The following is a 144,179-nucleotide window of genomic DNA, read 5'->3' as shown; positions in this document are numbered from 1 at the left end:
CGATCACTAAGTTCTTGTAGCATTAATGTTTGTTATATTTAGTAAAGACTGTTTGAAAACTTAATAAAAATATTGATATACACTTGAAACCATAAATAAATATCAGGAATGGACTCAGAATGCATCGGAAAACAGTAAACACGAAACGAATGACGGACACAGTATTACTGTTAGTCAGCTGTCAAAGCTGTCATTAAAAATATGATTTATTTTAAATCGATACGAAATCGATAATCATTTTGGTTTATCAAATATTAATTGATATTTTCGATATTAATGTAACTTTATTTAAATGTTCTTAATTGTTTACAGCTTTAATGTGCATCTAAATATCTTGAGTTAATTAACTAGTGCAAACATTTTCTTTTTGAATTCTGTAATCGATTATAGTTGAATCGATACCCAAATAATTTGATGAAAACTATCCTTCTCAATTTTCTCCGCTTCTAGATTCAGAATTGAGTTGATATTTTATATTTAAAAATAAAAAAATATAACCAATTTTTTAAACAATATCAATACTCATTACATTTTGGCCGAAAAGTACCCCCCCCCCCATCTCCTTTGTAAATGTTGCTAAAAAATTACTCAATTTTTTTAACCGACTTCCAAAAAAGGAGGAGGTTCTCAATTCGACTGTATTTTTTTTTTTATTTTTTATTTTTTTTATGTATGTTACATCAGAACTTTTGACGGGGTGGACCGATTTCGACAAATTTTGTTTTAATCGAAAGGTGGTGTGTGCCAATTGGTCCCATTTAAATTTATTTGAGATCTAATAACTACTTTTCGAGTTATGTCTAATAATGCGTTTTTACTTGACGCTTTTTTCGTCGACCTACGTTGTATTATACCGCATAACTTTCTACTGGATGTACCGATTTTGATAATTCTTTTTTCGTTGGAAAGGGGATATCTCTGGTTTAGTACCATGATAAGAAAACCAGGATCTGATGATGGGATCCCAGAGGAATCGAGGGAAACTCTTGAAAATCCGCAATAACTTTTTACTGGGTGTATCGATTTTGATAATTTTTAATTTAATCGAAAGCTGATATTTATCATGTGGTCACATATAAATTTTATTAAGATTTGATAACTACTTCTTGAGTAATCTTTGATAACGCGTAGTTACTGGACTATTTTTTCGTCGATCTACGTTGTATTACTCTTCGATGTAATTGAAGTCGGTTTTTTTCGTTTGCGAGCAAACACAATTATAATTTTTACTGACTGAAAAACACGTGCACCTCGAACAATGTCTAAAACGACAGTCTTAAAAATAACGTTTGAAATTAAAAAAATACACACACCTGTTTACCATTCCATGAATCACGTGATTATGTATATGATGTAATTTTTTTTCTCATGATTACCAATAAGGAAATATACGAATCAAAATGATTAAGACCCGAGAGAGACAAATCGCTACACGTACGTTCATGAACACAAAGATATACAAATTTCTTTTTATAGAAAGAGATTGTTTTTCGTATTTAATGTAATATTTTTTTTTTTACTTATTTTAATTAGACGTGTTTGTAACGAGGATTTACTTATATAGAATTAAATATGTGTCGTGTATATAATGACATACGCACTACAAGACAAGATCTAAAGCTATCTTTTATGCCATAAACATTAAGGCTATTTAGAATACTAACGTTTTTGCAGTGAAAACGCTGCAAGCCATGGCGAGTAGAAAATATGATCAAACGGCGAAATCCTATAATACAGATATAACACGAATTTAACATCCATTTTGAAAAAAAAAAAAAAAACTGTCAAACTGACATTAATTTTTTTAAATTTTTTAAAAATATGCAACGCATGATTATCTATAGAGCTCTAATTCGTATGTAAATAAAGAAATGAATATTTTCTGCAAGCAGTCTAATTGTGCTAACTAACGATATAAGGAAAAAATAATATGACTAACAAGTATTTGTCGTATACTCTATAAACAGAAATAAAGCCCTAACGATAATCACTCCAAAGATACTCTGCTCAGAACTAATGACAGTGACAGTGACATTAAGCAGTGACATTAAGGTTCACGTTTCTATATAAAAAAATTCTATGGCAATATATCGTCCCTTCTTCACTCTACGTGACATGGCAAATCATTCGTACTACTTTGGGCCCTGTTGGAAGTTATTAATTTAGTTAAGTAAAGTTATTAATTAATGTTCTGATTACTAATATTATTATTATTAAGAGTCAAATCGAAATAAGAACTAAATCTATTTTACATTATATTTCTAAACACAAAAATGACTACGTTTAAAAACTCAATCATAGATTCTGAACTCTGGCATTCTGAGTTCTGGCATTCACATTACAGGAGGCAATTTTCAAAAAAGGCCAAGTGCATTTTTCCACAATTCGACATTCGACGACATTTGAAATTAAACTCGCTTGAAATAGGCTTTTTAACGTAGGCATAAGATACAAAGAATCTTTAAGGAATGTCTGTTACATTAGACTTCGTTTAAAAGGTATTGAATTGGTTCCAATTCTTTGTAGAAGTATAGAAGATGACCACTTGTGACCAATAGTGGGTGTCGTAAGAGGCGACTAAGGGATAACACAGTTTCACTACCACCTTGGAACTTAAAAAGCCGACCGATGGCGGGATAACCATCCAACTACTGGCTTTGAAATACACAGGCCGTAGGCGGGCAGCAGCGTCTTCGGTGCGACAAAGCCAGCCTTGCGTGGTGACTATGGGCAACACACATGAGTTCACACCATTTTTGGCGTGAACTTGTGGAGGCCTATGTCCAACAGTGAACTGTGATAGGCTGAAATGATGATGATGATGATGTGACCAATACTTCCTAAATTACATATCTGAATATAATTAACAATATCTCGCTTACATTTTACTGTAATTCACTGATCTGTTAATTTCGTGTTATTTCACTAAAAACTGAAGCGTGTCTAAACACTAACATCTAGGTTTTATTATTAATAAGACTCGTGTTTGAACAGTTATCTAGATATGTTTGAACAGTTTCATGTATGATGTTATGAATATTATTTAATTAGCTTTTTATTTTCTAGAATCCGTATATCTACATGAGTGCACTTTCTTAGCTATGTAACATTAGTTCTCATTATCACAGGTTGGCTGGAAGAGATCTCTTCTAGAGATAAGTCCACCGTTGCCAACTAAATTTGTATATGCATAACTGTACAAAATTTTTAAGTGCAATAAAGAATATAATATATATTATACTTGCTGTTTAATTTATCATAACGTTTATCGCTAATATATATTATACTTTCTGTTTAATGTGTCTCAACGTTAATTGCAATATTAATGCCTTTTACATAAAACTTAAGCTACTGGAATTTTTTCTTGGAAAACATTTTCGACAGCTGTTTTATAAAAATAGAGGATTCTTATCTTTTTTTTTTAGAAGAAATAAATGTAATGCTGACGGATAAGAAGTGATGATACAATATTTGGTTTGTACTCTTTTCCATATCATAACCACCGATGAGTCTGTTTATTTGTTTAAAAAGATCGTCTTTTAGATTGAGTCAAATATTTCTCTTTTTATACAACTATACTATGACAAACAAGGATGCGTTCCATATGATAGTAAGAGGTTACCGTAGCCTATCGAACCCTGCAACACGAGCACGTTATCTAACCTACTCCCGCTGCCTAACAGAGTCCTCAGAAGCTCTGACTACCCTACTCATAGCAGCGGTACAAGAAAATTTCAGAGCAGTGTTTTTTGCTTTAATCTCAACCTCACTGATAATTTCCCTTCGTATCTTTTGCAAAACTAAAATCCATTAAAGAATTAATTAATTCATATTAATATTTTTAGCCGACATCTGACGTATTTTTATACAATGTATTTTACACACGACAGTTCGCGTACATTTAGCGACGACACGCGAATATTATCGATCGATGTAAAAATAGATAATAATTTGATTATGTTTTGTGTAATATTACGTAGTGTTTACATGCCGTTTTGAAGGATCGTGTAAAATTATCATCTGTGACGTTTCGTTACCGACATAACGCTATTTATGGATATCTTTATATTATTCACTTTTAAAGATGTTTAATGAGCTTTGAATAGTTTAACTGAGGTAGGGCACAACTGGAAATTTCCTGCTCAAACTATGGATTAGCTCGTCTGGGGTAGTACCTCGACCTTACAGAAGATCATAGCTAAATATGTAATACTCCTTTCAAGCAGTGTTGTGTTTCTGTTGGTGAGTAAGGCGACCGGACGTCTTGGGGGAATTGAGGATGGGGTCGGCAACGCGCTTGGTTGGGCGCTTTACTTCTGGTGTTGCAGACGTCTATAAGCTATGGTATTCACTTGCAATCAGGTGAGCCGTATCCTTGTTTGCCAATTTTGTTTAATAAAAAAAAAATGATTATCTCTTTGAGAAGGGTAAAATTATTTTGGTGAAAAGTCCTATTCTTACCCATTATCGAGCTCTTTTTTTCTACTTATTATCGAAAAAAAATCAAAATTTCGAACTGCCCGACTGGGGAAACCTTACAGAATAAATAGAATTAGCCCCCACGTCACAACATGTACGGTCAGGTGATACTTAATTATACTATATGATGAGATGGAAATGAAACGTAACCTGAATCACCATTATCTGAATTACTTATTTACTCAACGATGGATATAAACCGCGTTGTCAACACCACGTGCTTACATACTAGATTATGAACGCAGTTCCATCCACGTGGATATTCTTGTCTTGCAGTAGTTTCAAAAGAGTAGTTTACAGATATACCCTTCTGTTCCCTGCCTTAATAGTTGTGATGGAAGTACCACTAATATGAAGTCAGTCAGTCAATCAGACAGACAGTCAGTCAGTCAGTCAGTCAGTCAGTCAGTCAGTCAGTCAGTCAGTCAGTCAGTCAGTCAGTCAGTCAGTCAGTCAGTCAGTCAGTCACTGACTGACATATATATATTTGTTTCTCATCTGGGTGACAATATTTATGGGTATCCTTACCCTGTCTTAGAAAGCAGGTAAAGCCAGCAGCAAGCAGGTTTGACACCATTAGGTTTTATAAAACGTACAGAAACTAGAGCGGAATCCTATTGTAATTCCATGAATTGTTTTCAGCGGTGCAACATTAATTGCTACGCGATAGCGCATTCAAATACGGTAATCTTAAAATAAAATAAACACGGTTGATAGACATCGCGTCAACTGCGGCTTTTGTTTTACGAGTTTTTTCACATCTAAACCGGATCTGCGTTTACGTGATACACTAAAAGTGGATGAAAAAAATATATTTATACTTGTTTTTATCTTCATTCCATATTACATTGTTAAGTGTAAGAAAAGCGCTTACTTGCGTTACTAGATTGAATTTTCTCAGTAATACTCCTTGTTGAATTGATCTAAAGGTTATCTGATCTCGATCGGTCTCATAATGTTCTTCGTTGAACTGGAAGATTTATGAAATACTTACTAAGAGCTCCTACTTTTTTACCTAAGAGTTCTATTTTGCTTTAATAGAATTTTTGAATACATTATTCCATTTTTAAAATGCCAAAAATTCCATTTTTTTCATATTTAAATAAGAATGTCAGGCAAACTAGCCAGTTTATAAAATAAATATAACCGTACCTATACAGACTTTTTAAAGTGTAAATATCTTTAAAGCTCGCACGAGGTCTGACCACAAACACTGTATCTAATCCACTGTTAGGTAAATTCCTTATCACCTGTTTTTCAACTTGTGTTAGAGGATATACACAAAGTTCTTACGATAATTTCCTTAACCGTTATTTAACATGAATTTTATAGATAAACTAGCTGACCCCGCAAACGTTGTTTTGTCATATATGTTATGATACCCCTTAACTCCCCCACCCCTTATAACTTAGGGCTATGAAAAAAAGATTTTGGCCGATTCTCATACCTACCCGATATACACACAAAATTTATATATCATAAAAATCGGTCCAGCTGTTTCGGAGGAGTATTGTAAGTAACATTGTGACACGAGAATTTTATATATAAGATTTTTCATTTGAAAATTTCTGTCAGCCCAAATTTGAAATCGCGAAAATCTTGCAGATTCAAATTATCAATTCACTGGGAAATTTCTGTTAAATCGTGCAGTTGATGAATAATGAAAAGGGTAAAACGTATCTGTACTAATATTGAAAATAGCAAAGATTTTAGTTTTAACTTTAAAATAAATAAATAATAAATAAATAAATATCTACACAATACACACACGGTCCTTTGTTCCTAAAGTAAGCAACTTAGTGCTTGTGTTATAGGTAACAGACGACTGGTAGATCTACATATTTAAAAAAGTTAACTTTTTACTTTGGGTACAGATTTGTCATGTGGTCCTATTCAATTTTTTTTTATCGCAATCCGACAAGTACTTATTGAATTAGTCCTTATAGTGCGTATTTATTTATTTATACTTTACTAGCGACCCGCCCCGGCTTCGCACGGTTGCAAAAACTATCAATGTTTATAATAATAATAATAATAATTTATTACATTATACATTATATTATTATACACATAATATTTTATACACTCCTTTTAACAAAACAATTTACAGCACGTTAAGTATTCACATTTTAAACAGAAACATATACAAATTATATTATGCATGTATTATACATATAAACCTTCCTCTTCAATCACTCTATCTATTAAAAAAAAGCGCATCGAAATCCGTTGCGTAGTTTTAAAGATTTGAGCATACATAGGGACATAGCGACAGCAAGATAGGGACAGAGAAAGCGACTTTGTTTTATACTATGTAGTGATTGCACACTTACAATAAGACCGTTAAAAAGAAGAGAAAAAAAACATACTTGAATAAAGTGCAAAGGCGGTCTTATCACGGACAGTGATTTCTTACAGACAACCCATCTGTCTATAAAGGAAACATTTGTAACATATAACAAGCACACGGTGCAATTGAAAACAATATACTATGTAAAGTATATGTATATATACAATACACCAGAAACTATATTTACATATACAGAAACGTAAACATACATATATTTACATAATAATATGCAAAAAAAAAATATACATATGTAATACATTAACAAATAATTATTTAATTGACTATTTTTTTCATTTGCCTACGAGAAAACGCAATTACAGAAAAAAACGGAACAGCCAAACCCGTTTTATCCATGCGGGCAAAGCAGACGGTAAGCTAGTGTTGCATTATTTAAATACTAATAGATTACGTTATATAAACTTGTAGATTTCTTATCAATCATCTGCGAGGGGAGGGCTTGAAACGTGTAGTGATAAGGTGTATAATTTATATTACAGCTTATACATAGTCATATTTATAATTCTACACGCTTAATAAAACTGAAACAGGTCCAATACTGTACGTTAAAGGTGCTTTGAAATTTTTTTGGAAGGTAATCTATAATCGACCCTGAAAGCAAAATTTTTTTTTTTTTTCGTTTTTCACTGGCAAACAAGTTATTTACCGAATGTCTTCATCGCCAGAAGCTTCCGACCTACCCTCGATCCCCCCAAGAGCTCCGATCACCTTACTCGCCACAGGAATATAACACTGCTTGAAAGCAGTATTATTTAGCTGTGATCTTCTGTAAGGTCGAGGTACTTCTCCAATCTGAGTGCTCCAGAATTTGAGCAGGATCTTTTCTGCTTTGCCCTATCTCAGTTACATATATATACATCTTAACCGTGTATCACGCCTGGCATGGCTTGAATTTATAAAATGGGCTACAGTCTATTCGCGTTAAGAAAATAGTGATACATCGCTCACCCTTGACCAATTAAAACGTAGTAAATAAGAACACGCCTTCAAATTGACCATTTGAATTAAGCCATTCAAACAACCCATAGGACATTGTAGATTTATTAATGGTTCTTAAATCCTTACTTTTTGATGTGAAACTTCTTATAATCGTCGTGATTTGAAACTCGATGAAACGAAAATGCGTCACGATGTACAAAAAAAAACACATAGATGTGTAGAAGAGAGTGAGATACAATACATGACACAGTATTTTATATTCTAGATGAAAAAGTCTCTCGTACATAGGCTACTTTTCAAAGTTTCATTTCTACCGATTGTGAATTGAACAAAAACACTTTATCACAATTAGCAGAAGTTATTAATCATACAAAACGATCTAATTATCTCAATAAACCGGTTAAAATTAGATTTGACAATCAATTAGATTGATCAAATTAAAAAATGCTTGCCAAAAGTTTAGCAACTTTTCGAACCAGATAAGTATGGGAGCATAAATTGTAAAAAAGGTTTCTGGGTTAGGGACAAAATAATTTTGACAAGCCTTATATTTTTTAACCGACTTCAAAAAAAGAGGAGGTTACTCAATTCGACCGTGTATATTATACCTAATATATATATAGATATATATTAGGTATGTTTGGGGATAAAAATGATTCGGAATGAAATTGAAAGTGGACGAAGGGAAAGAAGTGTGTAAGGATCGAGCAAGCGGAAAGAAGTGGTCTCTGCCTACCCCTACGGGAAAGAGACGTGATTATATGTATGTATGTTCGCGGATAACTTCGTCGTTTATGAACCGATTTTGATAAATCTTTTTTTGTTGGAAAGGAGATATCCTCCATACTTTTGATGTATTATAGAACAGAGAAGATGATTAAAAGTCGATTCTTTTTTAAATTTTCTTCCATCAACAAAGCTCGTTCCAATAGTAACGAAATACATTTTGATATTTATCGATGTATTATTTTTAAAATTATTTGAATTTATATAGATAAATTAAGATTATTATTTAAAAAAATCGCTACTTTTTTTCGTCACCAATTTTCTTCATTTTGTGTTCCTCAAGAACCTTCTACATAGTATAACAACACAATATAAAACAAAGCCGCTTCCCGCTGTCTATATGCTTAGATCTTTAAAACTACGCAACGGATTTTGATGCGGTTTTCTTTAATAAATAGAGTGATTCCAGAGGAAGGTTTATATGTATAATACGCGCCTAATGTAATAGAGGAACACTTATAGTTTTTGCAACCGTGCGAAGTCGGGGCGTGTCACTAGTAAGTGTACAGATTATTATGTGTCAATTTTGAATGATAATATATATCATTTACTTATATTAATATTATCAATTATTAGCTTTTTACATTATTTCTTTTGTAAATTATTATCCACCATAACGGCTCACTCAAATAACTTTAGTCACCTCAACAGCACGATAAATTACAACATTAACACTTAAAAAGCACAATTTTAAAAATCACAATCAAAGTTCACAGGTCACTCGAGATAAACGCCGAACGTCTGAACGCGAAAACATGCCGCATTGTACTAGTTTTGTATAAATGTTTTATTTGTAAAGATTATTATATTTACAGATATGACGATTTAATATTACTCTTGATAACTGTATCGGTCATACAGTTTTGTGTGGTCTGTGCGTGTGTTTGTTGTTTCTGGACCTCCGAGACAAGAGTTTCAAAGTGTATGTTTTTTTTTTATGTCACTAGGTCGGTAAACAAGCGTAGGGCTTACCTGATCGTAAGCGATTACCGTAGCTTATAGACACCTGCAACACCAGAAGCATCGCAAGCGCGTTACAGACCCAATCCCCAATTCCTCCAGGAGTATGTATGTATGTGTCTGTATTTTTTCATAGAAAACTACGCGATTACTGTAGTTTTTAAACACCTACAACACGAGAAGTATCGCAAGCTTTTTAGATGGATGGGAAGCTCCCATTCCCTCAGGAACTCTAGTCACTTTACCCACAACAGGATAAAGCAGTATTATTTAGCTGTGATTTTCTGTAAGGTTGAGATACTGCCCCAGTCGGGCTGTTTCAGATTTTGAGCATATTCCCTACTTTACCTTGTATGTTTTTACTTTCTGACAAGACAAACGTAATTATATCTTACATCCTGTCGAAATAAAAGAAAATCGCTTAGAAAATTAGAAAATCTGTCCGAAATTTTCTAGTTTTCTGAGCATTTTCTTAATTTTTCATTAAGTAAGAAACTTCTACAAAGTTTGAGTAAACTTTATAAAACAAAATTAGCCTACATGGCCCTGCCGTTCTCGAATTTTGTGCCTGACAACCCATTAAGCAATTTATTTTTACTTATATAGATGAATGATAAGTTTGTATGTGTCATACAGATGTTCTATGACTCTATGTGGTCTGGGCATTTATGCTTGTTGTGGCTGGACCCTCGACAAAAGATCCTCGTACTACTATGGGTTATTGAGTGTCATGGGTTTAATTTTATTGTTTACTATCGGACCTGCTAAAATTAGTATCGCCATATTTTTGACGATATATCGATTTCTTATATTTTCTTTTATGAAAAGTATTGTCTGGATATTAACGGACACAAAAAAAAATCCCTTATTTGATGCAGTGAATTTTTATTAATATCGAAAAAGTTGGTCACAACCGATTTTTTCTCTTCTATTATTTATTAGTACCTACCTGGGTGACCGAGCTTAGCTCGGTATTTTTAGTAAATCGTGTTTTTTGGTAATCATATTTAAATACGAATTACATATTTATAAAATATGAATAATATATTTTTACCGACAGTAATAAAAAATATAAATAAATATAAAAATTCAAAAAAAAAAATTGAAAAAAATAATGATAACATATAAATAATATTTTTCGATTTTACATTCATTATTAAATAAAAAATAACGAGTGCAATTAGAAAAAAAAGGAAAAAATAATAATCGATCGAGGATTTGAATCATGGTCTTTCGATCGATCGCGACCAGCCGATTTCCCACCTGAGCTATTACGACTTTACTGACGTTTGCGAAATTTACCTTCGTATTCTAACGATATTTTTTCATTGTCTAAAAACTGAGATAAAACGACATTTTTTAAAAATGAATCCTAGCTGGATTTATTTATCTCCCCCGAAATTCCCTGCATACTTAATTTCATGAAAATCGTTGGAGCCGTTTCCGAGATTCAGATTATATATATATACAAGAATTGCTCGTTTAAAAGTATAAGATATTTAGGTAATAGTACGTCTGTTTTTTACTTAATCTTTGTGAGATGTCGTCTCACGTTTATCGATCTACAATTAGATCATATGTTAGAATCGTGACAGTTCATTGTTTGAATATTTCATTAATTTACATATTTCTAATTTTGCCTACTAGCGATGGAATTTTGATATTAACATCATACGAATACGAATTAATCTAATATAAAATCGTTAGGCCATTGACTCATCACGAAATATCAAAAACCATTGGGCGCATAGAGATTAAATGTGGCGAGAAGGTAGTTTACAACTTAATTTAAGGTTGCGCATAACACTGGGTATATTTACCTAAGTTTGTAATGTACCCAATTTTAAGATATAAATTATTTTTTTTATTTGATTTTTTTGCTGCCTTAACTTTATTTTATTATTGTTGGGTTTTTTTTATTTATTTATTTTTACTATAATTTTTGTAAATGACATTATTATGACTTTTGTTAAGTGTGTATATCACCTTATGACGAAATAAATGTTTTCATTTCATTCATTTCATTACAGTCACTAGACGTCCGCTATCCGCTAAGAACGTATTTTGAAAAATTATACCTCCAAGGGCCTCAAATAGGGGTTGAAATTTTGTATTTATCATACAATCCATCTGTTCGTCATTTATTTTTAAATTACATGCATGGAAATTAATTTTTCATTATTGATTACAAATGAATAAATATGTGTTTCATAAATATTAATTAGTGGACAATCTATCCTTAAATGAATAAAATAGGCATTGAAAGTTTAAATAAGAAATTCGTTATTTTTGAAGCTCAAAAAATATCAAATTGAATTCTGGACCACTAACTGAAAACTAATTAAAAATTAATTAACAAGTGGTTCAGTTTTTGTCAAAATTCAAAGCCATGGGTGAAAAGGGTGATGAAACTTTTATAAAAAAAAACTGTCATTGGTGCGGTTAGGGGCTTTAAACTTTTTCCACAGACGTTTCAGGCGATCAGTATTTTTGAAATTGAGGGAAAATCACCCATAACAACATTGACGTTTCGTATAAAAGTGTATGTTATTTTTGCGTAAATATTATTTTACCCTTTATTTTCAGAACCGTACAGGTGTTTGCCGAGGTCTGGGTGTTTGTGCAGTCCTTGTGGGTCTCCCCACCGTGCCTCGGAGAGCACGTTAAGCCGTCGGTCCCGGTTGTTATCATGTACACCTGATAGCGACCGTTACTCATAGTAGGGAATATATCCGCCAACCCGCATTGGAGCAGCGTGGTGGATTAAGCTCTGATCCTTCTCCTAGATGGTGAAAGAGGCCTATGCCCAGTAGTGGGATATTACAGACTGAAGCGTTTCAGAACCGGTTAGGTATTGGTTAAAGATAAATAAATAAATAAACAAACAAACAATCAAATGTATTTTTTTCAATCTTGGTGTAGTTTTTACGCCTCAATATATCTTAAGCGTTTTCCAGTGAAATCGGAAGTAGAAATTTTAGAAGCATAAAATTTATTTTTAGGGTTTTGATTGCAGCTAAAATAGCAGGCAAAATAGGAGATTAGCTCGTATCACTGAAATCACTTAAAAATGGTTTCTGAAACCTAAGGAAAGGTTTTTCGCACAACAGTCACCATGAAGGATGATTGAGAGCGAATTTTACGAGCTGTCTGGTAGTTCTAACGCATGAAAGGTGAACCATAGATGTGGTGCCAGGTCATGGTTTGTTGTAATATTACGATCATACATTACTTTAGCTCCTCTATGTAAATATTATCATTTTTTACGCGAGCAAAGACGCGGGAAACTGCTAGTAGCAATAAAAAAAGATTAAAAAAAACTTATCCAACCTGGACATGATCCACTGGATTATAATAGAAGCTAATACATTTGATGTATTATATCAAAAAGACGTCTCTTCGTCAAGACTTATTTAGATGTGCTATGCTATACCTATGAAGAGTCTGAACAGTTTGGCTGCTGACCGCAAGTTACGATATAATGCCAACCAAATATCAAAACGTTTGACGTTTCCTTCATTGTCTTCTCGTACTTCCCAGAAAGATTAACACATTTGTCCAAAACCGGTAATCTATCGAAAAATTCTAGATAAGAGATATAGAATCTACTCACCCATAATTTTCTTCGGCGGCACCTTCCTCTGCTCCCTCTCTTCACCATCCTCGCGCCTCATCATCTTCCCATCCCCCTGCCACTTCCTCTTCCTCCCCTCCCTCTCCTCGAGAAACATCGCCAATTCCTCGTTACTCCCCACCGAAGTCAATCTCACAGACGACTCCCAAGCGAAGTCCTCCTTTCGACTCTCATGCATAATATAGTCTTTTACTTCAAAATATTCCATTACACTCGGGCCATCGCCCGCACAACACTTTAGTCACTAAATGAACGGATGATCTGATGAATGAACGGTGAAAAGTAACGATTAGGTTAGAAGAGAACGAAGAACGAGTTATACAGTTTCTTGATCCCGGTCGTTTCCCGCTGACGATGCCGTTGTAAGAGTTGGTTCTCGATTTTCAATAGCATATTGGTGCTGGAGCGGCAGATGTGATACTGTATGTGGGGCACGAGCCCGGGGAAGGTTTTCTTCGTGAAGCGATTGCCGATCAAATACGTTCGCTGGAAGTTTAGAATGGCCTCCATGTGGCCTCCTTTTTGAGGGTTGAATCGGCCGAGGTACGTCGCTCGATTGATTTGATTCGTGGAGACGATGGGGTCACGGCTCCTAGAAACAGAAGTATACTTTGTTAATTATGTGCAGAAGTTTTAAGAGATTTTTCTAATCTTGGACTCGAATATTAAAGAACAGCGATAGTTTGAATCAAGAAATTTTCTAGGCAACATTATCATTTGACATAATTGATACAGTTTACTTCAATACTGTAAAAAAGAGCAAAGAGTTGTTTGTTTTTTCGGAACGAAGTTCCTTTCCTCGTTGCGGAGGATTACCCTAGCGAGCATGAAACGCAAGTAACGTTAAAAAAAGCGTAAGATTTTTATGTCTAGTCTCCATGTATGATGGCTATACGGTGTCTTATGTATAGTCTACGTGGTGACTGTTATTATTATTGCAGTTTGCTATTATTATTAACCGTTCCTGTCTGGTGTCACACGACACCACACGGTTTCTTATAAATAAATTACTCTCAAACGGATAAAAATTGAAATATTTTAATGGTACAGAAGCAGTAACACAAACTTTCACGTTTGTAACAACTAGCATTAAATGAAATTGAGTGATGGATAGGTGGACGGATTGATATTGCTCTCATACACTAAAGCGTACGTTCAAAAAATGATTCCTTTTGATCGTTCGAAGTGTTCACGAGCCGAAAACAAGATGTTTGAAATTTAATTTGATATTTTAAAAACTAAACCGTTATCTATTTATTTTTTTAATTAATTTGATATTTTAAAAACTGAACCGCTTTTTTTTAATATAGGACACAGGGTAGAAATTGCTGAACACTGCCTTTTATTATGTAGATGTATGTTGAGCAAGAAACCCAAATATAATCCAGAAACAGTGGTGAAACGTATTATCGTTCTATGGATACATTTGAAAAATCACGAGTATCAAGAAAATTACCAGTATAACCTACTAGATCGTTCAATAAGTCCCGAGACTAACCTGGAAATGGCGCATATATTAAAAACTCTTTTGATTTTTCAAAAGTACTGGCTATCAATACAAGAATATGTGTCAAAATTTTAAAAATGGAACAATAAAATTATTGATTTTGAAACATTTAAGTGACGCTACGGTTGTAATTTCGATACAATGGAAAAAAAGGAGTTTCGCGTGTTGATAAAACATTGTTTTTTAATGGGAAAAAATACCGTTGAAGCACAGCAATGGCTTATAAAATGTTATGCAGGATCAGCTCCCTCTAAAGCAACCATTTGTCGGTGGTATGCCGACTTCAAACGCGGTCGCATGGACACCAATGATGGGGAACGCTCAGGTCGTCCAAATGAAGCAGTGACTCAACAAAATATTAACCAAGTCCTCAAAATCGTATTGGAAGATCGGAAGGTAAAAGTGCGAGAGATAGCCGAGATAGTGAAGATTTCAGCTGGTAGTGTTTTCACTATTTTACATAAAAATTTGGCTATGAAAAAGCTTTTTTCTAAGTGGGTACCGCGTTTGCTTACAACTAATCAAAAGGAACAACGTATCAATGATTCAGAGCGATGTTTGGCGCTGATGAATCATAATAAAAAGGATTTTTTACGTCGGTATGTAACAATGGATGAAACCTGGATATACCATTTCACTCCGGAATCCAATCGGCAGGCAGCGGAGTGGAGAGCGGCTGGTGAAAGCCGCCCGAAGCGTCCAAAGACTCAGAAATCGGCCGGTAAGGTTATGGCGTCTATATTTTTGGATGCGCATGGAATACTTTTCATCGACTACCTTGAAAAGGGGCAAAATATAAATAGTGACTATTACATGTGCTTATTGGAGCGATTGAAGTACGAAATTGCGGATAAACGGCCTCACATGAACAAAAAGAAAGTGGTGTTTCACAAGGACAACGCGCCTTGTCACAAGTCCGTGAGAACGATGGCCAAAATTAACGAATTGGGCTTCGAATTGCTTCCTCATCCCCCTTATTCGCCAGACTTGGCCCCCAGCGATTACTGGCTGTTTGCAGACCTCAAAAAAATGCTTCAAGGTAAGAAATTTGACTCAAATAGTGAAGTTATCGCAGCAACGGAGGCTTATTTTGAAGCCAAAGACAAATCGTTCTACACACATAGGATAGAAAAGTTAGAAAAGCGTTGGAGGCACTGTATCGCTCTTGGAGGAGACTATGTTGATGAATAAAAATTAATTTTATAAAAAAGACCTTTTTTTAGTACTTAGTCTCGGGACTTATTGAACCACGTGTTAATACACTTTATTGGATACCAATAATAAAAATAAAAACATAAATTCGACACCAGCAATTTATACTAAGCTAACTCATAAAAGTGAACTTTACAATAGAGGCTTATAAAAGGGAAAAACGTGATACCTTTTATATTAATTAAGAAACTTATTTGAAATTTGGTATCTTTAATAGTTAATTTATTTATTGCAATTACACAATTTTTATTATTACAAAAAAAAAAAACACATTTATTCAAGTTGCATTAGAAAACCAACTTATCGATTCGAGTTGGCGAAGTATAAACTGTTGGTGTCGTTGTCACAAGCAAAGAAAGGTGTAAAAAGGCGATGTTATTGCTTAAAAGGCAATTTCTTCCAGACATCATTTTGGGTATAGAAAAGGTCATAGCAGAAGCAGATTTGGTATCTATATAGTAAAATTGAAAAGGTCCGACACAATCCTAAAGACAATTTTCAGGGCCAAGGCATCTCACAAAGTCTACATCAATTAAGTATATCAGTTTTAACGATCGAGAGGCGCTGATTAATGTCAACACGGAAAATACCACGAAAACAATTATGGAACGAGTGACGAATTTTATGAGCAATTGCGTAGAATTTTTTTTTTTTTTCTGGAATGATCGATTAATGGTTCACAAAAGCTTGGTCATAATATATAATTATTTTAATGTAACTGGGGAGATCATTAATGTCAACATGGAAAATACCACGATAATAATTATGGATCGAGTGACCAATTAGATTTCTGGAAGGATTGATAGTTGACAGTAACTGTTGGTTACAATTTAACATACATACATGTTAAATGTATGTTAATCCGCTAACCCGTATTGGAGCATCGTGATGGATTAAGCTCTGATCCTTTTCCTACATGGGGAAACAGGCCTATGCCCAGCAGTGGGATATTACAGGTTGAAGCGTACATATATATAAAAGAAATTCAAGATTAAACAGTAAGTTCGATTTATATCAAGCAAAAACGACAAAATTATCGCGTTATTGAATAGTCGAGTGGAAATAGAGGTGAAATAGAAACTTTTAAAATTAACTAATCTGAATGAATGACTTTCTGGGTGTAATGGTTTAATTCCACGTTAAGATTATTAATATTTATGCAAATTCTGTTTCTAGTTCGGGGGCTTATTTTTGAGGATTTCATTGGACATTGACATTTTGAGGATTTCATTTCTCTCAGAATATTTAAAGCCTTCGATCCCAGTTGTTACAATAAAAAAATGATAACGATGATAGTGACGTAGTTATCCGCAACCCCGCAGTCGAGACTCGCGGCTAACTAAGCTTTAACCCCTTAAATTGAAAAGGTCTTTGATCATCAGTGAAATCTTAACAGGCTGTTAGAGTTCAGTTTTGTCCGAATTTTGTTTCTAATAAGTCAGATAACGGTCTCTTAGTTACCCATGTCATTTTACTAGATAAAATATTTGTTACTATACCAGGTGCGTTTTTTTTTTTTACATTAGTTTAACTTTAGACCAGCAGTTCTAAAACTGTCTGGAATCGCTAGGATGGTCCGACACTGACAGCTTTTCGTTTTTATTCCGATATTAAATATGCTTGACTATATCTTATCTTGGAACTTAAGAAGCCGACCGATGGCGGGATAACCATCCAACTGCTGGCTTTGAAATACACAGGCCGAAGACGGGCAGCAGCGTCTTTGGTGTGACAAAGCCAGTACTGCGGTCACCAACCCGCCTGCCCAGCGTGGTGACTATGGGCAACACACATGAGTTCACGTTATTTTTGACGTAAACTTGTGGAGGCCTATGTCCAGCAGTGGACTGTATAGGCTGTAATGATAATGATATCTTATCATCTATATACATAAAAATTTCGTGTCACGATGTATCTTAACGATAAACTCGGAAACTACTGAACCAATTTTTATAAAACTTTGTAAGCATCTGTAATTTGGTCCAACTTGGGAGATACGATAGTTTTTATCTCAATTGGACCCGGTAGGTGACCTACAAGACAAACATTACGTTCTCTAAAAACCTTCTACAAAGTCTCAAAACCTTAAAATCAAAATGAAAAGTAGATGTATTCAAATAGGCTTTTTTTGACGTTCAAAACTAAGTTATTTGTTTTAAACCAATCTCGAATTCGCAATAAAGAACTGTTCACATCGTCATAATTTACTTTTTTCTTATCGACTTTAAAAAAATTACAATCGGTAAAGTTGTTTCCTAGTTATGCCATAACTGAGGTAAATAGGGATTCATTTTGTGTATACATATATAAATTCTCATCTGGTAACCCAAAATTTTCTACGAATACACCCGAGACAAAATTTAAAGAATATTTTGAGCCTCAATATGACGGTAACATTTTAAAAATTTAAAATACGCCACTATACACACTTTTTTAATGCTGTATGGTTACGACATTAAGAATATAGCCAGCCCCTCTCTTCCCGTGGGTGTCGTAAGAGGCGACTAAGGATTAACACAGTTCCACTACCACCTTGGAACTTAAAAAGCCGACCGATGGCAGGATAACCATCCAACTGCTGGCTTCGACATACACATGCCGAAGACGGGCAGCAGCGTCTTTGGTGCGACATAATAAAATTGTAAAAAGCGACGGTAGGCTCTGTAGGCTGAAAGTAAAATTCTAAAATCGCAGTTTTGACCTCCATGTCCTATTTTTAGGAATTTAAGGGCCAAAATAATGCTTTGAATTTAGCAGCAAGTACAGCACTAAAGGCTGCTAAAATGAGGCTTGTGAGGCTCAAAATATTCTTTTTTGTCTCAGGCAACTATATTTCTCGTAATAAAATGAAACAATTAGAAAGATACCTCGCAGTCAATCCCGTCAGCAGCTGTCACTATAGAACTATCACAACATCTACTGTACTCGTATGTTTCATTACGAGTAACAAGACACTACAATATAGATTTTCAAAGATTATAAAACGCAGATAGGACACATTATAACCGACTTCGAAAAATGACGTTCTTAATTCGATTGAATTTTTTTTAAATTATATTATCTCATCGCTTATTACTGTGTACCGATTCTAATGATTCTCTTGAAATTTGAGCGAGATTTAACGAGTAATTAATTTATTAACGTATTTAATTTATTAACTTAGATTTAATTAAGTATTCTTAAAATTAATAAATAATAAACGCTTCACACTCAACGGCCCCCAGCAGGATGTACTCCTGTATCGGGAATCCGAAAACATTGACAATATACAAGCACAAACGTCCAGACCACGACAAACATCTATATGGGAAATATAAACGTCTGTCGTTATTATTACAGTATATATCAATACATCTATACAAATAAATAAAATTGGCGTGTCTGTTTGTAATATTACACGATACATATACTAAAATTACATTTTTTACAATTTTTGTCTGCCTGTGTGTTTGTTCCGGCTAAGCTCAGAAACGGCTGGACCGATTTTGAGGGAATTTCACTGGCAGATAGCTGATATAATAAAGAGTATATTTTTTATGACTGCGAATTGAACAATAAATTTTTGTTAAATTCTGCGCGGACGCAGTCGCGGCCACAGCTAGTAAAAAATAAGAATGAAGAAAGCAAGCACCCGAACACGCTCTTGACATATTCGCAAATTTTTAATAATCCTCTGACGATTCCGTAGTAGATAATGGGTTAATGAATTTTGTTTATTTTTATTTTTAACTAACAAAAAAAAATCTTAAGAATTGTCTTATAAAAAATACTTAAAATGATTCACATTCACGTACTTAAAATTATTTTAAATTATTTGTAGATATAATTTTTTTTCTTAAACTTTTTAGAAATTTGATAATCCTACACACACATATTCAAGCCGTACCTAGGTCATTTATTCAGTCTTGTTACACTTTTATTAAGAGGATTAGGTTACTTTGGTCTAAACGGTTGTGGAAGTGACTTTAACCTGACGGTTATTGAGAGTAACCTGCTATAACCGGATTATAGTCTGACTAACTAAATTTGATCCTGCGCTAATGTCATAACTCTTTAGATTTACTTAAAAATACGTTCTTACTCTAACTACGTTCTTTAAGTCAAATTATACTGATAACTACCTATAACAATTTTTCGTTCATCTTAATTTAAAAATAGCTTTACTATGTAGATATTTAACTATTTATATTTGAAACTAAATGAAATAAATATTTAAAAAAGTTTATTGAAGTTAAACTTCTGCAGGCGCATGAGGGTAACATTTTTACTGATGGAAACGGCAGCTTTTTGATGGAACGACAACGTTTTTGTCGCTGGCGCTGGAACGAAAATCTAAAGCTTTAGATTTGTATATATATAAACGAGACTTAAAAATTAGTTTGCCAAAGAGGTTTCACTTCTGACATGTGTACTTTGTGCGCACGCACTTTTTTTTCTAATTTTCTCTAACCTTATTCTTACAATAACATATCATTGTGCAAATCGGTGCAGTAGTTAGTCGTACGCGTACGTGTGTAATTTACTTATTTACTAAAATAATATAATTTTAAAAGTACCAAACTGATTTATTACTATCTATGTTAGTAATGTAGACACTGTGTATATATTTATTTAAATAACCACTTTTTAGTCTCTATTTTCATGTCTTTGGTAAAATTTAATAAATAATATAATAATAATATAATATAATATATAATAATAATAATATTTAATAATAATATAATATATAATTATAATAATAATATTGATCTTTGACAAGTTATCTTAAACTTGGGTCTTCTGCCTAATAGATATCTAGGTCGATTTTATATGGCTGATGACACATATTGTACTTTTGTGTCAAAAAATTTCTTTTACAATAATTTAATACACTATATTTAAACAGGTTTTATGTAATTTGTATAATTAAAAAAAAAAACAGTAATATATTCTTTTGTCTATTCCTAATAAAAAAAAGCTATCGTAAGAAGCCGTAAAAAACGTAGCTATATAAATTTATTCAAATGTTAAATCTAAAAATATTTGAAAAAATATTTCACGTTCTAAAACAAAATTTTTACTACTATTTCATTTAGACGAAAATATATTTTTAATTTTTTTATTTATTTAAATAAAAATGAATCCCTGAAATATATGTATGCCCATAATTTCGTACTACTGCATCAAATTAGATAATTCTATTTTGTGTTCGCAAATGTTAAGACAATAAAATTTAAAACTAAATATACAATACGCCATCCACAACCATTCAACCGAAAAAAAAACACAAAAATCCGGAAATCATTACACTAAGACCAATTCATTTCAAATCACCTCACCTTGGACACCGTCCTTGTCACAAACACTCGTGTCCAGTAGCCAGATAGTTCAGAATAACTTAGCCATTTTGGCGAATATCCACTAAAGTAGATCTCACCCAACCATCCCGAGCCCCGGGGGACATTATTTAATCAACCATTATCGCTTAAACTTCAAAAACTGCACGATGTAACCAAGTGTTCCAGAGTCTATCGCTAAATTGGCAGCGAGACGGTCAAATGAATAAATATGGTACGTAAGACTTTAATTCCTTGACCAATCGCGAGCTTGGTTGGTTTGAATTGGACCCATTTTGCTGGCAGGGTCGCGGGATTGATGGGTCGCGATGAATACGAGGATAGTTTGGTTCTGTAGGTTATTATTCCTCGCGAATTTTTTTCTGTATTGGACAAATATCGGGGATTCGGAATTTTTTTGGTCAATGAGTATGTTTTGTTGGATTTTGGCAAATATTATTTTTCAAATAATGATTCAACGTAGATTTTTTTTTGATGACGACGACGACGTGATGTCATGTAAAATCATACAAAATGTTTTTTTTTTGTAATATTATTTATGGGAATGTCAGGCGATGTTTTTTTTTAAAAAAATAGGCATTAAATAATAAAGACTAGAATTTAGTTGTTTATCGACTAAAAAAATTTAGCTAATAACGCTAAAGTAATACACTTACAACTAGTGAATCAAAAAAAAAAAAAAAAAAATTGCATGCAATGACCATCAAAATTACTTGTAGAATGTTTGATACATCATACTAATATACATGACTAGCCCGTTTCGCTTTCTGTTTGGTTGGTTGCGGTGTATGTTATAAGATATTTACAATATTTAAAAGATACTAGCTGTTACCCGCGACTTCGTCTCTGCAGGATTAGTAAGTACTTCGAGTGGCTTATTATCTTCTCAATATCTACCTTTATACCAAAATTCATCAAAATCGGTTCCGTGATATAAAAATCAATTTGTTACTACCAAATGTGCATTAGAAATATCAATTTTTATTGTAATTATGGTTCACTGTTTTGGCGATACTGGCTTACTCATAAAAGATAGACACGCTGTCGCGGACTTTTTTGTGAACGTGTAAACTCTACAGTTTTTGCAGCGTACGCCAGAATAGCTCACAGATGGCAGATTTTTTTCATAGTAACTTGACAATTATCGTTATATTATGAACAATTCACACACTATCTTTAAAAATTATACCCTATGTGTTATTCTAATGCATCATCATCATCATTTCAGCCTATCGCAGTCTACTGCTGGACATAGGCTTCCCCAAGTTCACGCCAGACATCCCGGTCTTCCGCAATGCTCATCCAGCCTACACCGGCAATCTTACGTAGATCGTCGGTCCAACGGGCTGGAGGACGTCCCACACTGCGTTTGCCAAGACACGGTCTCCACTCTAATGTATAAGCTATATTATTGTAAGTTTTCATTAAAATCCATTCGGTAGTTTTTGCGTGAAAGAGGAACAAACATCCATACATTCATACATCCAAACTTTCGCATTTATAATATTAGTTGGATTATTAAGATTCCAACTAGCGCATCGGTTAAGCACAATGAACGTACCTACTCGTCGTAATAATGCTAAATAATAATGGTGTTTTGTGTTCTTTGTGTGCTATATCTAGTCTTTTTTTGTTTAGAATTTGTCTTTTAAAATAAAAAATACTACTTACTCGCGTAATGTACGAATCTTAGTAAAGTTAGAACGGATACTTTATATTATGTGTAAAGGATGTAATGCTCTAACACCAAGATCATTGCAGTGCATTGCCAATCCTACCCCCGATCCTTCTCTGCTCTGCCTACCTGACTCGCAAGCATACAGGAACAAAAAACTGTTCAAAAGCTGTATCATTTGGCTGTGATCTGAATAGATCTCTTATTAAGTCATTTGAAGGTCGGTTTTAGTCTTAACATCAAGTACTAGTCGACTCTGCAAATTTAACACTGCAATATTTTCTATTATACAAAATTTGCTCTGACAAACACAATCTTTTATTAATCTATCTGTTGCGCTTTCGCGCCAAAACTACTGAATACTGAACCGATTTAAATAAAATTTGGTAAACAGTCTAGAGCCTGAGAAAGGACATGGGCTACTTTTTAATGCGAAAAAGGGGTGTAAGGGGTTGAAGATTGGGGGTGAAAAGTCTTATAGATGTATCGTCATATTTAGAGCTAGAGCTTGAAACTTATTTTTTAGGCTGATAACTGAGGCACATAACTGAGGTAGGGCACAGCAGGAATTTCCTGCTCAAAATATGGTGCAGCCCGACTGGGGTAGTACCTCGACCTTACAGAAGATCACAGCAAAATAATACTGTTTTCAAGCAGTATTGTGTTCCTGTTGGTGAGTAAGGTGACCAGAGCTCCTGGGGGGATTGGGGATTGGGTCGGCAACGCGCTTGCGATGCTTCTGGTGTTGCAGGCGTCTATAAGCTACGGTAATCGCTTACCATCAGGTGAGCCGTACGCTTGTTTGCCGACCTAGTGACATAAAAAAAGGCTGTTGATTCGATATAAATAAATATGACATTAAAAGTTTGTTAAAGTTTTAACATCAAGGGTGTAAAATAACAATAGGGAATAGAGGATGAGAGTTTGTATGGAAATTTGTAAGGTTTATGTGAATTTTTCACAAGTTTGCGACAAGAGACAAAATATTAGAGCAATTCTGATGTCCAAAATAAACCAAAAGATATATCCAAAAAATACTGTCCAACGTCACTATTTCACACGGACGAAGTCGCGGGCACAGCTAGTTCAAAATAAATATCCAATTTCCTACAGTCGTTTTGAAGTTACACGCGTTCTTAAATTGTGGCAATTCATTTTTATTTATATAAATTAAATGTTTTGGACAACATTATTAAGTGTGGCAAAATGTCGTTGAATACGAAGATGGCGTCCACTAAGACAATTAAAGGCAATCAGTTGTAATGAGACGCGAGGAGCAGTCGCTTCTTTTAATTGATATTTATTGACGACAATTAAATATTGTTTCACGGTACGCTTGGCGAATTCTATTGGCATGGGAGAGTGTTTGCAAAAAAAAACAATATGATATGATATATATTTATATTTATATGATATGATATTTCAGAGCGATATGACAATTTTTTAGAAAAAAGTTGAAGTTTTTTATTTAGTTGGTTCAATTCCAACTAAATTTACTTTTTGGATTCATTAAAAATTTACTTATACTAATATTATTTATTTATTTATTTATGGACAGCCAGTAGCTAATAATACAGCAAATCTTATATCTAATACTAACACTAAATAACAAATAAGTTAGTTGTACAGCCTATGAAGGTGTCACAGCAATCTTTAATCTATGATTTTATTTATAAAGAGGAAAGATTTGGTTGTTCGTTTGTTTGCATTGAATAGGCTCCGAAACTACTGAATCGATTTGAAAATTTCTTTCCCTGTAGGGAAGCTACACTGTCCGCGGGTGACATAGGCTATATTATATTTTCAATTTTTTTATTAAATACCCGTGCGAAGCCGGGGCGGAATGCTAGTAAATTATAAAACTAGAATACTATTAAACTGAGTGTGCTGATTAATTCGATCCGAAAACGTGGGTATCACAAGTACAGGTAAAAACCATTTGATACAGAGATAAATCCAGCTCAAAATTTGGAGCAGTCGACTGGAGAAGTGCCTCAACTCCACAGAAGATCACAGCTAACTAGCGCTGCTTTCAAGTTGTGTTGTGTTTCTCTTTGAGTAAGGTGGCCAGATCTTGACAGTAAGGTCGGCAACGCGCTTGCGATGCTATTCTATCTGCGCAGCCCGACTGAAGAAGTACCTCGACCTTACAGAAGATCACAGCAAAATAATACTGTTTTCAAGCAGTATTGTGTTCCTGTTGGTGAGTAAGGTGACCAGAGCTCCTGGGGGGATTGGGGATTGGGTCGACAACGCGCGTGCGATACTTCTGGTGTTGCAGGCGTCTATAAGCTACGGTAATCGCTTACCATCAGGTGAGCCGTACGCTTGTTTACCGACCTAGTGATATAAAAAAAGTATTGCAAACGTCCATAGTGTATATAAGGTATGCTTGTTTGCCGATCAGGGTGATTGTGTAAAAGAAAATATCTTGAATCCTCACCATTAATGGCAGCGCACCACTGGAAAAAGCTTTAGTCAATCGATCACCAAAATACTTCTTAAAGATATCTTCATTACCGATTCCAAAAAGGCGGTTCTAATGCTTTCCATTAATATTATTGAGAGAGTAAGCAACAAAACTACACTTGATCCTTTCTAACGCTTTATTTCTCTCTCCCTCTCGCAGGTGAGCGATTTTGAATCTGCGGAAAAAAGACAAACATACGTCAGTTTTCAGGAAAAACTAGTTATTTTGAGGAAAGTTGGTGAGAATGTGGCCGGGTAGGCAGGCGTAGGCCTGGAAGCCCGTACCCAGGTAGGGTTACCAAGGCCTGTCAGGAAGACCCCACACACTAAATTAAGGTCAAATTGATCCATCACTTCTTTGTCAGTAAAATTTTATGGCTCCTATTGTGCTGTAAGTATTTCGATGGCTCCTAAGTATACTGAGTCAACTCTACTTTTAATAACTTTATTTTTTTATTACATAGGTAGATTAGGAAATGAAGTAAATGTTATTAATATCTTAAAAAATTAAATTATCAAAAGTTGTTAGTTGACTCAGTATAATTAGGAGCCATCGATTTAAGATGGAGGTTAACATTAGGCATAGATAATGTAATCATTCAAGTCTCGTCGATATATTGCTTAAAATATTAATATTGTCATGTAATTATCTATAGATAATTATATATCTATAGATAATTACATGACCTGCGGTCACCAACCCGCCTGCCCAGCGTGGTGACTATGGGCAAAACACGTGAGTTCACGTTATTTTTGGCGTAAACTTGTGGAGGCCTATGTCCAGCAGTGGAATGTATAGGCTGTAATGATGATGATGAATGATGAATTACATGACAATATTAATATTTTAAAAGTAAATTTGATTTTGCAGGGATTAATTGGAGAGCATTATATAATAGATCAGTATTTAGACTACAGAACATAGCACCGAAGTGAGTAAACAAATTTGAATAAATCCAATAAATGTCAGGGAAAAGCGATAAGTTTTCTGAACATAGAAACAGCTTTAGTCTTTCTGAAATCGACGTATTTGCTAATGACCGGTTACTGTATTCAGAAAACGATCCGTTTTACTCAAGAACCGTTAAACTTTGTACAATACATAATCTGAATTTTAGCTATTCGCAAGCAAAACGAATCGTTTTTTGAAAAAAAGGAACCAGGCTTTAACGTACTTTCAATCAAGACATTTTATTTTAAATTTAACGGTAGGTTCTCGTGTAATCAAAAAACTAATCGTTATTTGAATAGAGAAACCTGGCGTTAGTTAACATCGTCGTATTTGCCTAGACGTTATCCTATGCGAAAATCTAAGACCAAGGGAAGACACTTGTCATGACAATTGCCGATAACAAACTAATTTAAAATGTTGCCGTTCTAAAAGAGACTTTATACAGTGATGCATAGGTCATGTTAGTGTTGCCAGTTGGTTTTAAAGTGGAATTTATTACAGTGGGTTCGAACTGGTAAGCGTTAGTCGGATGCAGTTTTAATTTCTAGAAGGTCGTGGCGAGACGGTGAGATTGTAACGTATAAAGATTTTTTTTTTATTGTTATAAAATTATTTTAGTTATTAAAATGGGATTTTTTAATTTTTTTTTTGTCCTTGATTTTCATTTTAGAATTATAAATCGTGATTTAACTTTTTTTTTTTTGATAAATTGTTTGATTGTTTATAATAATAGTATTAATATTGTATTATTAGTATCGCATTGTAATATTAATATTAATAATACATTTTATATATGTTTTGCCGCAAACTCAAGACTGTTTATATGTGAAGATATTTATTAAGGCGTTATATTTTAATGGTTTATTGTGTATTTCAAATAGATTTTATGAATTCAGTTTTTTTTACATATTACTTTACACATTTTAATGAAAAATATAACTTGGAAATAAATATAAAACCTTATTAGACCTTAGATGTTCTGTTAAATGTGGTAGCATACAAGAAAGAAGAAGAACCGTGATCCAAAAGAGGCAACAAAAAACTCACCAAAAAGTATCGTACTCATAGTACAAAATCCCTGCCATGTTGAAGACCTTTTTTTTAATATATTGGCCTAACACAACGTACCAGACACAAATCCGATCACCGTCTGGATTGCACAGAGCGGACACAATGAGACAATTGGTGCAACGACCAATGAGAGATTTTGGGCCAATTTCATTATTAGCTAAGTCATAGCTAATATACATAGACTAAATAAACTATTATGTTGAATCGATTTATATTTTTTAACTGTATTTTATATTAAACGTTTGTATTATTTATCTGTATTTATATTTGACGTTTTTTATGACATTGGCAGGTAGAAGGTGAGATCAAATTTTTGTTTTTTGTTTTATTCGTGTTTTTTTACAATAATTATAATAAATTTGAAATAAAATATGTATAAAATTTTATTATTTAACTGTATTAGAAAAAACATTAAAATGCAAAATTAATAATAGCAAGTAATAAATATTCACTGTTTTATTATTTACTTTCTTTTTGAGAGGCAGTTATACAGGAAAAAATATCATAGATCAATTCATTTTACTACTAACATAATTACGAAAATTTGTATGTATGTTTGGTACTTAATCACGACAGAACGACTGAACGGATTTCGATGAAGTTTGACTCAGAGATAGTCTGTTTTTCGTAGGCCAGAATAACAGATGAAGGTAGGAGCAAGAGATAGTAATTGGCATAATATTTATTACATAAGGACAGACAAAACCTTTTACATATATATTATTATACTATTAAACGAGCTATTCTTGTATATTTAAATAGAATATGAATCTCGGAAACGGCTCCAACGATTTTCATGAAATTTAGTGAGCAGGGGATTTCGGAGGAGATAAATAAATCTAGCTAGGATTCATTTTTAGAAAATGTCGTTTTATCCCAGTTTTTAGACACTGAAAAATTGGCTACAATATCGTTAGAATACGAAGGTAAATTTCGCACTTGTCGATAATGTTGTCATAGCTCAGGTGAGAAATCGGCCTGTCGCGATCGACCGAAAAAACCACGGTTCAAATCCTCAAATTTCCAGATCGATTATTATTTTTTCCTTTTTTTTTTAACTTGCACATGTTATTTTTTATTTAAATAGCCAGTTCTTATTTTTTATTATTATGTCGGTAAAATCGAAAAATATTATTCATATTTTATCATTATTATTTTTTTATTTTTGATTTTTTTATATTTATTTATATTTTTTATTATTGTTGGGAAAAAAATATTATTCACATTTTATCAATATGTAATTCGTATTTAAATATGATTTCCAAAAAACACGATTTACTAAAAATACCGAACTAAGCTCGGTCACCCAGTTACTATATATAAAACCGAGTAAATTAAAAAAATATATAAATCAATTATTGTATTCATATATAATTCTGTTATGCAAGTATCAAAGATGTCATATGTATTTCAATTATGGATGTGGCAAATGAATAATAAAATGGTAAACTTCAATTTTAATTAATTAAAACGAATATTATATTAATTTCTAAAATGACAATTCGAAGGTGCTTTTGAAGCCTAGATGAAAAAGTAATTTTTGATTTTGATTCTATAAACTAGACTAATCTACAGACGTTGTCGTGTCTTCCAAACTGTCAAACGCATGTATCCTTAGTAGTGGGATAGCAGGGTGTACGAAATAATCGTCTGTTCTCAAACAAAAAAAAAAAAACGACTTCAATTTACTCCAGTGTAAAACAATACATATTATTAGGGATAACTCAAAAATCAAAAATTACTCGACAGATCTTAGTCAAACTTAAGTGGGAAGACATGACAAGCATCAGCTGTCAAATTAAAAAAAAAACATCAAAATCGGTAAACCCAGTAAAAAAAAAAGTGAAGTGAAGTGTAGTGAAAAATACACTAGAATTGATAGCCACCTCCTTTTTTTCAGTCGAGTGAAATACTGTTAAGCTGTAAAAAGGTATAGATTATAAGAAAAAACCTTACCTAGATAGATTATAATATTCTATATTGTCCAAACGACACGAAAACTACTTTTTTCAGTTACCTGCGCATGCGCATATTAAAACTAACTAAAAGAAATCGTTTCTTCAACGTAAATGTTATCACCGATAGTCACGCTTTATTATAAAATTAACGTGAAATTGCATTAATTATGAAAATATCCTAAGAAATAGTTTTAAAGCAGCTTTTATATGGCTAAACAGTCGCAACTTTTGGATCTTTAGTGATAGTTTACTTATTTCTTAGATGTGAAGTATACGACAAAGGTGGGCCGCCTAGTTTTAAAGTAGATTATTACTATAATCGAGAATTAAACAAACATGAAAACTGAACCGAACTTAATCACCTGCACCCTCGGAGACGCGTTGATGCAACGGTCACATTATAGGTTTTTTTTTTTTTATACAATGATAGGCTTGCGTTTGACCACTATTTCACCTGATGATAAGTGAAAATGCGGTCTAAGATGGAGCACGCTTACCTAGAAATAACCTATTCACTCGCGACTTAAAGATCCCCAGGTTATAATTTTCTGGAAACACAGACGCTGGTAGTGAGTTCCATTCTTTGGCTGTACGGATCAAGAATGTACTAGCGAATCGCTTAGTGCGTATAAGGGGAATGTCAACCATATAAGGGTGGCGTAACGCAGAGCGTCTGGTTGTATGATGATGGAAGGGGGTAGGGGGAATCAGGTTATGGAGTTCCTGCGCACACTCTCCGAAGTGTATCCGATAAAATACCGACAGGCCGGCCACCCTCCGTCGATGTGCTAATGTTGCTAAGCGCATAACTCGAGAATGGCTCGACCAATTCGGCTAATTTATGTATGTTCCTTAATGCCCACAGATGGTTTTATAAAAAAAAAAGAAATAAAAAAAATACTATTAACTTTTGGCAGAACGAAGTCTGTCCGGGCAGCTAGTTTATTAATAATTTTGATATTTCCTACTGTGCCCTGCATCACTTATATATGTATGCGTCTGTATACATGTAGTCATTATTTTATTTATAAATAATATTACAAAAAATACATATGTATAAATAGTCAAAGCAAGACGTCAGGCTAGATCTAGAAGGGTACGACCGCTTGGGTCCTTGCATTTAACGAATGTTGTACTAATTAACGAATAAATAATATTAGAATAAAAACGTAAAACGACATTAAAAAAAATATATTTCCCATATTTAATTAAATATCTAGAAAACGGTATAAATGATACATACAATTGCCATATAGAGATATAATAAGTTAAATCAAACGAATAAATAAAACCATTTTCACTTAACAAAACACCACATCAATTTTTCACGCATCCATGTTTAATCAGTACTAACAAGTACGTACGACACGTGTATTTTGTTCGTGTGTAAACGTAATAGACACACACATAGGCATACACGAGTTAAAGCTGTTAATGTGAGAGTAACTGTAATAATAAACTCACATATAGCCAAGTTTATAGTGTAGTGTACTCACACAGAATTGACTGTAATACACTAGTCGTTGGCTGTGGCGTTGCTTATTTGAAGTTAAATGTTAGTCCATAATTTACACATATATGTGTTCATTTTGGCTTTGCTCACAATCAGTTTTTCATTTTTTTAACACAATTATTTCATTTGTACGATTTTATTTTTGTGTTACCCACACATTAGGAAATTCTAAACTAATAGGTCGCTTAGACCGAATATAAAATCATCATATCAAAAATTTCGATCTAGCATACATACAGATACAACGTTCCATAGATTAATTGGCTAAAGCACACGGTCAGTCAGAGACGCGGGTTCGATCCCCGCTGGAACGGTCGATTTTTGATATGATATTAAAAAATGTTTACAATTATTTCAGTTAATACTTTTTTTAAGGTATGTTTATTTCAAGTCAGCTATCCCGACTAAGTTTGTCTTGTCTTAAGTACTATCGAACGCGTGAAGTTTAAATAATCGTTGTTATTGAAGTAAAACTTCTATACGCACGCTTGATTTGAAAAGTAAGCTGGTGAATGCACGACGAGAGCGTTACGAAGTGTGATCGGGCGTGGCGAACGGAAGTTGAGAGGAGTATAGAAAAAGGAGGATAGAAAAACCCGAATATGTTTAAAGCGCGAGTGAACTGGCTTCTTCTGGGCGAGCTCGGTCCATCTTCGACCTCGTCTTTGCTCTAGAGCTAGACTGGGGTTAAGAGTAAGCCCATATTATAATTAAAAAAAAAAAGAAAAAGACGGTTACGTTTCGTATATTACTGTAGGAGCAAAAGAAGTCTTATTTCAGTTATGTAGTCTAAAGCATACTTGTTTTTTCTGAAATTTTATTAGTTTCAACTAAGGTACTACGGCAAGATATTTGAAAACTAAAAAACAGCTTATTTCAATCCAGGCGATCTCAAGTTTTGCCTTTAGAAACACATTTAGTTATTCATTTTTACTAACGTAAATTAAAAGCCTTTGTCAAAGGCCTAAGTTATTGGTGTCAAAAATATCAGCCTTCTATATTGAGCTGAAGTGAATACACACATACACACATCAGCCTATCGCAGTCCACTGCTGGACGTAGGCCTCCCCAAGTTTGCGCCAAACGTTCCGGCCCGCAATGCCCATCCAGCCTCTATTACCGATAATCATATAATATGACTATCGGTAATAGAGGCTGGCATCAATGATTCAACTGAGGTAGGGCACAGCAGGAATTTCCTGCTCAAAATATGGAGCAGCCCGACTGGGGTAGTACCTCGACCTTACAGAAGATCACAGCAAAATAATACTGTTTTCAAACAGTATTGTGTTCCTGTTGGTGAGTAAGGTGACCAGAGCTCCTGGGGGGATTGGGGATTGGGTCGGCAACGCGCTTGCGATGCTTCTGGTGTTGCAGGCGTCTATAAGCTACGGTAATCGCTTACCATCAGGTGAGCCGTACGCTTGTTTGCCGACCTAATAACATAAAAAAAAAAAATCAGAATAAAAACTAATTATGATCATACAAAATTAGGAACGTCACACACACACATATAGACGCATGAGTTCAATGAAATGTACGAGTAAGAAAAGCTTGGAGACAAATATACTTTAGAAACTACTAAATTATATGTATTTTTACATGGCTTAAACAAAAAATCTGTCTGAAGGAAAAAAAATATTTCACTCCAACTTAAAGGGAGCTTGGACCTGGACCTGAGGCATCCAACTGAAAGCCCGTATCCTGTCGTATAAAATAAAAATAAAAAATTCTCTGTGAGCCAACTGGTTACTACTTACGAAGTCAACGGGTTCATATATATATATATACAAATAAATAAAATTGGAGTATCTGTTTGTAACATTAAATCAACCGCTTTTTACTAAATTTATATGGATGTATACACACAGTACATACCAAATGTATACCAAAATAACATTTTTTTTTACAAATTTTGTCTGTCTGTCTGTTTGTTTGTTCTCTGAAACGGCTGGGCCGATTTTGACCGGACTTTCACTGGCAGATAGCTTATGTAATAAGGAGTAACTTTGGCTACTTTCATTTTAGACATTTATTTAATTTTATAACTCTGCGAACTGAACAAAAACTCTTTTGTTAAATTCCACGCGCATGAAATCGCGGACACAGCTATTAACATATAAGTAACGTAGCAGTGTGCGTTAAATATACATAACACTCGTACATGTATATAACTAGACTCAAGTAAATACTCAAGGATATTCATTCATTGCTACGATTTTAATCAAATTACTGTCAACTGTGTATTGTCGATGCAAAATGGAGTATTTATCGATTGATACAAAATCTAGGAAGTTCTCAATTTCGTACTTCAATTATTTACAACAAGTGATACACGTAATTTTGTTCGCAATTAATAATAAATAAATAAATATCTACACAATACACACACGGTCGTTTGTTTCTAAAGTTAGCAACTTAATGCTTGTGTTATAGGTAACAGGTATATATATATATATATATCGAAATCAAACCAACAACCCTCGGAGCAGAAAGCGAGGTCACTAAAAACTACACCAACGGACTAGTCGAGTAGTTGAGTTACATATTGCCATTTTCTTCCTCTCTCCCGGGGAATCTGTACTGACTTTTGAAGTCGTCTTTATGAATAGTTTTCTGTAAAATCTTATAACGCCTTTTATCGTCAGGTTTGCAGTGCATAATTTTCAATGAAATATTTCACATTGATCGCATTTAGCCTGTAACACCACTTTGTTGGGCATAGGCCTCTTTCCACGTGTAAAAGGATCAGAGCTTAATCCACCACGCTGCTTCAATACGGGTAAAAATATAGCAGAATCGAGAACCTATTGCTTTTTTTGAAATCGGTTAATAGATACTATTATTTATTTGTATAGATAGATATACCACTTCGGCTAATTATTAAAAAGAAATTAATAGCTAAGGCGTATTATTCGGTGCAGGATTACATAGATTATAAAGATGTGTGGACTTAGTGATGATGTATTTTATGCAAGATATTATAATTTCATAAACTGCGAAGTTTCTCGCCGATTCTTCTCTGCAGAATCTACATCAGAAATCGATGGTAGCTTCATTATCAACGATAATAAAAATTCTGAATTGTAAAATGACGATTCGAAGGTGCTTTAAAAGCCTATTTGATATTGTTATTTTTGTTTTTATGAGATATCTTATATGTTTAGTTTTTTAATACTTTGCAGAAGAATTTTACGGAAAAAACAAGAAAATTGGGCAGAAAATAGGAGAATTTCAGAAAACGTTACGACTATTCAAACTTCACACAGTCGCAAGACAAGACGTCGGGTTAGCTAGTCTTTATTATTTGTTATTCATCTATACAAATAAATAAAATTGAAGTGTCTGTTTGTAATATTAAAATAACCGCTTTTTACTAAATGTATTTTGCTCTGTGTGTTGCTGTGTGGCTACGGCAATGAAGAATATAGCCACCCCCTCTCTTCCCGGATAACACAGTTCCACTACCACCTTGGAACTCAAAAACCCGACCGGCGAAATGACGGGATAACCGTCCAACTGCTGGCTTTGAAATACACAGGCCGAATGCGGGCAGCACCGTCTTCGGTGCGAGAAAGCCAGCCCAGCGTGGTGACTATAGGCAACACGCATGAGTTCACGCCATTTTTGGCGCGAACTTGTGGAGGCCATGTCCAGCAGTGGTCTGTGATAAGCTGAAATGATGATGACTAAATGTATATGGATGTATACACAGTACATATACTAAAATAACATTTTTTACAATTTTTATCTGTCTGTCTGTTCCGGCTAATCTCTGAAACGGCTGGACCGATTTGGATGGAACTTTCACTGGCAGATAGCTGATGTAATAAAGAGTAACTTAGGCTACTTTTATTTTCGAAAATCATTTATTTTATAACACTGCAAACTGAACAATAACTTTTTGTTAAATTCCATGTGGACGATGTCGTGAGCACAGCTAGTAACTAAATGAATTAGTTTATAACCTTAGCATAACTTTCAAGAGAATCAATGATAAAATCAATATATTTACATATTTTATTGTAAATAAAAACACATATAAAATAATAATTATATAAAACCCGTAAACACTTCAAAATGATGATTCAACGAGGATATAGTTTGTAGCTTTACTCTACTTTTCAAAGCACCACATTCAGTGTTGTCGATGCAGAAGAATACTCGGAAGGCTCTCGCGTGTACTAAGGCCATGGAACACATAACGCACGGCTCCCTCAACATATACACATAATATCCCGTACATAAGTACGGACCGTCCTTTTCCGTCCCATTTTTTGTATCCAAATCTTTATGATAGAATTTCACAGATGGGAACTTTTCCTTTAAATATGGTACTATTTCCTCTGGTATACCGATATAACCTTTATCTTGGTTAGAAGTCCACGCTCCACCGTTTTGAGTCTTCGCTACGTTGTCTATAGCAAGCATAGCCGAATGCTGAACAGGATGTTCTTGCCGATTATCAAATGATAAAGCAACGATGCTTTGTAACTTTGGATCGACAACAATCGTTGTATTTACGTTATTAAATAGATTGAAATTCATTTTGTTATTAATGGTATACCATTTGGCAACTGCGAAGGCTATTTTCATGTACATTCTATGTATTTTTAATTCACAGGGTGAAAAGAATTCGTCACTAGTTAATTTTTCTAAATATTTATTGGGATGAAAATTACATGACCAGATTCGTTTCGCTTCCTGATGATGTCTATCGATTTTCGGTGGATTTAAAGGCACGTCGACTTGTTTGAAAAATTCAAATACGTCTTTCAACTCTGGTACAGAACTCACTATGAAATCTTGTATTGATAAATTACTGTTGAAATAGTTTACTGGACACAGGATTACGTCTTGACGTCTGACTCTTTTCAAATGCTGTAGTTCTTTTAGCGGAATCTTCTCATTTAATTCTAGAATTGTTCTTGAAATGTCTTTGACATCCTTTATATGACCGACAAAGACTTTTACTAACTTTAACGGTTGGTCGAATTCGTCGCTCAGGACCGCTCTTAAATTTTTACCACAGTCTATCTTTTGTATGTAATCTTCAAAGATCTCTGTTGACTTGTCTTCTAAATGTTTAAATCTCTTCATTGGCGGTTCTGTTTCCGTCATTCTTATTTTGTATTCTTCTCCGTTATATATATTGTTGTTTTGTTGTTACTTTCTTACTGAAAATAGAGAACAGAGGCACTTTTTCACAAACACTGAGTTTAATTTTTGTTTTTATAATCATATACTAAGTTCACATATCACAATGTATGTATTATAATGTAATTTCAATATATATAGCAGACATTTTTAATAATAAAACTATGTATAATTTATCAATTTTGAACAAAGTTGATTATAATATACGTTTTTTGTATTTAATTCTTGTTTTGATTGAATATATCCATTTCATTATATTTTAATATTTTTTTCATATAAACATATTTGGTAACATTATTAAATTGAATAAAAATACTAAATTTGATTATTTGAAAGGGTGATAGAAGGAACTGGATTATAATATATACAAATATGTATATAACAAAAGCAGAAAAAGTGTTTAAAATATAAACTTTCGACTTTTAATGTAAATATTTAATTTGATCGTGAAACAAATTATGTATTTGAAATGTAAAGCAAATAATTTTTTTTTTTTAATTTTTGGTTAGTCATTTTGTTATATTTTTTTTTCATTTTTTTTATTAGGTTTCTATTACAATAAAAAAATAACATTTTTTTTTAGAACAAGATCTAAATTGAAAAAAGTCCTTCTTGTAGTTCCTTCCTTTCTTTGCGTTCTTTGCTTAGATTTAAAGGCCTGTTTTTCGCAATAGGCTATGGTATATTACATAAATACGCAAAATAGGACCGTTATAATATACGCGGGTAAAGCACTTTTCTACAATATAAGTTAATTAATTAAAACTAGAGATAAGACTATAATAATCAATCAGCTATCAGCTTGTTTACAGAAATGATTGTTTAAATTTCAAATAATTTTTATCCCATTAAATCAATATTAAGCGTAATTAATACGAAAGAAAAAATTGAATAAGAAAATTAAAAAGTGTTTAAGTTAAAGCCCTTTTATAAATAGCTCCCGTGAAAGATAAGGCTGAAAAGAATATAAGATTGCTAAATTTACAAAAGGAGTAAATACTACTTATGATAATTTATATGTTGATAGTTTCTATTTTATAGGTAATTATATTATAAATTATTCTGTTTCGTAACGACAAATTTATTCTATACTTACGGTAAAACTCGATACGGTATCCTTGCAGAGTAAATTTCACATAGCCGATTCGTCTCATTGATAAACATTATACAAATAATAGGAGAAAAATTAAAATACCTATATTTTTACCTGAAAAATGCCGATAGCTGCAAAGTTCTTGTGAGGCGTAATTTTTTCTCGCCGCGAAAATATATATACGTGAAGATTGAAACTTTAAACACTTCTTATATAGTAATTTGTGCAGTTTAAACTATATTTGTCACACGTAAATTAATAAAATGTAGGAGCCATTTATCAGATATTAGTATATAACAATTTCTGTTTTCAATTACAAAACGTGGCTTATCATTGACGTATCTAAGTGTGATTAGAGTAAGCCGCGTTTTGATTGGCTGAAATCAAACACTAATAACAATCTAACCAATCTTGTATTAGATTTGCAATTGTATGACTTTTAAGTTGACAAGTAAAACAAATTTGTCATTCTAATAAAAAAAGTGTTCCTTTCTACGCAGTTATTATATGATAATATTATTTATAAAAATATTTTCAACATTAAAAGCCCGACAAAAATTAGTGTTGTCTTATATATAAAAATTAATCGTAAAATGTGTTCGTAAGCGTATAACTCAATAACGCCTAACCAATTTTACCAATTCTTTTTTTTAAATATTCGTTGAAGTCCAAGGATGATTTTTAAGGCGAGAAAAATCGAATAATTTCCGTGAAAACTCTAAAAAAAGCCCTTTTCTTTTTCCCATACAAACGTTTTCTAACTAAAATGTAGAGTCAATTTGAACTTTATTGCTATTCATTAAAGTTCATTAAACTGATTTTATTCGTAGACCGCATTTTAATTTAATTTACATAAAAATTGTATTAACTAGCTATTTCACATAGCTATTATATTGTTGCGGGGGCGTTAACAATGGAAAATTCCCGTTTTTAAACTATCGACTCCTAATTTGGTACGAATCTCCTACATTATGTGATGCAGAAATGATCGTTGAGCGGATTTTAGGATAACTCATGCCCAATAAGGATTACGGGGTTGGGCGTTAATAATGAAGATTTGAAATGTATGTAGCTCCGAAACTATTGAACCAATTTTTATTAAATTTTGTAAGCATCTGTAATTTTGACTGAATTTGAATTTTGTAAATTTGTAAATCTGACTTGACTTGACTTCGAATTTTGTAAATCTGACTTGGAAGATATGTTACTTTTTATCTCAATTGGACTCGGTAGGTGGCGCTGCTATCGGTATGTAAGCTATCAATATGTACGATTTTATTTTTGTGTTACCCACACATTAGGAATTCTAAACATTTTTGAATATCATATCGAAAATTGACCGCGTAAGCTATCAAATTTGGTAGCTGTTTTCCGAGCAGGACAACGTCTGCCGGGTCCAATAGTTTATAATAATTTTATATATATACGAACTGTAACGCTGTTGGTTTTCAAAAAAAAAAAAATAACATTGCAGCTTCGGTGCGACAAAGCCAGCCCTGCGGTCACCAACCCGCTTGCCCAACGTGGTAACTATGGGCAAAGCCACGGTCGTATACACCGACCGTGGGCAAAGCACATGAGTTCACGCCATTTTTGGCGCGAACTTGTGGAGGCCTATGTCTAGTAGTAGATTGCGTTAGGCTAAAGTGAGTGTGTGTATTATTTTATTACTTCAAACAAGGTAGAAAATCTATACTAATATTTACTACAATTATATAACTAAAGGATATGTTTGTTTGTTTGAACGCGATAATCTCAGTAAGTAACGATTCCAACTATAAAATTATTTTTGCGTCCGATCGTCCATTTACCGAGAAAAGTTATAGGCTATATAATATTTCGGTTCATTTTTTTCCTCAAGTTAATGCGAGCTAAACTTCGGGGTACAGCTAGATTAAAAAAAATATTCATATAATGTCAGGAAAGAGAAGGATACAAAAAAGTCACGGTAGACTATCCTCCAGATCCATCTACCTCTATTAGAGAAATATCTGCAGCTGATACGATTAATTTATAATAATAGAATGAACGAGTTAAACTGGCAGGGGCTTGTTGTAAGTTTCATAGGATTGCTGGCGGCTAGAGCAAGCATGTCCTAGAGTGGAGACTGTGTGTTGAAAAACGCAGTGTGGAACGCCCTCAAACCCGCAGGACCGCCGATCTACGTAAGATTGTCAGTGGAAGCCTCCACGTATGAAGATTGCGGAAAACCAGGATGTTTGGTATGAGCTTGTAGAGGCCTACGTCTACAGTGGAATGCAATAGGCTGAACTTACTGACTGACTGATGTGAGACAGCAACTTTTGACGCTTATCTAAGTAAAATGGTAAACTAGACTATACAATACGCACGGTTTCACTCGAGTAGAAACTTTAATTGATTGAAAATTAAGAATTTTTTTATAAATTATTTTGAAATGAAGATGACAAAAGAGTGATAAGTTCCATTCGAATCTATTTATGGTTCTTGCTGAAGTCCCGTAAGTACTAGAAAATATTGAATGCCTTTTAGCTCTGCTACATAAACAGAATCATTAATAACAAAGTCTTTTAATTTCTATGTCACAGATCTAGGAATTAGGTAACGAAATACAAACAAACACTTCCTCCATACTGTGATAGATGAGATTGCTTACTAAGTTATATGATTAAAATGTCCCGTTCAAAATTTTGCGAAAAGGTGATGTGGAAATGGAATATCTGTTCTTTTTTTAAGTAGAATTATAAATAAATTATAAATATAAAAAAATATACTTATACCTATAAAATAGGTATGTAAAAACAAAAAAAAAAAATCTGTACAATAAGCGGTCTTATTACTAAAGTACGATCTTTTTCAGACAGTCTTTAGACTGCACTTTTTTTTAAACATCGTAAATCAATTAAACATCAATAACATGGACTGTTTTAGCATAATAGACTAATTAATTAAAAACGTGATATTTTATAACCTAGAAGTCTCCTATATACAAGTAATAATAATGTGCTTATAACGAATAACTGTTCTAGTATAGTCGTGCGTGTAGGAGCCTAAATAACACCGTTTTTCGGTTTCGATTTCCGCCCGAGATGGATATTTGTATTTCCCCACCATGTCTCGGATTGTACCTTAAGCTGTCGATTCCGGTTGTTTTCATAGAGACCTGTTAACGATCGTTACTCACTATAGAGAATACATCCGCCAACCCGTAGTGGAGAGGTATAATGGACTAATCTCCGATCCTTTTCCAGTTTTTCTATATGGAAAAAAAAAACCTATACCGAGCAGTGGAATGTTACAGGCTTAAGCATAAGCCTATGCTAATTTAAGTTAAGTCTACTCGCTAGGACATTGGATTATTCTCATCACGAAATTCAATACGGTTCCCTTGTTTTTTTTTTTTAATTTGTATTATTTAACTATACTTTTTTATTATATAACTAGGTCGACAAACAAGCATGTGGCTCACATTATGGTAAGCGATTACCGTAGCTTACGCCTGCGACACCAGAAGCATCGCAAACCCTATCTCCAATTACCCGCAGTTGCTCTGGTCACCTTACTCACCAACAGGAACACAATACTGCTTGAAAACAGTATTATTTAGCTGTGTAAGATACTACCCATTCAGTCAGGTTGCTCCGTATTTTGAGCAGGAAACTTCCTGCTGTGCCTTACCTCACTCTATTTACTAAAGAAAACCGCATCAAAATCCGTTGCGTAGTTTTAAATATTTAAGCATACAGACAGTGGGAAGCGAGTTGTTTTATACTATGTAATGATGCATAAAAAGGAGTAGAACACCGTTATATCTAATAGTTACATAGCTCTTGGGATAAAACACAAGTTTGTAACCACATCCTTCGGAGTGAACAAACAAACTACCATTAGCTTAAATCCGTTGTTCGCAGATTACTATACCAGTTCCCTTAAGCAATTAGGGATGGTAAACTTCGTGTGGCACGTTTCAATTTAGTATGTTATTGAAAATGAATTTTTGGTCACAAGTTATTATATTAAAATGCGTTTTGTGGATGTTTCGGAATAAAATCTTTAAAAAATGTGTAAAAATGTTCACGCGGGATAATTTGAGGTACAAAATAGTCTATAGTCTTCTACGGTAAACAGGTTCTCCAATACAAAAATATTCTTTCAATTAGAACCAGTAGTTTTCGAGATCAGCGCTCTTATACAAACAAATACACTTTTCAGTTTTATAATATTGATATAGGTAGAGTTAAAAATATGGTACTACTTGGATTTATCTTACGTTTGCCATCAAAATTATTTCAAATAGGTTTTATGGACTTGAAACCGATAAAAAACTATTGTGTGCATAGAGTAATGCCACGAAATCAATAATACGATAAAAATTGGACTAAATAAATGTAAACCACAACAAATCAGTGAGATATATTTATAAAAAATGAAAATTCAATTTTTTTTATCCCTAATGAATTGTCCACGGCGCGACGGACTTACTAATCTCTCGTTATTTAAAAACTGTTTTCAAATTTCATCATTTATCAAGAGTTCTGACAATATTCAGCCTCCCGAACAAACTGAATTCAGAAATGTTTTACTACAGTTGTAGTTCGTTTAACTTTTGGACGATGAAATATATATACCACTCCTGCTCCTGTTGTTATTGTTAGACCAGGTTGTCTATGTAATATAAACATAGGTAAAAGTAGACTTCTGGTTCAGTGAATATCATCAAATTGAATATTTAAAATTTTATTGTAAAGTTTTATTTGAAAACCCGTAATTAGGTTGAATATTAAAAAAAAAAAAAAAAAAACAACGCAAGCAGATATTTTAAAATATTTTATTAACTTAAAGTTTAGCGTTTACAATCTTATTGCAGATAAGGAAAATATGAGCAGTATTGTCCGAGTGCAGTTCTGTTTGTTCGTACTTCATTTACATTTCGTTCTTATTAAGCCAATATATTAATAAGATTATGAACTTTATATTGCATAGTATAAGATACATTTTGGTTTACACAAGTAGATTTTTGCTTGATATTTTACTTATTTTCCAAAGTCTGGTAATAAGCCTGGCAGGTTTCAGAAGCAATATCACACAATGCAGATAAAGCACGGCCTGTCGAGTCATAATCTAAAAAGGAACAAAAAATATATTTACGGAGTTTTGAAAATATTTAAAAAAAACCCAACTTTAAGAAGTCTACAGCAAAAATCCTACATTAGGGGTCCAGAAAAACATCCAGTATAAACACGAACACCTTGTGACGAACAAAATGTACGATTATTTACAAGAACCGTATCAAAATCTCACTAATAACCCTTCCTCCATAATAAAAAAATTAAGGAGACAGTGATGATAAAAAATATTTTAATTAAAGGTCTAATCCAGTTAAAAATAACTCTAATAAAAAAAACATACAATAAGACAGTTCTTGTACACTTAACAACAAGCATAAGATGAAAATCACTCACCAGCATTATTCCTTTTACCAAAGATGGATCCGTTGAACGGGAGCTTCTTGTAGTTCGCCTCATTTAATTGAATGAGGCAGAAGATGACAAAGATACTGAAGAAGATGGCAGCGCGCATCATCGTGTCTGAAATAAGATTTTTTAACAATATTAAACAGGCTAAATTTTCGTATTTTAGTTTTCGTATTTTAGATGAAGTTTAGATTTTAAGATTTGTTATCTTTTCTTATATACTACTATTTTTAATATTTTAAAAATAACTGGGAAATAAAATTATATATCAAAGCAACACTGTATCAATTTAAAAATAGTTTTAAACGTAATTTTAAATAAAGGAAGTTTTGATAGTTACAATGTTATTACTGGCATAGATGTAAGAATAAGGTTTTAATAAGTTTTCGTATAAAGAATAAGTAAATTTTATACCTTTCTAGATTACAGAGATGATTTAAAACCGTAGAAGCAAGTGAAGCTCGAATTGAACTGATACAAAACTTGAGATTCAAAGCCATTTTATACTGGAGCTTCTAACTGTATAAAAATAATCTCTACGTAAAAATAATTATACGTTGAAATTGCATTAGTGAATCAATTGTCGGCAAGATGAGCTTCTAATGAAGTTAGTTCGAAAGACTTTTCAATATTTATTTTTGTTGTATGAAGTCGCTGCTATGTGAACAAAATACAATTTTAAGAAAAATTATGTTTATTTCTGTAAGTATACATAAATAAATAATAAAGGGCAGTGTTTTAGCGGGGCTCGGGATGTCCATTCTTCCTAACAATGTATCGCTTGGAAACATTCTTAGGAGGAACGGACATCTTGAACCTGGTATGTGTCAAGGTATATTCATTATTCGTATAACTTTGATAGCGCGATGCAACTAGCAACAAGGTAGCGCCATCTAGTGACGAGTGCATTACTTAGCAATATCAATCTTCTCCAAATCCAAATCAATATCAATCTATCCGCCAACCTGCATTAGAGCAGCGTAGTGGATTAAGCTCTGATCCTTCCCCAACATGGGGAAAGAGGCCTATGCCCAATTGTGGGATATTACAGGCTGAAGCGCACCAATCTTACGTTATTAACTTCTGATAGCTCAAAGCAACTGACATCAGCGCCATCTAGTGACGAAGGAGTTACTAAACAATGTCAATCTTATGTTAATATGGTTTGTTACAATATTTATTTTTATAATATTATAGATAAAAACACACTACTAAAACTTTGTTTGTACATTATTAAAAAATATTCAATTGAACGAAATTTTTAACTAATATTTACTTAAGTTAAACTAGTGCGAAAAGCAAAGGCTATTTTTAGTTTGGAGTGGTAAACTTTTGTGAATTTAAAAAAAGTCATTGTAATCTCCATTTAAACGTCACTCATTACTTAACGACCTATACTGTTTTTTTTTTTTTAAGTGATATACATCCACGGGCTTATGAACCCATGTCCTTTTTTATTCTAAAAACATGCAATTTTTATTTTTATTTTTTTCTATTTCAAGGTACTTAGGCGTTACTTTTAATGTTGACCTATACTATTAACGTAAATCATATTGTTTGATTGATTGATTGATTGAGCCTATAAAATGCCGCTGCTGGGTATAGGCCTTATCCGCCAAGCTGCCTCACTGTAGGTTGACGGCTATATTCACAACTATGCCTGACGTTCGCTCTGAGATGTAATTGTTAACAACCGGAACCCACAGCCTTACGTATTCTCCATTGCAAAGTTGGGAAACCCACTGGCCCAATGAGCATTCTACAAGTAAATGGATCATTTACTCCATTTGGGCGATGTTGTGGGTGAAGCTATGTGAAAGTTTCATAAGCGTTCCCGATATGTCCCGTTCGGAGCGGATATTAATGTTGACCCTAGTATTTCTGTAGAAAAATTACCATCAAGGTACAGCAAAGACGCGTGGCAGATTAAGCTCCTATCATTTGGATTAGAATATTTTATTTGGATTAGTAATATAGTGGTGTTTTTAAGTATTACTGTTCTAAGTTGTGACTAAATAAAAATTATTTTACTTCTTAACACTACAGAGGAGGTATTTTTTTATTGTCAATGATTAGAAATATTGCAGTAATTATTTAGATTTAACTGTTAATGTTTGAAGACAGTTTAATTTTCATTTTCTTCTTCTTTATTGAAGTTTTTGTACAACCCAACGTTAATGTTATTTTATTACATAATACATCAAAAAAAAAAAAAAAAACTTTTTTTAAAATTAAACAGTACAGACAGTTGTAGAACAGTTGTAGAACAAAATTACTTATTTTGAAATATTAAAATATAAAATATCATAACAGCCTTTCTAAATATAGCTAAATTTATACCAACTAAGCACATAAAATTCGCTCTAACCATGTAAGTTCTATCAATATTATGCACTAACGAAGTTTTGATCCCCCGAGCCCTACTCTTATCACTGTCAATATGTGGTCAATATCCAATAATCCTATAATTGAGTGGACGTCCGCCATGTCCTAATTTTGTACTATAAAATGGAGGGTAAAATCTCTTTCGATATCAGTTGACATCCCGTCTTCAACAGTGATACCAGTAAGAAAAGATTTACCACTAGAAAGGTAACTTATCTGTGTAAGGTGATATTTATCTATTACGTTTATGAAAGTGAATCCCTTTTTCGCTTTCTCAAGCCATAACTTGGGATTTTACCGACTTCTTTCATCCTTTATTTTGTAATACATTGTAGAAGGTTAAAACTTTAGTAGTTTTTGTAGGAATAACTTAATAATCATTTAAACTTTACGCATTTGATAGTTAACAAGATAGCTATAATACAAGACTATTAAGTGCATACTAATACATTTATCTCCAATAACGTATAAAGATTTTTTTTTCATATTTTTGTTTCAGATGATCGCCACGAGGAGGCTTACGTCTGTACTGGCTCTTGTTGCAGTTTTATTCTGCTTGATAAATTTCAGCGAAGCTAATTACAAGAACGCTCCAATGAACGGAATCATGTTTGGAAAAAGGGTACCTTCAGGTAATTATTATTTAACTCGTGGTCAAACAATTATTTATGCATAAAATAATATATTTTATGTTAATCGTAAATCATTCCGAGTTCCAAATCCCTGCGTCTATTTAAAATATTTATGTTTACGTTAGTGCTAAATTACGGGACAAGGAATGACAAGGATTGAAGTAAAGATTGTACTTCGTAATTATGTTTTGACTAAATAACACTTTTTTATTCAATTAAATAGTTCTTATTATACTGAAGAAGTGAAACTTCTTTAGAGTAGTTGTGATTTAAAACTTAATAAACAACTAAATAAACAAATATATAAGTGTATAGGAGAGAATGAAATAGAATACCTTACATAGTATTTTATATTCTTGATGAAAAAATTTTTAGTAGGCTAGGTTACTTCTGTCATGTGTGAAGTGCACACACAAACTTTTTTAATTGAAAAACAATAATACATATTTTTTTTTTAAATTCCAGATTACGACTCCAGAGGTAAAGCATTCACTGCGCTGTGTGAAATCGCGATAGAAGCCTGTCAGACTTGGTTCCCATTACAAGAAAATAAGTAGATTAACAACGAAAAAAATGGACGAAGAGAACATAACATAAATCGACAATTTTTAATATATGCTCGCAAATAATTTGAATAAACAATATAAAATGCTTTAAAATATATATAATTGTCATGATAATTCTGTAGACTTAGATGTAGTATGTGACAATTTAGGATTTTCAATAACCTTTTTATTATATGACTGATATTAAAACAACAGTAAAATGTTAGTGACGAATTATGGTTTTATTTATTATAAACAATCCTATTAAAAATTTAAATATCTTCTGCGTAAAATGGAACGTGTCTAATTGACCTAAATAAATACCTACTTGAGATTAAAACAATGGCAACCCTCATGTGAACCTAATGATAATAACTTACCGTTTGTATTGTTAAATGCTTAATGTTTTTTATTCGTTACTTTTTACGTAATATTATAGTTCCACCCGGAAAGTATGAACTTTCCTCGTGAAGAAAAAACTCGCTCGCGTTTTATTGCGGTTGATCTCACGAACTCAAGATTGTAATTTTGACACATGTCAATAATACAGTGACGTTTCGCATTTTGCAACATATTTTAACAATTTTAAATCTACCTTATTTCTAAAATGGATTTTCAAAGTTCTGAACTCGTGGTGAAATAATAAAACAATTTCTATTGTGTTAATTTTTTTTTAATTGTGCGACTGAAAACCATTAAAATGACTACGAAGGAACTATACACCAAGGTATCGTTTTATATTTTTGTTTCTATTTTGTTTTGTTTTTTTATTTTATTTTATTTTGGTAAGGTATGGATAGTGTCAAAATTTTGCGTTTTGAATTTCGAAAACAGTTCAAACAACTAAGATACGATCACTTTAAAATCGTAATGAATACGAAAGATTAGTGATATTGTAATCACTTTCACTATCTATGTCATATGCATGTAATCATATTGTTCGCACAATTAATTTTATGAATAATTCATAAAGAAAATTTTATTGCAGTTTTTTTTCGTATGTTTACGATTGCATCACAGTTATTATATATTTAGGTCAAGATGTGCTTAACTGTTTTAATTTAAATATGAGTATTGACATGACTTACATTCTTATCCTTGCCCTGAAACAGATACAGCGTTCTTTTTATAGCTTTTTGCAAATAAGAGTCAGTTTTACCGGTTTTCATTTGAGACTTAAAAAAAATATACTTTTTTATATTTAAACTATTTTAAAATACCTACAATCATGTCCTAAATTTGATGCTTTGTTATTATAAATTTTTGTAGTTAAAGTATAATTGTTTTCTATTACATATTATAATAAGAATCCAATTAGAATTACTTGAATAGATTTTCTTTTACATAATATCATGGACGCGTAAAACCATAATAAACTTTTCAATGTGAAAGTTTGTGAGAATTGATGTATGATTATTATTATTTTGTAAAACTATCTAAACCTATTAGACTTAAACTTAGTATAAACTTATAATTTATCTAACACAAGTAAATATTGTAAGTAACTAAGTACTTAGATCTAGACAGCTATTTTCTATACTCTATTTTTTATATTTACCAGTTTTGGATAAAGATTGCAAAAAAGTTACGAATATACTTTAATAACAGGAGGTAATAGCAGCCTGACCAGAAATAAATATTTATATAAACACAAATATCCACTCCCGAACGGGAATCAAACCTCATCCATCTGTGTTTATGTGCCGCTGATATGGGCCACGCACAATTACACCAGAGCGGTCATCTGCCCTCGTTCCTAAAACCTTACAAATATGAAATCTGTTTATTTTGTGAATTACATTTAAAATAATGTAAGCATAAATAATTAAAATGTATATAAGTTCCTTGTATTAATGCTTTTAGCGTTACAAGGCAGTCAGAAGTACCGATCTTACTTAATTATTTCTTATAACAATAATTCATGATGTTTGAACAAGAGGCATGGGTAATTTAGAGCATTAGGGTGTTATATAGTATTTTTTTGATTTTTAAAGAGTAATTATGGAGTTTCTTGTCGATTTATCTATTTTATTTTATTTTATTATGCTATGGGCTTACTCTTGACCTCAGTCTAGCTCTAGAGCACAGATGAGGTCGAAGATGGAGCGATTTCGCCCAGAAGAAGCCTGTTCACTCGCGCTTTAAACATGTTTGGGTTGTATGAATTCGGAAATACAGACGCCCGCAGGGAATTCCATTCCTTGGCTGTGGACATTAAAAAGATGATTCGAAGCGCTTTGTACGTATGACAGGTATACCAATCAGGTAGGGATGAAAGCCTGCGGTACGTCTGAAAGTCCGATGGAAGAAAGGAGATGGGGGTATGAGCTTGTGCAGCTCCAGGGCTTTGCTCTATGCAAAATCTATAACCCAATCGGTGATGGCTTTACTGTAACTAATATTAAATTTTAAAAAATTTAAATCATTTAAATTAGTAGAATGAAGATTCAAAAATGCTTTTAAAGCCTTCTCGAATAAAGTAATTTCGATTATGATTTACTTAAAAAAAGTCGATGCTACTTCCTGATTCAACAAAGTAAAACAAGCATAATTATGAACTGAAAAATATTATACAATGGTAATTTTCGCGGAAGACTTTTTTATGTAACGTAATATTAATTAATTTGTTGTATACTTAAGGTTGGGTGGTAAATAAGGCTGTATGGAAGTCCGCCTTGCTCAATATTTTTAGTGTTTTTTATTTATTTATTAATAAAGTGAATAAAAAAATGTTGATAAAAAAATTAACATATTCTATATGTGCCGAAACTATGAAGTGAACCTACAAACCAACGGTTGCGGCTTCGATTCCCGCTCAGGATGGATATTTGTATTTAAAAATATTTCTTTCCAGTTTGCATGCCTGTTCTTGTGGGTCTCACCACCGTGCCTTGGAGAGCACGTTAAATGTTAGTCCCGGTTGTTATCATAAATATCTTATTCCGGTCTTTACTCACAGTAGGGAATATATCTGCTAACCTGCAGTGGAGCAGCGTGGTGGATTAAGCTCAATCCTTCTCCTACAAGGAGTTAGAGGCCTATGCCCAACAGTGGGATGTTACAGGCTGAATCGTATTCTTTTTCACTTCAATTTCCACCAGTATTTACGAGATATATCTATTTACAAAAAATTAACTAAAACTTATAAGTCTTAACGGCCTATTCTATCTCCTGCTGTTACAGGCTATTTGTAACTTATTTGCGGGATAAACTATCCACAACTGGTGTAACCGGCCCTAAAAATGTATGCACTTCTGATTAACATCGGCAATTGTAGTTTTTGAATGAATCTTTATTTTGTTTCTATTTTTTGTATTTTTGTTGCTTTACGTTTGTTTCTCCAACTTTGTAAATTTATATGGAAAAATGTTTAATATTAGTACAAGCAAAGTAGCAACCCTGTCAACTTCTTAACGGGATATATTTTTAAAGTTATGTTTTATATATGTATAATTTATTTATATATAATATATCATTTGGCGCGTTAGGGAAAGATTACGATAGTAAATTCTTACGTTGCGCGCACACCGTCACAATAAACCGACACCCTGAAGTTAGCCAGTCAACGAAGAAGAAGTTAGCAACGTGAAGCTAGCTAGCCAATGAAGTATAACTTCTTACGTGCGCACATAAGTACACACACACACTTTTTTTTTATGTCACTAGGTCGGCAAACATGCGTACGGCTCACCTGATGGTAAGCGATTACCGTAGCTTATAAACGCCTGCAACACCAGAAGCATCGCAAGCGTGTTACCGACCCAATCCCCAATCCCCCCAGGAGCTCTGGTCACCTTACTCACCAACAGGAACACAATACTGCTTGAAAACAGTATTATTTTGCTGTGATCTTCTGTAAGGTCGAGGTACTACCCCAGTCGGGCTGCTCCATATTTTGAGCAGGAAATTCCTGCTGTGCCCTACCTCAGTTAACCTACCTCAGTTTTAGTTTTTTTGTGAATATCTAATAAAATTATCCAAATAGGTGCATTAGTTAGGAAGCTATCCCGTATTTACATACGGCGAATCACTTTTATTTATATAGATGAGTTATTAAGTAAATAAGTACGGCACCAAGCTTGCATGCTAGACGCGCAGATGCGTTATATAACAACAAAAATGATAAAGACTTCCGCAACTGTAACATATAAACTCACAAGGTTGCTTTTGTTAGCAGATTATTTAACATTTATTTTATTAGCATCCATTTATGGATATTTTAATGACTGTTTTGATGATGAAAAAAAAAAATGTAATAATGGGATTCTCAATTTCTACAAAATTAATTTTGCGCTTTATACTATTCTTTTTATTTCACTCCACCGTACCTCGGAGAGCACGTTAAACTGACGGTCCCGGTTGTTATCTGTACACCTGATAGCGATCGTTACTCATAGTAGGTAATATATCTGCCAACCCGCATTGGAGCAGCTTGGTGGATTAAGTTCCGATTCATCTCCTACAAGGAGAAAGACCTATGCCCAGCTGTGGGATATTAGAGGCTGAATGCGTAACTATTCTCTAGTTTTTTTATTATTGGTGTGTGTAGTCTCCTAAACATCGATTGTTATTTGTATAAATATTTGATTCTGGTCTGGCTCTATGTCTATGTGGTCTCTCAACCGTGCCTCAGAAAGCTACTAATGTTTTCAATTTTCGTTATTTTCGATCGCTACCCGCAGTTGAGCAGCGTGGTGGATTATACTCCAACCATTTTGCTGCATGGAAGATGATTTTGATAGCAGTGGTATACTGGTAGTGGTGGTTCAGTTCAATATAATTTTTCGATTCTTAGAATAATCTATTAAAAAAAAAAAAAAAAAAAAAAATTGTAAGAACTAAACTAACATAGTATGTAAGAAATATTGTTAACTAACCAAAATGAGTCACTGGTCGCTTTAATAAAGAATATTATTATTATTATTATTATTATTATTATAATGTACATTCCGGTTGATGATAGCTTTATGATTCCTAAAGCAGACTAATTCATAAGTGCTGTTAAAGCCTACTTGAGTAAGAAAATTTTTGCTTTAAATTTTTTAATTGAAAAAATCTAGTAGTCACAAGAGGGTAGTGCTTGTCATAAATTAATGCCGAAGTTGAGTGGATTCGGCTTTAATTAATGTCATTGCATCTTTTAGTGGCAATCTTACACCGGCTAATTAAAACAGTATAAAAAAACGTATGTAGATTAATTAATTTCATCGTTCACTAAGCAACATTTTTCGTTAAATCTGAAAAGTAATTAATAAATCGAAATTAATTTAAATTTTTTCTTTAATGTTATTCTAAATATGCAGTAAAGCAATAAATAAATAAATAAAGTAGTGTAGCTCGTAATCGGGTCACTCAACCGTCTTCCGCTCGTACAGGCAATCTAAAAAAAAAAAACCCGTCACATTTTTTACTAGCTGTTCCCACATAAATATTTACTCTGTGAATTTAGTTAGTTAGGTAAAACATTCACAATATGCTATGTGTGTGCTAACATCACTTGTTTAAACAATTGTCTGTCGTAAATTTGTTACAGTTTTGGAAAATTTATAGTAGGTATAGGCTGATATTATGTGTTCTCGGATCGTTAATCAATCGTTTTTCTATTCGTGTTGAAGTTACGTTGGAATTATACTTACTTTTTAACCGACTTCAAAAAAGGAGGAGGTTACTCAATTCGAACGTATATATATTTTTTATGTTGGGGGATATGTTCGGGGATAACTCCGTCGTTTATGAACCGATTTTGATAATTCTTTTTTTTGTTGGAAAGGAGATATCCTTAATTTGGTACCATGATGAGGAAACCAGGACCTGATGATGGGATCTCAGAGAAATCGAGGGAAACTCGAAAATTCGCATAACTTTTTACTGGGTGTACCGATTTTAATGATATTTAATTTAATCGAAAGCCGATGTTTATCATGTCAGGTCACATTTAAATTTCAACGAGATTTGATTACAACTTTTGGAGTAATCTTTGATAATGCGTATTTACTTGACTATTTTTTTGTCTACCTTCGTTGTATTACTTGTCGATATAATTGAAGTTGGTTTTTCTTCGTTTGCCTGCAAACACAATTATTTTCATTTTTTTTTACGAAAGTTGTTTATTAACTGACACCATTAAAAATTAAATCCTCCCCCCTCAAAGAAAAAAAATAATAATAATTTGAATGCGTTACATTTTACAGTCGGACGAAAATCTCGTATCGGGGGTTGCGAAACTTACGCAACGCAAACACAAACGCCCTGAGCATGACAATTATCTATATGGCATACAAAACGTGTGCCATGACTATGACTACTTGTGTCATTTACTCAGGTGCTATGACCGCTGCGTTAACTCATCACAGAACAATTAAAAAAAAACTCAAAAGGTTATATTGGATTCAAACAAGAATAATTTAATTAAACCACATATATAGCGTGGTGACTATGAGCAAAGCAGATGAGTTCACGCTATTTTGGTGTGAACTTTTGGAGGATTATGTCCAGCAGTGGACTGTGATAGGCTGAAATGATGATGATGACATATATACTACATTAACTAAAATATAAAATTTATAACCTATCATGTCTAGCACTAGTATTTCTATTAAGTTGAATTTTTGTTTCGGTATAGCTTAGAAATAGTAACTATGTTATAAATATTTTAACGCATCTCGATCTCTGATGGACAACCAATGTTGCCCAATCAGGATTAAAAATAAATCAATAAATATTATGTTAGAGGATATGTTTGGCAACGTTTCCTGGCTTTGTGCCCGTTTTGTCCAACTAAGTTCGCGTATATTATATCCTCTTTTCTTCCACTGTATGTAATATAAAATTGAAAAATATTTGAGAGTACATCCATTACTAGTCGTGACCTACGGTTTCGCTCCTTGTAAATATGTGTACAAACCAACTACGTTACAATTTCAACTATAATTGTTCAAAGAGTAATGATAACTTCTGTTCAGTATCAAAATGTAACCTACATTAGATTTTAAGATAGAATTCGAGATCCTGAAGTCCAGGATGAGAAATCGCATCCAAATTCGCCCATCGTAATAAAAATATTTCACTTAATGAAAAAAAATTCGTTATTTGGAAAAAATTGTAATACAGAACCGATTTTAATCCTGGTCACAAAGTAGGAAGAAGAAGGCGCTACTGACTACTTACTCAAACAGCAGTTCAACTAAAAAAAAAAAAAATTGAACCAATCTGATATAACATAAAATTAGGGCATAATTTCTAATTATGAATGTGAGACATATTATGAGGATTATCATTTTTTTGATATTATACTAGTATTTGCCCAGTGGTCGAAATTCGACCAAAATTTATCTATACAAATAAATAAATTTGGAGTGTCTGTTTGTAATATTATATTTACCGCTTTTTAGTAAATGCATATAGATAAATGTATACACGGTACATATACCAAAATAACATTTTTTCCAATTTTTGTCTGTATGTCTGTAATGCGATAAAACATAACATAGAACTAAGGCAAGAGCCTATTGAATATGTCGACGAATACGTATATCTAGGACAAATCATATCTACAAAAGACCAACATTCAAAGGAGATCGACAGAAGAATAATATATAATAATAAGCAACACTTGGAAACGCTATTGGTCTTTGAAAGAAATATTTAAAAACGAAACAATCCCAATGACTGTTAAAAGCAAATTATACAACATCTGCATTCTTCCATGCCTTACCTACGGGTGTCAAACTTGGCCTGCTACGTACAAAAACATCGCAAAACTTGTAAGTTGCCAACGTCACATGGAACGAAGTATGCTTAATATAAAGCTGCGAGACCGGTGGACCATCGCTAAAATAAGAAGCAAGACAAAAGTGAGTGATATTAGCAAAACAATTAAAAAACTGAAATGGAACTGGATAGGACATATTATGAGAACAAATAAGGAAAAATGGACCAAAAATATTATGGAGTGGTACCCTAGAAATGGAAAGAGGCAAAGAGGGCGTCCAATAAAAAGATGGGATGACGATCTACCTAAAGGATGAAGAAGATTAGCTCGTGAAAGAAAAGTGTGGGAGCAACTAGGGGAGGCCTATGTCGAAGGACAACCTGACAAAAGAACCGGTTACTAAAATAGTAAAAAACAAAAATTGTGTAGTGCTTGTTGGTCAGTGAATAAAGGCTTTATTTATTTATTTATTTATTTTTATTATGTTTGTCTGTTTGTTCCGGCTATTCTCTGAAACGGCTTGACCGATTTTGACGAGACTTTCACTGGTAGATACTACTTTTATTTTAAAAATTTATTTATTTTATAACTCTGCGAACTCAATTTACTTTTTTGTTAAGACCCACGTGGACGTAGTCGCGGGCACAGTTAGTTTAAATTATAATTATTAATATTATTAAGGTTCTGTTGTCAAAGACTAATAATAAACTATACGTGTGTTTGTCAAATACATGGTAGTGTGTAATGTTTTTTTTATTAATTTAATGTTTTTTTTTATGCTTAGTTAAAAAAAAATAGTATTCTGCACTTCTCTATATAAACTATTAAGTGATCGAAATTTCGTATTGCTTCGTCCGCACAATTTCTTAAAAAGGGGTAAAAAAAATTTGTTTCGCGTATTAATATGGATAGATATATATAATATGGGTAGATATATATGTATAATATCGATACGTATGAAGAATAAATATAATTTTGTCATGGATTCGGCAGTTATTATTTTGTCGACAGATTAACTCAAAAAGATAAGCTTTAGATAGATTGATAACAATCGTCAACTCACAAAGAAATATTATTTACGTGACATAATCCTCAAGAAAATTAATGTCGGATCAAATGAAACGTCTTGTTTTTCCAAGGTTTCCTTCTTAATCTCTATTGTATAAGTGGCACATTTTATTATAACTCGCTGAACTTACACATACTCACTTATAGACTGGCTCATTAAAACAATGACTGTGTTTGCCCGCAAATGAAAAAAAAAAACCGACTTCAATTTACATTGGCGAGTAATACAACGAAGGTAGTCGAAAATATAATCAATTATTTTTTTTAAATATGTAACTAGGTCGACAAACAAGCGTACGACCCTATCCCCAATTCCTCCCCAGGAGCTCTGGTCATCTTACCCACCGACAGGAACACAACACTGCTTGAAAGCAGTATTATTTAGCTCTTATCTTCTGTAAAGTCGAGGTAATTCCCCAGTCGAGCTGCTCCATATATTGAGCAGGAAATTTCTTGCTGTGCCCTACCTCAGCTAATTACGCATCATTAGACATAACTCAAAAAGTATTTTTCAGTTCTCGATTAAAATCTAAAAGGGAGAACACGACAAGCTCTAGCTTTCAATTAAAAAAAAGAATCATCGAAATCGGTACACTATCGGTAGATATTAGTATCTCGTACTAAGTTATGAGATAACATAAAAAACTTTGTTGTAGTCGGTTAACGAAGTATTTTGCTTTAAACTCCCAATAATGATGGTAAAATACTAAAACGCCGAAATGTATTTACGCACATTACTTCCAGACGACTGCGTGGAATTGGACAAATTTGTTTTATATCAAATTTACTTAATATATATTATATATTCTTGATTGCACTAAGTAAATTATATACTAGTCATTATAATATAGGAAGTTGACAAGGGCGAACTTATCTCTAAAAAAGATCTCTTCCAGTCAACCCATGGCAGTGAGAGATAATGTGAACGCGGGGCAAAGTAGTGCAGGAATAAAAGAATAATAATAAAAAAACATATAAAATACATACATAAACATATATAAACATACATATATACATCTCATACATCTGATTTTGGAAAGCAAATAGTTAAACTTATTTTGTAATCAAAATAGTTTTTTTTAAAAGTTTAACTGCGGAGTTTCTTGCCGATTTTTCGAGAATCGATGGTAGCTTTATAGATTTCTTATAGATTAATATTATTATTTCTACTAAAATGACGATTCAAGAGGTGCTTTTAAAGCCTACCTTACAATTTTTAATTTTAGTTTTTCTGATTACTTGTCTGTTTAGGAAATTAAGATTCAATTAATTGATTTTTATCAAACGGAAATCGCACAAAAAAAAAATACATAAACAAGGGCTGCCACCAAAATATTTATTTTAATATCAGTTGTCCTCAATAGTACATATTGTCCTTAATTACGTCATAATTAAGACGCGTGTCCATTCAAGTGATTACATGTTTGACCGATTCCAAACGAAGGTTGAACTAATTGGATCACTGTACTTAACATTTTACTTAGCGACTTGATACCAGAAGTAAATCCAGTATATGACATATGTGTTTGACGTAGAATATGCTGACGGGGGCTGTAAATACCAGTGTATCAGCGTTTTTGCCATTCTCGTGAACAATCTTTTTATTTTTTAGTGTTATGATTTAAATTTAGAACGGGATATATACAAATTTTTAAAATACTTCCAAGAAGGATTTTCTCTATTCGATTGTATTAATATATACTTCATTAATTTTTTTTCTTAATGTAAATATTTTGAAGATTTTTTTTTTATCCGAAAACTTGTCATGTCAAGTAAAAGATTTGATTTTATTTATTTTTTAAATTTGAGTATAAACAAAATTATATTGTGGTTCATTTTGTATTCTTAATCATTTGAATTTCTGATGTTTTGGCATTATTGCAAGGGTCTTGGTAAAGGGTGCATTGTGTGTGCATCCGTAATATTGGAAACTCAAAATGAGTTAGCCAGAGCTTGAGGGGGGGGGGGGGGGGGTTGGCATTGCTCCTAGTGGTGCAGGTGTCCATAGGCTATGGTATCCGCTTCGCATCAGCGGACTATACCCTTGTTTACCACCTTAGTACCCATAAAAAAAGAGTATCTTAAACATAAAATGACCAACATACATCCCGTTTTACATATAAATCATAATATAAATGTTAAATAAATATTAAAAAAAAGTTTTGAATCATTTTAGTGTTTATTTTTGCAGTTATAGTGTTTTTTTTTTAACAAAAAATCATCCGATGTGACTCTTATTTGTTAAAAAGGTGCTAATTGTAATAACATAGTATCACCGTTTAAAGTTATTTTTTACGTCCTACGTCGAATTGTTTTAGTTATGCCGTATACATGTGTACTTACAATAAAACGGTAAGAAATTTAGATGTTTTAAATCGTTAAAATTTAGATTATAATATACATTTTACCGACATCGATAAAAGTAATTTTTTTATGTGTTCCTAATATAATATTATAAATGTGAATGTATGTTTGTTTGTTACGCTTTCACGCGAAAACTACTCAACCGATCATCATGAAACTTTGTACACATATTCTTGGAGGTATTTGAAGTAACATAGGATACTTTGTATTAAAAAAAAAATCAATGCTAGCGAAGCCGCGGTTAAAAGCTAGTATACAATAAAAATCTTACATACTAGTTGATGCGATGTACTTCTTAAAATTAACAATAGGTGTTCGTTTGTCCGCTTAGGGCCGGTTCCCAGTTGTGTATAAAGTTTAACCCCTCAGATAAGTTGCGAATAGTTTTTAACAGCAGGATAGAATAGGCCGTTAGAACCTGTATCCTGGACCTGTGTCTCAATTTATAAACTAATATATATATATATTTATATAAATGAATGTTTGTCTGTATGTCCTTTATAGAAATGTAAACTATGCATTTGATCATATTGTCATGTTCTTCAGCAAAGTGTTATGCATGAGCCCACAAAGGATTCTGAAGTGGTACGACAAAAAAAAGCATAGCAACGCGCGCAGGGTACAGCTAGTATCTTATAAATGTAGTCGAATTGGATGGTAATAAAAATAATATATCGTACACTGTATCTGTTGGATATCGTTATCCATCAAATAGTGTTATCCACAACCGGTGAACCAGGCCCTAAACTCAAAAATAGATTATACCAATTTTTTTGGGTAGGTACGTTTTATATCATTTTTTACAGCTATAGTCAATTTTGATCATTAACTACATTTTCATTAAAAATACATATATACAATAATATATATATTTAAAAATTGCCAAAAAAAAATTACTATTATTTATTTTTATTGTAATGAATATTATTTTTATTTGGATTTACCGTATTATTTTTCTTTTTGAACCATCCGAAAGGAAACAAATATTCAAACCGGACAAACCTTGTGGTTTGACCGGTTTGAATATTTATTTTTCCGGTTTTTATACGAACAGAGATTCATTTATATATTATACCCGTACCTTTGTAAGCTAACGTTATTTCTTTTTTTTTTTTCTAGCTTTTTCCTGTGTCTTCGTCTGCGTGGTTAACTTAGTTTTGAGTAATCCGTTTTCGCGAAAAAAAAGAAAAATAATAATATTATAATATATATATATATATATATATATATATATATATATAATCGACTATATAACATAATAAAATAAATCGTGATTCGTGTGAATTGCAACATAGCAAACCTTATTGTAACCTCTTTACAGTAAACTGTATTAACACAAAAAAGGGAACCCAAAAAAAAAATGAACAGTATACATAAAATAGAATAGAATAATACTTTATTACACATCACATACGAAATATTTACATTGAACATTTATTTACATGTTTATAATTATATGTTTTCGTATTATAACAAAACATTTTTTTTGTTTGAAGTAACGCATACACAAACGAGTAATCAGATTTTCCAATTATAAATACTGATATGCTAATATTATATTCTTAGAGAATTAAAATGGTGGATCATCACATCATCATCATCACACAAGCCTATCACAGTCCACTACTGGACATAGGCCTCTAAAAGTTCGAGCCAAAAATGGCGTGAACTCATGTGTTTTGCCCATAGTCACCACGCTGGGTGCGGGTTGGTTACCGCAGGGCTGGCTTTGACGCACCGAAGACGCTGCTGCCCGTCTTCGGCCTGTGTATTTCAACGCCTGCAGTTGGATGGTTATCCCGCCATCGGTCGGCTTTATAACTTCCAAGGTGGTAGTGGAACTGTGTTATCACTTAGTCGCCTCTTACGACAACCACGGGAAGAGAGGGGGATAGTAAAAATATCCATAAAACGGATTCTAATATTAACCTTTGTGTCCCAGGATGCCCGCATCTGGGTGGAGCATCCTATCCACGTGTGGGAGGGCGCCACTGTGACCAGCGACTACCGTTCCGGAGTCCTCATCGTGAAGATCGACCAGACTGGCGAAATTAGACAGATTAAAGTAAGTATTGTGTTATGTTTATTTGTGATGGAATTGTTGGTTAGTAAAAGAATAAATTGCTTGTATTTTCTTTTTTTATCTGTGTGTATTTTTAAGTACAAAAAGTATATAGTATAATATATGGTAAATTGAGCGGGATGGTTTCGTCTAGGACAAAATAACCAAAGCGTGGTAGGAATTTCATGACAGTAATTTACCAGTATTAATTTAAGCTGTTGATATTATTAAGTTTTTATTTTGTTAGGTCTTGGCACAGACTTCGAACCTATCAGGGGGTAGTGCATACATTTAGTAGTATTATATTAAAGGCAAGCAGGCTTGAATATGATGACGTACTTCAAAATAAATCTTTAATATATAATTTTTTGCTTTTTAGGTTTCGATATCGGTTTTTTTAACGTAGTTTTTTTTTATTATATCAACAGTTCAATGTGCTATTTTAAATCTTTGATCTTGTGTTTTTAAATGATTATAATAATATCACATGTTCCCTTAAGAAATAATTAACTGAAATGTCAGAACACACACTTTTACAAAATTATATAAAATGCCAGCAATAGACGGTTTTCGATCTACAGATTGTATTCTATTACTTACGAGGTTAGACGAGGGTTGAAAGCGGATTAAGAATTGTCGGACACGAAATATTCGGATAATCTATTTTCCTATAAGAGTAACATTAGTTCAATTCTTAAGGGAAATAGAATGCGTCCATTCTAAATTGCTTTTGGGTATTGCTGTGAAATGATTGCAAGATATCCCTTAGGGAAAGGGTTTGGGAAACACGAGAAAAACGTTAATTATTGAATATAAGTTTTTATTGCTTGCACGGTCACAGTCAGACTTTTTAAACCACTATGTCAGGAAGCAGGCTTACGGCCCACCTGAAGATAGGCGCTACCGCTAGTCTATAGACGCCTGCAACACCAGAAGCATCGCAAGCGCGTTGCCGAAGCTACCCCTGACCCTGCCTAGGAGCTCTACCTTACACACACAGAAATACGACACTGCTGCTGCTATAAGGTTAAGGTACCCCAGAGAGGCTGCTCTAAGGTTTGAGCAGGATGTACCCTGCCCCTACCCCAATAACTTCGTAGGCGTCTTGGCCCTGGGTCGAGCGTGTAAATAAATGTGATGAACTATTTTGTGTTTTATTTTTCAGATCGCAGATGAAACCAAACTGCCGCCATTACGGAATCCATCTTTGTTGATCGGTCAGAACGACTTGACTTCGCTGTCATATCTTCACGAGCCAGCTGTTCTACATAACCTTAAAGTCAGGTTAGTACAATACATCGGTATGAACTGAAATGAATCAGGCCCTAAACATCCCACTTCTGGGCAAAGACTCTTTTTCCGTATAGGAAAAGTGATATCCACCACGCTGCTCCATTCCAGATCGGTGGATAATTTTGTCTACTATGAGTAACGATGGCTATCAGATATCTATATACAGATAAATAAAATTGGAGTGTCTGTTTGTAATATTAAAATAACCGCTTTTTATTAAATGTACATGGACAGTACAACCATAATAACATTTTTTTTTACAGTTTTTGTCTGGCTGTCTGTCTATTTGTTTGTTCCGGCAAATCTCTGAAACGGCTGGACCGATTTTGACGTGACTATTATTGGCAGATAGCTGATGTAATAAGGATTACTCCTTTAGGCTAGTGATATTTTAGAAATTTATTTACTTTATAACTCTGTAATCTGAACAATAACTTTTTTAAACATTTTTTAATATTATATCAAAAATTGACCGCTCCACTGACTGACCGTGTCGGCGTTCTAGCCAGGATAGAGCGCCGACACGGTCAGTCGGAGACGCGGTTTCCATCCCCGCTGGAGCGGTCAATTTTTGATATGATGTTCAAAAGTGTTTAGAATTCCTAATGTGTGGGTAACACAAAAATAAAATCGTACAGATTAAAAATAACTTTTTTATTAAATTCCACGCGGACGAAGTCGCGGGCACAGCTAGTTTCTTACATACAACGGAAATAGTTCTTAAGGAGAAAACTACAGTCTCGTGTCGGAGATTAAAAACGCACCCTTTTCTGCAATAATGCAATTCTTTGCGTTTTCTTTATATTTCTATAATCGCGAATCCGTACAACTCACTCGGTGAACGATTTATTTTTATTTACTTACATTTCTCTGTTAAACTTAGTGTTAAATAGACATTAAAGAAAAAAATTGTTAATATTTGTAATTTTCAAACATGTAAATTGTCAATTTTTGCTCTACGTTTTTTATTTTTTTATTTTTTTGTTGTCCATTTTTAGAGTTACAGACTTATAAAATAGTGGTCTAATCGCTACTGAAAAAAAAAAAAAAATAATAAAACGAAAATTATTAAAATAAATAAACTTTGGAGTTTCTTGCCGATTCTTCTTGCAAAATCGACATTCCGAATCGGTGTTAGCTTTACTTTTACAAAAATAATAATTTATTTTTAAAGTTTTAATTTGTAAAATTATGATTCGAAAGTGCTCTTTGGGACCTATTTGAATGAAGCTGTTTTTAATTTTGATTGGTTAATGAAAAACGTTACGAAAATGGGTAATATTTGTTCTTGTATGATAAAAATTAAAAACCAAGTGTCTCGTATGTCATCATGTTACAAAATAAATACTCGTTCAATGGTTTCGTTCGGTAAGATTTTATCAATTAAAACTACAACTATGTAATGTTCACGTTAAATTAATCGCTTGTAACGAAACAGATGTTATCTTCGTAATTTAATTTCGTACTTTTGTATTATTTATCAAAAGTTATTCACTTGTATGTAACACTTTATTTATATCAAATAGTTAAATGTATTCAAATATATAAAATTTTCGTGTCGCGGTGTTTGTAGTTATACTCCTCCGAAACGGCGTGACCGATTCTCATTAAATTTTGTGTGCATATTGGGTAGGTCTGAGAATCAATCAACATTTATTTTTCATCCCCCTAAATTTTAAGGGTAGTCCATACCAATTTTTTTTTAATTTTTAGATAAATTATTTATTCTTTATTTTATTATTATTTGGCTTTGAAAAATACATACAACCCTAAATTTTCACCCTTCTACCACTAACCCCTATTTTTAAATAGCGCTTAGCGGCAAGAAAACGTTTGCCGAGTCAGCTAGTATTTTAGTGTTGCCCAAATTCAGTCTTGGTCTTGCAGTCTTGGTCTTGTTCTTGCGTTTTTGCAAGACCAAGACCAAGAACAAGACCGCGTATTTTTAGCAAGACCAAGACCAAGACTGACCGTGCAAGACTTGAGCAAGAACAAGACATAGCCTGCAAGACTCTTGCGTCTTGCAGCTAGGACTTAGCGCTATTTCACTAAGTAGTTAGGTGTAACAGTTCGGTGTATAGGTAGGTACGCTTAGGAATTCTATGAGACGCAAAAAACTGTATCAAAGAATATGAAAAACTGCACCTATGCGCATTACGACTAATACCATAAACATAGCGAATAAAAAAATATCTAATAAAACACTTTTTTCGGATTTTATCGCGGTTTATTGTTAACTTTTGATTCCCGACGTTTCGGATACTTTACAGCAACCATGGTCACGGGAGGACTGAGGTGTCAGACGTCCCAACGTTACAAAGTTATTCGAAACTACCCGACATACATCAATATCTTATATAGTCCTATCTACGCAGAATGTGCTAATTGAGTCTTTAATCTGTGGTGAATTATGCTTGGTTTTTGATTTAATTATATTAATAATGGGGTCCCAAGCAGGTGGTAATTGCCAGCCATCTTCTCTATTGAAATTTGGATGTTTTTTAATTTCAATAGCCTCACGGATCATCCTTGGTTGGAATCGGTGTTCTTTTGCGAGGATCTGTGGTTTATCGAATCTAATATAATGGCTAGCTGTGTCTAGACTGTGTTCACAGATTGCAGACTTAGTATAGCGACGATGTTTTAAGTCAGCTATATGTTCCTTAACGCGAGTTTTGATCGATCGTTTTGTTTGTCCTATATAAGAGAGACCACAGTCACAATCAAGCTTGTATACTCCTGCATCTTGTAAGGGTATATGACACTTGACAGATGGTAAAAATTGACTTATCGTTTTTGGCGGCTTGAAAAAAGTTTTTATAGAAGCTCGCTTTAAGATGAAGCCAATCTTGTCAGTGACCCCTTTCATAAAAGGTAGCACAGCAGGTACTCGTTCGACGGTGGCTGGTTTCACACGTTCACTGCGATGAGGACGCGGTACCCGAAGCTTGTTGTCTCGCAGTACTTGCTTGACATGTTGAAGTTCGGTCTCCAGGTGTCGCTCATCGCAGATCCCTCGTGCTCTCTGAAACAAAGATTTACCCACGGTAGCTAACTGTGTAGGATGATGGTGTGATTCGCCGTTTAAGTACCTATCCGCATGGGTATGCTTTCTATACACTGTATGGCTTAAGGTATTGTTGGGATTACGGATGACTAATACATCTAAGAATCATGATCAATGTCATTTAGATGTAAACACAATCAATGTCATTTAGATGTAAACACAATAAAAGTTTTGGAAAAGGGATTAAATTTCGCTGTTACACCTCGCAAGATACCCTTCGAAGAAATTATTTGTAACGTTGAAGACTGTCTGTCGAAAAACAATATAAAGAAGGAAGATTCGGAGGCTATCAGACAAGATATATCGTCAGCATTACGACGAAGTTCTGTGCCGAAACTAAATCTTCCCCGCGAACAATTTTCGGATTCGTACCACTTTGTTAATGAGATCAAACATCTACATCTCAGTGACAATGAAACTATGGTTAGTTTTGATGTGCAATCACTCTTTACATGCTTACCGGTTGAAGATTGCATTAGTATTGTGTCAAGAAAGCTGAAGGAAAATGACATGCCGATAGAATATGCTGACCTTCTCAAGCATTGCCTTACATCTGGCTACATGTTGTGGAATAATCAGTTCTACAAGCAAGTAGATGGCGTAGCGATGGGTTCACCAGTATCCCCCGTTGTTGCCGACATATTTATGGAGGACTTCGAGGAAACTGCTCTGCGTACCTCGCCCATAACACCCAGGTTCTACAAACGGTATGTAGATGATACTTTCACAATATTACCATCTGATAAAGTATCCATATTCTTACAACATCTTAACTCCATAAATTCCAAAATTCAATTCACAATGGAGTTGGAGGCAAATAAATCTTTAGCTTTCTTAGATGTATTAGTCATCCGTAATCCCAACAATACCTTAAGCCATACAGTGTATAGAAAGCATACCCATGCGGATAGGTACTTAAACGGCGAATCACACCATCATCCTACACAGTTAGCTACCGTGGGTAAATCTTTGTTTCAGAGAGCACGAGGGATCTGCGATGAGCGACACCTGGAGACCGAACTTCAACATGTCAAGCAAGTACTGCGAGACAACAAGCTTCGGGTACCGCGTCCTCATCGCAGTGAACGTGTGAAACCAGCCACCGTCGAACGAGTACCTGCTGTGCTACCTTTTATGAAAGGGGTCACTGACAAGATTGGCTTCATCTTAAAGCGAGCTTCTATAAAAACTTTTTTCAAGCCGCCAAAAACGATAAGTCAATTTTTACCATCTGTCAAGTGTCATATACCCTTACAAGATGCAGGAGTATACAAGCTTGATTGTGACTGTGGTCTCTCTTATATAGGACAAACAAAACGATCGATCAAAACTCGCGTTAAGGAACATATAGCTGACTTAAAACATCGTCGCTATACTAAGTCTGCAATCTGTGAACACAGTCTAGACACAGCTAGCCATTATATTAGATTCGATAAACCACAGATCCTCGCAAAAGAACACCGATTCCAACCAAGGATGATCCGTGAGGCTATTGAAATTAAAAAACATCCAAATTTCAATAGAGAAGATGGCTGGCAATTACCACCTGCTTGGGACCCCATTATTAATATAATTAAATCAAAAACCAAGCATAATTCACCACAGATTAAAGACTCAATTAGCACATTCTGCGTAGATAGGACTATATAAGATATTGATGTATGTCGGGTAGTTTCGAATAACTTTGTAACGTTGGGACGTCTGACACCTCAGTCCTCCCGTGACCATGGTTGCTGTAAAGTATCCGAAACGTCGGGAATCAAAAGTTAACAATAAACCGCGATAAAATCCGAAAAAAGTGTTTTATTAAATGAGTAAAATTCGCGTAAACATTAGAAAACAAAAAAATATCTATTAAAATCAAACTGAGTGCATGCATAGTTATGTTTTAACCATCGGCACTTTGATAATGCGGCATCAAAGGTTTTGTACTTACTTCTCAAAGAAATTTGCCGCTTTTCGGAAGTACTTGCTTGTGAAGCAGCTGGCGTGCCATCAAATCTAAATGCCATTCTTGACTGTCCAACGAGATGGAATTCCACACATGATATGATTGGATTTGGTTTAAAAGTGAGAGCGGGCATTGACATATTGTGCAGTTCTGTCACCGAATTAAATGATTTTCAAATCACAGCTAATGAATGGCAGGTACTCGAAAAATTACATAAATTTCTAATAAACTTTAAACTTTTAAGTACAAAACTTGGTGGAGACAAATATGTTACATTACCGCTAGTCATTGTATCATTCAATCTCTTGCTAGATAAAATTGAATCCATGGTAAAACAGTTAGATGAGAAACCTAATCGATCTGAAGTGGATGAAAGGCTCATTCTAGCTTTCCAAGCAGCTCGAGACAAAATGCTTAAACATTACAAGAAGACCAACTGGATTTATTGTACTTCTTTAATTTTAGACCCAAGGCATAAGGCTCAGACTTTTGACCTGACAATGTGGGGGAAGCAACTTAAAACAGAACGTCTGCGCAAGTTCAATGAACTTTATGAAGAATATAAAAGCCTACACTCACTGAACAAATCTCTGGAATTACCAGAAAAAGAAAATAAAGTATGTGATGAAGATAAAGACGTAATAGACTTTGATAAACTCTATGAATGTCCCTCGACGTCATCTGGATCTTGTCTTCAAGGCTTAGTGATAGACGAGTTGGAGGAGTACCTGAGAAAACCAAGAACTGCCAGCTCGGAAGACATTTTAGATTGGTGGAGGACGCATGAGACAGAGTATCCGATTTTATCGAAAATGGCCCGTGATTTTCTCTCAATACCTGCAACTTCAGTACCTGCTGAGAGGTTATTTTCTAAAGCATCATTAGTAATTAGAAAACATAGAAATAGGTTAAGTGATGAGTCAGCCAGATGGTTACTTTGTATTAATTCTTGGTCAAAAAAATTGATATAAAGTATCATAACCTAATGATAAAGCTGTTGATTTGTGTTGTATTTTATTTTTTATTCAAATAAATGATAAATCGTAAAACTCTTTTATTAAATTTCTTATAAGTTGAGGGTTCAATCTCTTTCTAGACAGATAAGTATTGTTCTTTAAAATACAGTCAAGTTATTGTAATTAATTTGTTTTTTTACATGTTTTAGCAAATGTAAGCTTATAAATCATAAATGTTTATTAAGAAACAGTTACTTCCATGGAAAACGACATATAGGTCAGTTGATTTTTCGAATTTCTTATCAAATCTTCAGTTATTTATTAATCTGCTTGATCTTTACTATGGCTATGTTAATTCAAGCTCACAATGTTCCAATTCTAATACGTTTTTCTAAGATTTAAAGTAAACTTTAATAAATAGTAATAGACTAATAGGTAATTGCAAGACTTGCAAGACTCTTGCTGCAAGACCAAGACCAAGACCAAGACTGGGAGCGCAAGACCAAGACCAAGACCAAGACCAGGTGTATTGGCGCAAGACCAAGACCAAGACTGGCTAAGTCTCGTCTTGTTCTTGCATTTGGGCAACACTATAGTATTTATGTAAAATCACTAAATGTTGTTATTGTTCAAAGTTTATACATTAGCTTCAAATGTTACTGATAAGTTTCGGATAGTTATTTGTCGTATAACGTTATTCAGCAGATAAAACAACAGATATTTTTTGGTTGAGGCGAAACAGACACTAAGAATGTTTTGATTCCTGGTGTTAATATTCGATAATTTGAATGATATAAGTGCGAGATAAAATTTATTAGCAATCGGAGACAGGCTCTGAAGAGGCTAAATATATGAAGTATACTTATGGTCTACTCAAGAGACTACGGTCTACTGGTCTACTCAGTAGACCGTGGTCTTTTGAGTAGACTGTTTAGTTGGTGATTATAATAAGGTGCATAAGTTTTTGTTTTGTTACAGATTTTGTGATCGTAATGCCATATATACGTATTGCGGCATCGTACTTGTTGCAATCAATCCTTACTACGAGTTACCTATATACGGTCAGTATTTATTTGAACGATTCGTAAGTATAACGAATCGGTTTTTGAATATAAAAACTGCCCTCTTTTGTATATGAGGTCATAAAAACTTAAAGTTTTACATGTGTGTAAATGGTACTTTAATGAACTTGTACTTAATTCCTTAGAGATACAATACAATTTCTCTCTAAGGAATTAAGTACAAGTTCATTAAAAATTGTACGTTTTTAGTTTAATTTTTGAAACATGTCAAACCACCGTCCACAAAGGTGGTTAAATAATATTTGACAAAAACAGCTGCATTATATTTTAGTGTCATTATTATCAAACCAGAAAATTGCTTTTTTTTTAAGATTTTTTTCAATTGTTAGGTGATGAAACAATCATGGCATACCGTGGACAGTCCATGGGTGATTTGGACCCGCACATCTTCGCGGTGTCAGAGGAGGCCTACACGAAACTCGAGAGGGAAAGGAGGGACCAAAGTATTATCGGTGAGCCAGTTTAATTTTTGAAATAGCCATAAAATTTATAATATATTATAATAAGGAAAGCTAATGTTATGTGTATAGCTTCGCAAGTATTATTTAATTTCCCCTTTGTATTTTCGAAGTAAAACTTCTTTATGAACGCTTGACTTGACTAGCGAGCAAGCTGGTCTTTTCGCCGAGGCCAGCCTGTCGCTGGAGGGATCCTGTTGCCTGCTGATCCGGGACCCTTCAATTAAAGCGGCTGAAGGCTCCCGCAGGGGTTTTGGTCGGTATTGCACCCCCAAGTGCTGAAGCGATATACGATCTAGGAATGCCTACCCGGGCATCATGGATATCACCCGTAAATGGGTTCCCCTGCGATAACAAAAAAAAGACAGTAAGCTGGTGAATGCGTGACGAGAACGTTACAAAAAGTGTGATCTGGCGAGGCGAACGGAAGTTGAGGGGTAGATATAAGGTAGATGGAGCAACAGAAGTTTTACTTCAGTCGTGTGGTCTAAAGCACACTTTTTTTTTATTCAAATGAAAACTGCTTTAGCCACGTTGGACACTTTTTGGTAGGGGAAAATCTTATGGGTTTGCGTCACCGACATGCTCATGACTCATGCGCAGCGGCCCTGTGCTATACGCGTTAGACGCTGTTTGGACACAACAGACATACAAACCGGAAAGAAATATCTGTACAAATCCAAATATTCATCCCTAGCGGGTATCTAACCCGCAAGCCGTCGCTGCTTTAGACTACTCGCTCCACTGCACCTGAGCGGCTGTTGCTGATGTATTTCGTATTCGTTATTTAGTGAGCGGTGAATCCGGTGCCGGTAAGACGGTATCAGCTAAATATGCGATGCGATACTTCGCTGCCGTCGGAGGGAATGCCAGTGAGACCCAAGTGGAAAGAAAAGTCCTTGCATCCAGTCCTATCATGGAGGTATGTGTTTAGTGGAATTTTTAATTTTATAGTATTCTTAAAGTCGATAATAGCTTAGTCTACTCAGTAGAATATTGTACACATAAGTTAAATTGACAAAATAATGTTTCATTTTTATTAATGTGGACCTAAGTCTACTGAAAAGAACTTGGTCTACTGGGAATACCATGGTCTACTGTTAAGAACACATGCTAATTTGAAATCATATACTGTTAAAAGTATTGTGCTTTACTGGGAAACCAAAGTAAACTTAAAAAACCTTGGTCTACTGAAAAGACTGTATTCTACTGGATAGACCATAAGTTATTTTATAAAAAAAATTACCTTAATTGTTTATTTACCCAGGCGATAGGCAACGCAAAAACAACACGTAATGACAACTCGTCACGTTTTGGAAAGTTCATCGAGATACACTTTGACACGCAATACCGGATATCCGGTGCGAGCATGCGCACTTATCTTCTAGAAAAGTCTAGAGTTGTTTACCAGAGTCCAGATGAACGGAACTACCATATATTCTATCAGCTATGTGCAGCAGCACATTATATGCCGGAATTAAAGTTAGGTAAGTGTTCGATCCCAAAACATATTTAACTTATATGTCGATTATTATAGCATATACTAAAACTGAGAAAAAATAAATAAACGTATATATAAATTAAAACAAAAGAAGCGTTTAGATTAATGATCATTGTAATAATAATAATTGTAGCTGAACATAATTCTTCGATAATACCAAAAGTAACTTTGATTGTATAATATAATTTTTATATGTATGTATTTATGTAATATATCTGTGGACGGTGCTACGAGTATATTAGATATTTCTCAATTTACTTGAGTTGCAGTTTGGATTTTAGCCAGGCTAGGCTATATAAAGTAAATATCATTGGCAGATTCTCAGATTTCAACTTTATTTCTATAGACAAGTATAGTATAAAGTATTTCTCCTTAGATCACCAAGATTCGTTCCACTACTTGAACCAGGGTGGCTGCCCTAACATTGACGGAGTGGACGATTTGAAGGCTTTCAATGAGACAAAGTCAGCTCTTATTACGTTAGGTGAGTGTTTGATACTAACACATTCTTGGTATTTGTCAGGTTGGCTGAACAATGATGATACTTCTATGATGAGCTTTCATAGCAATAAAAAAGAAAAAACAGATTTGCTAATACATAATGTATTTTGGAAGTCACTTCTATGGATCATTCGAGGAAAAAGTCTTCTAATTAACTTTAGCTAATTGAAAAATTATTTGAAAACGGTAAATTTTTTGGTCAAGTGTGTTCCAAGGTGTGTTCCTTGGTTTAAGTTTCGTCTAAGTGAGATCTGATAATACATATCGTGTGAGTTTTGTGACTTTTTCCGTATAGGTGTGTCAGAGTCAGAACAGCAACAGATGTTTACTGTACTGGCAGCCATCCTACACCTCGGTAACGTTCACCTAGCCGGTGAACCTGATACTGACGACCAGGACGCTGACGGCGCTTATATTGACGTAAGTGCCCTGTTTCCATCAATATTTCACGTCTCATTACGATTTCGATTCGGCCTGTAACATGTCACAGCTGGGTACAGGCCTCTTTTGCCATGTATCTTAATCTACTACGCTGCTCCACTGCGGGTTGGCGGATTAAATTGCACGTCTCCTAACCTCCTAATTCACCTATCGAAGGTACAAGTTATCGAAAGGTTTTTATTAATATACGCTTCTGCCTGTAATATCCCACTACTGGGCATAGGCCTCTTTCCCCATGTAGGAAAAGGATCAGAGCTTAATCCACCACGCTGCTCCAATGCGGGTTGCCGGATATATTCCCTACTATGAGTAACGATCGCTATCAGGTGTACATGATAACAACCGGGACCGACGACTTAACGTGCTCTCCGAGGCACGGCGGGGAGACCCACAAGGACTGCACAAACACCCAGACCACGGCAAACACCTGTATGGCCAATACAAATGTTTGTCATGTGCGGGGATCGAACCCGTAACCGCCAACGCAACAGGTACAATCTATGGCTGTAACCGTTGTGCCAAAGCGGCGTCTTATTAATATAAGTGAAGATATTTCCTGTAAAACCTGAATGGAGAAATTTGGGGTCCAATAGATTTAGAAAGTAGATTAGTATTTGCATATTTGTCTGATGGTGAAACTATTATGGATTTTACTGGATCTATGATCTGCCCAAATTGACTGGCCTATCTGCCCAAATGAGGATTTCGGACAAGTGAAAAATTTAACCCGAACCTGGGTCAACCTATGCCTAGCCGTGGACTGCGATAGGGTGAGATCCTTTTACATCAAAAAAGAGTAATTGGGGAGGGCTATGATGATATGAGGGATATGTGATAGGGTTTTTTGTTTTCTTAACTTTAGCAAGAACAAAAAAGAGTAATTAGCAGATTTTTATAGTCGGATGACGCTCACCTTTCAACGGTATGCTCTCTACTGGGAGTATCGCGTCCCGAACTATCGCGCTGGCTCACACACCGGCGTCTGGCATCCGCTCATGAAGTTATCGTATCACGTATGGACGTTAGGAAGGCGGAATTTGCCCGCGATGCCCTCGCGAAGCGGCTGTACGGGGAACTCTTCGCGTGGCTAGTACAGGCAGTCAACCGAGCGCTTGATACTGGACACGCTAAGAGACACTTCATCGGTGAGTACGCTCTTAGCTATACTCTTAACCTTTCCCCCTCTTCCCATATCACAAAATCACGTATCTTTTTGCTGGATTTTTTTTGTTTAGCAATCGCGCATTCGGTGAAAAAAAAAGATACAAAAAAAAAAAACACACACACACACACGTGATATCTCATTATAGCCATATGATATATTATAATTTGTATTTCGGACCTCCGATTATTTGAGCCTCTCATGATTATTAATCTCTTGGATATATTACTAAAAAATCCCGGTAGTTAAAACCCCGTTAGTTTCTTCCAAAAACGCTAAAGGTTGCGAGATTTAATTCCTGGTTAGTATCATAAATACTGTTAGTTAGTATCTGTTGAGTGGCTACGGCAGTAAAGAATATAGCCACCCCCTCTCTTTCCGTGGGTGTCGTAAGAGGCGACTAAGGAATAATATAGTTCCATTACCACCTTGGAACTTAAAAAGCCGACCGATGGCGGGATAACCATCCAACTGCTGGCTTTGAAACACACAGGCCGAAGACGGGCAGCAGCGTGTTCGGTGCGACAAAGCCAGCCCTGCGGCCACCAACCCGCATGCCCAGCGTGGTGACTCTGAGCAAGACACTGAGTTCACGCCATTTTTGATGTGAACTTGTGGAGGGCTATGATGATGATGATGATGATGATGAACATAAATACACGATAATTATTATTGTTACTCTCGGTAAGGAAACTGTCGCCTAGCCCAAACTGGAATAGCGTAAAGAATTAAGCGTTTCATGTAACTCTTTATCTGTATAGTAGAAGATATACTGCACATCACGAGCACATTTGCTAGTCCACTTCTTTTCAGAAAAGAATCCTCAACAAGGCGAAATATATCTCACAATAATTAGGTTCCATTTTCTTAAAATATTTTGAATAGATAATACAGTGACTCTCATCTCAAAATACACATGTTAAATCATTTCCACATCTAAAACCAAATTATTGATTAATTTTTTAATTTTGTCACAAGTTTCTCACAATTTTTACTCTCCAAAAAACTCAATCTTTTACTGTGTCACTTTGGTCCCTTCCGCCAGTATCTTGAACTATTGAACTCATTTAATTAGTTATTCGTTCCAAGGTGTGCTGGACATCTACGGTTTTGAAACATTCGAGATCAACTCATTCGAGCAGTTTTGCATCAATTATGCCAACGAGAAGTTACAGCAACAGTTCAACTCACACGTCTTCAAGTTGGAACAGGATGAATATATTAAGGTAAGAAATGGTTAAAAGTTCTGAAAGATCCAGAAATTGTGTGTTAAAATCAAAATCAAAAATTACGTCATTAAGGTAAGCTTTAAAGGACCTTATGAATCGTCATTTTACAAATTAACGACCGGGATTCGCCCGTATTGATTCGGAATGCAGATTCTGCAGAAAAGAATCGGCAAGAAACTCCGTAGCTACTCATTAAAAAAAAACATTCTTCCTATGGTGCTATTACTACATTTTCGCCATTTTACCATTGAAATAAATTTCATCGAGCAATTTCTGTAGCACATATTAATGCCAAGAATTTTACTTGACACAAATTTATTTTCATGAAGAATTTTAAATTGTTTGAAGTCACAATCTCTTAAAAAGCACTTTTCAATACTTATTATTCAAATATTAGTGTAAATTTGAGGCTGGTTGCCCTTTTATTTGTATGTAAGGAAATTAGTGTATTTGAACCGTCTGCTTGTTTGTCCCTTTAAATATATGTAAAATAAAGAAATTAACGTGAACCGTAAATATGGACAGGAAGAGATATCATGGAAGATGATTGACTTCTACGACAACCAGCCATGCATAAACCTTATAGAGGACCGGTTAGGTGTCCTAGCACTTCTGGACGAAGAGTGCCGGGTGCCGCAGGGCTCCGACCGCGGGTTCGTGGCAAAGCTCCATGACAAATGTGCCAAGTACCCGCATTTCCTCAAACCTAGGTTCGGGGACGCCGGTAAGTAGCTTACCAGCTTAATGAAGTATTGGATAACTTTGAAACTTGGTGATTTTTTATCGTATTTCAAAATAAAAAAAAACTGCTAAATGTATTACGAAATTTTTATAAGCTCCCTGGGAGCTTTGGTTATCTTACCACAGGAACACAACACTGCTTAAAATCAGAATTATTTAATTGTGGTCTTATGTAATGTCGATGTTCTCTTCCCCAGTCGGGCTGCTCCAGATTTTAAGCAGGGTATGTCCTGCTGGGCCCTATCTCAGTTAACTCTGTCGTGTTCTATATTATTTCTTGTTGTAACTTAGCAACTTTTTGTAAAAGTTTCACTTGGTTTATTTATTGGGATCAGCTTAGGAGAGCAGTCGACAGAGCAGTTTTTAGGAACAATATAATTACAAAGATTGAAACTGAAATTTATGCAATATCCGAAAACATCACCTTCACCCTGTTTTGGTATCCCAACAGCGTTTATAATAAAACACTTCGCGGACAACGTGGAATACCAGTGTGGGGGGTTCCTGGAGAAGAACCGGGATACAGTCCTGGAGGAGCAGCTCGAGAGCATCCGATCAGGGACCGCCTGTAGACTCGTGAGGGTCATGTTGGCTGACCCTGAACAGACCAGTTCATCAGCTACCTTGCCTCCACCTTCTAGAAGAAGAACTACACCTTCAGTACCGCTTGCTAGTTTGACTGTAAGTTTCATGCTTCTTGTTGAAATATAATTTAAGATATATTTTTATAAGTTAACTGTAGTTTATTCGAGATAAGAATATAGTGCTTAAATCGCTGAAAAATAGCTATGCCATGCTCATTAACAAATTAAATCTTAGTTAATTAGAACGTATTTCAGTTGACGAAAACCCTTCAGATGGCGTTCGACTGTAATAATTTTTCTCCAAATGCTAGAATACATAAGTTTAAAAAAAAATAGTAATGCGTGCGTGCGTGTGTGCGTGCGTGCGATCGAAGCGAGTGATCGAACGTAAATGCGTGTGTGCGTGTGTTCACTGTTGAAATATGAATGCAATACGCTCACCTGTATTATACCGCCCCCCCCCCACCCCCCAGCAACCAGGCCGGCGCGCGTCCGGCCAGAAGGCGACGGTGGGCGCGCAGTTCCGCGCCTCGCTGTCCGCGCTCATGGGCACGCTGTCGGCCACCACGCCGCACTACGTGCGCTGCATCAAGCCCAACGACACCAAGCAGCCCTTCCAGTTCGACGCGGCGCGCGCCGTGCACCAGCTCCGGTGAGCGTCTCTATCTGTCCGTCTCTATCTGTCCGTCTCTATCTGTCCACACTCTGGGCACGCTGTCGGCCACCACGCCGCACTACGTGCGCTGCATCAAGCCCAACGACACCAAGCAGCCCTTCCAGTTCGACGCGGCGCGCGCCGTGCACCAGCTCCGGTGAGCGTCTCTATCTGTCCGTCTCTATCTGTCCGTCTCTATCTGTCCACACTCTGGGCACGCTGTCGGCCACCACGCCGCACTACGTGCGCTGCATCAAGCCCAACGACACCAAGCAGCCCTTCCAGTTCGACGCGGCGCGCGCCGTGCACCAGCTCCGGTGAGCGTCTCTATCTGTCCGTCTCTATCTGTCCGTCTCCATCTGTCCACACTCTGGGCACGCTGTCGGCCACCACGCCGCACTACGTGCGCTGCATCAAGCCCAACGACACCAAGCAGCCCTTCCAGTTCGACGCGGCGCGCGCCGTGCACCAGCTCCGGTGAGCGTCTCTATCTGTCCGTCTCTATCTGTCCGTCTCTATCTGTCCACACTCTGGGCACGCTGTCGGCCACCACGCCGCACTACGTGCGCTGCATCAAGCCCAACGACACCAAGCAGCCCTTCCAGTTCGACGCGGCGCGCGCCGTGCACCAGCTCCGGTGAGCGTCTCTATCTGTCCGTCTCTATCTGTCCGTCTCTATCTGTCCACACTCTGGGCACGCTGTCGGCCACCACGCCGCACTACGTGCGCTGCATCAAGCCCAACGACACCAAGCAGCCCTTCCAGTTCGACGCGGCGCGCGCCGTGCACCAGCTCCGGTGAGCGTCTCTATCTGTCCGTCTCTATCTGTCCGTCTCTATCTGTCCACACTCTGGGCACGCTGTCGGCCACCACGCCGCACTACGTGCGCTGCATCAAGCCCAACGACACCAAGCAGCCCTTCCAGTTCGACGCGGCGCGCGCCGTGCACCAGCTCCGGTGAGCGTCTCTATCTGTCCGTCTCTATCTGTCCGTCTCTATCTGTCCACACTCTGGGCACGCTGTCGGCCACCACGCCGCACTACGTACGCTGCATCAAGCCCAACGACACCAAGCAGCCCTTCCAGTTCGACGCGGCGCGCGCCGTGCACCAGCTCCGGTGAGCGTCTCTATCTGTCCGTCTCTATCTGTCCGTCTCTATCTGTCCACACTCTGGGCACGCTGTCGGCCACCACGCCGCACTACGTGCGCTGCATCAAGCCCAACGACACCAAGCAGCCCTTCCAGTTCGACGCGGCGCGCGCCGTGCACCAGCTCCGGTGAGCGTCTCTATCTGTCCGTCTCTATCTGTCCGTCTCTATCTGTCCACACTCTGGGCACGCTGTCGGCCACCACGCCGCACTACGTGCGCTGCATCAAGCCCAACGACACCAAGCAGCCCTTCCAGTTCGACGCGGCGCGCGCCGTGCACCAGCTCCGGTGAGCGTCTCTATCTGTCCGTCTCTATCTGTCCGTCTCTATCTGTCCACACTCTGGGCACGCTGTCGGCCACCACGCCGCACTACGTGCGCTGCATCAAGCCCAACGACACCAAGCAGCCCTTCCAGTTCGACGCGGCGCGCGCCGTGCACCAGCTCCGGTGAGCGTCTCTATCTGTCCGTCTCTATCTGTCCGTCTCTATCTGTCCACACTCTGGGCACGCTGTCGGCCACCACGCCGCACTACGTGCGCTGCATCAAGCCCAACGACACCAAGCAGCCCTTCCAGTTCGACGCGGCGCGCGCCGTGCACCAGCTCCGGTGAGCGTCTCTATCTGTCCGTCTCTATCTGTCCGTCTCTATCTGTCCACACTCTGGGCACGCTGTCGGCCACCACGCCGCACTACGTGCGCTGCATCAAGCCCAACGACACCAAGCAGCCCTTCCAGTTCGACGCGGCGCGCGCCGTGCACCAGCTCCGGTGAGCGTCTCTATCTGTCCGTCTCTATCTGTCCGTCTCTATCTGTCCACACTCTGGGCACGCTGTCGGCCACCACGCCGCACTACGTGCGCTGCATCAAGCCCAACGACACCAAGCAGCCCTTCCAGTTCGACGCGGCGCGCGCCGTGCACCAGCTCCGGTGAGCCTCTCTATCTGTCCGTCTCTATCTGTCCGTCTCTATCTGTCCACACTCTGGGCACGCTGTCGGCCACCACGCCGCACTACGTGCGCTGCATCAAGCCCAACGACACCAAGCAGCCCTTCCAGTTCGACGCGGCGCGCGCCGTGCACCAGCTCCGGTGAGCGTCTCTATCTGTCCGTCTCTATCTGTCCGTCTCTATCTGTCCACACTCTGGGCACGCTGTCGGCCACCACGCCGCACTACGTGCGCTGCATCAAGCCCAACGACACCAAGCAGCCCTTCCAGTTCGACGCGGCGCGCGCCGTGCACCAGCTCCGGTGAGCGTCTCTATCTGTCCGTCTCTATCTGTCCGTCTCTATCTGTCCACACTCTGGGCACGCTGTCGGCCACCACGCCGCACTACGTGCGCTGCATCAAGCCCAACGACACCAAGCAGCCCTTCCAGTTCGACGCGGCGCGCGCCGTGCACCAGCTCCGGTGAGCGTCTCTATCTGTCCGTCTCTATCTGTCCGTCTCTATCTGTCCGTCTCTATCTGTCCACACTCTGGGCACGCTGTCGGCCACCACGCCGCACTACGTGCGCTGCATCAAGCCCAACGACACCAAGCAGCCCTTCCAGTTCGACGCGGCGCGCGCCGTGCACCAGCTCCGGTGAGCGTCTCTATCTGTCCGTCTCTATCTGTCCGTCTCTATCTGTCCACACTCTGGGCACGCTGTCGGCCACCACGCCGCACTACGTGCGCTGCATCAAGCCCAACGACACCAAGCAGCCCTTCCAGTTCGACGCGGCGCGCGCCGTGCACCAGCTCCGGTGAGCGTCTCTATCTGTCCGTCTCTATCTGTCCGTCTCTATCTGTCCGTCTCTATCTGTCCACACTCTGGGCACGCTGTCGGCCACCACGCCGCACTACGTGCGCTGCATCAAGCCCAACGACACCAAGCAGCCCTTCCAGTTCGACGCGGCGCGCGCCGTGCACCAGCTCCGGTGAGCGTCTCTATCTGTCCGTCTCTATCTGTCCGTCTCTATCTGTCCACACTCTGGGCACGCTGTCGGCCACCACGCCGCACTACGTGCGCTGCATCAAGCCCAACGACACCAAGCAGCCCTTCCAGTTCGACGCGGCGCGCGCCGTGCACCAGCTCCGGTGAGCGTCTCTATCTGTCCGTCTCTATCTGTCCGTCTCTATCTGTCCACACTCTGGGCACGCTGTCGGCCACCACGCCGCACTACGTGCGCTGCATCAAGCCCAACGACACCAAGCAGCCCTTCCAGTTCGACGCGGCGCGCGCCGTGCACCAGCTCCGGTGAGCGTCTCTATCTGTCCGTCTCTATCTGTCCGTCTCTATCTGTCCACACTCTGGGCACGCTGTCGGCCACCACGCCGCACTACGTGCGCTGCATCAAGCCCAACGACACCAAGCAGCCCTTCCAGTTCGACGCGGCGCGCGCCGTGCACCAGCTCCGGTGAGCGTCTCTATCTGTCCGTCTCTATCTGTCCGTCTCTATCTGTCCACACTCTGGGCACGCTGTCGGCCACCACGCCGCACTACGTGCGCTGCATCAAGCCCAACGACACCAAGCAGCCCTTCCAGTTCGACGCGGCGCGCGCTGTGCACCAGCTCCGGTGAGCCTCTCTATCTGTCCGTCTCTATCTGTCCACACTCTGGGAATAGAAGACCTAATGCGCGCACCCATGAGGACGAAATTGTTGTACTTGGGCAGTATGGAACTAGTGAATTTTTATGCAATGTTTAGCACTATATTTTTATGCTAAGAAGTTGACAAACAAGTCTACGGTCAGCTTGATCGTTAGCAGTTTACGTAGCCTATGGACGCCTACTAATTTGGGAACATTGCAAACGTGTTGTCCAGGAGCTCTGTCCAACTTACCCACCACAGGAACAACACTACGTGAGAACAGTGTTATTTATCTGTGTAGCTGTGATCTTACGTAATATCGAGATACTCAGGTTGCTCCGAAACTCGAACAAGATATTTCCTGTTGTTCCCTGAATTTGCATTTAAATTATTATACACATTTTGTTGCAGAGCGTGTGGTGTTTTAGAAACTATCAGGATATCGTCAGCTGGTTTCCCATCAAGATGGCTCTACCAGGACTTCTTCCAACGGTGAGTTTACTAGGATTAAACCAAATTTAATGTCATTTAATCACTAACAACTGAGACTAGCCCATTGGCGCAGTTACAGTGATCACGCTGTCTACGCCAGGAGTTATGGGTTGAGGAATATTGGCCATATAGATGTTTGTCGTGGTCTGAGCGTTTGTGTTTGTATATTGTGTTTGTTTCCGGACCCCAAAACAGGAAATCCTGCTGGGGGTAGTTGAGTGTGAAGCATTTATTTATTTTATTCATCTTAGGAACAGACGACCATGTGTATGTGAAAGATATTTAGTTCTTTCATATTTATTTATAATTAAAATGTCGTAGATACCGCCTGCTCTGTCGCCACAAAGACATAGACCGAGCGAACATCAAGAAGACCTGCTCAATAATCCTGGAGAGACACGTCAAAGATCCAGACAAATATCAGTTCGGAGCTACGAAGATATTCTTTAGGGCTGGACAGGTAGGTGTTCAAGTAAAAAAAAAAAAAAAAAAAATTGCGGAAAAATGTACCAGTTTTTTTAAGAAAATAAGTTTATTTTTCTAAAGACATCTGAGGTATGTTGAATACCTTTTTTAAATTGCTCTCTACCTTATTCTAATAACTTTAGAGGAATTATAGCAGAAAAAAAAAAACAATTGTCGGTTTCCATTTTCATATTTCGTTTAATATAAATTCGAAAAAAACTTATTTAAAACATTGGTCCTTCGAGCCGGAAACACCTTATTCTTGAGTAATGTGGATATTGTTATTGATCGTCTTAACAAATGAGAAGTTTAAACCTTTCAAAGATGCTTTCAATTTGAAATCTGCATTTGTTTTCTATGATTTAGGGGCTTTACATAGTGCTGCAGTTTGACAAATCACTGGTAGTGGTCACAGCATTGGCTGTTGCGCTGACCACACAGATGTTTGTAGTGGTCTAGGCGTTTGTGCTCCCGTATTAAGGGGGGGGGGGGGGTCCGGTGAGTTGATGGTTTATTTACTTAATAAAAAATTGTCGGTCGTAGGTGGCATACTTGGAAAAGGTCCGAGCCGACTTGCAACGACTGTACTGTGTGAGGGTTCAGAGCTGTGTTCGAGGCTTCTTAGCGAGGCGGAGATACAAGCGACTCACTCGCGCTCTACACGGTCTACAGGCGAGGGCAAGGGGCTTCCTCGTCAGGAAGTAAGGGTTTGACGGAGCCGAAGGCTGTTTATATTTTTATGCGATTATAAAAAAAGAGTATGCGCTCAATTCGATGTTTCGCAGCTGTATATGGTAAATAGTATTGTACTTATGTGTTTCATAAAAGTTATTGTCGAGTTAAATATTGAAACTGCAAGAAAAGACGATTTTTTTTGTGTGGTACGTTATAAGTTTTTACTGAGTGTACCGATTTTGATGTTCCTTTTTTTATTCTGAAGCTGATGCTTGTCCGCTGTATATATATTATATAACGTTCAGCCACACATACGTATCGTCCGAACAGCATTTTCCGTAATAATTAATGTTTGCTATCCTTGATTGATAAACGCTCACAAGATATGAAGCGAGCCAAAAACAGTTTGGACGTCGATCAGAGCGGTTGATAATAAAATTTCATTCAGTCATCTAGTGACGCGCTAGAGTTGGAAATGGTGCCGTCGGATTTTGTATTCGACGTTGCAGTGTTTGCAGTGTGGCTAAAAAAATGGTACATCGTAAAAGTTACGTTTTTGAAGCCAGTTAGTACTCAATAAAATACGGCCGATAAATCGCAATTTCTTAAAAGAGATTCAACTTACATACTTTGATTCTAATATCTATACAAATAAATAAAATTGGAGTGTCTGCTTGTAATATACATGTACATATACCAAAACAACATTTTTTTACATTTTTTGTCTGTCTGTTTGTTCCGGCTAATTTCTGAAACGGCCGGACCGATCTTGACGGGACTTTCACTGGCAGATAGCTTATATAGCAAGTAGTATTTTATTTTAAAAATGTATTTATTTTTAATAATAACTAGTCCGGGCTGACGAAGTCGCAGGCTCAGCTGGTATAATCGTAATTTCACGTGACAGAAAAGTGCAAGAGATACGGCGCAACCGCGCCGCGGTCAAGATCCAGAGCGCCGCCCGCGGCTGGCTCGCGCGGAGCAAGTTCCGGCGGCTGCGGCGCCTGGCGCTGGGCCTGCAGGCGCGCGCGCGGGGCTGTCTGGCGCGGCGCCTGTACAGGAACAAGAAGATTCTCAGAGCCGTAAGCTGTTTATTGTCTACTCGACGTGGGCTGACACTCGATACCCACACGTTCGCGCGGATACGCACGCGCATGTGTGCGTGTGCGTCTACAGTACACGTAGGAATGCGTCATAGACAATCAGAATATATTTTTATATAACTAGGTCGGCAAACAAGCGTAAGGATCACATGATGGTGAGTTACCCTAGCCTGTAGACGTCTGCAACTTCAGAAGCATCACGAGCGTGTCGCCGACCTTACCCCGGATTCCCCCAGGTCACTTTATTGACCACAGAAACACAACACTGCTTGAAAACAGTATTATTTAACTATGATATTCTGTAAGATCGAGGCGAGGATTGAGGATCGATACTATCCCAGTCGGGCTGCTCCATATTTTGAGCAGGAAATTTCTTATTGTGCTCTACATCAGTAAATAGGGAATTGGACAGTAAGCAGATTAAAATCTATAATGTACTTAGATAAAATAGATATTCTGTTTTACGATTATATATCGAATAATAATTTAATATAATTCATTTAAAAATTTATAAATGAAGAAATAAAATGTTATCATTAACAATATTTTTAATCTGTACTGAAACACCAACTACAGTACGTGACGTCATTTGTAGGATCAAGAATTGGCCGCGTTCCACTAAGCGTCCGCAATGCCCGCATCATGTTCTTACTATACTATGTGCTATTGCGAGCACACAGCTGATGCCTGACACTTAACAGCGCCCAAATATGCGTTCCACTTATAAAACTCACCCACAACGCCCGCGGCGTTTTTTACGTTAGTGGAACGGCAATTTTAGCGGTTGTGATCGATGGCGATGTGGGTTTAAGTGGAACGCGCCCATTGTTATTACTCCAAATGACGTCACGCGGTCTCAGATGACATAACGTGGCGTTTTGGTGGGATTTTTAAACAAACAATATTAAAACCTGATTTTGACTACCTAAAAGGCTATAAATAAATAAAATTTTACTTTCTATGTAAATAAGTATCCATAAAGATTAATATAAAACGCTCTCTGAAAATTTGTCCTATTCCCTATTACAAAAATGAATCAAATTTATTTTTGAATGTCCTTGTTGATATAGTCGCGGATTGTTTAAATTCTGACTATATGTGATTTATTACATATTATTGATGTGATAATAAAATGACATGTACAAAATTGAAAAGTAAAAAAAATTGGTCTTTCGAACCGGATATTTTCCCACTTGGTTTTTTATTCGTTTAAAATATCAAATATGTATAATATTGTAAAACTACAGACTTTAAAAAAATACACAAAGCAGTTAATTAAATAACATACGATTATCATCATCACCGTCATCATCACTTCAGCCTGATACTATCCACTGCTGGACGTAGGCCTCCACGAGTTCGCGCCAAAAATGGCGTGAACCCATGTGTGTTGCCCATAGTCACCACGCTGGGCAGGCGGGTTGGTGACATACGAGTATACATACATTTAATTTCTCTCATTTACGAATACATACGTAATACTTAACATTCCGAAGGTTTGTTTATTTTTAGACTTTTTTCTACGCACCACAAAAGAAAGAGTGTGCTTTAGACCACACGACTGAAGTAAAACTTCTGCACAATAGGCCTGTGTCTTAGACATACGAAACGTAACTGGCTATGAGAGAAAGAGAGAAATTATGTGCTCGCACCTCTCTCTCCTTTGCTCCGTTCGCCTCGCCCGATCACACTTCGTAACGCTCTCGTCATATATTAACCAGCTTACTCCCCAAGTCAAGCATACGTCAAGAAGTTTTATTTCAAAAAGTAACAAAGTTGTTTCTGGTGCTGCAAGGATCTGTAGATTAGGGTAACCGCTTACCATCAGTTGAGACATACGTACGGCTTTTTGCTAGTTTTAGTTTGTAGTTATAGTGGTAAAAAAATATTACAATAAGTTATATATTTCAGACTATCGGCCTACAACGCTACGCTCGTGGCTACCTCGTGAGGCAGCAGGTCAAAAAGAAGAGAAGGCAGATAGTCATATGTCAAGCTGCGGTAAGTTCTACCCTTAAACTTACAACCAGGCATAACGTCTTTACGAATATTATATATCCTCCAACCCATAGTGAAGTGGCTAGTTGGGTTAAGTTTTGATCGGACCCCCCCCCCCGGATTTCCCTACTGTGAGTATCGATCGCTATCAGGTGTACATGATAACAACCGGGACCGACGGCTTAACGTGCTCTCCGAGGCACGGTGGGGAGGCCAATGGAAGACAGTGGCCAAGGACAGACATCCAAACTGGAAAGAAATACAAATACTAATGTCCATTCCGAGCCGGTATCGAACCCGCAAACCGTCGCTATTTTAGGTGACTACATGCACCATCACACCAGAGCAGTTATGATAATGGCGATGGTGATGATAAATTATTATCACATGGTCTCTCTGTTTATCGGTTTCACCATAAAAACACCATAATGGTTCCATATTCGGTGATGTAGGTTCGTCGTTGGCTCGCTCGCCGTCTCTACAAACGCCTCCGCATCGAAGCCCGAAGTCTAGACCACGTCAAGACCTTGAACAAGGGTCTAGAAAACAAGATCATCAGTCTCCAGCAGAGATTGGAGGATGCGCAGGAGAAGGCCAGAAAAACAGAACCTCTGCAAGCCCAAATAGCTGAATTAAGGTAACCGAATTTAGGTTTTTGTCAAGCCATTAAAAATCTAATAATCAGTTTTGATATCGCTTGTTGATTAATAATTAGACATTCTCAAGATATTATAAATCTCTAATTTTTTCTAAGTTTATGTAGTAAAACTTCTGTACACACGATTGCCTTGGGGAGTGAGCTGGTGAATGTGTGAGGAAGCGTTTCTAAAAGTGAGATTGGGGGAGGCGAACGGAATTTGAGAATGAGATGTAAGTTTGTGAAGAAATAGAAAGAGAGAGTTCACTCTTTCACTCACTTCAGCCTATCGCAGCCCACTGGACATAGGCCTCCACAAGTTCACGCCAAAAATGGCGTGAACTCCTGTGTGTTGCCCATAGTCACCAGCTGGGCAGGCGGGTTGGTGACCGCAGGGCTGAGAGAGAGTTAGTTTACGTAAAGAAGTTTTACTTCAGTCGTGCGGTCTAAAGCACAATCGTTTTTATTACATAATATATGATAAATATTATGAAAAGACCATGTAATTAATTAATTATAGACTGCATTATTTATTGTGAAAATATGTAATGTGTATTAAAAATTAGGTAAAACTTTGTATTAGCAAGATGTAACTAGAATGTAAACAGTAACAATCCACCAGAGTCCCATATATGTCTTTATAAATGAACTAAAATATAAACTAACTTGGTAATCCGGACAAGACCGCTATTCAGCGCCCCAAAATATATATATAAATGAAGTAGATATATATTTGTGACATCGATTCTCTACTTTCTGTATAAAAAAGTATATTTTGACAAAATTATAAAAGTAAATTTTTCGTAATAAGTAAAATTTAATAAATTTACTAACAGGGCCAAAGTCGAAACACTAAAACTGGTGGAAATGGAAGCGAAAGCCCTAAAGGTCGACATCGTCGCCAAAGATAACTTACTAGACACTCTCCGTGTAGACATAGCGAAGGAGAAAGACACTAATATGAAGTTAATAGAAGAGAAGAGAGTTATAGAAGAGAAATACAAGAAGGACAAAGATGTATGGGAAGCGGAGAGTGAGAAGCTGGCTAACGAGTTGAGAAGTACTAAGGAACACTATGAAATGATTCTTGAGGGTGAGTTTTTGGAAATTTGTTACATTTGTAAGTTCCTGGAAATAGTATATGCCTTACAATTTAACCTTACCTTCGACCTTACAGAAGATCACAGCTAAATAATACTGTTTTCAAGCAGTTTTGTGTTCCTGTTGGTGAGTAAGGTGACCAGAGCTCCTGGGGGGGATTGGGGATTGGGTCGGCAACGCGCTTGTGATGCTTCTGGTGTTGCAGGCGTCTATAAGCTACGGTAATCGCTTACCATCAGGTGAGCCGTACGCTTGTTAGGACCTACTGATATAAAGAAAAATTACAAGTTGTAAGTTGAAAGTAAAGGAAAGCTTCACTGAGGTAGGGCACGGCAGGAAATTTCCTGCTCATAATCTGTAGCGGCCCAACTGGGGAAGTACCTAAGGTGAATTAAGGTCGAGATCTTACAGAAGATCACAGCTAAATAATACTTCTTTCAAGCGGTGTTGTGTTCCTGTGTGAGTAAGGTGGAGAACCCCTGGACATGGTCGGGGGTAGGTTAAGCACCGTCAGACAAAATTAGTACTAACTTGGCTGTAAAGAGAATTCAGAGATTAAAGTATAATCCTTAACACACATTTGTTTAACATATTACAGATAATTAATAATTGTAGTTAAAACTATTTAAAACAGTTTTGTTCCTAATATACGCTCTTCATACAAAATACATTAACAATAATTAATAATTAGTCAGTAAAGCATTGTCTAAGTGTCGTTGCCCTCGAAACTATAAATTGTTTAAACAATCTGTACCAATATTATAAAGCTGAAAAGTTTGTTTGTCTGCTTAAACGCGCTAATCTCAGAATGTATTGGTTGGAATTGATTTTTTTGTGTTGTATAGCCTATTTACCGAGCAAGGCTGTATATAGACTATTTCTTCCTTCAATTAACGCGTGTGAAACCGAGACGCACCACTAGTATAATATTAATGTACTATTTTGTAATATGGCGGCCAGGAACTTAATTTTTCCTATCGACACAATTTAGTTAATTATTACATATTTTATAATTGCAAATATGTATCTATATTTACCGTGAAATTAATCTATTATCATGAACGTGGTTTTCGTATTAACATGTCCGGGGAAGGGGGATAAAAGGCCCGATATCTTTCTGATAAGATACTGTATATCAGATAATGGAACATATGTTATGATTGGCTAAATTAATAATTAGTTTACATGTGGATTTAGTTACATTTTTCTTTATAAAAGTAATTAGTGATTTGTTTTTGTTATGAAATAAAAAATACGTAAATCTAACATGTTAATTTTTGGTCATAAACATTTTCATATTAATTATGGTTAATTTTATAAATAAATTTTTTTTTTGTTTGAAAAAATAAAATTTAATTAACACGTCAAAAAAAAAAAAAAAAAAAAAAAAAAACTGACAACCGAAATAAAAAAGAAAATCAAAGTAGTCAACAAAAAGTTTTTATATGTTTTTTAATTGACAGTTTACTCTGCGTACGTGTACTTACTAGTGTGTGTTATAAAATGTTTTAAATGTCTATAAATTATGAGTATAAATTAAAACAAAAATGGTGACGCTGTCAGATATCGTTGTCGACGAAAAGCCATTGAGTGAAGTAAATAAATATGAACAATGGTCTAAGGAGTTCGAGAGTCGTGCTCTGTTTTGGAAAGGTTATATATTATTTATGTATATCTATCTATAAATAAATAAAAAAGAATTTGCCAAAATGTGTGTACGAGACTTCCGAACTACTGCACCTAATTGGATCATTCGTTTTTTTTTTCGTTAGTGTAAATATCGTTCGTTATTGTCAAAAAAAAACGAGTGTGCTTTAGACCACACGACTGAAGTAAAACTTACGAAACGTAACTCTCTCTCTTTCTATCTTTCCTAACATATATCTCCCTCTCAACGTTCGTTCGCCTCACCCGATCACACTTTTCGTAACGCTCTCGTCACGCATTCACCGGACTACTCCCCAAACCAAGCGTGCGTAAAGAACTATAAAAAAGTATATATATAACATAACAATACACTTTATTGTACACCAAAACAGAAATAATGTATTATTTCTGTTTTGATTTTAGCTTTATTTACAGAGATAAAGTTTATACCAAAACTGTAAGAGATCCAATTACGTATATTAAAGGCAGTTCGATTTTTTTTTGGAGCGTATTCTATAATCGGTACTGAAGCTAAACCTGCATGTTTCCGTTTTCAATTTGTTTATCTGCATCTTTGTCAATTTGAATTTACATTAGTGTAGGTATATGTACAATGAGCAAGACACATTTTTCATCTCAAATTTAAATTAAAATTTTTGCCACAGAGAATAGGAATGAAAGTATAAAGTATGATAATTATAGATAAGACCTACAAATGTCCATCAAAAGTACGTATTTATTATATTAGAAGGATCTTTTCTCTCTACCTTGACATACATTTCAATTGTATGTCCTTGTAATTGATTTAGTATTTTATATACGTAAGCTACATAATGATATCACTATACCCCATAGTGACCGTCAAAGATACCCATCTTAGACGGCGCGTTAGCGAAACGGTCACATAGCACTAGACAACAACTATTAGCATACAAATTATTGGCACAGCAACTATTGGCATACTTTTGTATTGGCCATGCAGATGTTTCCCGTGGTCTTGGCGTTTGTGTTTGTTTATTGTGTTCCCGGACCTCCAACACACGAGTAAATCCTAGTGGGGCTGTTGAATGTGAAGTGTTTATTTATTTAATAATAATAATAATAATATTCTTATTGCACACCATTAAAAGATACTGTTACGTGTTAGGGTTCGAAGGATTTGGAGAGAAAGACGGTAACTCGTTCTTCCACTACGTCGACATCTTTTCGAAGCTTAGTCACCGCGTCACTAACATCTTTTACAGCCCAAAGCGTTTTTTCTTGGAGCTCTTTTTGTTGTTCTTGTAATTCTTGCAATTTGAAACTTGTTTGCTTTTGTGATTCTTGCAAAGCACCACGAATTTCAGCCTTTTGTTGCTCTTGTGATTCTTGCAAAGCACCACGAATTTCAGCCTTTTGTTGCTCTTGTGATTCTTGCAATTTGAAACTTGTTTGCTCTTGTGATTCCTGCAAAGCACGAATTTCAGCCCTTTGCAGCTCCATTAATTTAATTAAACTTCCTAACTAAAGAGCCACTTGAGAGTCTGTAGAGGCTACGGTGTCGCTGGTGGGCGTGGTAAGGTGGGCGGGTCCGGTGGGCGGGGCTTGAGACAAAGTGGGCGGCGCCTGAGCCTGAGTAAGCGGGGCCTGAGTCCGAGTGGGTGGAGGCTGACACTGAGTGGGCGGGGCCCGAGCCCGAGTGGGCGGGGCCTGGTGGGCGTGGTCAGTGGGCGGGGCATGATAGGCGGAGTCAGTGGGCGGGGCTTGGTCCACGATGGGCGGAGCTTGGTCCCCAGTAGGTGTGGCCTCCGCAGCTCGTTGCGCCCTTGTCCTGACGCCCTTGAAGTCCTTAAAGTCTTCTCTCGGAGTCAATGGCATCTCCAAATCTCACTTCCGACACCAGTTGTTACGTGTTAGGGTTCGAAGGATTTGGAGAGAAAGACCTGCTGACTCTTTTCAAGACTTTATTCACTAGCACTAGGTCCAACACAAAGCACTAAGTTCAAACACTAAGCACTAACAATGTCCTAAGTCGTAGCCAATGTCGTAGGTTTCGCTGGTACCACTCTTGATCACTAGTTTTCACTCTTGAAGTCGCCTAGAAGATCGCTCAAACTGAACTGTACTCGCTCGCCTCCTTGCGGCTATTTATATCGCCCGAGACGAGGCCCAGATTATTCTGGAAAGTTCGCGCATGTACCCGGTTTTCGAGACCATACTTCTATATAGTTCACAGTAGTTCCTCTAGCGCCATCTAGTATTGAGTAGAGAGTTTCATGCTATCGCTGTCTTTGTGTGGTTTCAATGGTTGCCGCTAGATGGCGCTAGTTTTTTTGTGTGTTCGTAACAATACAAACAAAACTAGTATAATTAGAGGAAAATGTACAAAGGCGGTCTTATCGCTAAAAGAGCGATTTCTTCCAGACAACCTTTTATTTATTTAATCAGAATAAGTTTCTGAAGGTGCTCTTTAGAAGTAGAAAGTAATTAAAATAGAGGTATAGTAAGAAATATAATCTGTTCGTCGTCACATTGACCAGTTGAAGTAAGTCCTTCAGACAGCCGTTCATCATAAACTACGTTTTGATGGGTCAAGGGACGTAGGGGGGTGGTTGAAATTAGTGAGAATGATGAATTACCATTTTGAAAAATAGATTAAACTATAGATATGTTACAATGAGGAGGCAAAAGACAAAGAGGCAGACCAAAAGTCCGCTGGATGGACGACATACTACGATTGGCAGGAAGGGACTGGATGAAAACAGATAACGACAGGCAAAAATGGGGACAATTGGAGGAGGCCTTTACCCGAAAGGGGCCAGACAGATTAATCTCAGATACCTTATTGATACATAGTTTCTATATATATACATATATGAAGTCATGGATATGAAAAAAGGCTTATATAATAATAATAATGTTACAATGAATCCTAAATTGCTGTTTGTATTTCATTGATGTTTTGTATATAACTTAAAATCAATATATAGTACGCGTTCAGTCTGTATCATCCCACTGCTGGGCATATACCTTTTTCTTCATGTAGGAGAAGAATTAGAACTTAATTCACCACGCTGCACTGCGGGTTGGCGGATATGTTACCTACTATGTCTAACGATCCCTATCAGGTATTTATGATAACAACCGGGATCGACAGCATAACGTGTTCTCCGAGGCACGGTGGGGAGACCCATAAGAACAGACATACAAACCGGAAAGAAATACTTGTACAAATATCCATTCTGACCGGGAATCGAACTCGTAAACCGTCGGTGTTTTAAGCGACTAATTGCACCTCTACATCAGAGCGGTTGTAGTATATAGTATATATAAAGCTTAACATATTCATATATAAGATTTAATTTGATGTCTCCCGCTTGTATACATACATACAAGAGGTGTAAATTAAGCTTTCGAACTATTATCCTAACTTGATATCGAGAGAATAAAATAATAACCTATTTCCAGAACGAGATAAGCAACACGAAGCCGAGAAAAAGGCGTTGTCTCTTGAACTGGAGTCGGAGAGGCAAAGTCGACAGAAGCTGCTATCGTCTCAATATGAACTGCAAGAGCGTCTCGATTCTATACAGAGGTAGGGCTTGGAAGATTTTTTACAGCGATTGATAATTCTTCTTAACTAAAGACTTTTTTAGTGGCCAGCGGTTTTAGAGATTGTTGAGCATAGAGAGCAAAGATAATAAGTTCCTTAACAATAAAAAAATAAATAAAAAAAGAGGTATGAACAAGCTAAATTGCCTGAAACGGAGTGTCTATTTAACCACCTTCAAGAAAAAGCAGGAGGTTCTCAATTCGACTGTATTTTATTATGTGTTACCTCATAACTTTATACATGGTGTACTGATTTTGATGATTCTTTTATTATTATTATCGAAAGCTTGTTGTCATGTGGTCCCAGTTATAGGATTGAGATCTGATGATCTGATAATTGTGTTTGCAGGCAAACAAAGAAAAACCGACTTCAATTATATCGACAAGTAATATAACGTAGGTAGACGTAAAAATAGTCACGTAAATACGTATTATCAAAGATTACTCTAAAAGTTGTAATCAGATCTCGATGAAATTTTAATGTGACCACATGATACACATCGGCTTTCGATTAAAATAAAAATCATTAAAATCGCTACACCCAGTAAAAAGTTATGCGGATTTTCGAGAGTTTCCCTCGATTTCTCTGGGATCCCATCATCAGATCCTGGTTTCCTTATCACGGTACCAAACTAGGGATATCTCGTTTCCAACAAAAAAAAAAAAACAAAATCGGTTCATAAACGACGTAGTTATCGCCGAACATACATATACGGTCGAATTGAGTAACCTCCTCTTTTTTTGAAGTCGGTTAAAAAACCAATGGAATTGAGAATCTGCTCCTTTTTTGAAGGCGGTTAAAAATATGTAATACCTGCCTTGTTATTTTTTTCTACTTTAGGGCGCCAGCACCCAAAGAACACAGGAGATCGCTGTCAGACGCTAGCACCAATTCACAACAAGAGATTACTGTTGAGGATGTGAGTTTATAATTTCACTAAACGCTCGGCGCGACAATTTGACGCCACTATTTGATGGTCTTGATCGCTTATACAACGTATTATCAAACTGACGTCCTTCCATGTAACTGCGATATCAGAATCAATATTATGATCTAAATATGCAACTTACTTGCTCTAACGCTTTAATTAAATAGTAAAATTAATTATTATAAAATTATCATCATGTGTACGTTTGTGTCGTGTCGATGACCGCGTCATTTGAGTTTTAGACTTAAGACGGTTATTTATAGCCAATTTACCGTAGTAATGAGCTGTACTTATTACTGCTTCAACTTTTTCACTTATAATTTGGGCTGTGGTATCTCGATATGGCCCTAAACGGAAGGACGCCAGCTTAATAACACGTTGTATGACAATACTAGTCTACACTTTCCAAATTGGGTTATATTGTGGCAGCCGTAATCCTTAAAATCTGTGTGCTTTATCCTCAGATTGTCGCGTTATAATAAATTTGAATTTATTTCTCGTTATAATGAGAATTCACTTACTGAATATAATCAATAAACCTAAACCGTGTTTTATACTCATAAAAAACTTAGTGCTTGTTAAATATTAATGGCTGTAGTTACCGTGAGATTATTAGTTCCAGCGTAATGTTTATGGATATTGAATATAGAAATGTATTGCCAAATCAGTCATGTAGTTCTTGAAATAGTCGAAAAAAAAGTGCGTGCGTACAAAGTACACACGTCAGAAGTGAAACTTCTTTGGCAAACTAATTTTTAAGTCTCGTTTATGTTTATACAAATCCAAAGCTTTAGATTTCCATTCCAGCGATATCGACAAAAACGTTGCCGTTTTATCCGTAAAAAATACCCTAATGCGTCTCAAGAAGTTTCACTTCAAAAATCGGATAATAAATACGATTTTATAAATTTGACAATAGACAATGAAGTTCACGTGAATATTTTGTAGACTGTTGTATTGTTTTGTACATTGTTGTCAATATTAAAGCTCAGAAACATTCAAATGTTCACACAATATCATGGTGTCAAATAGAGAACACTATTTCACTCTACTTTATGTTTATAAACGTCCAAAATGTGTGAGTCGTAAAGTTAACGTGAGGCGTGGTGTGTCAGGACTTCGGCTACGGCTCGGTGCGGTCGACGGAGTCGTCGCGGCCCGCGCTGGAGGCCGTCAACTGGGCGGCCGGCGCGCACGGCGGGCCCGCGCCGGTGAGCACACATGAACACGACTGAGCACACTTGAACACGATTGAGTACACACGATCGCGACTTAGCATACGTGGACACGACTGAACATACATGAACACGACTGAGCACACTTGAACACGATTGAGTACACACGATCGCGACTTAGCATACGTGGACACGACTGAACATACATGAACACGACTGAGCACACTTGAACACGATTGAGTACACACGATCGCGACTTAGCATACGTGGACACGACTGAACATACATGAACGCGACTGAGCACACTTGAACACGACTGAGTATACACGATCGCGACTTAGCATACGTGGACACGACTGAACATACATGAACGCGACTGAGCACACTTGAACACGACTGAGTATACACGATTGCGACTTAGCATACGTGGACACGACTGAACATACATGAACGCGACTGAGCACACTTGAACACGACTGAGTATACACGATCGCGACTTAGCATACGTGGACACGACTGAACATACATGAACGCGACTGAGCACACTTGAACACGACTGAGTATACACGATCGCGACTTAGCATACGTGGACACGACTGAACATACATGAACGCGACTGAGCACACTTGAACACGACTGAGTATACACGATCGCGACTTAACATACGTGGACACGACTGAACATACATGAACGCGACTGAGCACACTTGAACACGACTGAGTATACACGATCGTGACTTAGCATACGTGGACACGACTGAACATACATGAACGCGACTGAGCACACTTGAACACGACTGAGTATACACGATCGCGACTTAACATACGTGGACACGACTGAACATACATGAACGCGACTGAGCACACTTGAACACGATTGAGTATACACGATCGCGACTTAACATACGTGGACACGACTGAACATACATGAACGCGACTGAGCACACTTGAACACGATTGAGTATACACGATCGCGACTTAGCATACGTAGACACGACTGAACATACATGAACGCGACTGAGCACACTTGAACACAACTGAGTACACACGATCACGACTGAACATACATGAACGCGACTGAGCACACTTGAACACGACTGAGTACACACGATCACGACTGAACATACATGAACACGATTGAGCACACTTGAACATGACTGAGTACACACGATCGCGACTTAGCATACGTGGACACGACTGAACATACATGAACGAGACTGAGCACACTTGAACACAACTGAGTACACACGATCACGACTGAACATACATGAACACGACTGAGCACACTTAAACACGACTGAGTATACACGATCACGACTTAGCATACGTGGACACGACTAAACATACATGAACGCGACTGAGCACAGTTGAACACAACTGAGTACACACGATCACGACTGAACATACATGAACACGACTGAGCACACTTGAACACGACTGAGTATACACGATCATGATTTAGCATACGTGGACACGACTGAGAACACTTGAATACAACTGGGTATAAACGAACGTGATTATAGCACACGAAAATATGACTGACCAGTATCGAGCATGGCTGTGAACGACTGAGCATACACGAACACGACTTAGTGTTTACGATCACGACTGAGCACACATAAACATGACTAAGTACTTCTGAACATTGTTGAGCAACGTTCAACATTACTGGGTACATTATGATCGATGATTTCAACTAAGCGCTATTCTTTCTTTAGTCCCACTCAGTCAGTTCAATAATTTTGATTGTTTTTAAGATGTGTAATCGCTTTCTTCATGTTTCATAAGTTAATGTATTTTTGACTAGCCCGTTGGCACATTTTCGTACTGGCCCTAATTTCTGTTAGGGGTCCGCGGGTTGCGGGTTCGAATCTCGCCTAAGTCTGGATGTAATATTTGTATTTATGTATTTGTATTTATATATTTCTATGTATATTTATATAAAAAAATAAAAAATAAAAAAGTCGGCTGTTGCTTATAACATAAGCATTAAGTTGCTCACTTTAGGAACAGACGACCGTGCGTGTGAGTGTGTGTGTGTTAAAGATATTTAGAATAAATAAAAAGAAAAATCTTAATGAAAAGTATTTAAAAAATTAAAGCTGGTAATTTTAACAGTGTGATTAATAAGTCTAAATATTTCTTTGTAAATAGTATTTTAGCGTAAATTTTACACTTTCGCTTTTGATATTATTAATATTTAAGTATAACGGACCGTAAAGTTAACTGTTGGTTTGTGACGACGAATAAAACCGTTGGAAGTTTTGGCTGAAACACGGTAACATTTTAAAACACATTTTAAACGAATTTTAAAAAGGAGGTTCTTCAATTTTTTTTTTTTTGTGTTACCTCATAACTTTTTACTGGTTGTACCGATTTTAATGATTCTTTATCTGTTCGAAAGCTAGTTTGAGTTTTATACAATTATGCTAGTATTTTATTAATATTCGCGTTGTGTATCACTTGTCAATGGAAATTGAAGATGGGTTTTTCTTCGTTTGCAAGTAAATACAATTATTTAATTTTTTATTACGTAATAATTAAGACCGTGCCCATTCAAGTGTTATTGCATGTTTGACCGATTCCAAACGAAGGTTGAACTAATTGGATCATTCACAATTCTACTTAAGATTTTACTTAGCGACTTGATAACAGAAGTAGATCTAGTGACTGACTTATGTGATTGTCGGGTTGTATTTTTTTTATTCTATATTTTTTTATAATTAAGGGTAACTGCGGAGTTTCTTTTGCCAATTATTCTCTGTAGATTCTACATTCCGATTCGGTGATGGTTTCACTTTTAATCTACACTAATATTATATAGAGGTAAAGTTTCTAACTTTGTTTGTATGTAGGGGGTAATCTTCGCAAATACTGATCCGATCATAAAAATTCTATCACTAACCGAAAGATTAATATTAGTTATTAGATCAGTATTAGTAGATTCTGCAGAGAAGAATCGACAAGAAACTCTGCAGTTAATCTTTTGAAAATAATATATAAACTGTGTTTCAGTTCAAAATTAGTAATATCTTGCATAAAATACAGCGTCACTAAGTCCACACATCCTTATCATTTATATAATCCTGCATCGAATAATAAGCTTTAGTTATTTCATCAATGATTATCTTTTCATTTCTTAGATAGAGTGAGAGTCATGGTATGACAGGGCTGTCTCTGAAGACAAAGTTCAAAAATAAAAATTTGAACTTTGGTATAAAAACTTTAAATATTATTCAACAGATGGCGGATGCTGGGTTAGTACTGAGAATGCAGAACAGGATCTCAGTGCTGCAGAGCGAACTGTCTCGTACTGCGAAGAGAGCCGCTGACTTGGAGGAGAGGCTTATGAGTAATTAATACCATTTATCTTTCGATTCCAACAATAAAGCCCCAGATACACTTAGGAACATTTTGTTCTGAAACATGAAGCGCAACGCTCAATATACGTGACCCGTCACGCGTACGTGTAGTGTCCCGCAACAACATACGTGACACATAGCAGAATAACTATTAATAACATTGGAAAATTGACGAAAACATAATATAAAAGATATATGTTTATATATATCTTAATCTATACTAATATTTTAAATCTGAAAAGTTTGTTTGTTTGTTTAAACGCGCTAATCTCAGTAACTACAAGTTCGAATTGAAAAATCCCTCTGAGTTGGATACCTCATTTAAAGTGGAAGGCCATGCTTTAAGAAGAAGGAAGGTTATTTTTTTTCTTCAAATTAACGCAGGTGAAACCGCGGGCCGCAGCTAGTTTGGTTATGAAAGCTAGGAAACAGATACAATTTTCTACTTGTAAAATTCTAAAGTATTAAAAATATTAAGGAAAATTTATGTATTGTTTTCTAGTGTTTACGCGTCCTCATGTCCTCCCGTGACCATGGAAAACCAAAGTATTCGAAACTTTGGGAATCTAAAAAGTTAATAACCGCGATAAAATCCGAAAAAGTTGATTCATTTAAGAGATTTATGTAAAAAGAGTCACAATTGGTGTCAGTCATAATTGAAAAATCGAAACAAAAATACTGTGTTTCCCCATTCTTTTTGGCGATGAGTTAGCGCAGCGGTCACAGCCCTGGCTGTTGCGCTGGCGGTCGCAGGTTCGATCCCCACTTACAACGGATTTGTATTGGCCATAAAGATGTTTCTGGACGTTTGCGCTTGTGTATTGTTTGTATTTATGGACACAGGAGAAAATCCTACTGGAGACCGTTGAATGTGAAGTGCTTATTATTATTATTAAAAATGGGGAACATAATTTGACTAGCCCGTTGGCGCAGTTTGTAGTGACCCTGCTTTCTGCTCCGAGGGCTGTGGGTTCGATTCCCACCCCGAGTCTGGTTCTAATATAAATATTTATTTATATATTTAAATATGTATTATTTATAAGTATATTCGAAAAAAAAATGTAGCTATATACCAGTCGGCTGTTACCTATAACACAAGCATTAAGTTGCTTACTTTAGGAACAGACGACCGTGTGTGTATTGTGTATATATTTATTTATATTTATTTATTTATAATTACGTACCATGAAAAAATCCCGATCACTACTCATATTGCACGCCAATTTCTTACATCTAAAATATACTCAATTCTGCCAACATTTCAGACCGCCTGACATCCCCCCCATCGAACCCAGACACAGACAGGTTCCGAGTGGAGGAACTAGAAATCGAGAACAAGAAGCTACGCGAACATATAGACAGGCTGAGATCAGCTGACAGCTCACATATGTCCAGGGAAATTGTTGGTGAGTGTCTTTTCAATAAGATTGTTTTACATCCCATAGCCCTTTTCTGGAGAGCAAAAATACCAAATCTGGAGCAGCAAATTTTAAGTACGCTTCAGCCTGTAATATCCCACTACTGGGCATAGGCCTCTAAGCTACATACAAAACTGAGGTATGGCATAGCATGTACTAGCGGGGAAGTACTGCGACCTTACAGAAGATCACAGCTAAATAATACTGCTTTCAAGCAGTATTGTGTTCCTGTTGGTGAGTAAGGTGACCAGAGCTCCTGGGGGGATTGGGGATTGTGTCGGCAACGCGCTTGCGATGCTTCTGGTGTTGCAGGCGTCTATAAGCTACGGTAATCGCTTACCATCAGGTAGCCGTACGCTTGTTTGCCGACCTAGTTATATATTTATATAAATTACTAAATACTAATTTTTAGTTTATCTTATAATTTTACTTCATATTTATAATATATAACAAAAAGTGTGTCCGACACGCGTATGACAACTAAAGAACGATCACAGTGACATTTCAAAACTAAGATTTTCTATTAAATGAATCAAATTACAATTAATCTACAAATAAATAAAATTGGAGTGTCTGTTTGTAATATTAAAATAACCGCTGTTTACTAAATGCGTATAGATGTCTACACAGTACATATACAGAAATAAAAATTTTATCATTTTTGTCTGCCTGTCTCTCTGTCTGTTTGCTCCGGCTAATCTCTACAACAGCTGGACCGATTTTGACGGTACCTTCACTGGTAGATAGTTGATGTAATAAGCAGTAACATATGCTACTTCTTTAGAAAGGCTTTTCTTTAAAAATTTATTTATTTTATAACTGCGAACTGAACAATAACTGTTTTTTTTTAAATCGCAAACAAAGTCGCGTGCACAGCTAATCTTAACAATAAAACTCTAAAATCAAAACAAAAAATCAACGCTGGTTTTTCACGCCACATGACTCATATCGTTTCTTAAGAAGAAAACTTCAAAAACGTTCAAGCATATATATTTTTGTTCTAGATCAACTAGCAGCAATGCAGAAAGAGTTAGACAGACGTCGAGACGAATGCATTCAGTTGAAGAACGTTCTGACACACCAAGTAAGTGTTGCTATACTCTGTGGTATTAAATTTAGCTGGATGCAAGCGACAGTCAAACTAAACCACATACGCTACATACCATTCCCAAGCTACACACAAAATATCAGTCAGTATAATCAGTCGTTACAATCTATACAGTCCACTGCTGGACATAGGCCTCCACAAGTTTACACCAAAAATGGCGTGAACTCATGTGTGTTGCCCATAGTCACCACGCTGGGCAGGCGGGTTGGTGACCGCAGGGCTGGCTTTGTCGCACCGAAGACGCTGCTGTCCGTCTTCGGCCTGTGTATTTCAAAGCCAGCGGTTAGATGGTTATCCCGCCACCGGTCGGCTTTTTAAGTTCCAAGGTGGTAGTGGAACTGTGTTATCCCTCAGTTGCCTCTTACGACACCCACGGGAAGAGAGGGAGTGGCTATATTCTTTAGTAGCCACACAGTACACAATATAATCAGTAGTTGAGTCAAAAGTTACAACTGAATTAAAAGTGCCGCTTCTCTACTTCAACTTAATATATTATTAATTAGAACTCCGTGTTCATATTGAACACTTGAAGTAGATTATTCAGATAGGCGTTCTAATTTACTACGATCTATTTGGTCAAGAGCGTTGCTAAGCTGAGTGACAGCGATGAGTCACTATTTTCTTAACGCCCATAGACTATACACATAATTTTTAAGTGCAGTTGTAAACCTATCTAGTCCTAAACTATAGCGTCTATTTGACTGATGTTTTGTACATAGCTTAGATATTTTATATAGCATATGTGGTTTATTAATTTAAAATGGCTCATTCATATATGCATGTGAGGGTATTTTTAAATATATAAAAAATACGAATTCCGAAGACAGTTTATATACATACGAAAAATTAAAAATATTTTGATTGATTATTTATTGAAAATAATTATTGGTAAAACTAATTGAAAACTAGATGTTACAACGTCAACATTTCACTTAGTTAAAACATTTTCATTGTTTTATTAAACAATATAATTTGTACATTTGTGGAATACTGTCATCAATAAACAACTCTATAAAGGATATATCTAATATATAAAATTCTCGTGTCGCGATGTTTGTAGTTAAACTCCTCCGAAACGGCTTGACCGATTCTCATGAAATTTTGTGTGCATATTGGGTAGGTCTGAGAATCGAACTACATCTATTTTTCATCCCCCTAAATGTTAAGGGTAGTCCACTCCATTTTTTTTAGATAAATTATTTATTTTTATTATATTATGATTTGGCGTTAAAAAATACTTACAATCCTAAATTTTCATCCTACCACCAACCCCTATTTTTAAATAGCGTTTAGCGGCAAGACAACGTTTGCCGAGTCAGCTACTATATGTATATATAAAATTATATTATACTAAATAATAAAAACTTTAACAATATGTTTTTTACTATAAGTGTCACATTGGAAACCAAAAAAGACCTAATAAGAAAAAAAAAAAACGAATGTGCTTTAGACCACGCGACTAAAATAAATACCTTCAGTTGCACCTAATACGGCATAATGGTTATTATTTCCGTTTATTTTTTTATGTATAAACCTCAACGATGCTTTTGTTTTTCGATTTTGTAAGTTTTAAAGTTGACTGGTAGAAACATGACGCAATACGATTTGTTAAATTGTGTAATACAGTCTAAATAAATAAATAATAATCATGATATACCTTTTTAAAATCCTTGTATTGTGGACTTCAATTTGATACCCATATTGTAGTATTCGAGAAAATTTTTTTTTTTTCATTAACTACAATGGCTTCGCGCAGCCGCCATGTTTGATTTTTTTTAATGTCACCTATCTAAGAACACTTGGGCAGCTAAGACGAACCTAACGATACCTCAATTATGTAAATCCGTTCAGTGGTTCTGGAAATATGAGGTAGTAAAGAATATTACATACATACATACAAGATACGCGCGAAAAACATAACGCTTCCTTGGCAGTCGGGTAATAAAATATCAAAAAACACCTAAATTTCGACCATAAACAGTATTATCAATAAAAACATAACCACATTATTTTCTATGTACATATTTGTGTGTTTAATTATTGACTGAAAAAACACGTCCGTTTTGAAATATGTCACTTACTGCCGCTGAAGATAACATTTAAAAAATCGTTGTTTGTTTTTTTATCTCAGACGTCTGTATCTTGATATGGGATTTGATAAGGCTATATGTGTGAAGCTATATGAGATTCCAGACTTCGTCTGGTTTATTGTGGTACATTAAGTCGTTTCTACTGTTTTTTAATACATTTGATTATAAATATTTATATGCAGTATGGCGGTATGCAGTATATTTAAATGCAATATCAGTCGGTCCCGGTTGTTATCATGTACACCTGATAGAGATTGCTACTCATAGTAGGGAATATATCCGCCAACCCGCAGTGGAGCAGCGTGGTGGATTAATCTCTGACCCTTCTCGCCTATGCCCAGCAGTGGGATGTTAATAAAAGTTAGTTTTTCTGTACACTTTCCCTGACATATCGTATGGAAACAAAGTTTAAAATTATGTTAGAATTAAGAAGGTAGCCTTAGGACTTGTTTCATCGGTTGCTGATACGGCTATCTGTCGTATAAAATTATCCAACTAATTAAAGATTTTGATATATTTTTCTTTTTCATCTCTAATGTTGAATCTAAATGTTGTTGCTTATTACTGGAGGTGTAACACGACTTCAGGTCCTGTGTTCCAGCTGATAAAAAAATCAGCAACTTGTGTTCTAGAAATTTTATCAGACACCAGTGAAGTTAACTATAAAAGTTTGCTCAGCTATGGTCGTTTACAAACTCACAGAATCTATACGTTGATACGTGATGCAAAAACTTTGTACTCCTTTATACGGATATAGCGCGGACGGAGGAGTATGAAATTTCGCACACGTATAGTTTATATAGAGATGGAGTGCAAAATGATTATATATTTTTAATTATGCAATAAAAATACATTAAATTAATTAAAAAAAAATACACACACTACCATGTATTTGAAACACCCACATATATACTCGTATTATATACTCTTTTGTTTATTATTAAAGAAATATAGTCTTTGACACACGCTTCAGCCTGTAATATCCCACTACTGGGCATAGGCCTCTTTCCCCATGTAGGAGAAGGATCAGAGCTTAATCCACCACGCTGCTCCAATGCGGGTTGGCGGATAAATTCCCTACTATGGGTAACGATCGTACATGATAACAACCGGGACCGACGGTTTAACGTGCTCTCCGAACACGGTGGGGAGACCCACAAGGACTGCACAAACACCCAGACCACGGCAAACACCTGTATGGCCAATACAAATGTTTTTCATGTGCGAGGATCGAACCCGCAACCGCCAGCGCAACAGGTACAATCCATGGCTGTAACCGTTGCGCCAACGCGGCGTCTTTGACAACAGAACCTTAATATCAAACTTGTAATTTAAATTACTTATGGTCGAATTTCGACCACTGGGCGACCACTGGTAACAGTTAAAGTAAAGATTTTAGATATTCAAACAATATTTTGTAAATAAACGTACGGACATAACTAACACACATTTCGTGTGTACATATTTCTTATCACATAAAACTAACATTTGTTATGAAAATGTATAAAATTTAGTTTTTCGAGAACAAAAGATTGACAAATCATGTTCAACTCAAACATTGTTTTTGTAACAACTAAATGTTTGGTAAATGTGTCATCTTGTGTTAATTCTATTTCAAAAACATTTAAAAAGGAAAACGTTTTTAAGTGACAGTCATAATTTTAGCTGATAAAACTTTTGAACACAATATCGGAAAAATAACTTCCTTAGTTAAGCTACTTCAACTTTTTAGTTACCCGGGAACTTATTTTTAGTTATTTAGGAACTATTTTAGTAAGTCATAGTGTCTGTGTTTTTTTTATGTGAAATGCAAAATGAAAAAATTGGAATCTAAAATGTCGTTACCCGAAGGCATATTCGTGAAGACATTGTTTATGGGCGTTCCAAACAGAAGAACAATGTTTCATATTAGAGATAAGAAGGTAACTTTAACTTGATTATTGTAAATGGAAATTTGTTGAATCGGTTTAATATTTTTAGAGAATTTAGGTCTGTGAAGAAAAAGCTAAAATTTCGATAATTTTGAATATCGGGATAAAAAGTAGCCGATGTCTTATTTTGGAACGTCTGATATATGTATGTCAATCTTGATTTGTATTGACATTATATTATGTATATTGACATTGTAATTATGAATCTTGATTTATGAGCTGTGTTCTTGTTCCATTTTTTCTATCCTATGAAAGTAACTTTAGCTCAGTATAAGATACGAAATTTGTTTTCTTTGCTTGGTCTATATATTATCATCTCGTCACGTACCTTCTATTTGTCCAAATTATGGGCGAGTCTTCTCTTAGAAGTCGATACAGATTTTTTTTTGAGGTCGGGCATAGCAGGATATATCTAGCTCAGAATTCAGAGTATCCCTACTGGAGAAGTATTTAAACCAATCAATAAAAATTATTGATATGAGAAATACATATATCTTTGGTTCGTTGACTTATGATGAGTTATTTTGTGTTAAAATATAACTTTATAGAACGTTGTAACATTTAGTTTTTAATATTTAATAATATTCCTGATTTTTCTGGATTTTTTTTAAATATAATATGTAAGTAATTAAAAAATTTAATAAAATTTTTATCCCAACGCAGAAGCCATGGTTCCAAGCGTTGAAGAGCGTTGTGAGTAACTAGCGATCGATGTTTATAGGGCGTTTTTTTAAAGTTTTATTTTACCATAAATATTATTTTGAACAAAGCCTGGCTTTTTGTATTGATTAAGGTAGCTTTGTCTATATTTATAAACATATTAAAAAGTCTTTTAGATTTAGACGTCAGATTTTTTTTTTTAATTTGACATGTTATAAGTGCGTTCCATTAAAAAAAATGATTTAATTTGAATGTTCCTCTATTATTTTGACATGTAATTATCTTAATTTTTTTTTTTATTACAGAACTCTTAGTTTACAGCTTTTAGTGTTTTATACAATAGATGTTGTGACAAAAGTCGTATATTTTTTTTTTATGCAAAACATTTTAAATTACGCTCTAATTATTTTGTTAACCTATCAACATTTATTTTAATTAATATCTATATTTATTTTCTTTTTTTTTTCATCGCTTACTTTCGCTGATGCATGGTGTATGTTTTTTCTTTTTTTTTCTTTTGTTCAATAATATCACTTTTAAAGTGACATAAAACTAATTTGAATCTTATTTTAATAGACTGTGAATCTAAAGTCGCTTGCGAGTAACTACGGATCGGATGTTGATATTATAAATGAAGATGGCGAACTGGCAACTGCGTATGAAGCTCAGAAGGGAATTAATAGGTACGTAAAGATTTCGTAAAATATTTTTTTTTATGTCACTAGGTCGGCAAACAAGCGTATGGCTCATCTGATGGTAAGCGATTACCGTAGCTTATAGACGCCTGCAACACCAGAAGCATCGCAAGCGCGTTGCCGACCCAATCCCCAATCCCCCAGGAGCTCTGGTCACCTTACTCACCAACAGGAACACAATACTACTTGAAAACAGTATTATTTTGCTGTGATCTTCTGTAAGGTCAAGGTACTACTCCAGTCCGGCTGCTCCATATTTTGAGCAGGAAATTCCTGCTGTGCCCTAACTCAGTTGAAACATACAATTTTTGAATACATTTAATGATATCATTGCCATTTAAGAGTAATTGTTATTCTTTTTGTAAAAATGATTGTTGCATACAGAAAAAATATTTTAGGCGCAACAGTCACAGCATCGTTAAACTGTTGCGTTGGCGGTTGTGGATTCAATCCCCGCACATGTCAAACATTTGTATTGGCCATACAGATGTTTGCATTGGTCTGGGCGTTTGTGCGTGTGTATTGTGTTTCCGGACCCCCGATACAGGACCTAATCCTAGAAAAAAATGTAGACAGAGAGAAAAAGAGAGAAGGAGGGATAGGAAATTAGTAACGTAAAAAGAATGTTTAGACAGACTGCTATAGGCTATATTACTATGATAAGCTACTAAATATCCTGCTGTAATTAGAGGAACGATTCAGAGTTAGGCCAAAAATGTAAAGCTTTATCATTTAGTTTAAATTATTAACGTAAGTCTGATTCCATAAGATGTCTACTACAGAATATTTGAGTTTCATTATTAATTTTGCCATCTTTTCCTATGTTTGAATTATTATTCCTTATATTTCTTCCTGTTTTAAGGATACTTAAGTTTTCGTATTTTGGTCGTAACTCTCTTTTCTTAATTCTAACTCCTCTACAGACAACTCCAAGAAGAATTGCTAGCAGAGAAGAAGTTCTATTCCGAACACATGTCGAAGGTGAAGCAGGAAATGGACAGGCTTCGAGATGAAAATGAGAAATATCAGAAGTAAGTGATTTTGTTATCTATTTGGTAAGGGATAGAGTCGAACACTTAAAAAATTGATCAGTTGAACCTTTTGTTTGGTAAGGATTCCTAACCTTTACTCAGTTGTAACAAACTGTAAGAAAGTTAGGAATATTAAATATATTAATACCAATTTAAAAAATAACTCTTGAATGAATTTAAAAATAACTGGGCATCAATTGATAAACATTTTAAGGTTTAGGGAATTCAAAACAATTGCAAAAGATGTAACTCCCGAGGTTACTCTGTGTCGAATGTGGGGTAGGGCTGGCAACGTGCTTGCGATGCTTCTGGCTTTGCAGGCTGGTGCATTGCAAGCGCTGGTGGTCTACTACGGTCCATAGTATGCGGTGACAACAGACGAAACGTACACTTTTTTCACCCCAGTGGGGTATAAAGAAAATGTAGATGATTATCAGTATAAAAATTTAGAATATTTCACAAAACTGAGTGATTCTCATATCTTTACATACACATTAATTTTGAAGATTAACGTACTGTCAAAATTATTAAAAAAAAATCTGTGTATATTTTTACATAGAAAGTCAAAGGACAGATTATAAGTTATTCTTTTCCAGCCCCGAAGAAATAACGAACCTCAGAACGCATTTTAGAAGATATTTGAGCAGTTTAAATGTAACTGGCAACACTTTTAAGACGATTCTTTGCAATGACAACATTTTTATGAACGTCACTCTGTCGATTTTTAACGTTTTCTCCATTTAAATTATTATTTTTAAGCTTGTTTACTAGTTCACTTGACTGACTGTTAGCTTTTTATGCGGTTAATGTTTTATACTATGTTAAATAAATACGTAAAATAAAGTAAGAAGGCTTAATATCTGTTCTACCAAAAACCCGACGGCTGACTTATGTCAGAATACTTTTATTGTTTTTACACGCTTTTTATTAGCTTCACCTTACTACGGACTTTATTTTGACCCACTTCCAAAGTTCAGATTTTATTTAAACTTAGTAGACTTATTGAGGACCGATGACAAAACACAAATTTAATAATGTTATTCCATTATCCTAATTAGAATCGCCAGAATTAAATGATTTTTTTTAGGTTGGATTATTTATAAAAGCGTGTGTTTTTAGTTTTTTTTTTTTTTTTTAACTATTATTTATTATTATCGTATTTTAGTGTAATCTTCGTGTATGTTGCGTGACCACATGTACGTCACTGTAAATATTTCAAAGTTTGCATGACATGCAAATTTTAGTGTAGTTACCATCTACAAGCCAATTAACAAAACTGTAATAATCAAAAACTGCCATTGTAACCAGTATTGTCTCAGTAACTATTAGCCATGTTAGCATCATCACCATGAGCAGCCTAACCAACAACTGCATGTTAATGTAACCTTTATTTACTTGTCACTGTAACCATCAGCTACAGTTACAGATTACTTGTCTGTTTGTTAAACACGTGCATATGTGTGTAACTATCACCTACATATCAGTGTAATAAAACTGCAGAACAATATAATGTTTAGTTATTTGTAAGTGTAAAAAGCACATACATGACAGTGTACCCATCGCCTGCACGTCAGAATAATCATCACCTACATGTCAGTGTAACTATTTTCTACATATCAGTGTAACCATTGCTTACATGTTAATGTAACCATACCCTAGATGTTAGTGTAACTATTACCTATATATCAGTGTAACCATCGTCTACATGTTAGTGTAATCTTTACGTCCATGTCAGTGTAACCGTCGCCTACGTGTCAGTGTAACCATCGCCTTCATGTCAGTACAACTATTGCCTCCATATCAGTGAAACCGTTGTCTATAGTAACAGTGTTACTATTTTCTACATGTCAGTGTAACCAACACATAAATGGCTGTATAACTATTAACTGCCAGTCAGTGTAACCATTGTACACATTTCAGTTTAACTATTGCCTACCTGTCAGTGTAACCATTGCCTACATATCAGCGTAACCATTGCCTACATATCAGCGTAACCATTGCTTACATATCAGCGTAACCATTGCATTCATGTCATTGTGACCATCGCCTACATGTCTGTGTAACTAACGCCTACATGTCAGTGTAACCATCGCCTACATGTCAGCATAACCATTGCACCCATGTCAGTGTGAACATCGCCTACATGTCAGTGTAACCAACGCCTACATGTCAGTGTAACCATCGCCTACATGTCAGCGTAACCATTGCACTCATGTCAGTGTGAACGTCGCCTACATGTCAGTGTAACCAACGCCTACATGTCAGTGTAACCATCGCCTACATGTCAGAGTAACCAACGCCTACATGTCAGTGTAACTATTGCCTACAAATCAGTGAAACCGTCGGCTATATTTCAGTGTAACTATTGCCTACCTGTCAGTGTAACCATCGCCTACATGTCAGCGTAACCATTGCATTTATGTCAGTGTGACCATCGCCTACATGTCAGTGTAACCAACGCCTACATGTCAGTGTAACCATCGCCTACATGTCTGCGTAACCATTGTATTCATTCCAGTGAGACCATCGCCTACATGTCAGTGTAAACATTGCATTCATGTCAGTGTAACCATCGCCTACAGTGTAACCAACGCACACACGTTACTGTAATCATCGTCTCCACGCCAGTGTAACTATTGCGTATATATCAGTGAAACCGCCGTCTATATTTCAGTATAACCATCTCCTACATGCCAGTGTAACCAATGCATAAATGTCAGTATAGTTATTACCTGTCACTGTAACCAGTGTCCACATATCATTGTTACCATCGACTACATGTTAGCGTAACCATCGCCCACATGTCAGCGTAACCATTGCATTCATGTCATTGTGACCATCGCCTACATGTCAGTGTAACTAACGCTTACATGTCAGTGTAACCATCGCCTTCATGTCAGGGTAACCATTGCATTCATGTCAGTGTGACCATCGCCTACATGTCAGTGTAACCAACGCCTACATTATTATTATTATTCTTGGGCTTAATGGCTTTCAGACCGCCTACATGTCAGTGTAACCATCGCCTACATGTCAGTGTAACCATCGCCTACATGTCATTGTAACCAACGCATACATATCAGTATAGTTATTGCCTATCCTGTCAGTGTAACCACTGTCCACATGCCAGTATAACCGTCGACTTCATTCTATTGCCTAGCCTGTCAGTGTAACCACTGTCCACATATCAGTGTAACCGTCGACTTCATTTCAGGTTAACCATTGCCTATAAGCCAGTGTAACCAACCACTCTACCTTTACGTGAAATCATCGATTACACATCAGTTTAACCAACGGCTGCATAGCACTTTAGATACTTATCACTGAGACCATTAGTTAATGGACAGTATTTAAACCAAATAGATATAAGTGTAACCATCGATTATCCATTAGTGCAACTTACACTAATTTTTTTCACTAATTACCTGTATATAAATCACATTATTGTGTAACCATCAAATATGTGTCAGTGTAACTAAGGGCTTAATATCTGTTTATGCTTAACCTTAAAATTGTAAAACAAATATCTAATATCTCTGTGATAAATAACAAAGACTGTTCAAACAAAAAAAAGCAATCTCACATCCTTTCTTTAGTTTCTTGGTGTTTACTTTTGCATAGTTACAGCTACACAGCTGCATAGCATAGCGACTAGTTCGTCAGCCGCAGAGTGTTGTGACAGAAAATAGTTTCAGACCCTTTAATACTTTCTGATAAAGTAAATTAAGACTTAATAGGGTATCCATCAGATAAACGTTTACTATCAAACCAAACTTTGCCTGTTTGATGTTTCTATTCCCAACCCCTTCGAGTATAGATTATTAAAGGCTTATCATTATCAAGACGAGGTGAAATAGCTCTTAAGTCCTTTCAAATATCTTTACACCGAATTATGTTAAGCACGTTTAGCCGTCGGTCACGGTTGTTATCATGTACACCTGATAGCGATCGTTACCCAGGGAATACATCCGTCAACCCGCATTGGAGCAGCGTGGTGGATTAAGCTCTGATCTTTCTCCTACATGGGGATAGAGGCCCATGCCGTGCACTGGGATTTTACAGGCTGAAGCGAGTTATGTTTCAAATTTATCAGTAACCCTTGAAACTCTAACCAACATCCCTCAAAGATATATAATAGCGTTTATATATTTCAACGGGATATAGTTTTTATGGTAAGGTTTTACGTCAGTCAGTCAGTCGGCTCAGCCTACTGCAGTCCACTGCTGGACATAGGCCTCCTCAAGTTCGCGCCAGGCATCCTGGTTTTCCGCAATCCTCATCCAGCCTACACCGGCAATCTTACGTATATCGTAAATTTAAATAATCGTAAATTTTTCAATTTTACGTCAGTAATATTGAATATATCTATTAAAGGTTGCTGAGTGCAGAATTAAGTCAGGAACCCAAGAACAAGAGCCAGGAATACGCCCAAAACGAAATAATAAGGCTTGCGTCTGAGAGTCTCGCTATACAGGTAACATTTGTTTTTATATAATTTTCACATATAAATTTCTGGACGAGATATTAATATCCTCTATATTTTTTTTAGGAACGTGTCGATAAGTTGTCAGAAAGCTGTCGACGGTACAAAAACCAAATCAGACTTTTGGTCGCGAAGTTAAAGGAGGCGGGTATTGAAGATGTCCAAGATATCTTGGAGGGTAACGGTGATTTACGTTACTTTTTGATATATAGTAGTAGTAAAGTGTAAGAAAGGTTTGACCGATAATGATGACAGATAACACGTGTTAACGCTTAACTTTGATAAATCTTTGGTGCACATAATTTTTTAAATTACGTAGAAATTGGAAGAATTTCAGGATATTTAGAAATATATTTTCGATTGAGCTGCTTTTTAATTTTTTAATATAAATATGAAATATATTTTCTAGAATGAAATCCAATTTTCGAGATGCGTCGAATATATTTATATTAAAATCTCAAAATAATCTCAAACTTAATTCAAAACAAGATATTGTCACTTTAGTGTGATTTTAGCATTTTTTTGTTGCATAAAACAGTCTCGAAAATACGAACACATTAGACTTTTTTTAAACGTTTTTATATTTTATACTAGCTGTGCCCGCGGCTTCGCTCGCGTTGAAATCAGTGTGTCACAAAGTTTTCCCGGTAAACCTCCAGTGAAACTATCATCAAAATCGGCTTAGCCGTTCCGTAAACCTTCCTCTTGAAGCCCTCTCTCCATTGATGAAACCGCATAAAAATCCGTTCAGTAGATTTTGAGGGAATCGATCACATACACTTTTGGGGACTTTGTTTTATAATACCTGTTACTACAACTGTTACCCGCGACTACGTTCGCATAGTTATGAAGATATGTACTATTAAGATTTTTAACGCAAATTATTTTTTTAAATAACCTATCAGGCGAACTTTTAGCTGCTGTATACGTTTCATACAAACTATCATCCCCAATTAAACTCCCTTAGCGGTGGAATATCACAAAATCCGTTCTTAGCGGAAGTCTACTAACTATAATTTACTCCCCCCCCCCCCTGCCAAATTTCATCTTTGTCCATCCTGGGTGGATGGGACCATCCAGCGGTTTTTGAGTTCTCGTGATGAGTGAGTCAGCGACCTTTCTCTTTTATATATATAAATCACGATGCATTATTTGGACAACTCCTCACCATCTATAGAGCATACATTGTAAATTTCAAGTCTCTTACTTCAAATATATAGGACTTTCATACAAACTTCCAACCCCCGTTTTATCCCCTTAGGGGTCGAGTTTCGTAAAATCCGTTCTTTACAGATGTCTACACCCTATAAAGAAACTATCTGTCAAATTTCAAGTTTGTATCTGTTACAATTTCGAAGATTTCGTGATGAGCGAGTCAACCTACCATCCCCCGTTTTAACCCCAAGAATGGGGTTGATTTCTAAAGGCACATAATTTAGACACCTTCTCACCATCTATAGAGCATACATTTTAAATTTCAAGTCTCTTACTTCAAAAACATAGGACTTTCATACAAACTTCCAACCCCCGTTTTATCCCCTTAGGGGTCGAATTTCGTAACATCCGTTCTTAGCGGATGTCTACGTCCTATAAGGAACCTACCTGCCAAATTTTAAGTTTGTATGTGTTATAGTTTCGGAGATTTCGTGATGAGTAAGTCAACCTACCATCCCCCGTTTTAACCCCAAAAGGGGGTTGATTTCTATCGATACATTATTTGAACGCCTCCTCACCATCTATAGAGCATACATTTTAAATTTCAAATCTCTTACTTCAAAAACATGGGATTCTCATACAAACTTCCAACCCCTATTTTACCCCCTTAGGGGTTGAGTTTCGTAAAATCCGTTCTTAGCGGATGTCTACATCCTATAAGGAGCCTACCTGCCAAATTTCAAGTTTGTAGGTGTCATAGTTTCGGAGATTTCGTGATGAATGACCTTTCGCGTTTATATATATTATAGATTATAGATTATAGATAGATAAATTATTTTATTTTATTTTCAGAGACAATTGTAACTCAAAATACATCAACGGCGCTCGAGATCCCGCCTGTAATGCGAAAGAAAGAGAGAGAGTACCTCGGAATGTTCGAGTACAAGATACAAGACGAAGGAACTATCATCAAGAAGTTGATTACAGGTGATTGAATAATAACTTAATTTATATAAACAATGATTAAAAAAGAAATAAATAAATAAACGTCTCACACTTAACGGCCCCATTAGGATTTTCTCCTGTGTCGGGGTTCCGAAAAAATACACAGAATAATATGGTCGGTTATCTATATAAAAAATAATAAGTTAGGTTATATATATTAAAAAAAAAAACCTATAGAATCTCTTTGGTTAACTTATGCCACGCCTGGTTGGCTGTCATTAAAGTTTAAATTTAGAGAATTTATTTAAATAAAGGTTAGAATTAAGAGAAATACAACAATTTCAGAAGGAATGTTGTAAAATTTATTTAGTTATTTATAATTATTAAAATTTTTCAAGTAGAGTACTTATAGAATAAATTTTAAATGTCGTATCTTTAACTTCAGGTAAAATTGTATGATTAACAGTTATAGTGTATAGTAATAGTTATATAACGCTAAAATATTTAATTTTAATAATTTTCTTCAATTGTTTTACATAAACATAAATAATTACCAATGTACCCACATACATAATAAAAGCATAAAATTGAATTTCGTCGTCGTGTGTGAATTGTGACAAGTACGCTTATAGTCCTAACTATATTTGCGTTAAAAACACTCAGTTCAGCTACGCCTTGACCAATTAAATCTAACTAAATTTGATTGCCTGTCTGAAGGGCTCACTTTGACTCCATTTGAAACATGCAGCTCTATTAATTACTCAAGGGGCGTGGCATAACTAAGTGACAGCGTTGAGTTACTACCTTGGAGACGTCCATTAATCACCCGATGGTTTTAGCTTTTTAACCTCCTACCCTCCATGAGACCCCCCCCCTCGATACTCAAATGTCACGTACATTTTTTTTGTACAAAGTACAAACTGATTAAATTTTGAAAAATTAATCATCATAATAAAGTAAAGTTGTCCAGGCAGGTCATTTGATTGTTTTTCTGATTTAAAAATTGTGTGTTTAACGAAAAATAAATACACGTGATATCCCGTTACAGCCTGTCCTTTCTTCTTTTGTTATTTTTTTTCCCGATCCACACTCCCATCCCCGTTTTTCGAGTCTCATGATAACTAATGGATAACCTCTTTTCTCTACACGATTAAACTCGTCCTATTCAGCTTTTTGACGGGCCGTCCGTGTATAATCTACGCTATATTTGGTACATGGTATGTGCAGACCTAAAGCCTCGCGTGGCGACGACGCTGCTGCCGGGTCTGCCGGCCTACATCCTGTTCATGATGCTGCGCCACACGGACCACGTGGACGACGAACCCAAGATGCACCAGCTGATCAAGGCGGCGCGCGCTGCTGTTAAGAAAGTTCTCAAACGCCGCGCCGACAGCGTCGACTACTTCGCGCTCTGGTTGGCCAACATGCTCCGGTCAGTGTGTTGTGTGCTGTTGTAGCAGAAATTATCTGCTGCCTACTACTTGGTTCATCTGTTCTAAGATGAGTTGCCCACTGCTTACCTTACTACCTTGCTTCCTCTGTAGTCAGATGAGCCACCTGCGGCCTATTACCTGATTCCATCTATGCTCACATGAATCGCCTACTACCTACTATAGTACTACATACTATAGTCGTCATAAAATAATAGGCCCGTTTTGACATTTGTCATCGAGACGTAAATAGTAAAGTAGCCATACGACTCTGTATTCGATCATCACGATAAATCGATTCAAGTTAGTATGTATATTTGATCGATTTGATTATGTTATGTGAAGTGCATTTTATTAAAATTTTGATCAGAAATTTAACTTAAACTTTAATATCGTAGGTAATTTGAAATAATACAATGGTAAAAAAGGTCAATTTTATTTATCAAGGTCGGATTTTATTTATTAAGGTTTTGAAGTGCCTGACTTTGAATACTCTACAGCAACAATGTCACGGGGAGACCACGTCTTTTTATACACAAAAATGTTAATTACTTTGTGTGTATACATAATTATGTCTTTGACTGTACCAAAATATACGGATAATATCATAGGTGACAACTAGTTAACATTAAATTTGTGCACATTTAGAGTTTTGGAATGGGATTCAATCTAGGAGATAGTCTTTTCAATACATTGCTCTAAAACTATAATCGTTTATAATTATTGGCAATATAATCTTTACAAGCTCCTCAAAATACATATATGATGGAAAAGGCGCCTTTCAACTATTTTTAATCTTGCTCCGATTGTGTTAATTAAACAATAAGCGCGCCAGTCAAAAGTTTTTAATTTAATTTAATATTACATCAATTAGTAATCGATAAAAAAATTAAAATAACTAAATCAGTAGATTTTTTTACATGGCAACATTTTTGTGACGTCATATGACCTCAGATTAGTGAGCTTATAGAATTGTGATAGTTTACATTTGTCTAAAATTTAGTTTATATTAATATTACTTATTATAACCTGTTTGCAGATTACTAAACAATTTAAGACAATACAGCGGTGACGCAAAATACCAAGCGGGTAATACGCCGCGACAGAATCAACAGAGCTTGAGGATCTTTGATCTTTCTGAGTACAGGCAGGTTCTGAGCGACCAAGCCATCTCTATATATCAAGGTAAGTATTGTGGTTCATTTCTGAAGGTAATTTTTAAATCTTATTTAGTCCACTTTAGGTATAGATCAAGTAAAAAAAATAGATAAAGCACTTAGAACAAAAAAGTGAAGCCACTTTTTTAAATATGTGTGAGTGAGTGAAGTGTTGACACTTTTTAAAAAAAGTCCCTGAAAATTTTTTTAAATGGGATTAGACACAATTAATTTAATATAGGTAAAATGGGTATGCGAAAATAAAAATCTGTTTATAGTTTTAAATATATTTACTCCTTTTTTTGCTTCAAATTGTTAAATAAATCTATTGCAGCCATGTTTTGATTTAATGAATTATATAAATCTGTGTCAATTAAAATTGCGTTTTTAAGTTATTGATGATTCCTCTGAAGGGCAAGTTCCTGTTTTAAAGACGTCTAACTCTTTGCTGTAATGATTTAATTTTTTTACATTTTTTTTTAAATAAAGATCCTGTTTTTTTAACTTTTCTCTTAGTTTATGTTTCCTAGGTGTATCAAAGATTGAATTTTGCTTAACGACTAATTTTAGACTCATCCGGTAGGTCCTAGAACAAAAAATTCAACATTAAAATACCTAGTAGTAAGTAGTAGTATATACGTGATGGTACTCTGTGAAGTCCACGTTTTGTACCGTACATGTCAGCTTTATCAAAATGGTTTGAACAAACTACACTAGATGGCGATGGCTGTCGTTGTAGTTCATTTCAGCTCAGTCGCACAGCAGCTACCTATTCTATCTCCTATTAAAATATTCGTTGGAAACCTAAAATCATGATATTTAGTTGTAAAATATGAGTAGTTAATTCACAAATTTAAGCAAACACAAACGAGTTAAAAATTCATATTGACTCCAATTTAGATAAAATATAAAATCACACGATAAAAAAATAATAATAATGATGTCCACTTTCTACTTAATTATTTTTCTATGATTGCCTACAATTTACTTACCCGCATTTTGGGCTAATGAAAATAAGAATTACAGGTAACACTCCCTCGGTACGTCATTTCGGGGCATAGAAATTATAAGTTCCGAATAACCTCAATATTATTTTGGAATAACAAAAAATATGAAGTTTTGTATATACTTACGTGTGAAACGATATTTCTTCAGACTTTTTGTTTACTTTGGTATATTTTTTTCCACCATTTAATTACAAAAGAACGGCATTTTATAGGCAAAGTTACTGTACGAGGCCCCGTGAGATACTAACGAAAATGAGCGGAGTTTGATGCATATGTGTGCGTGAGCGCGTGTGTTTACTTGAAGGAGCCGAGTTTTGTGGCTTCAGTAACAACAAAGGCCGCGCATTATCTACTTTTTTTTACTTCATCTATGACTTTAGGTAGTCTACAATCAGGGTTGACGACAATAATAAAAATTCATTAAAACAATGTTTTATTAGTATGTATATCAATAGTATATAAGTATAAAAATGTGTTCTATTTACGGACCAGTACGTACTAGTACTAGTACCAGTTGTATAACCGTATCGTAAATTGTCCGTTTCGAGATAGACGCTCCGTTACAAATCCCTAGCCTGGTCATTTCACTGCTAGCCAAGACATACCTGCGAACTGTTGCCGATTCAGTAACTCTGTCAACATAACATATCCATAGCCATATCGTAAATTTGGACTGCTCTCAATTGACTGTCCATTGGATAGCAAGTCAGCGACTAGGAAAGTTTCTCAACCTTTCAGAAAACCACAACCGAATAATAACCACTTTCATGAAATGTTTTGTTGATGTGGTCAGTAAGGTAGCCAGATCTCTTGGCAAAGGTCGAATGGGGGTTGGCAACATAAGCTCCTGCTGTTCCATTGTTTATAGGTTTCCGTTATCGCTTACTATCAAGCGGACCGTACGATTATTTTCCACTCTTGTTATGTAAAAAGTATTGAGCAAGTTGCATTGGAATTTTCGTTATAGGTGTATTAGAAGATCCAAAAGACATGGAGAAGACATGATGATACTTCATTTTGCTAAATTGTTCTACTGCCAGTAGGGTGATCGAAATCCAAAATTATTAAACAATATTCTCTGAAGTTCCAAATACATTACTCACCTTCGCATTGTCAATAATATTCTCATTTTAGAAGAGACAAGGGAAATTCAACAAAGTCTATTGATGTTTTGGCATAATTGTCTAAAAATAAACTTGAGTAAAAGTAAGATTTTGCGTTTAATGCTCCTTTTTTCCCCATCCGGTAATGTTGACTGTTCTTAAAATCGTACATTGGTCCAGAAATTACGATTGAGATAGTTGGTAAGTACAACTTTGGGACGAAGTACGAGTAAATGGCCGAACCAGCTTGGTTGGGCGGCATTTAGGAAGCTTCGCAGCGTTTCCTCGTCGAAACTTCCTTAATGTTTGAAGATTGCGTGTCGCCAGTATTGCTCTAGAATTCAAGACATGGTCGCTAACTTTAGACTTAAACGCCCAGATTTTAACGGAATTAAAGAGATCCGTAGAAGAACTTGATATGGTGGAGGATACAGTTCGGAAAGCTGATAGTAGTTGGGGTCGGAAGCTGGACTTGCAGACCTCCATCGAGAAGCACGGTGATGGCAGACCCCTAACTGGATGACTAACAACTTGAAACTCTTTGAACGCCAAGTTATCCATTCTTGAAATGCTTATTAAATTTTATCTCACCGCGTCTGGATCCTTAAATCTGACTTTAGCCTAAGCTATTTGTTACAACCAACAACTCCCAGAGGGTGTATTGGTGCGTGGGCCACGCAAGCGCCTGAGTTCCGGCGGTTTGTGAGATCGATTACCGCTCGGGGTAGATATTTCTATTTGTGCAAGTATTTCTTTCCGGCTTGGATCTCTATGTGGTTCTCCGTACTATGCAACGGAAAGTGCGTTAAGCTGTTGGTTCTGGTTGTTATACCTGATAGCGATCGTTACTCATAGTAGAAATATATCCGCCAATTGACAGTAGAGCAGCGTGTTGAATTAAGCTCCAATGGTTTTATATTGAGAAGGAGGCCATGCCCAGCCGTGGGATGTGTGAATGTTATGGGCTAAATCGTGATCGTGACGTGCTTCCATCAACAGGTCTACGCTATTGGAACATGCTAACCCTGTAACTGTTCGCCAGGACTGATCACGCTGCTGCAGCGGCACCTGGAGCGGCTCATCATGCCCGCCATCCTGGAGTACGAGGAGATCAGCGGCCTGTCGGGCCCCCCGCGCGCCGCGCCCTCGCCCGCCTCCGCCGGCCCCGCGCGCCTCAAGCACGAGCTCGCCTCCACGCACGACACGCTGCGCGCGCACGCCGTGGACCCGCCGCTGCGCGTCATACTGTTCAAGCAGGTCGGTGTCTACGTGACGTGACGTGACTGTGACTGACTCTGTGAGCTCGCCGGCCCCGCGCGCCTCAAGCACGAGCTCGCCTCCACGCACGACACGCTGCGCGCGCACGCCGTGGACCCGCCGCTGCGCGTCATACTGTTCAAGCAGGTCGGTGTCTACGTGACGTGACGTGACTGTGACTGACTCTGTGAGCTCGCCGGCCCCGCGCGCCTCAAGCACGAGCTCGCCTCCACGCACGACACGCTGCGCGCGCACGCCGTGGACCCACCGCTGCGCGTCTTACTGTTCAAGCAGGTCGGTGTCTACGTGACGTGACGTGACTGTGACTGACTCTGTGAGTTCATCGTATGTGGTCACCGTATTTTACAGCAAAAGTTATTTGTCATATACATAAGCACTGTTTTGTCGGCTGCTGCTTTTGCCGAAGAAACTTAAGACAAATACCTACGCGATGAGCAGTATACCCAACTCGATTCAACCTGTAACCCCTCACTGCTGAACATATGCCTTTTATGTAGGAGAAGGATTGGAGCTTAATACACCACGCTCCTCCGCTGCGGGTTGGCGGATATGTTCCCTACTATGGGCAACAATCGCGGTAAAGCTTTAGATTAGGAAAAACCGAATTTCGGGACCGTGGAGGGCAGGAGGGAAACGCTGCCCCTGGTACCACTGTCACACTTCGAAACCCCATGGTTATGGAGATATCCATGGTTAAAGTTTTGAGGTTAAAAGAAAAAATTCGCAGCTTTCGCACTTTATTTTCACATTTCATACGCGTTTTTTTCACATTTCACACGCTATTTTCACATTTCATACGTTATTTTAACGTTTCATAAGTTATTTTTAAAATAAAAACGATCTCGACTCCAAGATCAACAAACGATACAACTTACGTTACTCATGCTCCGTTCCGTAGTTTTCACATGTTATTTTCACATTTCGCACATGATTTTAACGTTTCACACGTTAATTTAACGTTTTCACACGGTTTTTTAACAAACGATACAACTAATGTTTAACAACTGAGAAATAGATGTTTTAATAAAAAAATGACAGACCACAATAAAAATAAAATATATTTAATTAAGAAACAACATGAAACAAGGCTGTATGGTCTTAGGCCTTTGCCTTTACAGTTATATAAACAAAAACAATGAATTTATGCTTACATGCTTTGGAGCGAAACGATAAGTGGCGCGCCATTTTTTTTAAGGCATTTATATCTCAGTCATTAAACATCAGTTGTATCGTTTGTTGAAAAACCGTGTGAAAACAATAACTTAACGTCTGAAATGTTAATATCAAGTGCGAAATGTGAATATAACATCTGAAAGCTACGAAACTAAGCATGGTTACCGCAAGTTGTATCGTTTGTTGATCTTGGAGTCGAGATCGTTTTTACGTACTCCTGTTCGAAAATAACTTATAAAGTTGTGAAACGGCGCATGGGTGGCACTCCCTATAGCGCCATAGCTAAGGTGAAGTCAGACGCGGAGCTCAAAGGTATTATAATAGCTTTAAATTCTTCCTCTAATCTCAAAACTTTGAACATGGATATCTCCATAACCATGGGGTTTCGAAGTGTGGCAGTGTTACCTTGTATAGCTTCCCTTACACCCTCCGCCCTCCACCCCCAAAAACCCCATATTTCGGTTTTTCCTAGTCTAAAGCTTAGCCACAAACGCTATTAGGTATTAGTGATAACAACTGGGACCGACGGCTTAGGGCCCGGTCCCACGCCCGCGGTGCCGCAGCACGGTGCTGTGGACGGTGCACCGCGTGCAACTTGACAATTAATATTTCGCAGTTTGTGTGCTCGGGCGTGCTTGTCTCGATATGGATCGCAAAAATGACACGGGGCTGGGCCCTTAACATGCTGTTCGAGGCACGGTGGGGAGACCCACAAGCACATGCATCCAAACCGGAAAGAAATACTTGTACAAATACAAATATCCAACCCGAGCGGGAAACGAACCCGCATACTGTCGGAGTTTTAGGTGATCTCACACCCCTACACCAGAGCGGTTGTTACGTATACCCAACCTACTTGATGAAAACTATTTATTATTCTAAAAAAAATCTTACACTGGTGAAGTCTTAAAAACGTAAAAGATAAACCCAGTTACTTTTATATACATAACATCAGTCTAATATTACAATGTCCTTCGCTTAAAAAACTTCAACCAAATATATTCACCATATTTTTTCTAACTCGTTTTCTTCATTCTTCCCCAGCTGTTCTACTACATCTGCGCGTACAGCCTTAACCAGCTGTTACTACGAAAGGACCTTTGCTGCTGGGCAAAGGGCCTGCAGATCAGATACAACATCTCCCACCTTGAGACATGGATCAAAGAACATTTGGCTGAATACGGCCAGAAGAATGTAAGTGGTTTAAGATATAACTGATTGATTGTGGACATTGTCCGTTTGGTATTTATTGAGGTTGGATACAACTGGAAATATCTTGGCTTAAAATCTATAAATTAAATAATTAATATTAATTAAAATGCCTCTCTCTTCCCGTGGGTGTCGTAAGAAGCGACTAAGGGAAAACACAATTCCACTACCACCTTGGAAATTATAAAGCCGACCGATGGCGGGATAACCATCCAACCGCTGGCTTCGAAATACACAGGCCGAAGACGGGCAGCAGCGTTTTCGGTGCGACAAAGCCAGTACTGCGGGCACCAACCCGCCTGCCCAGCGGTGACTATGGGCAACACACATGAGTTCACGCTATTTTGGCGCAAACTTGTGGAAGCCTATGTCCAGCAGTGGACTGTAACAGGCTGATATGATACGATACGATGACGAATTAAAATGTGCCGAGACGATCTTCTCGCCATGTAGCGATTTTTTTCCAGAAAATAGGAATTCTTCCAGAAAATATCAGATTAAAAAGAACGTGTAAAGAAAAGATACGCGGGAGCGAAAGTAACAGTAACAACGCTTGCCACCTTAACCTTAGAAAAAATCATAGCTAAATAACACAGCTGTAATCCTGTGGTGACTTGGTGAGTAAGGTAGCCAAAGATCCTGGACAGGGTCCTGGGTAAGGTCGGCAATGTTAAATTATGTATACAAGTTGTCTCTGATTCGATATAGGCAGGGCAAAGAAACTATGATGAATCAAGATAACGCGTAGCACTTTTTAAATATATTTTTATACTATATGTAATTTACATAACCAAACGTTAGTATGTTTCAAACGTGGGGCAGCGCCATCTAGTTTTCTTTATAGAACTTGTTAACATTTATAACTAAATGCAATTATTTAGAATTGTACAAAGTTGTATTATTATTACTAAAGAAAGTGCGAAGTGTATCCAGTATTGATGACTACATTAACAAGGCACATATGTCCCTGTCACTCATTCAGATGGAGGAGATCCTGAGCGTGCTGAAGCCCATCACTCAGGCCGTGCAGCTCCTGCAAGCCCGCAAGTCCATGGCAGACGTCGCCAGCACCGTGGAGATGTGCGCCGACCTATCTGCCGTGCAGGTTTGCAAGGTGAGACTGACCTAAAACTTTAGTCCACAGCTAGAACTCTCCAGGAAATATGCTCGAAATTAAGGCAGCCTGGTTGAGGAACCTCAAACTTCTGGGTCGATTGGGGCAACAAATCGCATACTCAAGAGTTATTGAAGCGTATTCTTTGGTTTGATGGTTTTATTGTGGTACAGCGCAGCAGGAAATATCTTGCACAAGATTTAGAACAGCTCGATTGGGGAAGAACTTCCACTTTATAGAAGATCACAACTATTTAGCTGTTATCTCAGTTACTGCTGTTGTGTCCCATGACGAGTAAGGTGGTAAGAGCTATTGGCAGACGGTATGGTCACGGGGGTACGGTTGGCAAGCAAACCGTACGTTTGTTTAGCACCCTAGTGGTATAAAAGGTTATTGATTGAGTTTATTTTTTGACGACGCGTTAGCGCAGCGGTCACAACTCTGGCAGACATTTTGTATTGGCCATATAGACGTTTATAGAGGTCTGGGCGTTTGTGCTTGTGTATTGTGTGTGTTTTCGGATTTCTGACACATGAGATAGCCCTACTGGGGGCCGTTGGGTGTGAATTTTTTATTTATTTATCTTCTTTTTTCAGATCTTGAACATGTACACACCGGCCGAAGAGTACGAAGTGAAAGTGACTCGCGAGTTCATCCATGAGATACAGAAGCTGATGCAGGAGAGGGCTGGACCCAACGCGAACAAGGAACCGGTGAGTTTGGAAGAGAGGATCTAGACTAGATTAGATTGGCTTAGGTAACCTGTGTAACCCCGTGCCCATGTTGGGCCGGGATGGGAGCCCGGTCCAGCTAGACACGGCGTCGTCGGAATTGTCCAGCGCTGAGCCGGACAGTCCCCATGGAGGAGAAGTTTGGCCTTTTCGCCGAGGCCAGTTTGTCCCTGGAGGGATCGTGTTGCCTGCAGATCCGGGACCCTCCAATTAAAGTGGCTGAAGGCTCCCGCAGGGGTTTTGATCGGTATTGCACCCCCAAATGCTTAAACCGACATACGGTCTAGGAATGCCTACCCCGGCATCCTGGATATCACGCGTAAACGGGTTCCCCTGTGATACCAAAAAGGGTACCTGTCTGAACCGTATTAGTTTTGAGAACGTCTCACAGCTGGGTTAAGATATGTTCACGTGTCACGTCGAGCTGCCCAAGTTTAGATTGGCGATTATACATGTCTAGAGATTCTTCCTTTGCCGTCAAATGCAAGATGAATTTTTCAGACGAATTAAGACCTCGAGAAATTCCCGTAGTTCCTCGTACCCTCACGTGTTTAACACTGGCGCTTTACTTGTATAATATAATTACAGATAGTTAATTAAAATTGAAAAGAAAAAAAAAGTAATATTTGTAAAAGTATTACGCGGTGAGCATTAAATAAATAATTTTTAATTTTTGTTTACATTTGTACTTTTGCTTACAGCAAAGTCTGCTAATGGACACGAAGATGATCTACTCTGTCCATTTCGAGTTCAGCCCATCACCAATACGCTTAGAAGACATAGAAGTACCAGAAGTGCTGGAACTGAACGGGCTTCTGACAAAAATATAAGAAGCGCGGTAATATTCGTCATTTTGGAATTACCCTTTCGATTAAAATTGACTTTCAATACTAGAGGTTCTAGAAATATTGAAAATTTTAATTAATTCATAAGTACAGCCGTTATAATTGATATTATTAATTTATTTTATATAAATATCGAAATTATTTGTTTTAAATGTAATTTAATATTTAAAAGTATAATAAGACAATATAGTAGCGTCAGCTATTACAGTTGCGTAATAATGGTAAATGGATTGCCGATCAGTTACTTGATATTTTGACAAGATCAGTATACAATAAAAACATTAGTCACTGACTAACTAGCTTGACACAATGCTCCAGAGAGATAGAAAGAGATAGAAGTAAAATTCTAATAGAAAGAAAAGATCTTTTCGAACTACCGTCGATAAACCAAAAAGTCGACAAGCCCCAAAACTTAAAAACAATGGATTTGACGACGTTAAACGTTTGGCAACGTAAACGTTCTTGCGCAGTTTTTCATAAATTTGATGATTTTAAGAATAATTCTTTGATTTTTACAATTTTTCCAAAATTTTTTGGCGTATACTAAGAAATGAATTTTAATCATTACTTGAGTTTTCATACCTTAAGAAAAATGATAAATAAAAATTCCTTAGACAAAATATTATATTTCTTTTTTTTACAGTTTCACTTATGTTAAAATTAAATAATTAATAATTTGGTGGCTAACTGTATAACAGTCAATATACACTATAAATTTATTGTCACTTAGACATTGCTTATAAATGACGTACTGTATTCTTTATATTATTCTGTTCCTTACAGTCTTAATAATCGTTCTTATAATGATTATTATTTATAATCGGAACATTCCGGTGCATTTATTTTTACTTTAAATTTAAAAAAAAAATGTTATTTAATAAATTTACTTATACACTTCCCGATTAGGTGCCATTAGTTATAAAACTGTTATGTATTTCATTTAATTATATGATTTATGTCATAAATATATATTTAATTGTTGAAATCGAAAATATTTTTGTCTTTGTTACATCAACGATATGAACAATAATATAGAAAGGTATAGCTTGTGTATATTTCAAATATGCATAACAAATAAGGTAATAGTAGAACAATTTTATATTTATAATAGAGTCACATATACGCTAGAATTTTGTATAAATAATGTTTAAAAGTGATTTTAAAATATTGTTTTTCTTTGTTCTAGAAAAAAAACGTACCCTTTTTAATATAATGAAACAATTTTTTCAGATTATATCGCGGTTTATTAGGTTTTTTATATGTTCTCCCGTGACCATGGTTTCTGCAAACTATCCGAAATGTCGGGCATGTAAAAAGCTTAATAAACCGCGATAAAACCCGAATAAAAAAATGTTTTATTATAATGGGTAAAATTCGCGTAAACATCAGAAAACAATAAATAACCTTTTCAATTTTATAATTGAAATTCTTACGCTAGGTCAAATTTCTTGCATTGTTTATTGGACGTGTAGTTTGGAAACCTGAGTCCAACATTATTAATTTTAATTTATCTAACTAAATATTTATTTGTTCCTATTTTTTTTATATTTAATTTTAAATAACAAAAAATATAGAACTTTTTCTAAACTTTCACTTTTAATATTATTTATAAGAATTACACCTGCAATATATATATATATAATAATATAAGAATTAATAAAAATAGACCAAGCATATTAGAATTTAATATCACTCAGCTTATATACAAATATATTTAGAAATGAATTAGTTCTATTATTAATAAATACACATATGTATTTATATTATATAACAAAATATATTGGTGCAATTATATAGGTCATTCAAAAATATTTGTTATAAACGTATAATAATTATATACTAAAAATGATTAGTCAGTATATATTAGAAATATATATTTAAAAAAAAACTATATTTGTTTAGCGATGTACAAACGAGAGGTATTCAATGAAACAACATATACTACAAAACATTTTTAAGTTAAGTACAAAACTGAGGTATGTCGTTTGATTTGGTGCCTCTTGCTTGTATTCATGCTGTATAAATTAATTCAATAATTTTTCTTATTACGGGGTCTGCCACCTACTTAACGATTTAGCAGACGTAAACTTAATATTATCAAAATTTTAGTTCCTAAATTATTATTAATATCTCTATTTATAATCTTTTGCAAAAAAAAAAATATTACATTCTATACAATATTCTTGTTTGTAGCATTTTTTCCTTATATCTTGATCTCATCTAAAGTATTTTTTCAAGGGTTAGACTTATACCTAACGAAACACATAATACTAAAATTCAATTAAAACTTATCCATATTATTGCAAATTAAAAAGAAATGTTTTGTTCTCAAGGTACATTGATTTAATCATAATAATACCACGCATAAAAAATCTTCATTAATTTAAGTATATAAAAATTTCATTAATAAAAAATTAAATGAGAATAATGCAGCTTCCCTTAATAATAATTTTACAATATAATAAAGAAAAACAGTATTAAAAAATAATTTTGTTTTTTAAACCCAGTGATTAATAAATTAACTTTAAAAGTCGCATATGTAATGTGTCAAATTATAAGAATCGTCACTAGATAAAAATGGCCGAATATGTCGCATAATAATTATATGCAAAAAATACTGTACTTAACAGATGAATAGCGAAACAAGCGAAATGATTTTGCAAAATACAAAATGGAGTTTTTGGGATTGTTTCTAAAATAGAAGACGTCGAAAAATTAAATTGAACACAACCTACCAGAGCGCTTAAGAAACTACATGACAGAAAAATCGTGTAATGAAATAACAAAAGATGAAAAATCTTAAAAGCTTAAAAACCGGTCGTTTGACAGGTCTAGTAGGCATAAGTCTGTTTCCTATATTCATAATCGAACCGTTTTGCTAATGAAAAGTTTCGTTACGTAAACGAACAGTTTTTTTAAGTATAGGAACCTATATAGTGTTATCCTTGCTATAATACATGAAAAGTAAATCGATTGTTTTATCATAAAGTAAATAATTTATATGCCATATAAAACAACGAAATAATTTGTACATTATGATTTTTTTTTTCTTTTTTACTCGATTTCTATTTTTAACAATATAAGTATTATTTTATTTTAAGTAAATTATATTCTTACTAGTGAAATATATTAGGAAATCAGTCTTTAATTTAATGTAATTTTGATATTTTTTAACTTACTAACTAAACTAAAAATATTGAATTTTGTGCTATTTAAGAACATAACAACAGTTTATTATTTATAATACTATTTTTTTTTTATTTTACAATTAACAAAGAAGAACAAGTGATATTTGTTATATTTGAAATAATACATTCTTAATAATCCCTGGTCACGGATTTAATTTAAAAAAAAAAAAACTTGATACTAAAACGTCATTAGCAGATGTAGTAACTAATAAGGGATTATAATTAATCAAAAAATCATCTAAAGACAATTATAGTATTATGAAAATATGATATCGTTATGATAAAAAAAAATTGAAAAATTAATAATTTTCTATTTTACTTTTGTTCCAGAACGGCTAAGGTTCTAAATCAGACATTCGATGTTTATTTTTTTTTAATTACAGGAATTATATTAAAAAATAAATAATAATTGGGATGCTCTGAAATCTTAATTTACTTATTTAAATATGACTACATAAACAATAATAAATAATTGTATTATCAATCGAAAATAATCATAAGTTAGAAATATATAGAGATTTGATTCCACGAGAAAATATTTACTTAGATATTAATTTTAAATAAGTAAGTATAAAAAATCTATACTTTGTTTTTGTAGCATAATTTAAGTGTTACCATATAAATATATAACTGTGTTGCTAGCGTCAAATAATATAGATATAAATTAATTTATTTCAAAAATGTTACCATAATATAGGTGCTTAGGCATTTAAATTAAGATATACCTTGTACTTATGTCTGTATAATAAAAAATGTCTTTATTATAAAAAAGCGGAAATTGGCATTTGAACATTACAATATTTAGTTGAAATAAAAAATAGTTTTGTGATCATATTATTCAGGAAGAAAGTTTTCCTAATTAACATTTAGCTATTTTTTTGTTTTTTAAGAAGTAATATAAATATATATTTAGAATAATTGGCCAATTTATTAATAAATTAATAAAACTGAATAGACCTATTTTTAAAGCTGGCAATTAAATTATTTCCTATTAAAACTACTTTAAAATTGCAGTCATTTGATTATTATTTTTTTTTTTTTTTTTTACATAAATATGGCCTGTTATATAAATTAAAATTTACATCAAAATATTAAAATATCAAATGATGGTTTTTTTAATGTTTTCCAAGTTAATATATTATGGTTAAATATTTTTAAGTGCTCAATTTTCTTGTAGTGTACCGATAAGTGCGGTAGTTATTTGAAATTATTTCAAAATATCTTTAAAAAAAATTAGCATTTATTCGAAACATTCCAGTTTTATATAAGAAATATTATCATTGATGGTATTATGTGTTGCGTGTAATTATATAAAATAAATTGTTAAAATGTATAACATAATTCAGTAAATAATTTTTAAAACTAGTCGTAAATTGCATCCACGACAAGAGTTGAAAGTAAACTCCATTTGTATAATCTGGGGCAGACCGACTGGGGAAGTACCTCGACCTTACAGAAGATCACAGATAAATAACACTGCAATCAAGCAGTTGTGTTACTGTGTGACTAAGGTCGATAACTAGTTTGTGATGCTTCTGGTGTTGTAGACGTCTGTAAGCTACGGTGGTCGCTTACCATCACGATGGCCGTACGCTTGTTTGCCGACCCAGTTGTATGTATAAAAGAAAAAAACAAAATTGTGTTTAACGGATTTACATTCTATTAGACTAGGTCTTAAAAGAATTCCAAGCCTCTGTCGTCTTGTAAATTTACTTTTTAGGGCCTGTCTCACCGGTTGCCGTATTTGAAAGATAAGGATTTTTTAAGTTTTTAAATTTATAATACATTTTTCTTTTTCACCATCAGATTTCACTAAATATATTATACTAGCGACCCGCTCCGGCTTCACACGGTTACAAAACTATCAGTCTTCCTCTACTATATAATGCATGTATTATACATATAAACCCTCCTTTGGTATCACTCTCTTTACTAAAGAAAACAGCATCAAAATCCGTTCTTAGTTTTAAAGATCTAAGCATAGAGACAGCGGGAAGCGACTTTGTTTTATACTATGTAATGATATGGCATATTTATCAGAAAACAGGGTCTAATGATCTATTCTACCTCCTGCTTTTAAATACTATTCGTAACTTATGTGAAGAATAAAAATTATCCATAACCGGTGAAACAGGACCTAATAAAATACAGTAGTACCCCGGACTTAAGCGATAGGTGGGACTGAGCGCTATCCGCGTAAGTCGAATTCGCGTAAGTGGTAAGGTACAGTTTTGTGGGGTACTTTTCGTAATTGATCTGACTATCGATTCCCAAAAAACACAAAATCGTAACTTATGTAACTACGCGCCGATTCCGCACTACACGTCTGTGCCTGTTGTAAACTGAACGAATAATAATGCGGGTGGGGGGAGTCAAACAAAAAACGAATAGACGAGAAAATTAAATCGCGTAACTCCGAATTCGCGTAAGTCGAGGTAGCGTAAGTCGGGGTATTACTGTATATTATTTACAATTGTAAAATAAAAATATTGTATTACTAGTGATTATTATAATTGAAAATATATTTAAAATTAAACATTCATCAATCTCCGAATCAAGTTATGTTATTTTTTTAAAAAGTTATTGTATATGTAATGGAACAAAACAGATAAAAAAAAAGATGGCAGCCACATTTGTCATTTCATAATTGTAATTAAATTATCTAGTACACATAATTATTACATTTGCGAAATGAAAGTTATGGAAAGTCTAAAGTAAGCGAAGATTAATTTTGAATTAAGCAATTTAACATCAGAATTAATAATTGTAAACCTAGATAGTAAGCCTAGGTGATCTAAGATAACATAGGAATACGAGGTTGCCATCTTGACATATTTATATCTGTCATAAAAATGACATATAAATATAGAAAAATATGTAAAATATGACTTCAGTGTAATTGCCATAATAATATTGTTGAATTTAGCGAAAATATAATCATATTGTTATGAACTAAAGAAATATATTATGAATTTATTTAAATGTTAAACTAGAAGCAATAATGATCGAGCATATCTTTAATTGTTATTGCTTTTATTTTTACTTGCCAGCCTTTTTTTTGCTATTTAATGATAATTAAGTTTAATTTAAAAAATAATAGATTATGAAAAAATGACAATTCTTTTTTTTTATCAAATAAAAATATAATATCAATAGAGTTCAAAATATTATTTTAATTTTAGTTGTTTCTTATAATTACGTTTTATTTCAACTGTCATTTTTAGGGACTTTTAAAGAAGATTTTTTTACTATACTTAATAGCAGCTAAGAAAAATTAAATCCTAATATTATGTTTCAGAATTACCATATATTTATGGCTTATGTACTTACATTTTTTTTCTATATAACCGTAACGAATTTTTCCTTTGTCTGTCGCTAACAAAGTTAGGCTATATCTTTTTCTTGAAGTAATGTGTGGATATAATTGTGTGCTGTGAGCCTTACATTCCATAGTTAGTAAATTATTGTACTAGTTTTTTTTTTGTTGTAAATGCAGAAAAATAAAGGATGTTAGAAAAATATTTGTTGTTGTTATTTTAATACAGTGTATCTGTACACACACACAGTAATAACTATTATACACTTGCAGATGACGTATCAAGATGAAACCTATACCGAGTTTTAAGTTAGAGCTCGTAGTAATACATTCAGCGAAAGAAGCATTAAAACAAATCTACAAAAAGATTAAAAAATATTGTTTTGTTTGCTGTCGCTTTCGAAGGGCTATAAATAAAACAATTTTTTTTCACTATTGTCTGTATGTCGGACTGTATTTTAGATACAAATCACGCTGAAACTACTGAATGAATTTTAATGAAATTTAGTATCTTTGGCTTTTATAATAATAGTTAACCATAATTGATACATTTTAACCGAATTTCAGAAAAGGAGGAGGTTCTCCTTGGAACTTTTGACTAGGTGGACCGATTTCAATGATTTTTTTTAATCGAACTATAATATATAAAATACTAGCTACTAGAAATACTGGTTTCAAGTAGTGTTAGCGCGCGTTCCCACTATGTCGTAACGATTAACTTATCATTGGACGACTGTCGTCTCTAGTTGTTCCCATTAGAACGATTTTTTGTCGGCAAATTTTTTTATCGTTTAGCGACTCTTATAGCTTTCTAGCTGTTCCCATTGGATTGCGACGACATTTTATCGTTTCACGGCAGTCGCTTTGTCGTTTACACATCATTAGCAAGCTACAAATCTACAGTCGCCTCTACGTTCTCTTGGAGATCAGTAGTGCGTTTATGCTTCTGAGTTCAATGGACGAAGACGAAAAGGGAAAACACGTTTAAATGACGAGACGATATTTTTATAGATTAGCCGTCACGATTTAGTCGTAACGATTTTTTATCGTTTTACGATTGTCGTGCTAGCCGTATCCACTTTCATGACAATCTGTGGTCACTGCAAAAAATGTCGTAGACGACAGTAATTCGTGTCGTACTATATGTGAACACCTCCATTTAAACATAAGCCATGACAGTTAAAACTACACGATTATCAGTCGTCACAACAAAGTAGGAACGCGCCCTTATGTTCCTGTGGTAAGGAAGGAAGGGGCTTTATTTATTTATTTACACTTTCGCACACCAATACAAGGTTTTAACAGAGCTTTTCGGGAGGGTTAGGGATAGGGTCGGCAACGCGTTTGATATGCTTCTGGTTTTGCAGACATCTGCAGGTTAAGAAAACCGCTTATTATCAGGTGAGCTGTTTGTTTACCACCCTTGACATTTAAAAAAAGGAAGAGCATTTATGAACCAAATCGCGCGTACAACGAATAAGAGTATCAAAGATTATTACGAAAACAATAAACAGCGATAAAGCTTTATCATAAGAATTTCTATTGGGTTATTATCACATTTTTATGAACGATTACAATTGAAGCAGTATATTGCGCCATCACTGGAAACTAAAAAGATTATAACTTGTACATTTTTTTTATGTCACTAGGTCGGCAAACAAGCGTACGGCTCACCTGATGGTAAGCGATTACCGTAGCTTATAGATACCTGCAACACCAGAAGCATCGCAAGCGCGTTGCCGACCCAATCCCCAATCCCCCCAGGAGCTCTAGTTACCTTACTCACCACAGGAATACAACACTGCTTGAAAACAGTATAATTTAGCTTTTCTGTAAGCTACTTTCCCAAGATACTTTCTCCCTTGACCACCTTGCTCACCAACAGGAACACAATACTGCTTGAAAACAGTATTATTTTGCTGTGATCTTCTGTAAGGTTGAGGTACTACCCCAGTCGGGCTGCTCCATATTTTGAACAGGAAATTCCTGCTGTGTTCTACCTCAGTTGTTATGTTATTGTTACCTACATCCACTATCATTCGAAAAAAGACAGGTTTATACTCTAAATTGTATCACTTCATACTCAACTGCTCCCAGTATAAAAATAAAGGCTGCGTTGGCTAAAAACACACACAACACAAAAAAAAAAACGTCCAGAAAATTACAAAAATCTGTAATCGCCTTTATCAATATTAATTTTCATGTGCAGTAATCGAACCGGTTGTTAGTATATTAACCAGTTTCTGTGAAGTTTGCACCAACGCGCCGATAAATAGAAAAAAAGCAGAATATAATTCTATTCTACGCTTGAAGTACTTTCGACTACTCAGAGATTAATAAAATAAATATAGTTAATCAATTATTCTGATATACTACTCATCATCATACTATTCATTTATTATATTATTTAAGTCCATGGGCGTATTTACCTTAGGACCAAAAGGGCCATGGCCTGGGGTGGCCTTTGCGTGGGGCAGCGAAAGCCGAACATACGTAATAGGGATGTGAAAAATTAATATATTATACCACCAAAGGATTCACTAAATAAGAGAAATATAACAAGATTAAAAAAAAAACATTTCAGCTGAAAATTTTTATCGAATATAATCGATAATTTATTAACACATCCCTAATACATATGCTTTTAAATGGGGCGGCAAATCAAAATGCCCGGCTCATGCTATACACAAAGTAATGTGCTAAGTACTTAAAAGTAGTGGCTTACTGTTTTAAAGTTTAAAAAAAAAAGATAAAAAGGCAAAGATCAATTCTGACGATTAGACCTGAGTCGATGTTTTTTTTTTAAATCGAAAGGTAAAGTACCTCTTAAACCTAAGATAAGGGTTTTTGTAGAGACGTCAGATTCCAAAATGCGCAATACAAAATTATCATAAATTATCATAAACGCTACTAATAAAGATTAAAATTAAATTCTTCGTTGTAATGAATATCAAGGTAGATATTAAAAAAAAGTTCGGTGTACACTGAATGGCCAAAATATAATGGCAAACATGGCAGATACTAAACTTGATCGCACTGAATCGTTAGGTTTACCTATATTATGCTAATATAGGTGTAGAATCTCCTAGTACAGGCCCATACCATGCTTGGATGGAATTTTGTTCTGTTTTTTGTTCTCATAGACAAAAATTTCGCGAGCAATTAAGGGCTTGGCACGAAATACTTAAGTGGTTTTTCACTCTTTTCTTGGCACACACTTAATGGCTTGGAATACACCGTATTGTTTGTTTTTATTACTTTCGCAAAATAATTGTACAAATTTGAACCTACTAATTATTATTGAATTGTTGTTCGTGATTGTGAGGTTGTATTTCCATTAATATATTAACACAATTTAATGTCTGATATACCTAAACAATAGTTTATTTTGTAGTCTATTTAAAATTTTACATTATACTGCAAATAGTTTTTGAGGTCATAAAAAGATAATTAGAAGATACTCAATAAATAGAGAGTTAAAAAGTGAAACCATCTTATCAATTTATTGATAATCTTTTTCTGTTTAAGTTTGAATTTCGATTAAGTTTACTTCGTTAGTAAGTGTCTAATTCAAAATTAGAAGAATCACGCCAGACGCAGTAGCAAAAACAAAATTACATATATAAGGGTAGTTTTGGGCACTCCGTATGTTTTAGATGCTTTTAAAAAACCCATTTGCTTATCTCGTATTGCTTTAATTGCATTAGCCATTGCATCTTTATCCCATGTTTGTCTGGTCTTTACTTTGGTTGTAGAATTTGTAGATGCCATCCTAAAACAATCAAAATATAAGTGAGTGTTTGTAATATGGACCACTAGTCCATATTCAAAACATGCCGGTGGTCCATATTATAATACACATACATTTCTAGGTTAATATTGTTGCAAAAAAAAAAAAAAAAACTATTGGATATATCAACTTATTATGAATAATTGTAAAATAACTCACCTTTCCCCTATTTTAATCCACTTTCCTAAACAGTAATATTTGCTGAAATTATAATCTTACGAAGTTAAGTAAAAAATTACATCGCACGATTATAAAAATGAAAAATGGCTGCCGTAAATGCGTGAGTGCTCTCTGACGACCGGCAAGCGACTAACGAGCCGCGGGAGGGGTGGAACTTAGTTTGCGGAGACCGATAACTAAATACGACCGATGGTTTTTGAGAAATGTAGGTAGTCCATATTACGGAGCTAGTTCATAATTGGCGCACTTACTCTATATAAATTGGTAATATCTTGTATGAAATACTTATTATAACAGTTATGTTAAGAACAAAGAATAATAATAAAATTTAGTTAAAGGTATTTCTTTCTCATTAAATATTTTTTATCTATATCCATAAAATAATGTAACACAAACACACAAATTTAAAGTCGCTCAACGTGCAATGGAACGGGCTATGCTTGGGGTTTCTCTCAAAGATAGGATTAGAAATGAGACTATCTGCGAGAGAACAAAATTAACCGACATAGCCCACAGAATTAGCAAGTTGAAGTGGCAGTGGGCTGGTCATATGTGTCGCAGAACCGATGGCCGTTGGAGTAGACGGATCCTGGAGTGGAGACCGCGTCTTGGCAAACGCAGTGTGGGACGTCCTCCTTCCCGTTGGACCGACGATCTACGTAAGATTGCCGGTGTAGGCTGGATGAGGATTGCGGAAAACCGGGATGTCTGGCGCGAACTTGGGGAGGCCTATGTCCAGCAGTGGACTGCCATAGGCTGAAGTGATGATAAAGTAATGAAGTAAGGATGATAAACACAATAATTGTGTTTGCTCGCAAACGAAAAAAAAAACCTACACGTACAACGTAGATCGACGAAAAAATAGTCAAGTAACTGCGCTTTATCAAAGATTACTCAAAAAGTAGTTATCGGATCTCAATAAAATTTACATGTGACCACATGACAAACATCAGCTTTCGATTAAATTAAAAATTATTAAAATCGGTACACCCAGTAAAAAGTTATTGCGGATTTTCAAGAAGTTCCCTCGATTTCTCTGGGATCCCATCATCAGATCCTGGTTTCCTTATCATGGTACTAAACTAGGGATATCTTCTTTCCAACAAAAAAAGAATTATCAAAATCAGTACACCCAGTAAAAAGTTATTGCGGATTATCAAGAATTTCCATCAATTTCTCTGGGATCCCATCACCAGATCCTGGTTTCCTTATCATGGTACTAAGCTTGGGATATCTCCTTTCCAACAAAAAAAGAATTATCAAAATCGGTACATCCAGTAGAAAGTTATATGGTATAATACAACGTAGGTCGACGAAAAAAGCGTCGAGTAAAAACGCATTATTAGATATAGCTCGAAAAGTAGTTGTTAGATCTCAAATTAATTTAAATGGGACCAATTGGCACACACCACCTTTCGATTAAAAGAAAATTTGTCGAAATCGCTCCACCCAGTCAAAAGTTCTGATGTAACATACATAAAAAAAAATACAGTCTAATTTAGAACCTCCTCCTTTTTTGGAAGTCGGTTAAAAAAGATCGAAGACGGGCAGCAGCGACTTCGGTGCGGCAAAGCCAACCCTGCGGCCACCGACTCGCCTGCTCAGCGTGGTGACTATGAGCAAAAAACTACTCCCGGCTAAGGCAGCGTTCGCGGTAATGGTGGGGCAGAAGTGCTAGGAATAACCGGGTTACGGGAGGCTGCCAACTAATACACCTGGCGACGTATATTTTACGCACTCTACTGCTGCACCATCATCTCACCGACCTTGAAGTTGAATTTGATAACTTAATTATTAATTAATTGTATCTGATTTTGGGTTAATTTCCACAGCCACAAGTATTTAAATAACTTTAACAGTAAAAACAAAAGTGTATGTCATTATTATACAATTACTACATCTAAGTTTTAAATAACTTTTAATTACTTGTTTTCTTACCATTTACGTCGTTTCCATATTGCGCTCTGCATTTGTGCTACAATTAATTTTGGGAAAATAAATGAATTTAAATTTGCATTGCATAGATTAATTGAAAACAGTTTTCTTTCTAGGGCAAGGTATTCTTGTATATAATTGAAAATATAAATGATTTTTTTTAATCTAAATGTCTTTTGGTTCGCTAGAAAGGTTATTCAATTCATTCAGGGATGACTTCGTCGTTTATAAATCGATTTTGACTATTCTTTTTCCACTGGAAACGAGATATCCCACAGGTGAATGATAAGGAAACCAGCCTCTGATGATAGAATCCCAGAGAAATCGAGCGGAACTCTTGAAATTGTAGTGACGTGACTACTTACTTTGTATTACGTGTCGATGTCATCTAAGTCGCTTTTTTTCGTTTACACACAATTATTAACGTGTCTATACAATAGAACTTTTAACGTGTCTAAATAAGGGGTCTGACAAAAGTTTTATTATAATTTGTAGTAAGAGTACGGTGACTAAATCGCCGTATTACAGGAAAAACTTTTAGAAAATCAAAATCAAAAAATAATTTATTCAAGTAGGCAGAGCACTTTTGAAGTTTCATGTTAGTAAGTAAAATATCATCAATTTTATTTAAAAGTAAAGCTACCGCCGATTCGGATACACATTTTGCAGAGAAGAATCGACAATAAACTCCGAATAAATTAGGCTGTGGAAATATCTTTCCAATTACGAGTCGACCCAAATGTTCCTGTGATCTGGATAATGTCTGTCGACATTATATGGTAACATAAGATGGCATAGGATTAGCACATGCCGTTTTTTATTACATATATATTGATTTTAAGGTAACAAGGAACATTATTAGGTATTAAATGAAATGAAAGATTTAAAAAACCAAATTTGCATTAAACGTGTCTTATGGTGTGGAAAGAAATATAATCATCGGCGAAATTCTTAGACATGTTTGTACAACTGAACAAGTCAACAGTTATTATTTATTTAACTTTGTTACACAACTGTATAACACATTGTGCAAAAGGCCGATTTAAACATATACAGCCTTGTCTACAAATCGACTATAAAATCTATGTTCAACATTGCGGAGGTTGATGTATCAAAATCAAAATCAAAAATCAAAACAAACTGCATTCAAATAGGCTTCAAAATCACATTCGAATCGTCATTTTGCAAATTAAAATTTTATAACGATTATTATATTTAAAATTAAGCTGCCACCGATTCGGAATGTAGATTCTACAGAGAAGAATCGGCAAGAAACTCCGCAGTTACTCTTTTGAAAAATAATATATAAACTGTGTTTTAGTACAAAATTAGTAATATGTTGCATAAAATACAGCGCCACTTATCAACTATGTAATCCTGCATGTGCTAATACGCCAACACGCCAACACGCCAACACGCCAACACGCCAACACGCCAACCCGCCAACACGCCAACACGCCAACACGCCAACACGCCAACCCGCCAACACGCCAACACGCCAACCCGCCAACACGCCAACACGCCAACACGCCAACACGCCAACACGCCAACACGCCAACACGCCAACACGCCAACACGCCAACACGCCAACGTGCCAACGCGCCAATGCGGCAACTCGACAGGACGCCAACAAAAATAACAAACCTGTTTAATAACGAACCGCTATTTATGATATTATATCTGTCCAGGTCCGGAAGAAGCCACTTCGCCATCTAAGGACATCGTTGCAGGATAGGAAATTGACTTACCCTTTTTGCGCTTGATAATTGATATTGATATTGATAATTTTAGAAATCAACTCCCTTTTGGGGTTAAAGAGGGGGATGGTAGGTTGACTCACTCATCACGAAATCTCCGAAACTATAACACCTAAAAACTTGAAATTGGGCAGATAGGCTCTTTATAGGCCGCAAATATCCGCTAAGAACGGATTTTACGAAATTCGACCCCTAAGGGGATAAAACGGGTTTGGAAGTTTGTATGAAAGTCCTATGTTTTTGAAGGAAGAGACTTGAAATTTAAAATTTATGCTTTATACATAGTGAGAAGGTGTCCAAATAATGTATCTTTAGAAATCAACTCCCTTTTGGGGTTAAAACGGGGGATGGTAGATTGACTCACTCATCACGAAATCTCCGAATCTATAACAGCTACAAACTTGAAATTTGGCAAGTAGGCTCCTCATAGGTCGTAGACATCCGTTAAGAACGGATTTTTCGAAATTCGACCTCTAAGGGGATAAAACGGGGGTTGGAAGTTTGTATGAAATGCTTTTGAAGTAAGAGACTTGAAATTTAAAATGTATGCTCTACAGATGGTGAGGAAGTGTCCAAATAATACAGCGTAATCTATATATATATAAAAGAGAAAGGTCACTGACTTACTCATCACGAGAACTTAAAAACCGCTGGATGGTCCATCCATCCAAGATGGACAAAGATGAAATTTAGCAGGGAGGTAGATTATAGTTAGTAGACGTCCGCTAAGAACAGATTTTGCGATATTCCACCGCTAAGGGGGTTTAATTGGGGTTGATAGTTTGTATGAAACATATACAGCAGCTATAAGTTCGCCTAATAGGTTATTTATACTGCAGCCTGAAAATAAAACTAAACATGTGGTGTATAGAGAGATTATATAAAAATAACTATTAAATTATACTAAATTGTGCCTTTGAAAAAGTTACTCAGAGTGATAAGCATTTCAAGTGACTGAAATAAAAAAATAATTTGCGTTAAGCATCTTACGTGTCAGCCTGTAATATCCCACTACTGAGCATAGGCCTCTTTCCCCATGTAGGAGCAGGATCAGAGCTTAATCCACCACGCTGCTCCAATGCGGGTTGGTGGATATATTCCCTACTATGAGTAACGATCGCTATCAGGTGTACATGATAACAACCGGGATGACCATGATGGGAGGGGACCATGATAACATCTTAATAGTAATGCATATCTTCATAACCACGCGGACGTAGTCGCGGGCAACAGTTAATCTATACTTATAATAAAATGGTAGGAAAGTCAAAACTGTACATTGAATATTTTTTTAAAAGAATACTTGGGGTGTGATCTACAATCGATACCGAAGCCAAAAATATAGTTTTTAGAATTTTTGTCTGTCTGTTTGTCTGTATGTATGTCCGGGATATAATCAAAAAGTACTACATGGAATTACTTCAAATTTGGCACGAATATTATTAAGAAGTCCGGTCAACATATAGGCTACAAATTATCACGCTATCACCTACGGGGAACGAGCAGTGAACCTTTATTTCTTCAACGCATTCTGTAACAACGTGTAATCTAACGACGCATATTTGAATGTTGTTATTATGTTAATAACCATGCTATAAGCTAGCTTCATACTATAAATAAAATCACTCTGTAGTATATTTAGTATCAGCATTGCACCCGTGCGAAGCCGGGGCGGGTCGCTAGTATTGTTATAAATATACTGCGACGCAATTGTTAATATGCCTACCTTTTAGAAAACATCCCGTAGGGAGACTCGAGCTCCAAGATCGTAAATGCCGCGAATAGCCCTTTTTTGCAAGATAAATATAGTCTCAATATCTGCAGCATTACCCACAGTAACAGGCCGTAAGACATAACACTATGGAAATAGCAAAATATATTAAGCGTGCAGTTGCAACGTCGGTCAGTTGTCGTACTTTTCTAACTGCGAATGCTACGGAGCTGAGTCTACCATTCAAGGATGACAAATGGGAATTCCATTGAAGTTTTGAGTCCAAATGTATCCCTAAGAAAACTATAGTATCATTGACAATAAACCTCTCGTTATTTATTATAAAATTATAATAAATAGAAAAAAAATTAATTATGATCCAATTTCAAAATTCGCTCAAATGTAGCATAGTATATTGTATACCTCCTAAGTATGTAGTTCTCATTGAAGCTTTTGTTTGTTAAAAACTAAGAAAAAAAAAAATACAATTATTGTGTTATTGCATTTTTTTCTTCTTTTTTGGTTGTATGTTGTACTCGTATACCTCCTAAGTATGGAGGATAGGTATGTTGTATACCTTATAAGCTTTATATTTAAGAGTTAGTAATAAATATGCAGTTTCGCTTTTAGCACGCCTTTTAAATTAACGCTCCTCAGTCCCATCCGTACACTAAAACGCCATCTTCTGGAGTCTATGTACTCTTGTACTATATGTGTGTTACTGTTACTATACTTGTGTCTATAGCGCCCTCTCTGTTTTCCGTTTCCGTTTACGGCACATGCTATAGAAAGATCTATAAACAAATATAGTCGCAAACATCTGTACAAACATTTTTGAATTTTATAAAAAAAAAAAAAGCAAAAAAAGTAAAATTGTTGCTTTTTAATTGTACTAATCTCTGAACATTGAAATTCGTCGAGGTCGACATTAAAATTACTTTTACATTAAAAGTATATTGACCAAGGTTCTAGGGTCACAGGGCGTTACACTATAGCCCTTAAAGATCGTTGATCTTAACCAATTCAAAATATTAGAAGATTTTTTTTAATTTACACAATATTTAATTAATTATTTTATGGAAAAGTGTTGTTCTTAATGAAGTAAAATACTGAATATACTAAGTATAAACGAAAAAACCAACTAAACGACATTGTAAGATATATAATTAATCATCAAACAAACCCTTAATTTTATATATCAAATGTGAGACTTGCATATTTTGGATGTTCTTATGTTTCTTATGTACTTTTTCTTTTCTTTTTTATTGGCGCTGGCACATCATGGCTGTTATCATCTAGTTGATACGCTAGCATTCGCGGTTTTTATATATCGCGCATATGACAAATATTCGTATACACCTTACAGATATTTGTCGTGGTCAGGGCATCCAGGCATCCAGATAAAACTGGACATTATTAGGCTTTTTGAATGCCAAGTTAAACGGCGTCTGGCTTTTTTATTTTGATTAGCCACCCCAAAATAAAATTTTACAAAGTTTTACTGTAAATAAAAAAAGTCACGCAAAATATTTGATGTATGTCTAACAATAGGATACAAAATTCTATATAATTTAGGGTATCTACTGTCTAGTCGTTTTAACCAAATGTCCAGCCAAACTAGCTAGTCTGTCTGGCTATTAAGTTTGACGTCCTGTCCTAGTCGAGGTCTGGGCATTTGTTGTTGTTCTTATGTTGTACGTTTCTAGACCCTTGACGCAGAATTAAAATCCCACTAAGAACTAAACCGATAATTGAATACCAGCGTCCCGCCCCGGCTTCGCACGGTTGTAAAAGCTATTATTGTGTTTCTACTATATTATGCATGCATTATACATACAAACCTTCCTCTGGAAAAACTCTATTTACTAAAGAAAACCGCATCAAAATCCGTTGCGTAGTGTTAAAGATTTAGACGGGAAACGATTTTGTTAAATATGTAATGATAGTTAACTTGATTATTATTTCATGTACCATGTGTTAATCTCATCACCTAATCTAAGTAAGAACTATCTATTGAAATATTATATGTATGAAGAAATCATTCGTCTTTTCTTTAATCGCATTTCAATAAAAATTACGAGACAAATTTATTTTACCTAAAATTTTTCAATCAATCATAATTAATCAATTCAAGTAAGCTTAAAAAGCACTTTTGGATAGTAATGTTACAAATTTTAATGAAATTGTTATTTTTTTTATGTGAAGGTATTCGGAGTGAGGATTTAATCTTTACAGCCACAGCTAATTTTTTAAAAATCTGTCTAGTCTTCACTAGAACTGTCTAGTGAATGAAGCGCCACTGAAATAGCATTTATCAAAATTTCTCTTTGCTCATAATTAAAATAAAGACATAATATTATATCTAATGATAAACTTAAAAACAAATATTTAGTAAGAACGCGATAAAGTAAATTCAAAGGCAGTAACACGCGCAACATTACAAGGAAAGGACGTTGTTGATAGTGTGAAAAACGCTTGTCGTGACAAAATATTAAAATTGTGCGATGCCCAAGGACTGAACAGATTAAACTTTATCTTCTTAAGATAAAACTCTCAAATATTTAGGTGAGTTTTTATTATTTATATTTTATTATTTTTATTTATTATTTATATTTATTTATTATTTATATTTATATAGCACTTTTTTAAATGTTAGTATTTTTTTCGGTTGTGGTAATTTATGCGCGTATATTGACTTCGTAATTTTGTAAATGAGTGCTTGGTATACGAAAAGAAGTCCAAGCGCTCTAATGCGCAGATTTTTTTTAATTTAGGTTAGTGTTTAAAGTTATTCAGAAATATTAACAATTATACAGGTTGGCCCGTTTACAGTGGTCCAAAGATTTTTTTCGGCTTGAGAGCATCATGAGTGATCATAAAACATACTATAAGTTAAGCGAAAACTTATGGCTTAGAAATTTTGTTTTTTTTTTAATAATGCGAAGTTTCAATATTATTGACACAAAAGCACTCTGTTATGAAAACTACTGGACCGAATTGAATGAAATTTGGTATAGGTAAATAGTATAGCGCAATAACCTAACTATCGCGCCATAGGCTCATCTAGTGTAAATAATTAGACTGCATTTTTTATTTTAACTTTTTCTGTAGTTTTTTGAATTTTTCGGCAAAATTTCGCCAAAGTTTTGCTGGTTTTGCTAAAAAGTACCTTTTTTTCAATTTATTGGCCAATACATAACAAATACATTTTAATTTGAAATTTAAGTACCACGAAAACCTCGCGGGTTTATCTGGGTACAGAGAGTCACTCAGTTAATTCCGTTTGTTTTTGTAAAAAATATTTTTTAAAACGTGATTTGTTTTTCGTGGTACTCTTATACATTTCTTGCAGTTCTCTGGGCAGTTCGTTAATATATTATTACCTTAACATAGGGTTATTCTTTATACAAAAAATAACAGTTGTCCTTCGATTGTAACATTTTCAAAAACAACATCATGTAAATTAAACACATGAAAATCGAAAAATTACGAAATTTACCATAATTTAAATTTAAACCTATCCGTTCGTAATTCTTTAAAAATAACATTATTTGAACTCCAAATGATCTTGTAACTTGTTTTCAAAGCCATTTCATCAGTGATACTTATGTGAATCATCACACAAGTATTCAAAACAGGGTCATAAAAAGGCAGGTAAAGCGGGCCTGTATTCGACGACAGAGAACGTTAATTATGTCGTGCGTTTGTCAAAAAGAGACAGACGCTACCCTATTGTTATTAAGTACGTACGATCTTCAGTTGTCGTTTGTCGCTTGCGCTCACTGCTGCTATTCTAGAGTTTGCTATATTTTAACGTTTTGGCTTCGTTTATTGATTCGTATCTGATGGACTCGTAACTGGACTTATTGATTTCTTATAATTTGGACATTTTGTTGATAATGGATGAAAATCGTTCTAGACGTGCACCCTACTCACCGCGTGAATACGCGATGATGCATTATTTTTATGGTGTCGCAAAACGCGTCGCGCGAGAAGTGGCCAGGCTTTATCGGCAATTTGTTGAACGCCAACCAGGCCCGGCTGTGCAGCACTTTCCAGACCATCGCGTTTTCGTGAGGCTGCATAATTCTTTCCTAGAAGGAGTTATCCCTGGCTTCCGTTGGCGTGAACCTGGACGCGTAAACAGAGATAATGAAGGTGTTATCCTGGAGGAGTTGCGTCGTGATTCAACTACAAGCCAAAGACAACTGGCAAGGCTTACTGGTATACCCAAGATTAGAATTCATAGAACTATTCGAGCTAACTTACTTCATCTCTACCATTACCAAAAAGTTCAAGCTTTAAAACACGAAGATTATCCTAGAAGAATGGCATTCTGTAGAGAAATGTTGAGGAGAGATTGGGAAGACATAATTTTTTTTTTTTTGATAACATTTTGTGGATCGGTGAAAGTCGGTTTGAGCGAGTTGGATTATTAAATACGCATAACACGCACTATTATGCAGTGACCAATCCCAACTTGGTGAGAGAGTCAAATTTCCAGGAACGCCATAGCGTTAATTTCTGGAGTGGAATTGTCAACAAAGTCAAGGTTGAATGCAGATATTTATTTAAATTTCATTCAAAATGAATTACGCGGTCTGTTGAGACATCTGCCAGAGAATTTAAGGGAGCGCATGTGGCTACAACACGACGAAGCTACCTGCCACTTTGCTCTGCGGGCAAGAAACCAAATAAACGTTACGAATCCGGAGAGATGGATCGGTCGCGGTGGCACGATCCACTGGCCAGCCCATTCACCAGAGTTGACCCCCCTTTGATTTTTTAATTTGGGGATACATTAAGGAGATTGTGTACGCACGGGAAAGCACATTGGAGCGAGATTTAAGAAGGAAAATTCAAGTAGCTATAACAGCCATTAAACAAAACTGGCGGCCATTTAATAGACTGCGAAGAAATTTCTTACGCAGATGCAGATTATGTTTAGCGCAAGCTGGACGGCATTTCGAAAACCTTTTGTAAAAATTAACAATATGTTAATTATTTATGTTTTTTATTAATTCTCCAAACATTTTATTAAGATTTAAACTTAAAAACTAAATAACAACAAAAAACTCAATAAATTGACACTTGAATAAAGTTAAGTTATCTTAGCTGGCAGGTTCAAATTTTATTTCATTCATTTTATAGCCACGTGAATACTGATTTGTAACGATTTTTATCGCAATGAATGATTCTTTAATCAAAAATTGGCCGTTTTTGAAATGATTAAAATTAAAATTATGGTAAATTTCGTAATTTTTCAATTTTCATATGATATTTAATATGTCGAAGGACAACTATGATTTTTTGTGAAAAGAATAACCCTATGTTAAGGTACTTTTAGCAGTACTAGCAAAACCTAGCGGTACATTTTTTTCTCACAGGATTTTTCCGAAAATCAATATTGTTTCGAAAATCAATATTTTTTCGAAAATAAATTTTTTGTCGAGAAGTTCAAAAAACTACAGAAAAAGTTAAATTAAAAAAATGCAGTCTAATTGTTTACACTAGTTGAGACTATGGCGTGATAGATAGATTATTGCGCTATACCTTATACCAAATTTCATTCAATTTGGTCCAGTTGTTTTCATAACAGAGTGTCAAATATATTGAAAATTCGGATTACTTAGAAAAAATCAAAACCATAAGTTTACGCTTAACTAAAGTATATTTTAAATAATCACTCGCGATGCTCTCAAGCTGAAACAAATCTTTGGACCACTGTAAAAGGGCCAACCTGTATAAATAGTAAAATTAAGTTAAAAAGAGAAATCACATATGAATAACAAACAAAAAAATAACAATGAAACACTAACATGAACAAACCGTAATAAGTAATAATAAATAATGTTATAACGCATACGACTATTCGTAGACAATTTTTCTTATAGGC

At 35.6% G+C, this 144,179-nt stretch overlaps 5 protein-coding genes across 5 annotated transcripts; 2 read left to right on the top strand and 3 right to left on the bottom strand.

Moving 5' to 3' along the window:
- Positions 1 to 13,460: 13,460 nt before the first annotated feature.
- LOC123667903 lies at positions 13,461 to 13,676 on the bottom strand. Its single transcript, XM_045601736.1, has one exon. It carries the CDS (start codon positions 13,674 to 13,676, stop codon positions 13,461 to 13,463), a length of 216 nt encoding a protein of 71 aa, XP_045457692.1.
- A 21,189-nt stretch (positions 13,677 to 34,865) lies between these two features.
- On the bottom strand, positions 34,866 to 35,902 carry LOC123667780 (probable inactive tRNA-specific adenosine deaminase-like protein 3; the record flags this gene model as incomplete). Its single annotated transcript, XM_045601619.1, has 1 exon — positions 34,866 to 35,902. A coding segment is annotated over one exon (990 nt), but the record flags the coding sequence as incomplete, so codon positions are not given.
- A 6,007-nt stretch (positions 35,903 to 41,909) lies between these two features.
- On the bottom strand, positions 41,910 to 47,240 carry LOC123667967 (neuropeptide SIFamide-like). Its single transcript, XM_045601795.1, has 3 exons — positions 47,213 to 47,240; positions 42,551 to 42,676; positions 41,910 to 42,209 (listed from the first exon to the last, which is right to left on the bottom strand). Exons 2-3 carry the CDS (start codon positions 42,669 to 42,671, stop codon positions 42,118 to 42,120), a joined length of 213 nt encoding a protein of 70 aa, XP_045457751.1. The 5' UTR covers positions 42,672 to 42,676; positions 47,213 to 47,240; the 3' UTR covers positions 41,910 to 42,117.
- LOC123667966 (neuropeptide IMFamide-like) lies at positions 45,095 to 46,358 on the top strand. The gene is made up of 3 exons (XM_045601794.1): positions 45,095 to 45,154; positions 45,447 to 45,579; positions 46,045 to 46,358. Exons 2-3 carry the CDS (start codon positions 45,447 to 45,449, stop codon positions 46,134 to 46,136), a joined length of 225 nt encoding a protein of 74 aa, XP_045457750.1. The 5' UTR covers positions 45,095 to 45,154; the 3' UTR covers positions 46,137 to 46,358.
- LOC123667779 (unconventional myosin-Va) lies at positions 46,825 to 122,391 on the top strand. Its single transcript, XM_045601618.1, has 40 exons — positions 46,825 to 46,851; positions 59,210 to 59,332; positions 60,495 to 60,613; positions 67,575 to 67,657; positions 68,008 to 68,130; positions 68,928 to 69,058; positions 69,404 to 69,623; positions 70,014 to 70,121; positions 70,434 to 70,558; positions 71,478 to 71,724; positions 72,831 to 72,967; positions 73,496 to 73,694; positions 74,163 to 74,392; positions 74,769 to 74,947; positions 79,081 to 79,161; positions 79,483 to 79,621; positions 80,170 to 80,327; positions 81,209 to 81,383; positions 83,316 to 83,405; positions 83,855 to 84,039; positions 84,876 to 85,132; positions 90,235 to 90,361; positions 91,220 to 91,298; positions 92,423 to 92,518; positions 95,725 to 95,833; positions 97,109 to 97,249; positions 98,266 to 98,345; positions 103,054 to 103,083; positions 103,627 to 103,733; positions 104,669 to 104,776; positions 109,151 to 109,250; positions 109,326 to 109,443; positions 111,267 to 111,401; positions 112,587 to 112,791; positions 113,829 to 113,974; positions 117,099 to 117,313; positions 119,552 to 119,701; positions 120,699 to 120,830; positions 121,427 to 121,543; positions 122,263 to 122,391. The coding sequence occupies exons 1-40, from the start codon at positions 46,825 to 46,827 to the stop codon at positions 122,389 to 122,391; spliced, it is 5,460 nt and encodes a 1,819-aa protein (XP_045457574.1).
- The last annotated feature ends 21,788 nt before the right edge of the window (positions 122,392 to 144,179 follow it).

The sequence above is a fragment of the Melitaea cinxia genome, chromosome 29 (genome assembly GCF_905220565.1).
Source record: "Melitaea cinxia chromosome 29, ilMelCinx1.1, whole genome shotgun sequence".
In the NCBI taxonomy this organism is placed as follows: Eukaryota; Metazoa; Arthropoda; class Insecta; order Lepidoptera; family Nymphalidae; genus Melitaea; species Melitaea cinxia.
Note: the sequence above shows the minus strand (reverse complement) of the source record. Positions and strands in the feature narration are given on the sequence as shown.

Coding starts and splice junctions, on each gene's coding strand:
- LOC123667903 (XM_045601736.1), bottom strand. CDS start 13,676: ATGGAGGCCATTCTAAACTTCCAGCGAACGTATTTGATCGGCAATCGC.
- LOC123667967 (XM_045601795.1), bottom strand. CDS start 42,671: ATGATGCGCGCTGCCATCTTCTTCAGTATCTTTGTCATCTTCTGCCTC. Junction 42,210..42,550: donor TGGTAAAAGGAATAATGCTG/GTGAGTGATTTT, acceptor GTTCCTTTTTAG/ATTATGACTCGACAGGCCGT.
- LOC123667966 (XM_045601794.1), top strand. CDS start 45,447: ATGATCGCCACGAGGAGGCTTACGTCTGTACTGGCTCTTGTTGCAGTT. Junction 45,580..46,044: donor TGGAAAAAGGGTACCTTCAG/GTAATTATTATT, acceptor TTTAAATTCCAG/ATTACGACTCCAGAGGTAAA.
- LOC123667779 (XM_045601618.1), top strand. CDS start 46,825: ATGACTACGAAGGAACTATACACCAAG. Junction 71,725..72,830: donor CGCTAAGAGACACTTCATCG/GTGAGTACGCTC, acceptor ATTCGTTCCAAG/GTGTGCTGGACATCTACGGT. Junction 117,314..119,551: donor GCGTCATACTGTTCAAGCAG/GTCGGTGTCTAC, acceptor ATTCTTCCCCAG/CTGTTCTACTACATCTGCGC.